The sequence below is a fragment of the Salmo trutta genome, chromosome 4 (genome assembly GCF_901001165.1).
Source record: "Salmo trutta chromosome 4, fSalTru1.1, whole genome shotgun sequence".
NCBI lineage: Eukaryota > Metazoa > Chordata > Actinopteri > Salmoniformes > Salmonidae > Salmo > Salmo trutta.
In genome coordinates this window covers 27,880,988-28,025,166 of record NC_042960.1, presented here as the reverse complement: position 1 = coordinate 28,025,166, position 144,179 = coordinate 27,880,988, and the positions used below count along the sequence as shown (strand labels likewise).

Here is a 144,179-nt window from a genome sequence, read left to right as displayed (position 1 = left end):
TTGTTGGCTGCTTTTCCTTCACTCTGCGGTGAAGGATGAGGAGTTGACTCCTCATCCCAAACCATCTCAATTGGGTCGTGGTTGGGTGATTGTGGAGGCCAGGTCATCTGATATAGCATTCCATCACTCTCCTTCTTGGTCAAATAGCCCTTGCACAGCCTGGATGTGTGTTGGGTCATTGTCCTGTTGACAAAATGATAGTCCCACTAAGTGCAAGCCAGATAGGATGGCGTATCGTTAAAGAATGTTGTGGTAGCCATGCTGGTTAAGTGTGCCTTGAATTCTAAATAGATCATTGACAGTGTCACCAGCAAAGCACCCCCACACCATCACACCCCCTCCTCCATGCTTCACGGTGGGAACCACACATGCAGATATCCTCCGTTCACCTACTCTGCGTCCCACAAAGATATGGCGGTTGGAACCAAAAATTTGGACTCACCCTGACCAAAGGACAGATTTCCACCGGTCTAATGTCCATTGGTCCTGTTCCCTGTCCCAAGCAAGTCTCTTCTTCTTATTGGTGTCTTTTAGTAGTGGTTTCTTTGCATTCATTTGACCACAAGTGCCTTATTCACGCAGTCTCCTGTGAACAGTTGATGTCGAGATGTGTTTGTTACTTGAATTTATTGGGGGTGGATCTTTTACCAAATAGGGCTATCTTTTGTATACCACCCCTACCTTGTCACAACACAACTGACGGTTTAGACCCTTTTTTCTTGAAGGTTGCCGCACCTATCATCACCAAGCCTATCTCTGTCCTTTTTAACCTGTCTCTCTTTTCTGGAGAGGTTCCCATTGCTTGGAAGGCAGCCATGGTTTGTCCTGTATTTAAAGGGAGAGATCATGCTGATCCTAACTGTTATAGGCCTATTTCTATTTTGCCCTGTTTATCAAAAGTGTTGGAAAAACTTGGCTTTCTTGATGTCCATAGTATTCTCTCTGGTATGCAATCTGGCTTCTGCTTAGGTTATGGATGTGTCACTCCAACCTTAAAGGTCCACAATGATGTCACCATTACCCTTGATTCTAAGCAATGTTGTTCTGCTATTTTTAGTAACTTGGCCAATGTTTTTGATACAGAAGACCATTCAATTCTCTGAGGGATCTGCCTGTCACCAAGGGAGCACCCCAACACTCGATCCTAGGACCCACACTCTTCTCAGTTTATATCAACAACATAGCTCAGGCAGTAGGAAGCTCTCTCAACCATTTATATGCAGATGATAGTCTTATACTCAGCTGGCCCCTCCCTGGATTTTGTGTTAAACACTCCTACAACAAAGCTTTCTTAGTGTCCAACAAGCTTTATCTGCCCTTAACCTTGTTCTGAGCACCTCCAAAACAAAGGTAATGTGGTTTGGTAAGAATAATGCCCCTCTCCCTACCAGTGGGATTACTATCTCTGAGGGTTTAGAGCTTGAGGTAGTCACCTCATACAAGTACTTGGGAGTATGGCTAGACGTTACACTGTCATTCTCTCAGCACATATCAAAGCTGCAAAAAAATCGCTCCTCTTTCACCCCACCTGCCAAACTAACCCTGATTCAGGTTCCATCCTACCCATGCTAGATTACGGAGACGTCATTTACAGATTGGCAGGTAAGGGTGCTCTTGAGCGGCTCGATGTTCTTTACCATTTGGCCATCAGATTTGCCACCAATGCTCCTTATAGGACACATCACTGCACTCTACACTCCTCTGTAAACTGGTCATCTCTGTATACTCGTTGCAAGACCCACTGGGTGATGCTTATTTATAAAACCCTCTTAGGCCTCACTCCCCCCTATCTGAGATACCTACTGCAGCCCTCATCCTCCACATACAACCCCTATTCTGCCAGTCACATTCTGTTAAAGGTCCCGAAAGCACACACATCCCTGGGTCGCTCCTCTTTTCAGTTCGCTGCAGCTAGCGACTGGAACGAGCTGCAAAAAACACTCAATCTCTTCATTCAAAGACTCAATCATGAACACTCTTACTAACAGTTTTGGCTGCTTCGAGTGATGTATTGTTGTCTCTACCTTCATGCCTTTGTGCTGTTGTCTGTGCCCAATATTGTTTGTACCATGTTTTGTGCTGCTACTATGTTGTGCTGCTGCCATGCTGTGCTGCTATCATGTTGGTGTCATGCGGTGATGCTTCCATGCTGTGTTGTCATGTGTTGCTGCCATGCTATGTTGTTGTCTTGGTTCTCTCTGTATGATTCTCAGGGGGCCTCTTCTTCCTTCTGGCCCTCAGCCTGGCAGTAATCTGTGATTAAATTCCTAGGAGCAGAGGAGTAGAGGGTTCTCTCTAGATACCAGCATCGTACCGCATATCACCTGTCAGCCACCCATCAACTGACACCAAGCAACTGACACCAAGCGTGTGTGTGTGTGTGTGTGTGTGTGTGTGTGTGTGTGTGTGTGTGTGTGTGTGTGTGTGTGTGTGTGTGTGTTCCCACCTGGGATGCCATGCATCAAAACAACCCACAACGTTCAGCAGCAAAATAAAAATAGAGTTTCTGAGCTCCTGGAGGATTTGTTCTGTTTGGGTTAACACTGGAGTTTTTTTCATAGCAGTGTCCCTCTCCCTCCCCTGACATGCCAAAAATAAAAAGAGTGGTTCTATCTCACTCCATATGAATGAAAAGAGAAAAGTGTTAAACTTGCATCAGCCTGTATCAGCCCAAGGGAAAGATTACAAATGTTTGCAGAGCTACGTTTAAAAAATATCCCCCAAAATAATGTTTTAATAACAATATTATTATGAAAAATTCCCACAAGAAATACAAAACAAGGAACGTCAAGATTGGCTTAGGGCTTTATGCTCATGACAACCAGCCAGTGATTGTGCCTCAGTTGTACCACTTAGGTCACCCATGAAACAAGTCAGTATTTGATGTCCATCCATGTTTGAGGACTTCAGGAGATTGAAACTGGCCATTAGGGGCAACAGTAAACGCTGTTTCCTTCAACTAGGTTTTGGTTTTGCTAGGGCATTGTGGACGGAATGGCGGATGTGTGTAAGCATCTGCCTCTACTGCCAAAAGTTGTATTTTCAAATCCAGTGATAGAAAGTTGTTTTTGAGATTTTAGTTTTAAGCCTATACCAAACCTTAAGCCTATCCCCAAACCTTAAGTATCTACCTCTAGTGCCAAAGGTTGCATGTCCGAATCCAGTGATAGAACGTTTTTGAAATGATTGTTATAAGCCTCGGAGTTAATGCCTGACCTTAAAAATTTGGAGTCAATCCCTAAACGTAACCTTAAAAACTTTGAAATTTGACGTTTTAGGAACATGGATGAACGTCTTACGTGAGACTGTGAGATCTTGTTGGTTGTACAGTATATGTGTGTTCCTTAAAAACCATACACAGAAGTCACCATACACAGAAGTCACACAACCTTCAAAGCACTCATCGTAGAGGTTAGGTGTGATAATTTTTTCCCTGATTTAGAGGTTTAGTTCAAACTATTGAACTGAGAAAACCATGTCATCGTAGTTGTGAAAAAACAATAAGAAAACACTGAGTCATATATTTGTAACATTTCAACGTACCTTTGATGTCCATATAAATAATGTAACAGTATGCTAATGCTGGATGGAAGATGGATGCAACGTGCGTCTTTGCTTGATGCGCCACAAGCGAACACCTAGGACCAGGATGGATGGTCCCTCACCTAATCACTGTTGGCTAATTAGCTTTAGGATTCACACTATTTGAATACTTCCTTTCAATCGCTACATAGGGTCGATTTAAAAGGCATAGTAGACCACTCAGTATTAGGCTTTAAGAGCACTTCTTACTTCTTTCTTTCTGACTCCCTTCTTTTGCTCTCTCCATGCCACAGTCAGAGAAATTTGGGAACTCTACAATTTACAAGTGTTCACAAAAAACACCTGGTTTAAGTGGATGCAGTAGATATCAATTCAGCATCACACCTCACGCTGCTATGTGTAGTCTGCTTAGTATGACTCATTGCCTTTATGATGATTACAATCTCAGATCTGAGAACATTTTTCCTTCCCTCTCCTTCCAGATGTCTGTATTTTGGGAGCTGTATTCATCCGAACGGCTCGTTTGTAGAGTTAGTCAGTGCCCTTCGGTCTGTAGCCACCCAGAGCCGTGTGTCATGGATGAGTCCAATCGAAATCCCTTAACACTCAACAGGGTTACCTCACAGGTCAAGAGATCAAAGGTTATGAGAGATGATTGTAAATTCTGAAAAATAACAAAAGTTGCACCCTTTTCTCTTCATTGGTATGATTACGACCAAGGTTTCTAATGCCCTGATCAATTACTGAGATACACTACATGACCAAAAGTATCTTATACTTATACGCTTGCGTCCCACCTACTCAACAGCCAGTGGAATCCTGTGGCGTGATTTTCAAATACCTTAGAAATGCTATTACTTAAATTTCTCAAACATATGACTATTTTACACCATTTTAAAGACAAGACTCTCGTTAATCTAACCACACTGTCCGATTTCAACAAGGCTTTACAACGAAAGCAAAACATTAGATTATGTCAGCAGAGTACCCAGCCAGAAATAATCAGACACCCATTTTTCAAGCTAGCATATAATGTCACAAAAAACAAAACCACAGCTAAATGCAGCACTAACCTTTGATGATCTTCATCAGATGACACACCTAGGACATTATTTTACACAATACATGCATGTTTTGTTCAATCAAGTTCATATTTATATCAAATACCAGCTTTTTACATTAGCATGTGACTAGCATGTGACTAGCATTACCCACCGAACACTTCCGGTGAATTTACTAAATTACTCACGATAAACGTTCACAAAAAACATAATTATTTTAAGAATTATAGATACAGAACTCCTTTATGCAATCGCTACGTCCAATTTTAAAATAGCTTTTCGGTGAAAGCACATTTTGCAATATTCTGAGTAGATAGCCCGGCATCACAGGCTAGCTATTTTGACAACCACCAAGTGTGTCACTCACCAAACTAAGATTTACTATAAGAAAAATTGGATTACCTTTGCTGTTCTTTGTCAGAATGCACTCCCAGGACTTCTACTTCAATAACAAATGTTGGTTTGGTTCAAAATAATCCATAGTTATATCCAAATAGCGGAGTTTTGTTTGTGCGTTCTAGACACTATCCGAAGGGTAAAGAAGGGTGACGCGCCCGACGCGTTTCGTGACAAAAAAATTCAAAATATTCCATTACCGTACTTCGAAGCATGTCAAACGCTGTTTAAAATCAATTTTTATGCGATTTTTCTCGTAAGAAAGCGATAATATTCTGACCGGGAAACCCTGTTTTAGTTCAAAGACGATAGAATAAAAACATGGTGTCGCCTCGTGCATGCGCCTCAGTCTCATTGTCCTCAGATCGACCACTATCCAAATGCGCTATTGTTTTTCAGCCATGGCCTGCAAAGCCACCATTCATCGTTCTGGCGCCTTCTGAGAGCCTATGGGAGCGTTAGAAAATTTCACGTTATGCCAGAGATCCCCTGTTTTGGTTAGAAATTATCAAGAAAGCCAAAAAATAGTCAGAGAGAGCGCTTCCTGTTTGGAATCTTCTCAGGTTTTGGCCTGCCAAATGAGTTCTGTTATACTCACAGACACCATTCAAACAGTTTTAGAAACTTTAGGGTGTTTTCTATCCAAATCAAACAATTATATTCATATTCTAGTTACTGGGCAGGAGTAGTAACCAGATTAAATCGGGTACATTTTTTATCCGGCCGTGCAAATACTGCCCCCTATCCCCAACAGGTTAATATGGAGTTGGTCCCTCCTTTGCTGCTATAACAGCTTCCATTCTTCTGGGAACACTTTCCACTAGATGTTGGCACATTGCTGCCGGGACCTGCTTCCATTCAGCCACAAGAGCGTTAGTGAGGTCAGACACTGATGTTAGGCATTTAGGCCAGGCTTGCAGTCGGCGTTCCAATTTATCCCAAAGGTGTTCGGTGGAGTTGAGGTCAGGGCTCTATGCAGGTCAGTCAAGTTCTTCCACACTGATCTTGACAAAACATTTCTGTATGGACCTCACTTTGTGCACGGGGGCATTGTCATGCTGAAACAGGAAAGGGCCTTCCCCAAACTCTCGCCACAAAGTTGGAAGCACAGAATCGTCTAGAATGCCATTGTATGCTGTAGCGCTAAGATTTCCCTTCACTGGAACTAAGGAGCCTGAACCATGAAACACAGCCCCAGACCATTTTTCCTCCTCCACCAAACTTTACAGTTGGCACTATGCATTTGGGAAGGTTGCGTTCTCCTAGCATCCACCAAACCCAGATTTGTCCGTCAGACTGCCAGATAGAAAAGGCATTTCCACTGCTCCAGAGTCCAATGGCTACGAGCTTTACACCACTCTAGTCGACGCTTAGCATTGCGCATGGTAATCTTAGGCTTGTGTGCTCGGCCATGGAAACACATTTCATGAAGCTCCTGACAAACCATTCTTGTGCTGACATTGCTTCCAGAGGCAGTTTGGAACTGGGTGGTGAGTATTGCAACCGAGGACAGACAATTTTTTACGCACTACACGCTTCAACACTCAGCGGTCCCGTTCTGTGAGCTTGTGTGGCCTACCACTAGGAGCCATTGTTGCTCCTAGACGTTTCCACTTCACAGTAACAGCACTTACAGTTGACCGGGGAAGCTGTAGCAGGCAGACATTTTATGAACTGACTTGTTGCAAAGGTGGTATCTTATGAAGGTGCCACTTTGAAAGTCACTGAGCTTTTCAGTATGAGCAATTCTACTGTCAATGTTTGTCTATGGAGATTGCATGGCGGTGTGCTCGATTTTATTCAACAATAACAAATCAGACATTGAACTGACCTGTGTTGATTGACACCCACCGCACATGTATTCCTGCGATGAACTTGGATACCTCCTGTGACTTGGCCTGTTGTTTCCAAAGTTGTATTCTGTTCAAAAGTTTTTGTGGCAAAACCTGCTGGTTTGGACTGGATGTTTACCAACTAGCCTGTGTTTTTGTATCGCTACCTCCAGCGTGTGAAGGTCTAAGTTGTAAATGAGCCTTTTTCATCTGAAATAGCTAACAAACGTTTCCAACTCTGTAGAAGCTGTGTTTATTATGCTCTTGTCCGGGACAATATCGACAATCCGGATTTCCAATGTGGCAATTGTTTGCTTGCAGAGGATTACAGGAATGAGGGGGCTAATCCTTAGCAAGCACATTTCAATTCTGCGTGAACGTATGGGGAAAATGCAAATTGGAACTGCTGTGGCTGGATGCCACTCAGGCTTGGATGGATGTATGCCCACATTGTCTTCTGTCCTTATCCGAATGGCCTGTGCTACCTGGAAATTGTCTGCCAAGGAAGTTGTCTCCATCTGCTTCTCCTCCGCCATCTTGTAGAGGAGTAGACGGAGGACAGCAAGAGGATTGTTCCAGCCAGTGCTGGTCCCATGTCACGTCGTGGAAACCGAAGGCAGCGGTATGCTGCTAAATGGACGAGAGTGTCTGCAAGCGGTCCGGAGCAGAACGACATGAATAATGGCTTCACTGCCCTCGTGCCTGATCTACCTGCGCTTTCATCGCTGGGACTTTCTGTGTCTGTGACAGCTGTGCTGACTCCAACTGCGCTGACTCCAGCAGAAGTTTCGTTGTCGAGTTTGGCTCCTTTCCCTTTCTGTGGATCTGACAGGGCTCTGCCTGCTGTGGGAGGTCTGGATCTATCAAATCAAATTGTATCACCGGGAGCTACAGGCGTACACTATTCTGCTTCTCGTGGGCCCATGAAATGTTCCACGATTAGTGTGAGGGGTAAGAATGGGACGAATTTCCCCTTCTCCAGCCATTGTATTTGGCAGTTCAATGGTGAGAGAAATGTCTCAGTCCCTGGAGCAAAAACGTTGTAGTATCCTAGAGGTCGAGTACAGGACATCAATAAGCTGCTCCCAAACATTTTAAACCTGCATCAGGAAATGTTGTCTATCATAGCTCATGTGGAATTCAATGACATTATGAACGGCAGCTCAGAACAGCTATAGATACATTTTAAAGAACTGATTGGGTCTCGGCTTGACACCAACAAACACCCCATAATATCTGGCCCTGTGTGTGACGATATGAGGTGGGACCAAGGAGCAGAGAAGAGACCAGACGAGGAATCAGTGGTTTAGGATAAACTAAAAAACCTTACTGAGAAACGGTAACAGAAGGATCACAGTAAAACTGGGAAAACAACAAATACTAGGGCTAGAAAACTCACTCAGGAGACAAACCCACACGGCGCACAAATCAAGCTACTGCAAAGGAAAACAGAAAACACACCTCTCTTAAAGGGAAATCATAATTAGTGATAGAAACCACCTGAGTGTCATTATTTATTCTCTAGGACAGTCTCTGCAGCCCTCTGGTGACAGGTGGAACCATAACAATACCGTCCCCCCCCCTTCTAGAAGTGTCTTAAGCCGCGGAGCCAGGGTGAGCACCACGTAGTTGGTTGAAGTCCCGGATGAGTCCCGGATCCAGGATGTCCTGGGCAGGCACCCACGCCCGCTCCTCGGGGCCGTAGCCCTCCCAGTCCACCAGGTACTGCAGGGTGCCTCAGACCTGACGAGCCTCCAATAGACACCGGACAGTGTAGGCCGGGCAGCCGTCAACAAGTCGAGGGGGTGGAGGGGCAGGTGTGGGGGGATAGAAGGGACTGGTCCTTACCAGCTTGAGACATGGAAAGATGGACAAACCCTCATAGATCTTGGAAGCTGGAGACAATAGGTGACCAGGTTGATGTGACTCAGGATTTTGAATGGTCCTATGTAGCGCAGAGCGAGCTTCCACAGGTCCACCTTTAAGGGACAATCATGGGTGGACAGCCACATCCGGTCGGAGGAGCCGATGAGGCCTTCAGTGCCAGTTAGCCTGGTGTTGGTGTCGGGCAGAGGAGCGGAGCAAGGAGGATTGCACTCTGATCCAGGTGCGGCGACATCATCGAATGAATGCCTCGGCTGATGACACCCCCACTTTGAACTCTTGTTCAGTAAACGGGGACGAACCCAGACTGACACTCGAAAGGCGACAGTCCAGTGGACAAGTTTGGCAGTGTGTTATGAGCATATACTGCCCAGATGAGGAACTTGCTCCAGTTGACGGCCTGAGTGGCGATAAAACATAGGAGGATCTTCTATTGCTCCTGATTGACCTGCTCAGTTTGCCCATTAGAATGTGGATGGAACCCTGAGGAGAGATTCACCGACGGCCCCAACAGGGAGCAGAAGGCTTTCCGATACCGCACGACGAACTGGGGCCCACGATCCAAGACAATGTCGTGGGGAAGTCCGTGTAGTCGAAAGACATGGGTAATCATGAGATCAGCGGTCTCCTTCACCGAGGGAATCTTGGGTAAGGCGATGAAATGGGCTGCCTTGGAGAACTGATCGACGACCACCAGGATAGTGGAAAGCCCTTGGGATGGGGGTTACTCTGTGATAAAGTCCACGGACAGGTGGGACCAGGGCCGGCTGGGGATGGGCAGAGGTTGGACCAACCCGGTCTGCTGTCGTGAGGACTTGCTTTGGGCACAAGTGGAGCAGGCCGTGAAGAAGGATCTCAAATCCTCAATTGTTGGGCAACCAGCATTGCCACCTCAGGAACTCTAATGTCCGATTAACCCCTGGATGCTCAGTTAATTTAGAGGAGTGTCCCCATTGTAGTACTAGGGAAGAGGCTGACCGCGGAACATAAAGTCTGTTAGTGGGACCCCCGCTGGGGTCAGGTTCTCAGGTCTGGGCTTATTGGACCGTGGTCTCAATACTCCATATCACAGGGGCCACAATGCGGGAGCTGGGGATAATGGGCTCGGAATCCCTCTCCTCGTTAGAGACATCGTGTTGGCGGGACAGGGCATCTGCTGGATCCCAGGCGATAGGCTAGTGTGAAGTTGAACCTGTTAACCTATCTAGGGGGTGTGGGACCGTCCCACCTGGCCAACATCCAGTGAAATTGCAGAGCGCCAAATTCAAAAACAGAAATACTCATTATAAAAATTCATAAAACCTACTTCTTGTTAATCCAACCACGGTGTCAGATTTCAAAAAGGCTTTACGGCCTTTTTGAAAGCATACCATGCAATTATCTGAGAACAGCGCCCAGCAGACAAATTATTACAAACAGTTACCAGCCAAGTAGAGGAGTTACACAAGTCAGAAATAGTGATAAAATTAATCACTTACCTTTGGTGAACTTCATATGGTTGCACTCACAAGACTCCCACTTACTCAATAAATGTTTGTTTTGTTTGATAAAGTCCCTCTATATCCAAAAACCTCCGTTTTATTCACAACAGACAGACGAAAAATCCGAAAAGTATCAGTAGAATTCGTAGAAATATGTCAAACAATGTTTATAATCAATCCTCAGGTTGTTTTTAGTCATAATAATCAATAACATTTCAACCGGACAAAAGCTTTGTCAATATAAAAGGAAAACAAGAAGCGGAAAACAGGCGTGGTGTCGGTCAGGCGCATGAAAAAACCTCTGGGACACTGCAGGGTCCACTCATTCAGACTGGTCTTACTCCCTCATTTTTCAGAATACAAGCCTGAAACAATTTCTAAAGACTGTTGACATCTAGTGGATGCCATAGGAAGTGCAATTTGAGTCCTAAGTCAATGGATACTGTAATGGCATTCAATAGAAAACTACAAAAATAAAAAATCCCACTTCCTGGATGGATCTTTCTCAGGTTTTCACCTGCCATATCAGTTCTGTTATACTCACAGACATCATTTTAACAGTTTTGTAAACTTTAGAGTGGTTTCTATCCAAATCTACCAATTATATGCATATCCTACCTTCTAGGCCTGAGTAGCAGGCAGTTTACTTTGGGCACGCTTTTCGTCCGGAGGTGAAAATTAAGTTAAAGAATAAAGCCCACCTAGCCTGGAGAGCATTCAACCTCTTGGCTTCTTGAATGGAGAACATGTTCTTATGGTCTGTCCAGATCACAAAAGGATGAGGTGCCTCCTCAAACCAGTGTCTCCAGCCCTCCAGGACCCACTTAACTGCCAAGAGCTCCCGGTTGCCTACATCGTCGTCGCGTTCCGCTGGTGAGAACAGCTTGGAGAGATAGATACATGGATGCAGTTTCTTGTCCACCTCGTTCCGCTGTAAAAGGACTGCCCCTGCTCCGGTGTCTGAGGTGTCCACCTCTACCACGAAGGGATGGGTAGGATCAGGATGAACGGGGATGGGTCCAGAGGTGAAACATCCCTTGAGATCCCGAATGCCCAGTCAGCCTCGGGGGTCCAGTAAAAATGGTTCTAGGACTTGCAGGTTAGGGCCGTGAGAGGCGCTGCCACAGCACCAAAGTTGCGTCAACTCTAACCGATTCCTTCGTCTCTGCCGCCCTCTGGTGACAGGTGGAACCATGACACTGTGCCCTCCCTGGACCGTGACATTAAACATTTAAGGAGACTTTTAGCCTTTCATTACTGGCTATGTGACACTTGCAGCTTTGTAAGTGTAACATTTATTGACAATTTGGAACATTCTGGAAACAAAACTTGTTTTATAAGGAGGATGGGATCCACCCAAATTGTTTGGATTACTGGATCCTTTCACAGCATTATAAGGCTGCGTTGAGACAATGACTTATCAATGACTCAAGCCCAGCTCAGTTAATCCCTACCATTGTGTCGCTGAGTTGTAAGAATGCTTCAGCAAATGCACATTATCCCAGGGGCATTGGTAGACACAATGTAAGTAACCTAATTTATGTCCCTCTAACTGCCCTGAATCCCGATGCTGATCCTACAGCTATTGTGTGCTACAGCTATTGTATGCAGTAATCATGTGCCTATGAACCAGTTATACTGTTAGCAATGGGGCGGTGTACACTAGTAAGAAGTCCATTGTGTGCAGCTCACCCTGCACTAACATAAATTACATGAGCATGTCTACTTCTGCTAAGCTTCCCAGTAAAGCAATGAAAACAATCAAGCATCCCAGAAAAGTGCTCAAAATAGCCCACGTTAACATATGTAGCTTAAGAAACAAAGTTCATGAAATCAATATCTTGCTAGTAAGAGATGACATTCATATTCTGACTATCAATAAATGGTTATAACATCTACAGAAATTCCAATGGTGGAGGTGTTGCTGTTTATATTCTGAACCACATTCCTGTAAAGCTTCCAGGGGATCTCATGTTAAATACTGTTGAAGTAATATGGCAACAGGTTCATCTGCCTCACCTAAAGCCCATTCTTGTGGGAAGCTGCAATAGACCGCCAAGTGTTAACAGTCAGTATCTGGATAACATGTGTGAAATGCTTGATAATGTATGTGATATCAACAGAGAGGTGTATTTTCTGGGTGATTTAAATATTGACTGGCTTTCGTCAAGCTGCTCACTCAAGAAAACGCTTCAAACTGTAACCAGTGCCTGCAACCTGGTTCAGGTTATCAGTCAACCTACCAGGGTAGTTACAAACAGCACAGGCATTAAATCATCAACAGGTATTGATCACATCTAATGCTGCAGAAATTTGCTTTAAAGCAGTATCCAAATCCATCAGATGTAGTGATCCCAATATAGTAGCCATATCTAGGAAAACCAAAGTTCCAAAGGCAGGGCCTAATATGGTGTATAAGATGTTATACAATATGTTTTGTAGGCAGACTTGCAAAGAAATAGCCATATCTCAGACTGCCCAATTAAATTAAAAGATTAAGATGGGCAAAAGAACACAGACACTGGACAGAGGAACTCTGCCTAGAAGGCCAGCATCCTGGAGTCGCCTCTTCACTGTTGACGTTGAGACTGGTGTTTTGCTGGTACTATTTAATGAAGCTGCCAGTTGAGGACTTGTGATGCGTCTGTTTCTCAAACTAGACACTCTAATGTACTTGTCCTCTTTCTCAGTTGTGCGCTGGCGCCTCCCACTCCTCTTTCTATTCTGGTTATAGCCAGTTTGCGCTGTTCTGTGAAGGGAGTAGTACACAGCGTTGTACGAGATCTTCAGTTTCTTGGCAATGGAATAGCCTTCATTTCTCAGAACAAGAATAGACCGACGAGTTTCAGAAGAAAAGTTATTCCGAAGCAGATCCTCAAATTGGCACTGTTCGATCCGAAAGTGGGATCTGAATTCCTCTCCATACAGTCGTAACTCTGAAACCAAGTGGTGGAAGTCCACGTGCTGTTTTCGTGACTTGAGCATGTTGTGCACCCAAACAGACCTCCTCCTCCCTATGCCCGTCTCCCGTACAGCATAGCGGCCACAACTAGTTTCATCAACCTTGGTCTCATGTAACAAGTGGTTACATTTTGTAGGTAACATTTGGACCCTACTCTCTCCAAATAATCACATAGGCCTCTATAGCAACTGACATATCACAAAACACAGGACAGATTACATTTGATAGATGTATTGTATGCCAAGGCAGAAATCATATTCACCTGCAAAATGTATCAGTTCATCAGTTTTCAAAGTCTATACAGGCACGATATAATATGCGCTAATTAACTAACTACACAATAGTCACTATCATTTTGGCGTTGTATGGTGCCGCCCCCACCATGGACATTTTATGAACTTTCATTTGTACCAGCGCGTGGTAAAGCAACTCACAAATTTAAAATATTGAACACATGTGGTACACAGAACGCACTGCAGTCTAGTGCAGCATCCCCAACGCATAAATAAAAATCCATCAGCTTAAGCTAGATATGGGCTGCGTCTCAATTGCCATATAAGCCTTTGTCGGCTTTCCACATCTGTGGTGGAATGTAACTACAGCGGTGTTTGTCAGACCATGAGACTTCTCACAAAAACCTCTGTAGCATCCTAATGCAAGTGTCATGGGACACATCTGAAGGTCTGGAGGTACTGGAGTATGGAGGTACTTTTGTGCCAACAAAAATAAAGGGTTAAATATATGTCCAAAAAAACTGAAATATTTCCTGTGTCTTAATATCAAAGTTGTATGCCATCTGTAAATACGAATAAAATTGTTAAATTACGAGCGTAGTTGGTTTAGCAACAGAAAAAGTGAGCAACCTTACCGCTAGCCATGATTGGCTGAGATAATGAGTGGGCTGGACACGTACCGTTTGGGTCTGTGCTTGTAGCTGGGTAGTTCAATTGTCGTTGCCGTCTTGTTTCCACCTTGTTTTGCTGTTGTTTGGTGTTACTTTCCTGCCGTTACCTAGTTAATTGAGCACTGTACTTAACCTTTTCATACATGAGTTCCAAATATCTCTAACGGTCGCCCCAGTGTTTTTTATGCACGTGATGTTAGAATGCACTCACCATTCCAAAATGTGATTGTTATGCAACAGGACATTTGATCCGCGCTGCCCTCAAACCAAGGCACACTGCCTGTTTTTATTTATAGGCTATTTCAACTTGTCAATTTCAAATGAGTTTCCGACAAGTTATATTTTCTAAGAACAGTTTGAATTGAGGTGTGTTTCACCTCCTCATTAATTACTTCAACAGTTACTTATTTTTACTTTTGCGGACAATTTATTTTTAAGGAATTTCTGACCTGGACAAAATTCCCCAAGCACTTCCCAATTGTTTGTGCAGTTCAAGTCTGCAGATATTTGCGCAACTCCTGTCAGAACAGGATCTGCACACACGTGTTCACAATTTCCGTCTGGTGCCCGCATCGCAGTCGTTGTTCTCATTACTAATAATAACTTTGGATATGTGTGCGTTTCTATCAAAGTAAGTACACTCCTTAACAGTTTTACCGGATGAAAACACAGCAAGAAAACACATAGGCCAATATGTAATAGTCGTCTATTTTAGTGCAGTATCGGTAGTGGTTGGTTGAACAAACATAGGATCTGTGCTCCAGTATTCTCTTAGGGAGTTCTTCTTTACTATTCCCATGAGAAGGACTGTCACCAGGAAGGTATACATTTCACTAATAGTGATTGTCACCAATTTAGCAAGTTTCCCCCTCACTCCTGGCTCTCTCTTCTCCTGTAGCTCCAAGGCATAGTGATTGGTCTCCTCTACTATGTCTCCCACCAGATCCTCTGTCAGAAACAACTTGAAGCACTCTGCCCAATATGGAAATGGCAAGGGGCTTTGCACTCCAGACTGGGACTCATCAAAGCAAACAGCAGGGTCAGGAGGGGTGAAATGGCTGGTGGCCTTCCAGCTACCACAGAACTCCTGTACTTTATCCACTGTCGGTCTGCCTCCATCACCACCAGCATCTTCGTCAGTGGACAAGGGGTCGGTTTGCCTCCATCACCACCTGGGACTTAGTCAGTGGACAAGGGGTCCTCAGATTCAGGGTTCCCAATGGCTACAAGGTTGGGGGCAACTCCTCACTGTCAGAATCTTATTCTTGACTTTCATACTCAGACTCATTGTCAGAATTTTTTTTAAATCTCCAGAATTTCCACATTTGTGAGTTGTCTCCCTTTGAAAGATCTCCTTTTGCTAATTCTACAGCCTAGCTCACTAGCTACATACATAAACAACAACACTGAAAGGCTCAGAGTGGGAGTGAGAGGTTATTGGATTGACTGCCGGCACGAGCCACTTGTATCAATAAATCACTATCAGAAAATGTTTTGTGTGGAAATAATTTATATATTTACTGTTTTATTCACGTTTTTCAATTATCGGTGACAAATCATGCATCCCGATTCTTGCATACATTGTAATGGGCATATATTAAGTGTGTAAAATACTTTTTTGAATGTTGTACTGATTATGATGAGCTAAGCTAATTCCAGCTGTGTGTGGAGCCATGTTTGTTGTTAAATAGTAATTTCTATTAGCTAATTCATTTTGTAGTTCATGTCAGCTGAGAGTTATACAAATATGACCGCTTGTGTTACTTCAATCTTTCCTCAGTTAGCACTAGGACAAATGTAGCCTACATTTGTGCGGTATGGATGATTATGTTATGCTGTAGATACTTCAGTGAATGTCTGAACATTGCATCCAAAGGTAAACTGCTCACATTCTGTGCATAACTTTGTAAGGACTGTGTTTGTGCAAAATGTTTCTGAAAAAAGAGTGTGGCCAGCTCAAATGCTGATTGTTGCATCATTCGAAACTGGCCATTCTAAATAAGCATTGTAAATAAGCATTTTAATCACACCGTTTTGATCGTACACTACAGAGACCACTGTAGAATGATCACACCCATGTGATGCTATGTGTGAAAAGGTTAAAGGGTTCTTCAGATTCAATTAGATCTGTTGACCATACTTTTTTAATGGCTAGCTCAGAATATTATGAGCTTTCCAAAAGTTGTTTATATATTACAGAGATAAGTCCTTTCGGGAGCCCAGATCATTTATTTATAAATCACATCATTGGATTGTTCAGTAGTTGGGTTTTCCAAGGTACACCATTGGCCAGCATAGCTGATTTAAGTTGTAAATATAGAAAAAAAATAGTTGTGTATCTTTCAGTGTGTAGCTTTCAAATCTTGGAATATTCACCAATTATTACCCTCCATGCTATCGGCAAGGGTACGGATTCCACATTTGGACCATTGGGGGGATGCAAAAGGCCACCCTCAGATCGCAAGGCATTATTGTTAAATATATGGGCATATATACGAGTATGGGCATGCCATTTTGATTTCCAGTTACATTGTTTTTCAATTCTGCGCCAAATAGAAATTGTGTGAACATTAAAGCGTAGTTAAGATTGTTTAAGGGATATTATTACTTTCATAACAGTTTGACCATATTTTCTGTGTACCTTACTGTTACTTTCTTTATAACTTTACTTTCACGGAAATCAGAATTCATTTCATGAAATTTCACTCCGGACATATGACCATAATCACAAGTAATTAAGCTACTATGTTCATTAATAGAACTTAATTTATTGTTAGTGAAGCCGATCTGGGCCTATACGTGAATGTGCTGGCTACTGCACTCTGGCTTCGGTTCTCTGTTGGGTTGCAGTGCTGTCATGCCCTGATCTGTTTCACCTGTCCTTGTGATTGTCTCCACCCCCTCCAGGTGTCGCTTATTTTCCCCAGTGTATTTATCCCTGTGTTTCCAGTCTTTCTGTGCCAGATTGTCTTGTCAAGTCAACCAGTGTGTATTTCCCATGTGCCTGCTTTCTCTATTCTCTCTTTTGCTAGTCCTCCCGGTTTTGACCCTTGCTTGCCCTGACTCTGAACCTGCCTTCCTGACCATACTACCTGCACTGACCTTGAGCCTGCCTGCCACTCTGTACCTCCTGGACTTGGACTTGGACTTGGACTTGGACTTGGATGCTAATAAATATCAGAGACTCGAACCATCTGCCTCCCGTGTCTGCATCTGTGTCTCGCCCTATGTCCTTAAAGGTGCATGCAGATTGAATGGACACAGGACACACTGCTGCCGGTTCTGGTCTTTTATTGCTGGATGAAATGCAATAACTGCAGTGAATAAATGCAGTGCAAAGCAATTACATAAAATGGTGGAGCCTCACTATGCTGCACACTCTTCTCCTTAGCAAGCATCAAAGTAGAGCCATAATACATTTGTTGGTTAGACAACTCATTAACATAAGCGCTATTATTAAAAAGTAATCAATAGTAATATTTTCCTCTTACATAGTCTGAATAAAATATTTCTGAATTAGAAAAAAATTATTGATAAAAAAATGTATGTCACACATTCTACATTCCAAAAACCACCAGGTAATATAAATTAAACAATAGCAAATAGACAAAAATACCAATAGGGTCTGGCTCCAGCAGATACCTTCTCTGGGCACAGACGCTGTGACATATGAGCTGAGACAGGATGTTGAATGGCGCCAGAGAAGATCACCACCATGTTGTTACCATTACCAGCATGGTTGGTGAAATTACCCAGTTAGCAATGAGCATTCGGCAGGCAGGTGTCCCGCCAGACGGATAGAGCACTGTGTGACTGCTTTTTGCCAATTGGCCTCTTTGTCACGCGGCACAGTCCACCTGCGGTTCACGTGCCATTTTCCACACATAGCCCAGCCGCAGTTCCTCTGCCCTTTTCCCAAGCTGCCAGTCGGAGGCAAGACGCTTTTTCAGTGTCAAGCCATCGGCTACTTCCTGTCGCCTCTTATATTTATATATTTATTGATTTTATTATACATGATACAATGGATGCCATGTCAATTAAAAAAGGTTTGTGGAAAGGTACTGTAAATGATTACGTGTGTGCATAATATAGCAGATAATGAGGATCAGTCCTGGTCACCTGAATCCACTGGTGATGACAAATCAAATCCAGTCAAATCAAATTTTATTATCACGTACTTGCAAGATTCTCACACAGTGCAACGTCAACAAAAGTGACATAGTATTCAAATAAGTAACATAGGAAAGCAATCAATTAAGTGACAATGTAAATATATAACATACTAAAAATAATAACAAGACTAAATAAATTAAATCAAGTACAAGAAGCATGCAGATAAAATAAAATAAGATAAATAAAATACAAAAATTGCCTATAGGGATATAGTATGGACATTGTTTGCCCATGTGTTCCCGAGTGGCGCAGCGGTTTAAGGCACTGCATCTCAGTGGTAGAGGCGTCACTACAGACACCCTGGTTTTAATCCAGGCTGTATCACACCCGGCCGTGATTGGGAGTCCCACAGGGCTGCGCACAATTGCCCCAGCGTTGTCTGGGTTTGGCCGGTGTAGGCTGTCATTGTAACTAAGAATTTGTTCTTAACTGACTTGCCTAGTTAAATAAAGGTTAAATGTGCATGGTGAGTGGAATAAGGTACAGAGCAGTAGCACCATATAATTATAGTAGTGCAGTAAGGCGACAACTATTTCATTGGTCCGGTAGACTAAAGTGATTTCAGTGTGTACAGAATAAAATAAATGGTAAGTGTGTGGTAGGGAGCAGAGCTGTTCCAGCTGTTGGAACAGTCTTGTGGCTTGGGGGTAGAGGCTGGCTTTGAGACAGGTGGTCCGAGACTTCATGTTGACCCTCAGTGCAGTGGATCCCTCTCCCCTGTGCATTGCCTTCTCCAGCCATCACAATTGGTGGCATCCCGGGTTGCAGGGTTCTTCCTTATGTCTCCTATACACAAATAAAGAACATTGAGTTACATTTGAACATCGCACATGGTCTTACACATGTTTAAGAAATAACTTCAAAGAAGTTTAATATTTTAATAATATCAAAACTTATGTGAAGAATGGTCTTCAGAAACAAATCCCTGAAACAGGCCTTATCCCCTGCCCCAGTCCAGGTTGTGGCGATGGCAAGACGGTTTGGCAGAAAGCAAGGTAGAATCCGCATTTACTCTCCACTATTATTGGTCCCAGTTCAAAAGGCTAACATCATCCCAATGAAATGGCTAAGAATTCCAACAGTTTAGCAATGCAGGCTTCATTGAAATAATTTACATTTCATGTGTCACACCAGCCTTCGCTTTGGCTCCCCCTCCTGTCCAGCTCAGGCGTTCGGCGTCGCCAGCCTTTTAGCTGCTGCCGAACATACTGCTGGCAAACGCCCACTCATGAACTCCGGACTTGTCTCGTCATCATTACACACACCTGGTTCCAATCCCCACTCTATCACTATATAAATACTCCCTCTGTCATTTGTCTTTGTCAGTCATTGCAAATGCTACTTGTATTCCTGAGAGGAATCTCTCCTACTATTTCCTGAGCACTTTATGTATTTTGGGTTCTCCCTGTGCCTTTTTGTTTATGAAGATATATTTTGAGAACAACAGCGTTTGGGTTTTGTCCCGCTTTTATCTATGCTTCTTAAATAAACTCAGTAGTTCTAAACCTGCGACTGGATCCTGCCTACTCCTCTCTACACCAGTGACAGGAAGTTGCAACACTGGATGTGGCTTCGATTTGAACATAGTTTGAAGCAATGAAATGTACTAACGAATGTACATGTAATTTATGAATGAATGGCCTAATATGCTAGAATTGGTTTCATGACCATGGACAATTTCACCCTTAAATAAAGTCTTTCTACGAAAGTTCCAAGTACACTCTTAATAAATATAGACAGTACTGCTGAGAAGAGGTGAAATGGCCTTAAATACTTATTAAATAACTTCTGATTATTAGCTTATATTATTGACAGTTCTTCAGTAATGAATAACTGTTTCTACAACAAGCAGGAAAATTGATATAACTTTGTCAGTATTTAGCAGCTACATACTAACTATTAATAGGTTATTACCACGTTCATACCTGGTCTTTGCTGTCTTATTTCCCTGTTGTTTCCTTTTACTTTCCGGACGTTACCCTGTTATTTCAGCAATGTAAACTAAAGTGCTACCAAGGACAGTGGGTATGTTAAGGTAGCCAATGCTTGATTACATTATTGTGCCTACTAAATGTTTGGAAACATTATTTCAAGTTAGTGAATAAACTTTGTTTCTTGATTTACATGGAATCTATATAATTGCTTGTAACCCAATTGAAAAAATGTTGATAGATAATTCAAAATTAAAAACTTGGAAGTATTTACATATTAGTTTGTATTTTCAATTTATTAGGTTTAACCAAAGTGGAAAAGTAATTTGAGTGTTGAAAGAAATAGGTTGCAACTTGGAATATAGGTTTAAGAATAATCAAATAAAATAGTTTCCATTTAATCATATATTTGGTTTCAACAAATCTAGTATTTTTGAATTGAGATAAAAACCTAACTAATTTATTTGTAACCAGTTGAAGTATATTTCTTAGGTTGATCCAACGAGGAAGTCTTTACAGTGTACACTGTTATTTGTGATGCGAGGCTCTCATAATAATGAAGTTAGGGCTGTGGAGTAGCGTGTGTTGTTCAACTGGAAACCAGTCGCCATGACTAAGTGATCTCCCCCAGGTGCCTCCGCATCCACTTTCATTCATCCACCACAATGCGAGGTCTCCTCCATCCATCCCTCTCCTCCCCCTCTCTTTACTTCTCTCATTCCCTCCCCTGCATTTGCATCCTATGCCCTTTCCGCTGTTCATTAACACTTGATGAATGTGGGCGAGTAAAAATGGTTTGTTAAAGTCGTTTAGTGTGTGACTCATTAATGTTTTCTCCATTTGCCCGCTCCTCCCTCTCTGCTCCCTGGCTGGCTGGATGTGACAGGCTCATCTGTCAGACACCCATTCTTTATTATCCCCCACCTCTGTGGAGATGTGAGTGTGACCGGGGTTAGAGTGAGACTCGTGCACTGGGAACATTTTAATACAGAGAGAGGCCTCTCATTTCCCAATGGTCCTTCGTTATGTGTAGTTATGTTAATTTATACAATGGGTGGGTCTAATCCTGGATGCTGATTGGTTAAAACCGCATTCCAGCCAGTGTCTATTTCACTAGTTACCATCGGCTAAAGCTAGGCAGTTGAAATGCCTATTTACTCTGTTCCATCTCACTGCACAATCCACTGTCCCATCAGCCTAGCCAGAGATTTATAAACTTGATCTCCACTATAAAAAACATCAAGACATTATCTTGCATTTCTTTTAGCATTTGGTTTTCAACAGCGGAGATTTGTATAAACCTTGCTGTTTATACAAATAAATATTGAAATTCGATCTCCAGTTGTCCTATAGTAGTGAACGTGTCGGGAGTCAGGATGAGACAGACAGGTAGACAGCTTTTCTCAGCCAGTCGAAATCATGAATCAGCTGGCATAATTTTTATGGATATATACAAAGAAATGTCAATAGAAAACAGGTAAAACTAAACGAATGCCGCTAATTTGCAGTCTTTCCAGCTACAGTTTGAAGTGATTGTGTTGGCTAGCTCCTCTAATCAACAGTGTCCTGACGAGAGAGCACATTTTCCATGCCAGGCGAAATCGTGCATCATTAGCTCATTGTTAGGGATGTATCCAAATAAATGTCACTAGAAAACAGCTTGAACAAACACAAATGCAGCTACTCTGCTGTTATTCTGGCTGCACTGTTTGACGTGACTAACTTAGCCATAGCTAGCAATCAAGGGATAAGAACATTGCCAGCCAGTATGGCAATGGAACGTTTAGAATGAATGATTGGGTCACATCCATAGATACAGAACAAAAAGACTGAATGACTGGGTCGCGTCTCTGGCTACTGAACCAATACAACGACCAGCCGGCTTGGGTAGCAACCTTGGATTTGTGTCTGGACTAAATCTTGTGGAAGGATGAAATAGTATGTATAAATTCAGCACAATGTTTTATGAAAACATGTCAATCGTTATTTGATGGTGTTTGGAGGATATATTGGCACGGGTGTTAGGCCCGAGATGAAGTCGAGGCCCGGCAAACCGTGCCAATACATCCTCTAAACACTGGCTTCTCGGGCATTAGCACCTAAATATTTGAGACAAGTTTATTGCAGTGAATTTTGTTTATGACCTAATACACCTTAGGTGCTGGTGATTTGATCTTTGGTGCTGGTTGGAGCACAGATGCTAGACAGTGGATTCACAGTTGACTTCTATTACTTTAATGATGATGAATTTCATCACAGTAAAGGCCACAGCTTGGATGTGACATGGATTGGACACTTGATAGGTAGGTATGTATTTTATTGACAGGTTGTATTAAGTTGTGTTGACCACAGGGTGTGCAGTGTGTGTGTGTGTTCACTCTCCAAGGTCTTTCTCACTCTGTTTCATAATCCTTTTGGGTTCCAACACATCTTCAGTAATCACCACTTAAATAATTACAGTCCCCTTGGCTGACCCTGATCAAGGCTAAATACTAACCTACATGGCAACAAAACCAAATGCAATGCAACTAATCCTTCCAATTGTTACATGATTGTTAATAATCTGCAGAATAGAAAGAGCCACTGGGCTAAATTAAGAAAGGTGTAATTAAATTATTTACAATATCTCAACATTGCTCCCTCTGTCACACAAGCACACAAAGGTGCATCCACTAACATATTAAAGGAAGTTTACTCAAACAGTCATTGAATGGAACTTGACCTCAACTCTGATATTAGCAGTAGTTTATTGATCCCAACTGTGATTGATTTATCGCCACCAACATCCTCAATACATAATGTATTGAGAGAAGGGACAAGGGTCAATAACAACAATGTCTTATTGACAACAATGAAGACAACCAGGTCTGTCTTGTCAATACAATGAGCAAGATTGCCAAATCAGACTGTACAAAGCATAAAATGAATTAAATGGCGGTATTTAGTATAATTTGCATTGCATACAATTGACACATTGAAAGCATAGTCGGTTTCTCATCCAGTATTAAATCACGGTCATATATGACCAGCAGGCTCAGACAATATCCATGGCTATAGAAGATAAACACTTCAAGACCCTATGGTCAGGTGGCTTTTTCATAAAGACATCATGGTAAGTAAAGAAATCCAAGTTTCTGGTCATTGACTTGAGGGGGAGACAAAAAACCAGTGGAGGCAGCAACAGGCAGGTTGCAGGTAGAAGGGGACAGGTGGAGTCGGGCCAGGCACATCAAGGTGACAGGCCAGGGTATCCTCAGTCACGGTCATAGAGCCTCAGACAGGGGAGGAACAGAGAAAGAGGAAAGAGGGGGGTTTATGAAAGCATGCCTAAAACCACAGTAAATCACAAGCACTGGTCGAGAATAATAAATAGTGTTTCTGTGGACAGTAGATCTGGCTATCCAATGATGCCATCGTGGGCCCATACCCACAAGAACACACCTGGGTGTTTGACCTGGCTGTGATGCTGTATTTATGTTACTTTTCTGAGTCAATTCAGGTAGCATTCAATGTCCTGTGTTTGGGTTAACCATTGTAGCCAGCATTACAAATAAAGAGATGTGTAGAAAGATAATCAGCCTCTGTGTCTGTGGATCCTTTCTCCTTGATGTAATTTTCATGTCTGTCAGGCCAATGTTTTCAAAGAAACAACTTATTTCAAGCACTAGTCGAGTAAAATCAGAAGTGTTGTTCTGGTCACAAGATAATATAAAGTATTCAGGTAAACCAGGCCACACTTAACGCAGATAAAACTGATACTCAGCCAGGCCAATCTTTTCAAAGAAATACAATTTATTTCAAGAACTGGTCACTAGGTAAATAATGCCCCGCTCAGGCAGAAAGTGTTCTATTAAGAAGTGGGACTCGTTGTGTCCCTGGCTGCTACTCAAAGATATCTTATTTATTAGGTCATGTTCACTGCATTAAACATGTCTCAATAATATTTGCATTACTACACAGAACAACCACCGACCATTAGAAATGATGAACTGCTATCCGGGATCCTTGAAGTTGAACTTTAAAATAGGTAGGGTGAGGGTTAGGTTATAGTGAGGGTTAAGGTATATACAGTACTCTAGATCGTATTTATGAATTCATCATTGCCTGCAGGGCAAGTCCTCCCTGGGAGATACATCCAGTACCCTAAACAGCAGGGGACAGGAATCAACAGGAATAAAAACAAGTAAACTCGTAGTAGTAGCTCATATGGGACTGGTCATCTCTCCTTGCCAGTAGCAAAAAATAAATACAAAATTAAACAAAGATTATAGGGGGATAGCTATAACCTTATATTGCCATATTTAGCCCAAATGGGTTCAATGTGCAAGAAAATAATGCCATTATGCATGACCCCTCCATATATTGTCCATTAATTGGCTTGGTGCGATCACTATGTAAATATCCTGGACCATAGGCAGTATAATTACGAGTTCAATGCTCAGCAATAAAAGTAATATTGTTCCTTGTACCCAATCATGAAGGGTGTTTTCATTGTCTTATGCCGAGGGCAGCATCATAGCCATAAGCTAGGCTGTGTGATTGTGTATGGATAGCATACCTGAAAAATAAGCCAGTCATGGGGTTCCATCTGTCGGCTTGTCTCCTTATGTGTTTGTTTGGTCCTTCTCGAAGAAGTCTTGAGCTTCCTTTGCAGTGGAAAATGTGTGCATTGTGTTCTGGAAGGTCCCTGCCGCTGAAAAACATTCCCTCAGCACGATTCTGCCACCACCATGCTTCACCGTAGGGTGCCAGGTTTCATCCAGACGTGACGCTTGGCATTCAGTCAGAGTTCAATCTTGGTTTCATCAGACCAGAGAATCTTGTTTCTCATGGTCTAAGAGTCTTTAGGTGCCTTTTGGCAAACTCCAAGTGGTCTATCATGTGCTTTTTAATTTAACTAGGCAAGTCAATTAAGAACACATTCTTATTTACAATGATGGCCTACCCCGGCCAAACCACGCTGGGCCAATTGTGCACCGCCCTATGGGACTCCCAATCATGGCCGGTTGTGATACAGCCTGGAATCAAATCAGGGTCTGTAGTGACGCCTCTAGCACTGAGATGCAGTGCCCTAGACCGCTACGCCCAGTCTTATGACTAAGTCCCACAAAGACAAGTTTGTATCAGGTTAGAAAAACACAAGCATATAACAAGAGTCTATTCTTTAAGCAGTAAAACACAGGATAGCATGACTAATTATGTAATTTTCCATGACAACTGTCAACTGTGGGACCTTACATATACAGGTGTGTGCCTTTCCAAATCATGTCCAATCAATTTAATTTACCACAGGTGGACCACAATCAAGTTGTAGAAACATCTGAAGGATGATATATGGAAACAGGATGCATCTGAGCTCAATTTCAAGTCTGATAGCAAAGGGTCTGAATACCTATGTAAATAAGGTATTTCTGTTTTAATAAAAAAAAATGTTTTGCAAACATTTTCCAAAAACCTGTTTTTGCTTTGTCACTAAAATAGATTGCAAAATAGTTGGGAAGAGATTTTCGATGTACTAATTCCATGTCACATGGTTTATGAACTGATACACAAAACGACGCCAGATTCAAAACTGAGTTTTTCAATTTAAATGATTATACAAAATCCTTGGAAACAATACAATGTTATATATTGGGTGGATACAACTATCCCAGGTCTGTACATTTTGCTGCGAAGAGACAATCCTTAGATCATTTGTTTTGATACTGTCCATATGTATCTTATTTATGGTCATAGGTACAGGAATGCATTAATTGCCATACTTACCTGGAGTTAACTCTGCAAATAGCACTGCTGGGTGATCTGAAAAGTCAGTCCATTGATCAATAATTTAATAATACTCTCAGCAAAAATAATTATCTGTCATTTACAATATGTAGAAACTATGAGAATAGAATGGTTCAGAACTTTTGTGAAACATCACAGCACAATTGAAAAATATATGCCAAATAGAAAACAAAACTAGATGGTCTTCCGAGATAGATGGAAGGGGTTGAGGGTATTTGAAGGTTGGGACTAAAAACAAACAAAAGATAACTAAAATATACTGTCAGTAAAATGGAAGTAGAAGCCTAAGTGTTGTTGTCCATTAGTTTACTCAAATTGGGGGAGGGGTGGTAAGGTTAGGGTAAAATATTTTTTATTTTAACCTTTATTTAACTAGGCAAGTTAGTTAAGAACAAAGTCTTATTTACAATGACAGCCTAGGAACAGTGGGTTAACTGACTTGTTCCGGGACAGAACAACAGATTTTTACCTTGTCAGCTCAGGGATTTGATCTAGCAACCTTTCAGTTACTAGCCCCACGCTCTAACAACTGGCACAGCTGTCAATGTTTGGGTCCTTAAATTAAACTGGTATACTTTTTTATTTATCACAATTTTCTTTAACCTATTTTGGCCTTTAATGCAGGGCTGACAGGCAAGTTCCTTATTTCTCCCCCTTCCACTTTGCTCTTCCATTTTTTTGCAGTAATGCTGCAATTAGTTGGTTGTAATTTTGGATAGAGCAGACATTTCTATATATATTTTTTAGCTGCATGTGTGACAACTCCACCAGTCCTATTTATGATAACATTTACAAAGATTATACAGTTTTCTTTTTTTCCCACAAAAATATATATATTTTTAATCAATTAGTATATTTGAGTTTAACAATAATATTTGTTGTAATATTTGTTCTGACTTTTCTGGAGAATTAAAATGAAATTGCAAACAACTTTCTATGGCTTGTTTTAAAAGCAATGATATTTTGGAGATTAAGTGAGAGGTTGCAATCTGAATAAAGGTAAAAAGGCCATTCTTGAACACTGGGGGAGCCATTTTTACTAATCTGCTAGAGAACCAGTTTAGATTAAAGTATAGCTTTTGTATGACTGAAGCCTTTAGCGAGAGATCTAATGCTTTAATATTGAATAGATTCTGCCCCCCAAATTCATATTCATTATATAAATAGGCCCGTTTAATTTTGTCTGTTTTGCCATTCCAAATAAAATTCTATATTTTTGGTCATATGATTTAAAAACAAGTCGAAGGTAGGGCCAAAAACAAATAGGTGTCACAAGTGTAGCGAGGAGGAGGCAGTCGCAGGTTTAGAACTACTGAATTTATTAAAGCGCCATATATAAAAACAGGACGAAACCCAAAGTGCTTTATAATAAAGTACTCAGGAAAATGTTGAAGAGATTCCTCTCAGGAAAACAAGCAACATTTGCAAAGACAAATGACAGACGGGGTGTATATATACAGTTGAAGTCGGAAGTTTACATACACCTTAGCCAAATACATTTAAATTCCTTTTTTACAATTCCTGACATTTAATCCGAGTAAAAATTCCCTGTTTTAGGTTAGTTAGGATTAGCACTTTATTTTAACAATGTGAAATGTCAGAATAATAGCAGAGAGAATGATTTAATTCAGCTTGCATTTATTTCATTACATTCCCAGTGGGTCAGAAGTTTACATACACTCAATTAGTATTTGGTAGCATTGCCTTTAAATTACTTAACTTGGGTCAAACATTTTGGGTAGCCTTCCACAAGCTTCCCACAATAAGTTGGGTGAATTTTGGCCCATTCCTCCTGACAGAGCTGGTGTAACTGAGTCAGGTTTGTAGGCCTCCTTGCTCGCACACACCTTTTCAGTTCTGCCCACAAATTTTCTATAGGATTGAGGTCAGGGCTTTGTGATGGCCACTCCAATACCTTGACTTTGTTGTCCTTAGGCCATTTTGCCACAACTTTGGAAGTATGCTTGGGGTCATTGTCCATTTGGAAGACCCATTTGTGACCAAGCTTTAACTTCCTGACTGATGTCTTGAGATGTTGCTTCAATATTTCCGCATAATTTTCCTCCTCACGATGCCATCTATTTTGTGAAGTGCACCAGTCCCTCCTGCAGCAAAGCACCCCCACAACATGATGTGAGGATATTTAAAAAAAAAAAAAAAAACCTTTGTCCCCATGTGCAGTTGCAAACCATAGTCTGTCTTTTTTATGGCGGTTCTGGAGCAGTGGCTTCTTCCTTGCTGAGCGGCCTTTCAGGTTATGTCGATACAGGACTCATTTTACTGTGGATATGGATACTTTTATACCTGTTTCCTCCAGCATCTTCACACAGTCCTTTGCTGTTTTCCTGGGATTGATTTGCACTTTTCGCACAAAATTACGTTCATCTCTAGGAGACAGAACGCGTCGCCTTCCTGAGCGATATGACTGCTGCGGGGTCCCATGGCGTTTATACTTGAGTACTATTGTGTGTACAGATGAACGTGGTACCTTCAGGCGTTTGTAAATTGCTCCCAAGGATGAACCAGACTTGTGGAGGTCTACAGTTGTTTTTCTGAGGTCTTGGATGATTTCTTTTGATTTTCCCATGATGTCAAGCGAAGAGGCACTGAGTTTGAAGGTAGGCCTTGAAATACATCCACAAGTACACCTCCAATTGACTCAAATGATGTCAATTAGTCTATCAGAAGCTTCTAAAGCCATGACATCATTTTCTGGAATTGACCCACTGGAATTGTGATACAGTGAATACAGTGAATTAATTATAAGTGAAATAATTTGTCTGTAAACAATTTTTGGAAAAATTACTTGTCATGCACAAAGTAGATGTCCTAACCAACTTGCCAAAACTATAGTTTGTACAGGCACTGGTTAGTTGGGCTAATTGAGGTAGTATGTACATGTAGGTATGGTTACAGTGACAATGCATATATGATAAACAGAGAGTAGAAGCAGCGTAAAAAAAGGGTTTGGAGGGTGGCGGGACACAATGCAAATAGTACGGGTAGCCATTTAATTACCTGTTCGGGAGTCTTATGGCTTGGGAGTAAAAGCTCCAGTGTTGAGGATCAGCGTGGCAGATGTGTTTCTACCCTCACCACCTGGGGGCGGCCCGTCCGGAAGTCCAGGATCCAGTTGCAGAGGGAGGTGTTTAGTCCCGGGATCCTTAGCTTAGTGATGAGCTTTGAGGGTACTATGGTGTTGAACGCTGAGCTGTAGTCAATGAATAGCATTCTCACATAGGTTTTCCTTTTGTCCAGGTGGGAAAGGGCAGGGTGGAGTGCAATAGAGATTGCATCATCTGTGGATCTGTTGGGGCGGTATGCAATTTGGAGTGGCTCTAGGGTTTCTGGGATAATGGTGTTAACGTGAGCCATTTCCAGCCTTTCAAAGCACTTCATGGCTACCGACGTGAGTGCTACGGGTCTGTAGTCATTTAGTGTTTAGTGTCATTTAGTGTGCCTTAGTGTTGTTGGGCACAGGGACTATGGTGGTCTGCTTGAAACATGTTGGCATTACAGACTCAATCAGGGACATGTTGAAAATGTCAGTGAAGACACCTGCCAGTTGGTCAGCATGCCCGGAGCACACATCCTGGTAAAACCATCTGGCCCCGCGGCCTTGTGAATGTTGACCTGTTTAAAGGTCTTACTCACGTTGGCTACGGAGAGCATGATCACACAGTCATCCGGAACAGCCTATGCTCTCATGCATGCTTCAGTGTTGCTTGCCTCGAAGCGAGCATAGAAGTGATTTAGCTCGTCTGGTAGGCTCGTGTCACTGGGCAGCTTGCAGTTGTGCTTCCCTTTGTAGTCTGTAATAGTTTGCAAGCCCTGCCACATAAGACGACCGTTGGAGCCAGTGTAGTATTATTCAAGCTTTGCTCTGTATTGGCGCTTTGCCTGTTTGATGGTTCGTCAGAGGGCATAGCAGGATTTCTTATAAGAATCTGGGTTAGAGTCTTGCACCTTGAAAGCGGCAGCTCTAGCCATTAGTTCAGTGTGAATGTTGCCTGTAGTCCATGGCTTCTGGTTGGGGTATGTACGTACAGTCACTGTGGGGACGACGTCCTCGATGCACTTATTGATAAAGCCAGTGACTCATGTGGTGTATTCCTCAATGCCATAGGAAGAATCCCGGAACATGTTCCAGTATGTGATAGCAAAAGAGTCCTGTAGTTTAGCATCTGCTTTATCTGACCACTTTTTTATAGACCGAGTCACTGGTGCTTCCTGCTTTAATTTTTGCTTGTAAGCAGGAATCAGGAGGATAGAATTGTGGTCAGATTTACCAAATGGAGGGTGAGGGGATAGCTTTGTACATGTCTCTGTGTGTGGATTACAGGTGCTCTAGAATTATTTTCCCTCTGGTTGTGCATTTTACATGTTGATAGAAATTAGGTAAAACTTATTTAAGTTTCCCTGCATTAAAGTCCCCGGGCACTAGAAGCGCCGCCTCTGGGTGAGCGGTTTCCTGTTTGCTTATTTCCTCATACAGCTGACTGAGTGTGGTCTTAGTGCCAGCATCTAGAGACTTCCTTAGATTTCGTGCACTAGCTGTTGTTTACAAATATGCACAGACCACCCACCCCCCCTAGTCTTACCGGAGTGTGCTGTTCTATCTAGCCGGTGCAGTGTATATCCTGATAGCTGTATATCCATGTCATCATTCAGCCACGATTCCGTGAAACATAAGATATTACAGTTTTTGATGCCCCGTTGGTAGGATATTTGTGATCGTACCTTGTCTAATTTATTGTCCAATGATTGTACGTTGGCAAGTAATATTGACGGTAACGGCAGCTTTCCCACTCGCCGTCTGCGGATCCTTACGAGGCATCCGGCTGTGTCCTCTGTACCTGCCTCTCTTTCTCTTGCCAATGACGGGGATGATGGCCATGTCGGGTGTTCGAAGTACATCCTGTGCGTCCTGCTTGTTGAAGAAAAAATCTTTGTCCAATCCGAGGTGAGTGATCGCTGTCCTGATATCCAGAAGCTCTTTTTTGCTGTAAGATACTGTGGCAGAAACATTATGTACAAAATAAGTTACAAATAACGCTGAAAAAAACACATAATAGCACAATTGGTTAGGCGCCCGTAAAACTGCTGCCATTTCTTCTGTCACCATTTTATTCTACGTTATTTATTAACAAATAATGTATGTAATAATGTAGGCACTTCATATGAAGAATTGTTACTTAAAACCAGGACTGGTATTACAAAACGTACATTTTTTGTCAAGCAATTATTATTTTGGGAAATAATTATTGTGATTCATCCTATACTGTCCCTTACATCATTATCTCTTAGCAAAATATGTGGGATACGTACACACACTCTCCCCACCCTTCCCCCACAAACAACCACAAGCTCAGATGATCAACCGTTTTTCCATACCCGAGCCCAACTCAAAAGAAGACTTGATGTGCAAATGTGTATATATTATTATAGCTGTTTAAGAAGGAATGCAAATTGAGCAAGAATGGGAAGATTTGCTTAAACAATGTCATGTCCTAGATGATGGAGCTCAGATAAACCACTTTCCCCTGGAACACACACACAGGTCCCCCGTTGTGACCATTTTCCCAAGCATCTCTGAGCAGTCAGATTTTGATTATTTTGTGCTGTTAGGGCCGCAATAATTTGCCCCCTCTCTGGTTGTCCGAGTGTGAACCCCTTCCCATGGGTTACTGCAGCTAGTGTTTTTTTGTGCTTGTTTTTTCAGACAACTAACATTACCTCTGTTCTCCCCATAATATACTGTCTTAAATCATACTATTTAAATAGGCTAACCTGCCTAAGTATACTGCAAAGCTGTCAGACTAATTTGTTAATATTTTTTTAACCCATCCACTTCGGAGGACACATTTTTTTTTGTTTTTACAGCCTTTCTGCTACATTTTACATATATGGTACTTTTATATACAGAAATCACATAACAATAATACATTCCCTAACATAATTTATTTAATCCCACCCCTCAGCCTATCCCACCCTCTTTTGATTTTGATGTCATATTTATCAATTGCGCTGTTATGTTTTACATGAATTTTGACCCTTTCTAATCGCATATTAACCACAGATTGTGAGCTAAAGATGAAAACCTTTCCTATGAGTACTATTATATTATTGATTGATTATGGCTTTTCAAATCACCCAACACTGCTATTTTGTAATTTTAAGTGAATGTTGTGATTGTATTTTTGCATTCCTGAACACTGTGACCAGAAACAAGCTACATGGGGGCAATACCAGAATAAATTTAGTCTCTTTGCAGCAAAATTTAGTGCTGAGATTGTTGTATGCCCCATATATATAGCATTCTGTTGGTGGCAAGAATTTTGTAAAATCATTTAAATTGAAAAACTCAGTGATGAATCAAGTGTTGTTTTTTTGCATCAGTTCATATCACAAGTGCCATGGAATCAGTACATAAAAAATGTTGTCATTTATTTTGCAACCTGTATTACGCAGCTGGCATTTTTGTCCTCAAATGAAACTGCTATATTTTTCTATTTATGCCAATCCTTTTCAGCCAATTTGCCAACTTTAATATATGGCAGACAAACAGGTTCCCTACCTTCTCCCTCTTCCACTCCCTTTTTTAGTAACGCTGCGATCAGTTGGACATCTACTTTGTGCATGACACAAGTCATTTTTCCAACAATTGTTTACAGACTTCACTTATAATTCACTGTATCACAATTCTAGTGGGTCAGAAGTTTACATACACTAAGTTGACTGTGCTTTTAAACAGCTTGGAAAATTCCACAAAATTATGTCATGGCTTTAGAAGCTTCTGGTAGGCTTATTGACATCATTTGAGTCAATTGGTGGTGTACCTGTGGATTTATTTCAAGATCCTCCTTCAAACGCAGTGCCTCTTTGCTTGACATCATGGGAAAATCTAAATAAATCAGCCAAGACCTCAGAAAAAAAATTGTAGACCTCCACAAGTCTAGTTCATCCTTGGGAGCAATTTCCAAATGCCTGAAGGTACCACGTTCATCTGTACAAACAATAGTACGCAAGTATAAACACCATTGGACCAAAACACAGCCATCATACCGCTCAGGAAGGAGACGCGTTCTGTCTCCTAGAGATGATTGTACTTTGGTGTGCAAAGTGCAAATCAATCCCAGAACAATAGCAAAGGACCTTATGAAGATGCTGCCGGAAAAAGGTACAAAAGTATCTATATCCACAGTAAACAAGTCCTATATCGACATAACCTGAAAGGAAGAAGCCACTGCTCCAAAACTGCCATAAAAAAGCCAGACTACGGTTTGCAGCTGACAAAAATCGTACTTTTTGGAGAAATGTCCTCTGGTCTGATGAAACAAAAATAGAAATGTTTGGCCATAATGACCATCATTATGTTTGAAGGAAAAATGGGGAGGCCTGCAAGCCGAAGAACATCATCCCAACTGTGAAGCACAGGGGTGGCAGCATCTTGTTGTGGGGGTTCTTTGCTGCATGAGGGACAGGTGCACTTCACAAAATACATGGCATCATGAGGTAGGAAAATTATGTGGATATATTGAAGCAACATCTCAAGACATCAGTCAGGAAGTTAAAGCTTGCTCGCAAATGGGTCTTCCAAATGGACAATGACCCCAAGCATACTTCCAAAGTTGTGGCAAAATTCACCCAACTTATTGTAGGAAGCTTGTGTAAGGCTACCCGAAACGTTTGACAGAAGTTAAACAATTTAAAGGCAATGCTACCAAATACTAATTGAGTGTAGCTAGGTAAACAATGAATCCCAACGCAAGATGTAACGTTAGTGTACTCTTAGCTAGCTAGCTCGCTAACTATCTTGAAATGAAAATACTTTGTCAAAATAAGAGTGGAGTCCTTTGTTAAGACATGTAGGTAGCTAGCTAAACAATGGATCATAATCACAACTCTTGACGTTACTACCCTGCATGAAGCTAACCAACCTGGTTCTATGGCTATAAATAGTCAAGCAAATGTGTCTAAGATACGAAGAATAAGATCATACACATAACATTAGCTAGCGACCCAGACAGCTAACTTTAGCTTGCTAACAGTAGTCTTTAAATCAAAACACTTTCTGTCAAAATTAGAAACGTGCAATATCTGAAAATCTTACCAGTATAAATCATGGTTGGACGCGTCTCCTGTCTCATGCCATGCATTGCTTGCCTTTCTTTGACGATGTAATCAGACTGGTGTTTTCTCCATCTCCTTAGCTATCATACTCGAATTCCACTGATTTCAAAACTCTGTCCTCCAGAAAGTGGAGATCATACACATAATGTTAGCTAGCGAGCCATTTTGGTAAAAAAAAAAATCAAACAGCTCTCCTGTGAAGTGACTTGCGACATACGCCTAGTTTCCTGAATCGGGTCACCTATTTGTTATAATATTTGTTCTATCTTTTCTGGTGGATAGAATCGAAATTGTAACCTGCTTTGTATGGCTTGTTTAAGAAAGGTGTTACATTAAACTAAGTTTAATTTTCAATTACTCAGAAATTAAAAGTTGTAATCTGAATAAAGGCAAAAAGTCTGAACCTTTATTAATAATCTACTGGAGAACCATTTTGGGTTTAAGTATAACTTATGTATGAGCAGCTAGTGTTGCCAACACTGCCACTACCTGGGTGTGGGTCTCCATTGGAATTCAGCTTGGTTGTGCTTGTGTTTGTGTTTAAATGCTTTGGATAGCCTATACTTCAAGAAGAGTGGTGAACCTATAACTGTTTAGTGCTTTCTTTCCACACTTGTAAAAGCTGATAACAATGGCATGACACGACGGAGGATTTGTTATGCTATCGTTGATGTATGTTTCATGGCTTGGGACACAATACAGCCACAGCATTCAGAAAGAGACCCGTTCTGGCAGAGACTTGCTTGTCCAAGCTAGGTTGATCACCAGCAGCAAAATAAGAACATTTAAATATCATAAATGTTCCAACTAAGTATTACAGGACACTACATAAAGTGTAAATAAATAGGTTCTTAACGGTCTGCTGATTTTATGAAGGTTCTCTCATGGACCTGCTAAACGTGTGTGCGTGCGTGCTTGCGTGCGTGCTTGCTTGCGTGCGTGCTTGCGTGCGTGCTTGCTTGCGTGCGTGCTTGCGTGCTTGCTTGCGTGCGTGCTTGCTTGCGTGCGTGCATGCGTCAGAACCAAGATGATTTGGAGTAGTCCAACCTGAGACTACCTCACCAGGTTATCCTCTTCTGTTCTCATGCTGGAGACCAGGGCTTGATTACAACATGTTACAATGGTGCCAACATTTTGTGGCTGGTCTTTCAGCGGGGAAGTGGGCGAATGTGTCAAAGACCTGACTGGGCCCAGCATCACGCGGTATGGTCCGTTTTTGTTGTCTGCATGTTTGTGTACTGAGGAACATGTAACTTGGTTCCAGAAGAAAGACACTTTCAATTTCTTTAGGTTGGAGGCTTTCATAGAGGTAAGTGTTTCTTGGTGTAACGTCGTCCCCAGGCTATTGTACACACAACACATATAACCCTGGGATATCAACCATTCAAAGTTGGCCTTAGTAGGAGTGACCTTACTGAGAATTTGTCATAGTCACTACTTAAAAGTCAAAAAGTCATAATTATTGCTAAACCCTGCCCATTTCCACAATTTACCTACTTAAGATTTGATTTTAAGCATAACCCTAACTAATGAAGGAGGTAAGCCCAGTCATTGAGTGATGATAAGAGAGGTTGCATCTCTGGACATGCTGGTTATACTGGGTGATGTCACCGCATGTGTGGGAGGTGGGACAAAGGAGGTATCTAAGGCATGTACAGTGGGACTTGTGGCTCCGCAGTAAACTAAAACAATGATAATTATCCTAAACAACAGTATAGAAGCATATTGACATTTGAGAGAGACATAAAGCGAGGCATAAAGCAATTACATGTGTTGATTGGGAGAGCTAGCTAAGTCAACAACGGGTAAGACAACAACAGGTAAAATGGAGATGAATGGGGAGAGAGGGTCGGTTAACTACACACAGGGCCTGAGTTCGGGGCTAGGGCCGACAGATAAACAAAGGTAAACAAAGTGGAGTACCGTGATAAATGAACAGTCCAGCAGGCATCAGCTATGTAGCCAAGTGATCATAGGGTCCAGTGTACAGCAATAGATGAAACAGGGAAGCCGCTAGGTAGTCGTTCTAACCCCCCCCCCCCCAAAAGATTTAGATGCACTATTGTAAAGTGGTTGTTCCACTGGATATCATAAGGTGAATGCACCGATTTGTAAGTCGCTCTGGATAAGAGCGTCTGCTAAATGACTTAAATGTAAATGTTACTACGCTTGCACGTGGGAGACACAGTGTTTAAAGTTAGCAGTCCGGGGGTAAGTAGAAGCGTCTGCTCCGTCGTCCGGCAAAGGCCGGTTGAAGGCACAGCTGATGGAATTACGTCTGCAGACCAGTCGTGGTGGTACGGCGGCGCGCCGTGTCGACGAAGATGGCGAAAGAGGTATTGTAGTTGTGGTAATTTCGTTTGCTACCCGGGAGATGCGCCTGGCTCAGGGCTAGCTTCGGGGCTGGGTCACTCAGTGGCAGCTAGCTAGCTGTGATGATCAATGGTCCAGGGTTTACGGCAGGAATCTGGCGTTGTAGTGGAGAAAAACAGTCCGAGGCTGAAGGTATTATCCAGGCAAAAAAAAACGGCTGGTGCCTGAGCAGAGGGTAAAGGCCACTAGCAGTGACTAACAACGACTAAATAGCTAGTAACTTAGCTAATTAGCTGGCTACCTTCTGATGAAAGTTTTGGCTATAGGGTCTAAATAAATAGCAGATCCATGTCACATTGAGTGAGGCGGGTTACCGGAAGGTATATTTAATTTAAAAATGGAAAAAGAGATTGAAAAATAAATTGGAATATATACAAAAATTACAAAAAGTAAATGAGAGGACAACGAACCACGTCTGCACTGCAACGCCACTACATATTCCTAACACATTTTGATATGTCGGCCAAAGGTGTTCGTGTTTACTGGGAAGGGAGATCTTTATAGCAAACAATATGGTTATAATGGAGTTGATAGTGACAACCATCCCCACATTCCATATGACAACCCCCCCCCCCCCCCCCCAATTCTAATAAAGATGCAATTTACCACATGGCTTGACTTAGCAAATCAGAAATATCCCACTGGGCACAGACGTCAGTTCAACGTCTACTGTAGCTTTGATTTACATTTTACATTCAATGTGAAATCAACCAAAAATATCACCCTGTCATTGGATTTAGGTTAAATTAGGTTTAAAAAATATTAAATTCCTTGGTATTCTAATCAGTTTTACACGTTGATTCAACATCGTCACATAACATTTTGGGGTTGAAATGACGTGGAAACAACATTGATTCAACCAGTTTCTGCCCAGTTGTAGGTTTGGAATGTAGCTCTCCCTTTCCTCTTTTCAACAAACATAATGTTTCCTGTATGCTCCCAAAATTCTTATATTGTGATAAAAAAAAGAAAATCGGACAACTGAGCAATTTAAAATTCTAATATTTTCCTAAACATTTCTAGCTTAAATTGCTCAGTTGTCAGATTTTTTTGTTTATCACAAACAGAAAAGTATTTAGTTTGTTTACCTGTATTATTCATACCTATTCACACATTACTACCTTAAGGGGCAAAGACAAAATGGTAGATTTATTTTAATTACAAATCAAATGTCAATGGCTGTTGGCCTATGGCATTCTAGTGTTTACATACACTGGTCCGCTCCAGTTTGCTGCTGAGCTTGCTCCAAGCTTCAACTATTAGTGATGGCGTCAGCGAGATGACTCCATTTTGTGACAAGCCCATATAGTGACTCCCTATAGACTGAGCTCTACCATGGAGTGTGCGGCACCATTTTGTGATGTAATTTAGAGCTTTGTCGTTCTCTTGTTCAATAATTCCTCAGCGTCTTATTCGAGGCATTCAAAGTGTATTATCAGAAGAAGTGTTTGATTCCGCAGAGAATCTCCCAGTTGTGTGAAATCAGAATGAAATGTAGCAGGATTACTGTTGAATTACGCTGACAGAATTATACCTCAGGACTTGCTCTGACACATGGATCACGTCAGGTGTAAATGTAATAATACCTTTTCAGGAGGGTGTGCGGTGGTGAAGGTGTCAGGAGTTGATTAACTGTTTGTAAACACTTACTGTGTTTGCTTAAATACATCACCATAATCCTGTGCAAATTTACATAAACTGTATGCCAAAAAAAGGTTATAGAGAATACATATTACTATTGTGTCATACATTTAGTAAAAACCCTATCACATCCCAGTCATTTAGCATTTAAAACTGTACAATATACAATGTAGTATTGGTGTGATGCCAGAGTGATAAAGTTTTGTGGCTGGGGTAAGTGACAAGTCTTCCTTTCAGCACCATGTGAGGCATCCAATACATGATTCATGGGCAAAGTTATTTAGTACCGCAAGAGAATCAGACACAGAAATCATTTCATTCCCTCTCAGCAGCACAGAGCCCACTCTCAAGTAATGAAGACTTATTACAGGGGTTACTCGACCACATGAAAGGCCTCCCTCTCTCTCTCACCCAGGAATAAACCCTTTAGAACCTATGGCGACCATCAGCGGCCTTCCTTTAAATTACTATGGTGGCCACGAATGGCCTTGCTTTTCTAACAATAATATCTGTGTCAATATCTCAAAATTAAACTTGCTAACAACCTGTTGTCGTATTCACATGGCTGATGTCATCAACCAGAAACACAGTACGCTGTCATTTCGCTTTTAAAAGTAAAAATCACTTAATTACTAAAAATGACAGCTCCGAAGCGGCCACAACTTTTCACTGTGAAAGAGGCTGTATCTATGTTGGTTTATGATAGGGATTCGGACACGTCCTTGCACTCTGAAAGCGATGATATTGAGGTGAGTGAAATAAGGAAACAGCAGATATATGTTTGGTGGTGGTGTTTGATGCTGTGAAACTTGGGGAATAGCAAATCCATTAGCGTTGGAACAGGAGCTTGAATGATTGTTTTCTGTCTCATGGAAATAGTTGCAGTGTTTAGCTGTAAATAGTCAAATTAAAATCAAATACATTTTTATTAGTCACATATACATATTCAGCAGATGTTATTACGGGTGTAGGGAAATGCTAGTCAGCTAACTAGTTGGTTGTTTTATCTTGTTTCTACCAATGTAATTCATATGGAAACGGACCAAGCTTGCTATAGCAGCTAGCTAGATGTAGCTAGCTAGTCTCCCAGGCAAGAAAAGTTGTGTGTGGCAGTAAATTTGGGGTGCACTTGCAAAGCGTCAATCTCAGCTGTCACTTTCACTAGCTAGCCATACAGACAACCAGCTAACTACCTACCAAAATGGAGAGAAGAGTAATTAGTATTTACGTATCTGTTGGGCTTAGGTCATGGTGTGTCATGTTTGCTAAGAAGCTACATATATTCATAGGCTATACATTGCCTATAGTCTGGCGCAATGGACGCATCATAATATCCATAAAAGCTATGGGTAAAACCCGGGAATGGTTCCAATCGTTTTTTCACCATTAATTTTTGTGTCTGGGTTTTTACGACTACTTCATATAAGGTCTGTGTTTTATGTAGGCTTACCCTGGAGTAACGTTTTGATAACCACGAAATTCTTTCTCGGACAAGGTGAGTTTTATCAATACTTCGCATCAATTTACAAAAAATAAATTGAAATGCTAATTAGCAACAGAGAAGACATCAGCAAGACTACAAATTCCTGCAGGAAGTTATCTCTAGCAGATACTGTCAGCTAATGTTCACCGGCGCAATCGGAGACCTTCTGTGTCCAATCCATGAACTTCTTGCATCCCCTTTCTCTGTCTTAGCTAGTTAGAAGAGCAATAGAGCACAAAATCATTTTGTTTTACTTAGAATAGATAATTGTTTGTACAGTATGTCGACTTTGGTGTCTATTTCAGACCTTTGGCATTTTTCAAGGATAAGCATAAGAACATCTGAGCTATCTTTGTTGCAGGTGCAAGGTAACAGTTGAATAAGATGAGAAAAAAACAAGAAACCCACACACTGCTCTTTATTAAGCTTTACGTATTGGCATCAAGGCCTTCATCAGAGTTTTTGTGAGTATTTATTATTTGCACCCACATTGCTCCACCCACATCCGTTCAATGCATCGAATGGGGTTGGAGTCAAGGGAAAATAAGCAAGTGATACCAAATATAACAGTGTGCATTTCATAAGTATTCTAATAAAGTGTCTACATAAAACATATTGTAGCAACCCGCACAGACAGCTATGTGTTATGCTGCTCGTTGGTTTTGTTGTATTTACCAGTACCCAGTGTTCGCGGGGTCCGACATGCCAATCAACCTGCTATCTGCCAACCACGGGAATGCCTGGAATGCATCCTGGTGGTTGGTGGAGCGGCGGGGGCATCGCAAGTTTAAGGCCATGTTTAGCCATTGTTCTCTCTCTTACGTCTGGTCTTCACAAGAGATGGTCACGGTTGTTTTCTACGGGTATCCTTCATTTATTTGGCAAGGGCTACGGCCAAACAGTAGTGTGGAGTTGTTAATAAACCGTGAATTCGTAAACTCAAACCTCTGTCTGGACTATTGTTCCTTTATGATCTAGTCAGGTCAACACGGTATTAAACATGTCTGTAAAATCACAATGAGAACATCGACCTATCAAGTAATTTTTCATAGATCATTGGGTACAATGGAAGAAAAAATGTGAGAGTAATCTGAAGTGGTTGCATTAATTCAAGTTCACATTTACAACATAACATGCATGAGCATTTCATCACTAAGACTTTTTGGGAATAATGTCTGAAGGGTGAAAATCCCAAAACATTCTCTTTTGTGCAGAGTATTATTTATACCACCTCCCCTGTATTATATCTTGACTTTCTCTATGCCACAACATCTAAAAAGTAGAAATGTCATGTTTTTGGTCATTTAAAATGTACTGACTGGATAATCCCTGTCGTTTCTCCTGATTTAACTTTTATGTTCACTAATTCTCTGTTTGAGAGAATGAGAGGTTTTACCTACATAACACAGCCCACATGGACATTTAATCATGTAGGTAACATGGGTGGTGGAGCACGTAATAATGTAATTTATATGGAACTGTTTTCCTGTATGTGGGTGGCAGAAATATTCACACTTCATCATATTGTTGCACTGTGCGCAACCTCTGCATTTATAGCTACCATTCGGAAGAGCGTGTAAAAGAGCCAGGATCATTTGCTTTAGTGGCTGGCAGTTGGCATGGACCAATTTGTCACGTAAATTGCGACCTTTCCTATATACAATAAGTGGTGGGTTCTTAAATTCAGCTGGCAAAGCTGGGTCCAATGATAAAACACGCCAATGGGTTTGCTCATGATAGCTTGAGCTGACAATGACTTGGTGATAAAAACCTAAAAGCTAGCATTCCATAGACAAGATGTGGTGTGTGTGACCCGAGATAGAGTCAGGAAGAGTTTTTAGAACAATGCCTCATTGTCTCATCTTCCTGGCATTGGGAAACTAAGCCGAGTTGGAAGTAAAACAACGTCCCGTGCAGATAACCAGGAGATGGACCAAGGTGGCTTGTGGGAAGGGTATAAATGACTGACTAAGCATTTTTTAGGGCCTATATAGAGTGTGGGGTCGACACTTTCATTGTTGCAATAATGAATCAATGTTAAATAAAAAGTATTGTTTGAATAATAGTCCAAGTCTCTCTCAGTACTGGAACTTCCACAACAGTTTTGGCGACGAGTGTCCGTGTATATGTGATGAGAAAAGGAGTCAATCGCAGGACACCGAACTGAGTAAAAATTAAGTAATTTACTCAACATAAAAATTCAGTATACAAAATCCATGCAGGGAAAACAAGAACTACAAAACCAACGAACAATACCAACAGTAAAACAATAACGCACAAAACATCATGATGACCAGAGGGTTAAAATAGGGCAGTAATCATAACCAAATGGGAACCAGGTGTGAACAATCAAGACATAACCAATCGACAAAGAAACATGGATCGGTGGCAGCTAGAAAGCCGGTGACGATGACCGCCGAACGCTGCCCGAACAAGGAGAGGCACCAACTTCGGCGGAAGTCGTGACAACGAGGAGGATCTCTGCAACTTCACCTGTTGACCGCTCCTGAAGATCTGGGTAAACTGTGCACAGGGGATCCAAAATTGGGAGCTCGGGGAAACCACACTCCAAAGGAGAAGCTGGACCCTCCTAAGATCTGCAGGAAGCGGGCACGGATGGATGCCAGATCTCGAACATAGTGCTGAGAGAGGTGAGCTTGGACAATCTATCAATAAGTGATAGAAAAAAAAATTAAATAACAAAAGCCCCTGTCAAGGGTATGCTCAGAGCGAGGTCTTCCTTAAGAGGGCCACAGCTGAGGTAACTAGCAGGACTGAGTTGAGTTGATAAGAGTGTTCTTAAGTGAGGTTTCCTTGGGCATGATTGAGAATTAGCCTGTTGCGGGCAACCAAAAGTCCAGATCTGTGGTACTGGGTTGATTACAGTAGGACTGGTGATGTTAATGTGTAGAGCGAGAGACTAGAGCACAGGTGACGCCTTACAAGGGCACCTGGCATGGTGAATTTCAAATGATATGTATGTAGTTGATTAAATGTTTTGTTGATGAAGTAAACAAGTATGCCCTGGGTTAGTATTGTTAGTTGTTATTGTTATTCCTGGTTAGATAATAACCCGTTTTGGGACCACTAGTTAGGCAATATTTTGATAATGGTATGGTTTTCCCTGCTCATATAGAGAGGGTTTACAATCTAAAAACAGCGCTAGCAATTTAATAAAAAAATGTTTTTGACTGTCTCATTCCCTATGTTTGTGTTTTCTGTGAGTGTGTGAGTGAAGGAGCCGGAACCATGGGAGCACACGGTAGCGAAGGACACGGAATTCCAGATCCCCCAAAGGGGGCCCGAAGGTTAAGGTAGATAAATGGGGAAATAATATTCTGGACCAGGTGCAATTGTGGCACAGGGAAGGAGGCTTTCTTTTGACAGGGACAGTGAGTGTGAGGATGTTAGATGAAGTCAGGGAAAGACTGACAGAGTACGAAGGGACCAAAAAAGTTATAAGGATAAGATCGATTGGATTAAGTTCAGAAAATGGGAAAGAGGCAGAAAGGCGTACAGAGACAGGACCCATTTCGAGGAAAGCCCCAACAGAATATGGTAGTACAGACTGAGGAAGAAGGGAAAACAGACAAAGATGAGAGTGAGAAAGAAGAGGAAGACGATGAGAGAGATTACCCCCCTCCCTATTTTTCTCCTTCTAATTTCTACCCAGTGCTGCCTGTGGCTGTCGACCTTCTTCCCCCGCCTCTGCCTGATGCCCTAGCTCTGCACTTCACTGCGCCTCTTCCCCCAACTCTGTTCCTACCCTCTCGTATGACTCTCCCCTAGCAGCAGCGGTGGACCAACTGCTCTCTGAACTGGCAATGCTGGGTGGAACATCAACTCCAAAACCAACCAGAAAAGGGTGCTGCTGGAGGAGCCAGAGCAGAATGTAGGAAGAGCAACAACATCTTCTCACAATAACCACCTCTAGCAAGCCCGTTGGAGGATGATGACGACAACAGTGATACATCCTCTCAGAACGGAGCATCAGCTCCCCTACTCTCTTCCCCTCCGCTTCAGAGCCATCTGCAAAGGAAGATAGACCCGCCGACACCCTCACCATATGATCTAGCACCAGATATGTAGCAACAGTACCCTCTGATTGCATGTCCAAACCCTCAGCCATGACCAGCTGCAGGCCACGCTGATTTGGCTGCCTGGCAACCAATCATATACCCAGAGGTCATGAAGACATGAAATTAAAGACATTGTTGAGGTTCTGCCTGACCCCAGCAAAGATGCGGTAAAGTTTGCAGCAGAAATTAGGGTTCTGTCAGGACAGCACCAGCCATCTGCAGCTGAGATAGCCCATATCTGTAAGAAGAAACTAGGGCTTAGGTGGGCTGATGTAGAAGGGGACTTTGATTACAATCAGCTCTGGGATGAGAATGGCCTATATCAGGACCAACTGGTGGCCATGTTGGGAAGAATAGGAGAACTGTATGCCGCCAAGACTGACTGGACATCCATCAGAGAATGCACCATCAAGAAAGATGAGAGCCTGGAAGCGTATCGAAGGAGACTGGAAACCTGTTTCAGGCTGCAAAGCGGCATCAGACCAAATTACCTGGCATATGGAAATCTGTTGTAGGACGCCCTGGTGAGGGGCCTGACACCAGACTTGGAGAAAGCGGTGAGAACCACCTGTATCAGTTGGGAAACTGAACCCCTGGCCACTGTGGTACAACATTGCAAACATGCTGAGCGACAACAATGTGCTCAGAAGGAAGAAAATAAAAAAGAAGAAAGAGTGAAGACTGAAATTGCATTCTACCAAGACCAGGTGCCTGCTGGAGTGGGAGGTGGTGGAGGTGGAAGAAAACCCAAACTTGGAATTTGCTTCACCTATGGCAAGCCAGGCCATTTCGGTGCACAATGCAATCAAGCCCAGCAGCTGATGGGAAGAGGCAGGGGCAGACCAAGAGGCAGAGGAGCCCCAAGGGGGAGGAGGTCCCTCGAGGAGGAGGTCCACCAGGAGGACAAGGATTGTGGTATCCCCCTGCTCAACAGCCATGGCAGCCGCCACCCAACCAATGGCCAGGGCCACCCCCACATGGGGGCCCTCCACCACCGTGGGGACCACAAGGGAGCCCTCAAGGCAGAGGCCAATCTGGGCAATGGCAGATGGGCCCGCCTGCACAGACGACCCTGTACAATCTAGGACAAGAAAAGGAAGAAGAATATTGACATGGAGAGACAGACACAGATGAGGTAGAATCGTCAGGGCAACCAGAGCATTTGTTTTTAAAGAGCCATACCCTTCCTCGATTTGAGCCAACAGTAGAGGCTTGCGTCAATGGTGAGTCAATAATATTTATTGTGGATACTGGGGCGGCAATGTCTGTGATTAACTGTGAGGCTATGATGAAACCTCTCATGTCTAGTGAAACAGTCAAGACTGTTGGGGCCTCCGGCCTCCCTTTCAGGGAACACGTAACCACGCCCCTGCATGTCTCTTTTTGTGAGGAGAAATATCAGCATCAATTACTCTACTCTGACGACTGCCCAGTCAACCTGATGGGAAGGGACCTCCTATGTAAATTGGGTATTAATATAACCTGTGCCCAACTGGCCTCACTGATTCTGGTGTCTGAATTTTGTGACTGGCATTATGCATGGCACATTAATAATGAGGTGCCCAATATTCCTTGTGTTTTCTCAATGGCCAAACCCTATTCGGGCCACGAGGGTAGTTTCATTTCTGAAGCAGGCTTACATTGTACCTCCCATTACTCACAATTGACAAGAGACCTCAGATATGAGAACAAATGGCTGTTAGAAAGTGTAGCGCCAAAAATCAGTACAGTGTGAGGGTCTGTACTGTAGCAGCGACTTCTGTGCCATATGGGTTAATTTAATCCCTGCACCGAAGGTGCTCTACATGTTTGAAGATAGCGCAACACGTGTCCCTAGCAAAATCACACAGAGTTGAGTGGGCGGATACTAGGTTTTGGATGAAGGGGCTGGTAAATGCTATTGATTGGAAAATGCGTCCAGATGGGTCAACTTATTCACCCAGCACTATCGTTTTATTACCTGTTTGTTGCCCGTTGTTACTCGGACACACCAGTTGATAGGGGTGTGCATGGACTGGACCAACCCTCATTTGTCACCAACATCATGCTTTTGAGTGAGGACTCACCCCTCTTAAAACCTGTTAGGGACAGACGTTCCGCTAGCGGAACGCCTCACCAATATCCAATGGTATAGCGTGGCGCGAAATACAAATACCTCAAATGCTATAACTTCAATTTCTCAAACATATGACTATTTTACACCATTTTAAAGACAAGACTCTCCTTTATCTAACCACATTGTCCGATTTCAAAAAGGCTTTACAGCAAAAGCAAAACATTAGATTATGTCAGGAGAGTACCCTCCCAAAAATAATCACACAGCAAGTATATATGTCACAAAAACCAAAACCACAGCTAAATGCAGCACTAACCTTTGATCTTCATCAGATGACACTCCTAGGACATTATGTTATACAATACATGCATGTTTTGTTCAATCAAGTTCATATTTATATCAAAAAACAGCTTTTTACATTAGCATGTGATGTTCAGAACTAGCATACCCACCGCAAACTTCCGGTGAATTTACTAAATTACTCACGATAAACGTTGACAATAAACATAACAATTATTTTAAGAATTATAGATAAAGAACTCCTTTATGCAATCACGGTATCAGATTTTAAAATAGCTTTTCGGCGAAAGCACATTTTGCAATATTCTGAGTACATAGCCCGGCCATCATGGCTAGCTAATTTGACACCCACCAAGTTTGGCCCTCACCAAACTCAGATTTACTATAAGAAGAATTGGATTACCTTTGCTGTTCTTTGTCAGAATGCACTCACAAATTCCAAGATGGCGTAGCAGTTCAGACGTCCTGTCGTGTCTCGTGTATATATATATATTTACATATTTTTTTCTTCACTTATCTTTTTACATTTTTTTTTATTCAAATACTCAACCTCAAAGCACTCTCCTGCAACCCGCCTCACCAATTTAAAAAAAAAAGAAAAGAAAGTATTATTTACCTCATCTGAATTCCACAACAGAAGCTAGCCAGAGGCTAGCCATTTTCACTGGCTAACGTTGAAGTTTAGCTAGCCACGGTTAGCCGTCCTCAGCTGTCCATTAGCTCGAAAAGCTATCGCCAGTTTTTGTACAGCGCGACTCAGACTAGAGCATATCGGACCTATTCTCTATCCTTTCCCCAATTTCTACCGCAGGCTCTGGACATTTACACCTGGATCTTGCAGCTGCTACCTGAGTGACTATTGGCAACGTCGGTCACGGAATTAACACACATTATTACGGAGCTAACCAGCTAGCCAGCTGAAGAGTTCCGTCAGCCACTCGTGGGCTATTCCTGAGCTAGCCAGCTGAAGTGTCTCCTGGGCTACAACTCACCTATCCTGACCCGTTTTACTGCCGATGCGGAGCCCCATCGGGTCTTCACGACTGGACCACCGACGTTATCTGCCCGAGGGAGTTGTCCAACTGGCCCCTCCGTCGCGACGTAACCTGATCGCCCATCTGTGGCCGGCTAATCGTTAGCTGTCTTTTCGGCTGCGATCTGAATAGGTCTATCGGACACTTTTCTTGGGCCACTATAACTAACTATTTTGACAACTTGGACAGGTCCCCCCTTCCACACGGAACCCCACTAACCCACAGACGGAAACGCACGAGGTGGCTAAAAACAGACCTCCCTCCCATCTTCCACCAGCTTGCTACCTATGGCCCGGCTAGCTGTCTGAATCTCACTGGACCCTCTGATCACTCGGCTAAGCATGCCTCTCCTTAATGTCAATATGCCTTGTCCATTGCTGTTCTGGTTAGTGTTTATTGGCTTATTTCACTGTAGAGCCTCTAGCCCTGCTCATTATACCTTATCCAACCTCTCAGTTCCTCCACCCACACATCTTCTGGTTTCAATTATGTTTCTAGAGACAATATCTCTCTCATAATCACTAAATGCCTAGGTTTACCTCCTCTGTACTCACATCCCACCATACCTTTGTCTGTACATTATACCTTGAAGCTATTTTATCGCCCCCAGAAACCTGCTCCTTTTTCTCTCTATTCTGGAAGTCACAGACGACCAATTCTTATAGCTTTTAGCCGTACCCTCATACTTATTCTTCTCTGCTCCTCTGAGGATGTAGAGGTGAATCCAGGCCCTGCAGTGCCTGGCTCCACTCCTACCCCCCAGGCGCTCTCTTTTGATGACTTCTGTAACCGTAATAGCCTTGGTTTCATGCATGTTAACATTAGAAGCCTCCTCCCTAAATTTGTTTTATTCACTGCTTTAGCACACTCTGCCAACCCGGATGTCCTAGCTGTGTCTGAATCTTGGCTTAGGAAGTCCACCAAAAACTGTGAAATCTTCATCCCTAACTACAACGTTTTCAGACAAGATAGATTGACCAAAGGGGGCGTTGTTGCAATCTACTGCAGAGATAGCCTGCAGTGTTCTGTCCTGCTATCCAGGTCTGTACCCAAACAATTTGAACTTCTACTTTTAAAAATCCACCTCTCCAAAAACAAGTCTCTCACCGTTGCCGCCTGCTATAGACCCCCCTCGGCCCCTAGCTGTGCTCTGGACACCATATGTGAACTGATTGCCCCCCATCTATCTTCAGAGCTCGTGCTACTAGGCGACCTAAACTGGGACATGCTTAACACCCCAGCCCTTCTACAATCCAAGCTTGATGCCCTCAATCTCACACAAATTATTAATGAACCCACCAGGTACAACCCCAAAGCCGCAAACACTGGCACCCTCATAGATATCATCCTAACCAATGTGCCCTCTAATTACACCTCTGCTGTTTTCAACCCAGATCTCAGCGATCACTGCCTCATTGCCTGCACCCGTAATGGGTCAGCGGTCAAACGACCTCCACTCATCACTGTCAAACGCTCCCTGAAACATTTCAACGAGCAAGCCTTTCTAATCGACCTGGCCCTGGTATCCTGGAAGGATATTGACCTCATCCCGTCAGTAGAGGATGCCTGGTTATTTTTTTTAAATGCCTTCCTCTCCATCTTAAATAAGCATGCCCCTTTCAAGAAATTTAGAACCAGGAACAGATATAGCCCTTGGTTCTCCCCAGACCTGACTGCCCTTAACCAACACAAAAATATCCTGTGGCGTTCTGCATTAGCATCGAACTGCCCCTGCGATATGCAACTTTTTAGGGAAGTTAGAAACCAATACACACAGGCAGTTAGAAACGCCAAGGCTAGCTTTTTCAAACAGAAATTTGCTTCGTGCAACTCCAACTCTAAAAAGTTCTGGGACATTGTAAAGTCCATGGAGAATAAGAACACCTCCTCCCAACTGCCCACTGCACTGAGGATAGGAAACTCTGTCACCACCGATAAGCCCACTATAATTGAGAATTTCAATAAGCATTTTTCTACGGCTGGCCATGCTTTCCACCTAACTACCCCTACTGCATTCAACAGCACTGCACCCCCCACAGCTATTCGCCCAAGCCTCCCCCATTTCTCCTTCTCCCAAATCCATTCAGCTGATGTTCTGAAAGAGCTGCAAAATCTGGACCCCTACAAATCAGCTGGGCTTGACAATCTGGACCCTTTCTTTCTAAAATGATCTGCCGAAATTATTGCAACCCCTATTACTAGCCTGTTCAACCTCTCTTTCGTGTCGTCTGAGATTCCCATAGATTGGAAAGCAGCTGCTGTCATCCCCCTCTTCAAAGGAGGTGACACTCTTGACCCAAATTGCTACAGACCTATATCCATCCTACCCTGCCTTTCTAAGGTCTTCGAAAGCCAAGTCAACAAACAGATTACCGACTATTTCGAATCCCACCGCACCCTCTCCGCTATGCAATCTGGTTTCAGAGCTGGTCATGGGTGCACCTCAGCCACGCTCAAGGTCCTAAACGACATCGTAACCGCCATCGATAAGAAACAATACTGTGCTGCCGTATTCATTGACCTGGCCAAAGCTTCTGACTCTGTTAATCACCACATCCTCATCGGCAGACTTAGTAGCCTTGGTTTCTCAAACGATTGCGTCGCCTGGTTCACCAACTACTTCTCTGACAGAGTTCAGTGTGTCAAATCGGAGGGCCTACTGTCTGGACCTCTGGCAGTCTCTATGGGGGTACCACAGGGTTCAATTCTTGGGCCAACTCTTTTCTCTGTATACATAAATGATGTCGCTCTTGCTGCTGGTGAATCTCTGATCCACCTCTACGCAGACGACACCATTCTGTATACTTCTGGCCCTTCTTTGGACACTGTGTTAACAACCCTCCAGACGAGCTTCAATGCCATTCAACTCTCCTTCCGTGGTCTCCAACTGCTCCTAAACACAAGTAAAACTAAATGCATGCTCTTCAACCGATCGCTGCCTGCACCTGCCCGCCCATCCAGCATAACTTCTCTGGACGGTTATAACTTAGAATTTGTGGACAACTACAAATACCTAGGTGTCTGGTTAGACTGTAAACTCTCCTTCCAGACTCACATCAATCATCTCCAATCCAAAGTGAAATCTAGAATCGGCTTCCTATTTCGCAACAAAGCATCCTTCACTCATGCTGCCAAACATACCCTCGTAAAACTGACCATCCTACCAATCCTCGACTTCGGCGATGTCATTTACAAAATAGCCTCCAATACCCTACTCAACAAGCTGGATGCAGTCTATCACAGTGCCATCCGTTTTATCACCAAAGCCCCATATACAACCCACCACTGCGACCTGTATGCTCTCGTTGGCTGGCCTTCACTTCATAATCGTCGCCAAACACATTGGCTCCAGGTCATCTACAAGACCCTGCTAGGTAAAGTCCCCCCTTATCTCCGCTCACTGGTCACCATAGCAGCACCCACCTGTAGCACGCGCTCCAGCAGGTATATCTCTCTGGTCACCTCTAAAGCCAACTCCTCCTTTGGTCGTCTCTCCTTCCAGTTCTCTGCTGCTAATGACTGGAACGAACTACAAAAATCTCTGAAACTGGAAACGCTTATCTCCCTCACTAGCTTTAAGCACCAGCTGTCAGAGCAGCTCACAGATCACTGCACCTGTACATAGCCCATCTATAATTTAGCCCAAACTACTACCTCTTCCCCTACTGTATTAATTTATTTTATTTATTTTGCTCCTTTGCACCATATTATTTAGATTTGAACTTTGAACTTTCTTCAAACTACAAATCTACCATTCCAGTGTTTTTCTTGCTATACTTTATTTACTTTGCCACCATGGCATTTTTTTGCCTTTACCTCCCTTATCTCACATCATTTGCTCACATTGTATATAGTCTTATTTTTTTCTACTGTATTATTGGCTGTATGCTGTTTACTCCATGTGTAACTCTGTGTTGTTGTATGTTGTCGAACTGCTTTGCTTTATCTTGGCCAGGTCGCAATTGTAAATGAGAACTTGTTCTCAACTTGCCTACCTGGTTAAATAAAGGTGAAATAAAATACAATAAACTCCCAGGACTTCTACTTCAACAACAAATGTTGTTTTGGTTCCAAACAATCCATAGTTATATCCAGATACCGCCGTTTTGTTGTGCGTTCAGGTCAGTATCCGAAGGGTGGCGCGCGAGTGCATTTCGTGACAAAAAAATTCTAAATATTCCATTACCGTACTTCGAAGCATGTCAAACGCTGTTTAAAATCAATTTTTATGCTATTTTTCTCTTAAAATAGCGATAATATTCCAACCGGGCGACGTTGTATTCATTCAAACACAAAGAAAAACATGGAGTCGTCTCGTGCAGGCGCATCTCCATTGTCATTGTTCCCTGCCTGACCACTCACAAAAACTCCTGCTGTTTTTCGCCCAGAGACTGCAGAGACGTCATTCCACTTTCTGGCACCATTTTTGATAGAGGCCACAGAAGGAGAACAAATTGTCAGACAGGGCACTTCCTGTATGGAATCTTCTCAGGTTTTGGCCTGCCATATGAGTTCTGTTATACTCAGACACCATTCAAACAGTTTTAGAAACTTTATAGTGTTTTCCATCCAAATCTACAAATTATATGCATATTCTAGTTTCTGGGCAGGAGTAGTAACCAGATTAAATCGGGTACGTTTTTTATCCGGCTGTGAAAATACTGCCCCCTATCCCAAACAGGTTAAGAGGGGTCCCTGATTGCATATGGGCAAGGGACAAGTACAGATGTGCTCTAATTTGTTGGTACCCCTCCCCAAAAAACAAAGAATGCACAATTTTCTCTGAAATAACTAGCATCCACCATTTGTTTAATCCACATGTAATAGAAATCAGACTTTGCTTTTGATATTTTTATTCAAAATAATATTGTAAATATTAAAACAAATGAAAATGGCATGGACAAAAATGATGGGACCCTAATATTTTGTTGCACAACCTTTAGAGGCAATCACTGCAATCAAACGTTTTCTGTAGCTCTCAATGAGACTTCTGCACCTGTTAACCTCTCTGGGCCAGTGGAACGCTTGCGTCCCACCCTAATCAACAGCCAGTGGAATCGCGTCGCGCTAAATGCAAAACCTCATAAATGCTATAACTTCAATTTCTCAAACATATGACTATTTTACACCGTTTTATAGATACACCTCTCCTGAATCGAACCACGTTGTCCGATTTCAAAAAGGCTTTACAGCAAAAGCAAAACATTAGATTATGTCAGCAGAGTACCCAGCCAGAAATAATCACACAGCCATTTTCAAAGCAACTAGCATGCATCACAAATACCCAAAACACAGCTAAATGCAGCACTAACCTTTGACAACCTTCATCAGATGACACTCCTAGGACGTCATGTTACACAACACATGCATTTTTTATTCGATAAAGTTCATATTTATATATAAAAACAGCATTTTACATCGGCGCATGACGTTCAGAAAATCTTTTGCCTCAAATGCTTCCGGTTTATTAGCGCTACAATTTACAAAATTACTATTCGAAAACATTGTTAAAATGTAATATTGTCATTCAAAGACTTATAGATTGACATGTCTTGAATGCCATCTCTTTGCCAGATTTAAAAATAACTTTACTGGGAAATCACACTTTGCAATAAACGACGTGGTATGCCCAGAAAAAAAGTCTAGGCTATACATGTTGGAGACAACTTGGAACGATCAACCATCAAAAATACTATTGTAAATAATCCCTTACCTTTGATTATCTTTATCAGAAGGCACTTCTAGGAATCCCAGGTCCATAACAAATGTAGTTTTGTTCAGAAAAGTTAATAATTTATGTCCCAATAGTGTTAGCGCGCTCCGAAGGCTAGTGAAAATATACCGTGTGCGTCTGACTTGTCGTCAGGAATGAGCAAAAAAAATATATTTAAGTTCGTTCAAACATGTCAAACATTGTATAACATAAATCTTTAGGGGCTTTTTCAACCAGGGCTTCAATAATATTCCATTGGCTATACATAAAATGCAAATGAATTACTTAAAAATCATAATGTGATTTTCTGGATTTTTGTTTTAGATTCCGTCTCTCACAGTTGAAGTGTACCTATGATAAAAAATTACAGACCTCTACATGCTTTGTAAGTAGGAAAATCTGCAAAATCGGCAGTGTATCAAATATTTGTTCTCCCCACTGTATCTGATTATGAGGACCCTAACCCTGATCTTAGAGCTAAGGGTATTGAACTAATGGTCCACTCAGTTTGTAGGACATATCCCAAGAAAGGTATGTTCTTGGTGTTAAAAATCAATGAATGGTAAGGATGGACATTTTCATAATTCTGACCCCTATCTTTGTGCGTAGTGCCAGCGTGATGATTATCCTATTGCTGTAATGAAACTTTTGTGTGATTGAATTTTTGTTTCATTTTCTGTTCCCGATTGACTGTTTTTGGATAAGAAAGGTCTGAAACTCAGCAACCCAAAGGAAGGGTGTTTACAATGGATGAAATGTCAGGCACCAGAAATATGTACTTTGTTTAAAATGTATATGTTTACCAATAATCATGTAATGCTTGTACCCTTACATTTTTCTGTAAGAAACTTCGTTTCTTGAGAAGGAAATGTGACAGAAAAATTGTATTTACCTAATTTGTTGGATATTTAACAAGTATTTACTTACCAAACAGTAAAATATTTCTGTCCTGCTAATGCTGTGTAAAAGTGATGGTTTCCACTTTAACTTCCTACAGTTAGTCTGGGTGTCTGGTTTAGGAAATGGGTTTTGCTAGTGATAGCTTGAGCTGACAATGACTTGGTGATAAAAACCTAAAAGCTGGCATTTCATAGACAAGCTGTGGTGTGTGACCCGAGATAGAGAGAGCCTGGAAGAGTTTAGAACAATGCCTCATCTTCCTGGCATCTTGGAAACTTAGCTGGGTTGAAAGTAAAACAAGATCCCGTGCAGATGGACCAAGTTGGCTTATGGGAAGAGTATAAATGAATGACTAAGCATTTTTTAGGGCCTATGTAAGATCTCTGCTTTTTCATTATCAGTTAATGGCGTCAGACCGAGGCTCTGCATCTGTCCTCATGCTCCTAGACCTTAGTGCTGCTTTTGATACCATCGATCACCACATTCTTTTGGAAAGATTGGAATCCCACATTGGTCTAGACGGACAAGTTCTGGTCTGGTTTAGATCTTATCTGTCGGACAGATATCAGTTTGTTTCCGTGAATGGTTTGTCCTCTAACAAATCAACTGTAAATTTCGGTGTTCCTCAAGGTTCCATTTTTGGACCACTATTGTTTTCACTATATATTTTACCTCTTGTGGATGTCATTCGAAAACATAATGTTAACTTTCACTGCTATGCGGATGACACACAGCTGTACATTTCAATGAAACATGGTGAAGCCCCAAAATTGCCCTCGCTGGAAGCTTGTGTTTCCGACATAAGGAAGTGGATGGCTGCAAACGTTCTACTTTTAAACTCGGACAAAACAGATGCTTGTTCTAGGTCCCAAGAAACAAAGAGATCTTCTGTTGAATCTGACAATGAATCTTTATGGTTGTACAGTCGTCTCAAATAAAACTGTGAAGGACCTCTGTGTTACTCTGGACCCTGATCTCTCTTTTGACGAACACATCAAGATTGTTTCAAGGACAGCTTTTTTCCATCTACGCAACATTGCAATCAAAAATGTATGCAGAAATATGAATCCATGCTTTTGTTACTTCTAGGTTAGACTACTGCAATGCTCTACTTTCCGGCTACCCGGATAAAGCACTAAATAAACTTCAGTTAGTGCTAAATACGGCTGCTAGAATCCTGACTAGAACCCAAAAATGTGATCATATTACTCCAGTGCTAGCCTCCCTTTCCCTGGCTTCCTGTTAAGGCAAGGTCTGATTTCAAGGTTTTACTGCTAACATACAGAGCATTACATGGGCTTGCTCCTACCTATCTTTCCGATTTGGTCCTGCCGTACATACCTACACGTACGCTATAGTCACAAGACGCAGGCCTCCTAATTGTCCCTAGAATTTCTAAGCAAACAGCTGGAGGCAGGGCTTTCTCCTATAGAGCTCATTTTTATGGAATGGTCTGCCTACCCATGTGAGAGACGCAGACTCGGTCTCAACCTTTAAGTCTTTATTGAAGACTTATCTTTTCAGTAGGTCCTATGATTGAGTGTAGTATGGCCCTGGAGTGTGAAGGTGAACGGAAAGGCACTGGAGCAACGAACCACCCTTGCTGTCTCTGCCTAGCCAGTTCCCCTCTCTCCACTGGGATTCTCTGCCGCTAACCCTATTACAGGGGCTGAGTCACTGGCTTACTGGTGCTCTTTCGGGGCGATAATCATTTGGGCAGGTTACCTTTGCTTCTTTGGGCACAGGGTCTATTGTGGTCTGCTTGAAACATGTATGGATTACAGACTCAGTCAGGGAGAGGTTGAAAATGTCAGTGAAGACACTTGCCAGTTGGTCCACGCATGCTTTAAGTACACGTCCTGGTAATCCATCTGGCCCCATGGCCAAATGTTTCGTTGAGCGTGCCGAGACAAAAGTACAAAGATATTTTATAGCCAAGATACATCCCTTTCAACCTATATGACGAACAACAAATAAACAGAATGGGTCACAAGATTAAGATCTGTATGAAAGATACCTATAATACATAGCAGACAGTATCTGCTGTGTCAACAGTTTTTCATTTTATAGACCAGTGTCTGGCCCTCCGACTCCAAACTGGATCCATCTCTCCCTGGTACGGCATAGAACAGAAACATTAACCTCTCTTGGGTAGGGGGCAGTATTTTCACCTCCGGAAGAAAAGCGTGCCCAAAGTAAACTGCCTGTTACTCGGGCCAGAAGCTAGGATATGCATATAATTGGTAAATTTGGATAGAAAACACTCTCTAAAATTTCTAAAACTGTTAAAATAATGTCTGTGAGTATAACAGAACTGATATGGCAGGCGAAACCCCGAGGACAAACCATCCAGGGGGGGAAAAAATTGAGGTCATAGGATTTTCCATTTGTTTTCTATGGGATACCCTTATTATTAGGAACCTGGTTTCAGTTCCTATGGCTTCCACTAGATGTCAAAGTCTTTAGAAATTGTTTGATGTTTTTCTTTTGAAAAATTAAGAAGTAGTGCTATTCATTGTAAGTGTCACGCCAGGGGGACTCTACTGTTTTGATGCGAGTGAACTGGAGCGCGCTTCACGTTGTTTTTATCCGGTATTGGAAACAGTTTATTCCGTCTTAAATTGTGTCTTTTATTTACGTTTTAGGGTACCTGAGGTTGGATTAGGAACGTTGTTTGAAATGTTTGGACCAAGTTTACAGGTAACTTATTAGATACTTTGTAGGCATGTTGGGCGAGTTGAAACTGGTGTATTTCTGAATCAAACGCGCAAAATAAATGGACATTTTTGGGACATAAAGAAGGACATTATCGAACAAAAGGACCATTTGTGATGTTTCTGGGACATTTTGGAGTGCCAACAGAAGAAGATCTTCAAAGGTAAGGCATGAATTATATCGCTATTTCTGACTTTTGTGGCGCACCTGCCTGGTTGAAATATGATTTTCATGTGTTTGTATGCGGGGCGCTGTCCTCAGATAATCGCATGGTTTGCTTTCGCCGTAAAGCTTTTTTGTAATCTGACACAGCGGCTGGATTAACAAGAAGTTAAGCTTTATTTTGATGTATTAACACATATTTTCAAGAATGTTAAATATTTGAATTTGGTATTTTTGAATTTCGCGCTCTGCAATTTCACCGGATGTTGGCCAGGTGGGACGCTACCGTCCCACCTGCCCATAAGAGGGTTTAACCCATGCTCTGGAATGCTCTTTAGGTTTTAGCACCCAAAAGACATCATAAATCTCCAGCCAGTGTTATCTCCCAGAGGCCCACCCTCAATAGAACACACACACACACAATAGTTAAGAATAATCTATTCTGTTGAATGAAACAACCATTTGATGCAATAAAAGTATTACAACATAATCTTGCAATTTTGATACCATAATCCCCCATTTTGAGAATACTCTCAATTTAAAAGAAAATTACAAGATTTAAGAACATTCATTGACATGTAGAAAATACATATATTCTACATAAACCAAGAAGCATAAAAACAAAACTCATTGCATGGGGTTTCTGCATGTGACCGGCTGCTATAGCACTGGCTCAGCCTCCTTCCAAGAAACTTAGCACTGTCTCCCATTTCAACACATTTTCTAAGCACTCTAGCAATTTGTCCGGTAAGGTCATGATTCACAGTCACCTGCAAGAACCCATGAAGAAAAACAAAAATGCATACAGTTTATGAGATTGAAAGCTATATCTTCATAGACAGTGAAAAGCACATATTTAATGCATAATGCAGTGCATGCAACTATGGAGTTTAATAAAATAAGCTTTAGTTATCTATCACACTCCAATGGATCAGCATGGTGGAAATAACTATTTCCATCCCAGAAACTAAAATTAGCAGATCTTGTTGGACAAATCCAGGTAGTGACTCCTAGTTAAAGTTAACTCCTAGTTAAAGTAAAATGTATTCCATTGGTGCCTAATGAACATGACCCAAGACAAGCATCATGATTCCACTATTTGTAAGGCAATGCCTATAGATCAAATAGATTAGGATCAGTTTCACTCTCCAGATCAAGAGTTCATCCTCTCCATTCACCATGGCATGCTGATAATAGTGTCAACATCTTTAGTTCATAACAACAATCAAAACAATCAATCCCTAATATATGAATTGCTTCACTCAGTTATTAACATACTAAACTCAAATCAATCCTTCAGTTTTAAAAATCATTAAGTTTCAGTTTAACTTTTTTATCACGATTATAATACAGATCAGTATCAATGCATTCTTAATCTAAATTACTATAATTTTATGTGGTGTGTAGACCTCTACAATCAACCTGATACCCCAAAAGTCTAAAACAATTTTGGGCACAGTTGACCCCCCCCCCCCCCCCGGCACTGATTCTTCTGGAGTCCTTTTCGTCTTCTTCTGATAGCTTTACAGTCGACATGGATGGCCATGATAATGTCCCAATTTCAATCTTTCACCTGAACCGCCATCACCTCTACCCCCCCATTTATGTCTTGTCCATTCGTCAACCAGTATACCAGCAACATAAGATACGTTTATTTCTCCCCATGCTCACTCTACATGGACTTCTCTCACACTCCTGTGAAAAGACATGAGAGAAAAGCACTTGATAGCTTAGATTGTATGCTATACACCAGTTGCTGGCTCAGACTCATTTCTCTCGGTAGAAGTGGTGCAGACAGGGCCGTATTGAACGCCTTTGTTGCTCTTCTTCAGTCAGTTAGAGGGGGGTTTGAGGTACACACACTGTTCGGTCCAATTATCTCTTCCATGCATTAAGATACCGTCTGATGTCACTTTTCATGATAACCTCAAGAGGACAGATCAGAACAACAGTTTAGTTCAGTTCATTAACTATATGATAAATTATGACTTTTACCAATTATTCTTAATACAAATGTCTAAACATATGTCAAAGAGAATAACACCTTCTATTGAAAGTATTCTTTCAAATTGGCTTATACTCCCCATCACACTGTCAACTTCATCGCAGAGCCACAGGATCAGGAAGTTAGACCTATGACCCATCGGGAATAGAACAGAACAAACACAACAATACACTCCTTCACATATCACTCCATACACATCACTCAAGGTGTGTAAACTTCAATCCAAAACCTCAAAGGACTGTACCCTCCCCCATTTGTGACACATAACTCTCTATGTGAGTAATGTGTAAAAAGAAAACACCACTACTACTGGTCAAAAAGGAAAATAGACTTAAGGCAGCCTACCCTTAGTCAAAGGCAATGCCCTCTCCTCCACATTGGTCCAAATCACAAATATGGCTAAGAACTATAAACTTCATCATAATTATCAATATTACAAATTACCTTGAAATCAGTATTACAAATGACCTTAAATTCATCATCCAAATGGCTTTGCAATGAGGGTGATCAAGCCACAATGGAAAGTCATGACAGAGGTCAGAGGTCAGAGGTCATACAAACCCTTCAAAGTAGTGTTTCTTACTATATTAGACAAATTAATGAAAAACAGTCAAACATTTCATGCATGTTGTCTCCCAGGTTTCCAGTACATTCCTTTATCAAAAGAATTCACGTGTTTAATTAAAACTCAGAAAATAAAAACTCCTGAAAATTCCATGTGTGCATGCCCCTTTAAGATACCTTGACACTAAGACAAAATGGAAAACTCACTAAACCCAAAGGAAATAGAACACACAAATCAAACATAGTATTTTAAACACCAACAAATAGTCAAACCAAATGTGTTGTGTGTGGGTATTTGCAAACCTTAATGTAAAAACAAACAAAAAATGGCCAGGCCTTATTTAATTTGATAGTTTACGGCCTCAATCTCACTCGCTCTCCCCAAGATTATAGCCCCAGGAAACATTTCAAAGAGAGACAATGAAACCCCCATTTTCCCAGAAAAAAACACAAAACACTTCATTAGCATTCATTATACTACACCGATTTAGCAACCCAAAAGTTTTACCTACAAACAAAACCTGATAATAATGGTAAGTCCACTGTACTCCTTCAAATCATTAATCATTAGTTTTAATCTACCTCAATGTTTATGTATGCTTAATTTAGCATGCACTACCCTTAGATACAATTATCCTGGTATCGTTACTAGACCAATGTCCAACAAATATGTGATAGGTGTATCGCCCTAGATTGTTCCTGTTAACCCTATACATGTAATAATTTTTCCTGTCGCAAATGTAATACATTTCTCACCGTAAGGAATTAGTGATATTTAACCCCAGGCATTTAATAAAAATGTGTTTTAGACGTGTTCTCCTATGTCTCCTTTAACATACATACTTTAGGTGACTTCCATCAGTCCCGGAAGAAAGAATCCTAATCAAAACACATCAGATAATAGTGTTTCATTAAGTGAAATTGACACCTAAAATAAACAATAACCCCTTTCCAGTAATCCAATCTTTTCAACCTGTAGCATACATTTTGTAAAAACAAACCTGTTGTTTAACAAATCTAAAACCTTTAAAAAGTTGGTGCTGTCTCATCAGCGTAATTGTCAAAACTAACTTTTTCCCACTCTTAGCTACAATGTTGGCATGTCCCAAAGGTCAATACTGTTCAGAGCATACATTAATGATCTTCCTTCTGTCTGTACAGGGTCTGAAGTTCCAATGTATGCAGATGATACAGTGATATATGCTTTCATAGATAAAATGGTTGCTCTAAGCTCGTCCTCTTCTGTTATAGTACAGTCTAGGTCCTCTACCTGGCTATCTAATAATCTAGGTAATTTTATACCAGAAAAAAAGTATATATTTCAATGGGACTCACTGAACAGGAGGATGTATATAAATCTTCATTAAAAACATGAAACACTATCTTTTTGGATGAGGTTGCCCTTTCATTGCCCTTCTTAATTGCTGGGATTACATTAGAAGTGTTCTGCATTTTTAGATGTCTTTCTAGTAGCCTGCCCGTCTTCTCACCGCCCTCATAAAAACAGTTTCTAAGCCTAAACAGTGCATATTCCGCATTTTTGTTTTACATTTCGTGCAACTGAAATCTCAGTTTGCAGGCAGTTAGAAATGTGATATCTGTGAAATGTCTTGCCAAATCCCTTTCCAAGACACATACAGTATCTCAGTTTCTAATCTTTTTACTGCTTCAGACCCTTCTCTCTTCTTGTTGAATGCATATGCTATTATTTTCCCTCTAGTATATGCTTTAGAGGTTTCCCATACTGTGGAAATCCTTTCAGTTAAGCTTATGTTGATCTCAAAAAAGGATCTAAGATCATCATTTAGTGATTAGCTATTTAGCCAATCTTATAATAGCATGGGGTGAGTCTAAATCTACCCTTCCTCACATTTTCGGAGTTTATATCAACATGTAACTCTACTATAGCATGATCTGTGAAGGTGATGGGCCCAATCTTGCAATCAATCACATTATCAACCATGAAATTAGATATCAAAAAGGAATCTATTATGGAGTGTGTCTTATGACAGTGGGAGAAAAAGCATATTCTTTATCATTCTTAATCTCCCTGTCTGTAAGGCCCATATCTTCTGCTAGCATATGTACTGCAGGTCTATCCTTTGGCATGGAGTTACCTGTAAATGTACTTCTATCAATCATATTGTCCATCACTTGGTTAAAGTCTCCAGCAAGGACGATCTGCCGCTCCATATTTCCCAGTAAAATGTTGACTTCATGAGAAAAAAAAATTGGGTACTCCTTGTTAGGAGCATATATGTTGCACCTTAATCCCATTTATGTCACACCCTGATGTTTCACCTGTCTTTGTGCTTGTCTCCACCCCCCCTCCAGGTGTCGCCCATCTTCCCTATTATCCCCAGTGTATTTATACCTGTGTTCTGTTAGTCTGTTGCCAGTTCATTTTGTTCGTCAAGCCTACCAGCGGTTTTCCACATGCTCCTGTCTTGTTCTATTTCCTGTTTTCTAGTTTTCCCGAGTTTACCATTCTGCCTGCCCCGACCCTGAGCCTGCCTGCCTTTCTGTACCTTGTCACACAACCCTGGGTTATTGACCTCTGCCTGCCCTGACACCGAGACGGCCTGCCATTCTGTACCTTATGGACTCTGATCTGGAATACTGACCTCTGCCTGCCCTTGACCTGTCGTTTTGCCTGCCCCCTGTTCCAGTAATACACTTTTGTTACTCCGACACTGTCTGCATCTGGGTCTTCTCCTGAAGCGTGATAATTTATAAGAGCCTCAATGCAGATAAGCCTGCCAAACTCAGTGTTGTTTCAATATTACAAAATGTAATATTTTGCTTATGAGAATAATACATGAGCTATGATGAACTTCTGCAACCTACCCTCTAAATTTCAGTGCTTCTGTGTCTGTTAAATGTGATTCCTGTTTGAACACAATATCCACCTGATTTGATTTTAAATATGTCAAAATCTTTTTCCTCTTCACTTGGTTACCACAACAATTTATGTTCCAAGAGATGATGTTTACATAACCATCAGCTACTTTTGCTCTGAGTAGTTATAGCCTGTGTAATTATAGTTAACCTCTACGGGCCAGGGGGCAGCATTGAGAATTTTGGAAAAAATATGTGCCCATTTTTAACTGCCTCCTACACCAACTCAGAAGCTAGAATATGCATATTATTGTTCAGGTTTGGATAGAAAACACCCTAAAGTTTCTAAAACTGTTTGAATGGTGTCTGTGAGTATAACAGAACTCCTACGGCAGGCAAAAACCTGAGAAGGTATCATGCAGGAAGTACCCTGTCTGACAAGGTGTTGTTGTTCTTGCTTCTGTTTATTGAAGAGTCAGGATCTTAGCTGTAACGTGACAATTCCTAGGGCTCCAATAGGCTCTCAGAACCCGGGAAAAACCTGAACGATGACGAGGCAGCCTCAGGCTGAAACACATTATCTCCTTTTCCAAGTGTCCCATCAGGGGACAATAGAATTAGGCGCGTGCGCGATTCGCCCCTGTGGAGTATTTTCATTCGGCTGTTTAGCTAATTGCAGATTCCCGGTTGGAATATTATCGCTTTTCTACGAGATAAATTGCATAAAAATTGATTTTAAACAGCGGTTGACATGCTTCGAAGTACGGTAATGGAATATTTAGAATTTTTTTGTCACGTTCTGCGCCATGCGCACGACCGTGATTTAGCATTCTGATAGTGTCTAGAACGCACGAACAAAACGCCGCTGTTTGGATATAACGATGGATTATTTGGGACCAAACCTACATTTGTTATTGAAGTAGAAGTCCTGGGAGTGCATTCTGACGAAGAACAGGAAAGGTAAGACCATTTTTCTTATAGGAAATGTGATTTTGGTGAAGGCTAAACTGGGTGGGTGTCTAAATAGCTAGCCCGTGATGGCTGGGCTATGTACTTAGAATATTGCAAAATGTGCTTCATCCGAAAAGCTATTTTAAAATCGGACATATCGAGTGCATAGAGGAGTAATGTATCTATAATTCTTAAAATAATTGTTATGCTTTTTGTGAACGTTTATCGTGAGTAATTTAGCAAATTGTTAGTAAATTCCCCGGAAGTTTGCGGGGGGTATGCTTTTTCTGAACGTCACATGCTAATGTAAAAAGCTGGTTTTTGATATAAATACGAACTTGATTGAACAGACATGCATGTATTGTATAACATAATGTCCTAGGTGTGTCATCTGATGAAGATCATAAAAGGTTAGTGCTGCATTTAGCTGTGGTTTATGTTTTTGTGACATTATATGCTAGCTTGAAAAATGGGTGTCTGATTATTTCTGGCTGGGTACTCTGCTGACATAATCTAATGTTTTGCTTTCGTTGTAAAGCCTTTTTGAAATCGGACAGTGTGGTTAGATTAACGAGAGTCTTGTCTTTAAATAGCTGTAAAATAGTCATATGTTTGAGAAATTGAAGTAATAGCATTTCAAACGTTTTAAAAATCGCGCCACAGGATTGCACTGGCTGTTACGTAGGTGGGACGAATTCGTCCCGCCGGTCCCATAGAGGTTAAGTGTCCCATTTAACACGTGACAACTCTAATGAACATCATTATATAAAATGTCACAATATATGCTGCTGCTGTACAATAAAACAATGCAAATAAATGTAGAAAACCAATCCCAAAATAAAACCAAGCAACTAGGAATCATCACAGAACTATTTTTGATGCTGCAGAAGATAACCTGCAGTCTCAACTCAAAATTCCTTACGGTCCGTAAGGCGCTTAAGGATCGGCCCCTTTATTCAATTTTCGCCTAAAATGACATACCCAAATCAAACTGCCTGTAGCTCAGGCCCTGAAGCAGGGATATGCATATTCTTGGTACCATTTGAAAGGAAACACTTTGAAGTTTGTGAAAATGTGAAAGGAATGTAGAAGAATATAACACATTAGATCTGGTAAAAGACAATACAAAAGAAAATGTATTTTTTTTGTACCATCATCTTTGAAATGCCATAATTTATTATTCCAGCCCAGATGCAATTTAGATGTTGGCCACTAGATGGCAGCAGTGTATGTGCAAAGTGTCAGACTGATCCAATGAACCATTGCATTTCTGTTCAAAATGTTTTATCAAGACTGCCCAAATGTGCCTAATTTGTTGATTAATAACTTTATCTTCAAAACTCTGCACTCTCCTCAAACAATAGCATGGTATTATTTCACTGTAATAGCTACTGTTAATTGGACAGTGCAGTTAGATTAACAAGAATTTAAGCTTTCGGCCAATATCAAATATGTCTGTCCTGGGGAATGTTCTTGTTACTAACAACCTCATGATAATCGCATTAGCCTACGTTAGCTCAACCGTCCCGCAGGGGACCCACCAATCCTGAAGATGTTTTAAAGTGGCAAAAGAAAAGGGTGGCGTTCAGTGGGAAGGCCTCCAGCTGTCTTTTTTCCCGGACCTGTCCAAGGAACTGGAAATGAAGAGAAAAAAAGTTTGCAGCGGCGAAGAAACAACTACACGAGAATAACATCAGGCAATAACTACACTGGCATTCCCAGCGACCCTGCTCTTTACTTGGATGGGAAAGACAATTCTGTTCAAAGACAACGTGGCGGCAGAGAGATTCTTGCTAGACCAAGTTGTTTAGCCTAGATAAAGAAGACTGGACAAGATAAAATACAAATTCAATTAAATGCCGTTTACAATACAAATTAAGTTAGCCTATGTATTTGCGGGACTATGGTGAGTGTTGCTAATATAGCCTAAGCTTTTAAGTACCTTGTTCCGGGCTCTAGATTGTAGGAAGTGGATGAGAACCGTTCTCGGGGGCCCATTCTCATCAGGCATGATTAAGATGCGATGGGCTCGTTCAATTTCGAATTCGTGACAGTCTTCTGTGATAATTTTCTGCACACACAAGATTAGTCCACAGCCAGCCTCACTCGCCTCTTTCAGATTAACCAATCTCACCTGCTTCTGTTCTGATGTTCTTCGACACGATACAATATGTCCACCTTTTTCTCGTGATTCTCATTACCCTTCTCCAGACCGGAGAGGGCATCCTCCAATTTCGAAATCTGTCCCTCTGCCCCATCCATCCTCTCTTGTATCGCATCAACTTTTTCCTTTAGCTCGTTTTATCATACAGAGACATCAGATACAACACTCAGTCTTATTCATCTTTCCCATTTGCTCAAATATATCCTTCAGATTTACCTATTTCTCCGGGATTACGTGTTTATCCATGTCTTGGTGGGGGGATTCAGTAGGACTTGCTGTTTGTTTGCTAGTCAATGTGGCCTTCTGTGAATACAGTGTGAGCTTGAAGAAGTTTTTAGCATGTCGACATTCCAATAACGGCACTTAATATTAAACTGTACTTCAAATCAATATATTAACACAAAAAACGAAAGTGTATGCTGTTGCATTGTTGTCACCTTTATTTAACTAGGCAAGTCAGTTAAGAACAAATTCTTATTTTCAATGACTGTCACGGGTGTCGTTGTGTAGAGATGACCAAAACGCAGCGGGAATGTGGATGCTCATCTTTACATTTATTAAATAAAGAGAACACGAAAAAACAACAAAACAAAGAACGGCAGACGACAGTTTTACCGGCTATAAAGCTCCTAATATATGACTCCCAATCAGGAACAACGACGTACAGCTGTTCCTGATCGGGAGCCACACAGACAACAAAGAAATAGACAAACCAGAAAACCAAAACCAGAACATACATTGAAACCCCGGAATACATAAACCAAACACCCCTTTCCTTCTACACACACAACCCGAACCATATGAAACAAATACCCTTCTGCCACATCCTGACCAAACTACAATACAAATACTCCCTCTACTGGTCAGGACGTGACAATGACAGCCTAGGAACAGTTAACTAACTGCCTGTTCAGGGGCAGAACAACAGATTTGTACCTTGTCAGCTCGGGGATTCGACCTTGCAACCTTTCGGTTACTAGTCCAACGCTCTAACCACTAGGCTACCCTGCCACCCCATTTCAATATTTACATGTGGGTTTTAGGAGCTCTCAAGTCCTACCATCTTTTTCGGTGGTCCCACGTGACTCAAATGACCAGTATTTTAAGTCTTAACCATCATAAATTACACTTGACCCCACAGTGGCGATTTTAGCATGTAAATCTTGGTGCGACCAACTAGTGGCATGCCAGCAAAGCCACTACACTACACAACAAAACACTAAACCATACATTCATTGCACTATAACAGTGACGAACGGTTCCCACAAACTGTTAGGGCCTACTTAACCCTTTCACACGTACCATCACACAGGTGTGATCGTTCTACAGTGGTCCCTGAAACACACCATCACAGCCCGTGTGATTAGAACACTCATTTAGAACGCTCATTTAGAACGGCCAGTTTCGAATGATGCAACAATCAGCATTTGAGCTGGCCACACTTTTTTCAGAAACTATTTACACAAATACAGTCCTTACAAAGTTATGTCCAGAATGTGAACAGTTTATTTTTGGATGCAATGTTCAGATATTCACAGAAGTATCTATAGCATAACACAATCATCCTAACCCGAAAAATGTAGGCTACATTTGTCCTAGCGCTACATTTGTCCTAGCGCTAACTGAGGAAAGATTGACGCAACACAAGCGGTCATATTTTCTAACTCTCGGCTGACATAAACTACACTATGAATTAGCTAATAGCAATTACTATGTATAATTAATCACATCACGGGTGAGCTCACCGTTGATCAAAATAATTGAGTAAAGCGCTTTCTAGAAATCGAAAGTAATCCGACGATTAGTTTCAGTGCGCAGCCATGCTTTTTTACCTCACAGAAACCAAAGATAATAAGAGAAGACAAGATTAGTTTGGTCTGTTTATAGTATGCATGTTGAAGGGGTGTGTCGTCTACCACCGCTCACATCCCACATTCATTTCCTGAAGTTCGCAAAAAATGTGTGAACCCTTACTCACATCATTTTGTTATAGCATCTTTGGTCCAACAGACGATCAAGTGAAACCCAGAATTCATTGTATGTCAACAAACATGGCTCCACACATAGCTGGAATTAGCTTAAGTCATCATAATCAGTACAACCTTCAAAACATTATTTTACACACATACTATGTACCCATTACAATCTATGCAAAAATCGGAATGCATGATTTATCACCGGTAATTGAAAAACGTGAATAAAATAGTAAATATATCAATAATACCACACAAAACATTTTCTGATAGTGATTTATTGATACAAATGGCGCGTGCAGGCAGTCAATCACGGTAACCTCTCACTCCCACTCTGAGCCATTCAGTGTTGTTGTTTATGTATGTAGCTAATGAGCTAAGCTGTAGCATTAGCAATGTCTTTCAAAAGGAGACAACTCAGAAATGTAGAAATTCTGGAGATTTAAAAAAAATTCTGACAATGAGTCTGAAAGTCAGGAATCAGATTCTGACAGTGACTGAGGACCCCTTGTCCACTGACAAAGTCCCAGTTCCCTTTCAAGATGCTGGTGGTGATGGAGGCAGACCGACAGGAGTTCTGTAAGGCTGCCAGCCATTTCACCCCTCCTGGCCCTGCTGTTTGTGTTGATGAGTCCCATTTCCATCTGAGGCAGAGTGCTTCAAGTTGTTTCTGACAGAGGAGTTGGTGGGAGACATAGCAGAGACCAATCGCTATGCCTTGGAGCTATAGGAGAAGAGAGAGCCAGGAGTGGGGGGGACAACCACAATTAGTGAAATGTATACATTCCTGGTGACAGTCCTTCTCATGGGGATAGTAAAGAAGAACTCCCTAAGAGAATACTGGAGCACAGATCCTATGTTTGCAACTCCCTTCTTTGACACCCTTTTTTCCCAAGACTGCTTTCTAGTTCTGCTGCTATGACTGCATTTCATCAACAACGCTACTGCCATCCTAAATGACCCATTATACAAAATAAGAAATGTTAACAATTGGCAGTAAAGTGCCATGACAAACGAGACGTCCATGTCCTCTCCACTGTCCATACAGCAACCATGTTGGCCACAGGGAAGGTAGACCACCTGACGGGAGAGAGAAACAAACCAGACAGAGAAACATCAAACCAGACTGCGTGCTTGACTATACCCTCAAAATGGAGGCAGTGGATAAGGCTGACATAATAAACAGCTTTGTGGAATGCACTGAGAAAACGACCAAGTGGTATAAGATATTTTTCAATTTTTCCAGGGTAGCTTCAAAATACAACCTGCCAATACTTCTGACGCATTTAGCATTGTTTTACAGAGCTAATAGAAGAATGTAACTAGCTACATAAGCACGATTGAATATAACACCATAAAAGGTGAGTAACATGAGTAACGTTACCTCGCGTGTCCACGGTTATAAGGAATATACACAAATATATTGTGCTCCATACACACAGTGAGCTACAGTAAAAACGGTATAACACGACACACAAACTATTATACGTAATAAGACACTTACTTTGATAGAAATGCAGTCTGGATTTGAAGACGGGTGTCTGTAGTGACGCCTCTAGCACTGAGACGTAGTGCCACTTGGGAGTCATAAGGCCAGGGTAGCTTCAAAATACAACACATGCTAATACTTCCCTGCCGCAATTAGCATTGTTTTCCAGAGCTAATAGATGAATGTAGCTAGCTACCTAAGCATTGAGTATAACACCATAAATGTTATGAAATGAGTAACGTTACATCGCGTGTCTGCGGTTATAAGGAATATACACAAAAACATTATGCTACAGTAGAAACAGTTTTAGAAACTTTAGAGTGTTTTCTATCCAAATCTACTAATACTATGCATATTCTCGTTTCTGGGCAAGAGTTGTAACCAGTTTAAATCGGGTACGTTTTTTATCCGGCCGTGAAAATACTGCCCCCTTGCCCTGACAGGTTAAACAAATGTGGTTTCTACTGACAATTGAGATGTACAAACTATGGCATATGGGAACAATGAGTGGATTATAGGCAATCCGAGTCAGGACGGATGCAGTCAATATAACTATTGTTCAGCACTTTTGAAATGTACAGCGACAGAATTCAGAACAAGGGCGTTCTTAAAGTATTACACCAAGTCAGAACAGTAGGATAATTAAAGAGGGCATATAAGCAGATAATATTTAATGATTACATTTCTCTAAAACAGGCTATAGGCTACATGTACACCACCAAGTTAGAACAGTAGGCTAAGTTATGAGGGGGAAAGAGACCAACTTATTAGGGTGAGGCACATGGGCTACTAACAGCTTACTACACAACATACACTTAGTATTACTTTCTTGGCTACAGTATACATATCTCCCTGGCACATTACATCATACATGCAGCAGCATACAATAAATTTTCGAACTCACCTTGTTGTGCTGTGCTCACTTGGAATTCTGAGTTGGATGACCGTTCAAAATGATTTCCAAGTTGAAGCTAGTTTTTTTCCGAGTTCCCAGTTGTCTTTAACTCACTGAAGTCGGAGATTTCCCAGTTCTGAGTTTCCAGTAGTTTTGAATGCGGCAGAAATCATGCTGGATTGACATCATTGCCAATGTACTCAAATTTTACCAATTGGATATCACAAAATTGGGGAGAAAAACAGGGTAAATAAATAGAAAAGGATAAACATTCACATGCAACACCATGTACCAGAAGTTACGATCTTGTCTCATCGCTGCACCTCCCCTAAGGACTCGACGAAGGTCGAGAGCCAAGCCACACTGCTTCTTGACATACTGCTCGCTTAACCCGGAAGCCAGCCACACCAATGTGTCAGAGGAAACACTGTCAAATGACGACGGAAGTCAGCTTGCAGGCGCCTGGCCCTGAGTTGCTAGAGCATGATGAGACAAGGAAATCACGGCCGGCCAAACCCTCCCCTAACCCGGACGACGCTGGGCCAATTGTGCACCATCCCATGGGTCAGGCGTTCGGTGTCGCCGAACCTACTGCTGGCAAAAGCCTGTCACTCATCAACCCCTCACTTGTCTCGTCATCATTACACACACACACACACACACACACACACACACACACCTGGTTCTAATCCCCACTCTATCACTGTATATATATATATATATATATATATATATATATATATATATATATATATATATATATATATATATATATATGGTGTTGCATGTGAATGTTTGGTGTTGCATGTGAACATGGTGTTGCATGTGAATGTTTATCCTTTTCTATTTATTTACCCTGTTTTTCTCCCCAATTTCGTGATATCCAATTGGTAAAATTTGAGTACATTGGCAATGATGTCAATCCAGCATGATTTCTGCCGCATTCAAAACTACTGGAAACTCAGAACTGGGAAATCTCCGACTTCAGTGAGTTAAATGTTACTTGTTTTTGAGTGAGCAAATGTTACTTGTTTTTCTGAGAGGAATCTCTCCTACTATTTCCTGAGCACTTTATATTTTGCACTTTGGGTTCGCCCTGTGCCTTTTTGTTTATGAAGATATATTTTGAGCACAACAGCGTTTGGGTTTCATCCCGCTTTGATCTATGGTGCTTAAATAAACTCAGTAGTTCTAAACCTGCGACTGCCTCCTGCCTACTCCTCTATACACCAGTGACAGCGGCTTTATTAACTCTGCCCCCACCTGCTCTGAATGACTCGTCGCCACTGGACCCCGTAGCCCTTTACACTTGTACCCATAAACGGCAAATTTGGACACTAATAAATGCCTAAATTGGAACGCAGTAGCTGTACAGTTGCATGCTATAAATAACGTCAGAGCTCAGGCTCTGCGCTTCACAGCGATGTATGGGTTTTGACTGACAGCCATTCTGAACTTGGGCACTGCATGCAACAAGCATCCATTCCGCTAATTGGGCAACTTTTACACATTTGTTGTCTGAGTGAGGGAAATGCTGTAAATTAAGAGGACCTGAGGTGTTGTTAAAGATGAGACCCTGAGCATTGTAATAAATACCGCTTTGATGCCATACAAGCAAGCAAAACACCCGTTCACGTTTCCATTTCATAAAACGTATGTTATATACAGTGTCAATATTTTCCATCGCTAAGTTTGATGTACAGTTACAAGATGACATGGCGTCATACTCCAGGTTGTTCTGAACAGAATGAGCCTGTTTGTCTATTGTGAAGAAAATCTTACGTAGAACACGCACCTGAAGGCACTCATGAATCCTTTCTATGCGCATCAAAATTACGATCCATTTCTCTGAATTGACTTGTGAAAGCCTAACACTAAGATCGTATTTTATTTTAGACCGTATTGAGCTAGTCATGTTGGCATTAGATAAGCTTTCAAATAAAGCCCATCTGACCCGGATTGCGTAAACAACAATAGTAATTGTGTGATAGCGGGGATGCAGGGTTGTGTTCCAAACAAAACTAGGTGTGCTTGCTCTAGTTCATCAAACGCAAAGCTACGAGAGCTCAAAAATGAACTTATTTTGGTCATAAAAGTGCGTTGAACTGTATATGAACTTATGAATATGTATATGTATACACTTTGGAGAAGTGTGTGGCCAATTGGAAACACCAGTTAGTCATCTCACTCAAACCCTGGTCATTTTTTATCTTATGTTACATGACAAAAATTATTCCTGGATAATGTGCGGTAGGTGCACCTACCCCACATTTTCCAGGAATATTCTTATCATGTTACTGAATGTATCCAGAGTATTTTCAGATTTTGTTATCAACAAATGTGGCAAAAAGTAAATGTAAAATGCACATAAAATCAAGTGTTTGGATTCAGTCTTGTTTCAGGTGAACTGCTGTGTCCTCGACTGTTGTCTAATAATTTTCCCGTAATCTCCAAACTGTTTTCTTGCTTCACGAGTCACATCTTTTTCATGTTATTACCAAAGTTTTGTTTTAGTTGTATGAAAAGCTCTTCCAAAATAAAGTAAATATACTGATCATGATGTTGTTGTTGTAGTAGTAGTGCCATACTAGAGCCCTGTTCTGGTCCTGCAGCAAGATGACCAGGAGAAAGCAGGCCTTAGTGAAGATGCTGCCTCCCTTGTCAGCCACCTTGTCTCCTGCCTTCTTCCTGTAGATCTGCAGCAGATCTAGCAGCGTGTCCACAGAGTTCTCTACCTCATACACCGCCTTGATTGTCTTGTTATACTGGTGGAGGGGGTGGGGGACACTCTTAGGGAAGGAAGGTAGCCACGAAGGCAGAGAATGTTCATGTTCAGTAAGAATTGCTATGAAAAAAACATTTGACATTCTGAACAGGGCAATACATATCACATAAAGTAAAAGTAATAAGAATTACATTTTTTTACCAGGATGTGATTGATATGGGCCTGGGCACAACACAGTGGCTGTATGAAAGCACTGCAGGAGTGTGGGGAGGAGGACCCACCTTGGAGAGGTTGAGGAGGACCTGGATGGCGTAGGTAATGACTCCCCATACAGGGGATGCTCCGGTTGCAGCTGCGGATGAGCGCCGAAGATGACCAGCATGGCTCCGCTCGTCACCAGACGCTCACAACACTCTGGGGACAGCCAGTATGCGCACACGCACACAATCCTTCTACTGCCAATCAGTCTCCCTAACACAGAGTTCATCATATCAGTAGTCCAATAGCACCATCCAGTGTACTACTCTGGGTCACATAACTTGCTGCAACCATTCATATAGTAAAGAGAAACATTTTATGTACACCAAGTGTACAAAAAATTAGGAACACCATCCTATATTGAGTTGCACCCCTTTTGCCTTCGTCGGGGCATGGACTCTACAAGGTGACAAAAGCATTCCACAGGGATGTTGGTCCATGGGGTGGTGTGGTCTGCCCAACGCATCACGGGAGCAAACTACCTGCCATCCAGGATACCTATAGCACCCAATGTCACAGGAAGGCCAAAAAGATCATCGACAACAACCACCCGAGCCACTGCCTGTTCACCCCGTTATCATCCAGAAGGCGAGGTCAGTACAGATGCATCAAAGCTGGGACCGAGAGACTGAAAAACAACTTCTATCTCAAGGCCATCAGACTGTTAAATAGACATCACCGGTTACGTACAGTGGGGGAAAAAAGTATTTGATCCCCTGCTGATTTTGTACGTTTGCCCACTGATAAAGAAAGGATCGGTCTATAATTTTAATGGTAGGTTTATTTGAACAGTGAGAGACAGAATAACAACAAAAATATCCAGAAAAACGCATGTCAAAAATGTTATAAATTGATTTGCATTTTAATGAGGGAAATAAGTATTTGACCCCCTCTCAATCAGAAAGATTTCTGGCTCACAGGTGTCTTTTATACAGGTAACGAGCTGAGATTAGGAGCACACTCTTAAAGGAGTGCTCCTAACCGCAGCTTGTTACCTGTAAAAAAGACACCTGTCCACAGAAACAATCAATCAATCAGATTGCAAACTCTCCACCATGGCCAAGACCAAAGAGCTCTCCAAGGATGTCAGGGACAAGATTGTAGACCTACACAAGGCTGGAATGGGCTACAAGACCATCGCCAAGCAGCTTGGTGAGAAAGTGACAACATTTGGTGCGATTATTCACAAATGGAAGAAACACAAAAGAACTGTCAATATCCCTCGGCCTGGGGCTCCATGCAAGATCTCACCTCGTGGAGCTGCAATGATCATGAGAACGGTGAGGAATCAGCCCAGAACTACACGGGAGTATCTTGTCAATGATCTCAAGGCAGCTGGGACCATAGTCACCAAGAAAACAATTGGTAACACACTACGCCTTGAAGGTCTGAAATCCTGCTGCGCCCGCAAGGTCCCCCTGCTCAAGAATACATATACATGCCCGTCTGAAGTTTGCCAATGAACATCTGAAGGATTCAGAGGACAACTGGTGAAAGTGTTGTGGTCAGATGAGACCAAAATGGAGCTCTTTGGCATCAACCCAACTCGCCGTGTTTGGAGAAGGAGGAATGCTGCCTATGACCCCAACAACACCATCTCCACCGTCAAACATGGAGGTGGAAACATTATGCTTTGGGGGTGTTTTTCTGCTAAGGGGACAGGACAACTTCACCGCATCATTTGACGGGGCCATGTACTGTCAAATCTTGGGTGAGAACCTCCTTCCCTCAGCCAGGGCATTGAAAATGGGTTGTGGATGGGTATTCCAGCATGACAATGACCCAAAACACATGGCCAAGGCAACAAAGGAGTGGCTCAAGAAGAAGCACATTAAGGTCCTAGAGTAGCCTAGCCAGTCTCCAGACCTTAATCCCATAGAAAATCTGTGGAGGGAGCTGAAGGTTCGAGTTGCCAAACGTCAGCCTCGAAACCTTAATGACTTGGAGAAGATCTGCAAAGAGGTGTAGGACAGAATCCTTCCTTAGATGTGTGCAAACTTGGTGGCCAACTACAAGAAACGTCTGACCTCTGTGATTGCCAACAAGGGTTTTGCCACCAAGTACTAAGTCATGTTTTGCAGAGGGGTCAAATACTTATTTCCCTCATTAAAATGCAAATCCTTTTATAACATTTTTGACATGTGTTTTTCTGGATTTTTGTTGTTGTTATTCTGTCTCTCACTGTTCAAATAAACCTACCATTAAAATTATAGACTGATCATTTCTTTGTAAGTGGGCAAACGTACAAAATCAGCAGGGGATCAAATACTTTTTTCCCCCACCGTAACCTGCACATTAGAGGCTGCTGCCCTTGAAACATATTCTTAAAATCACTGGCCACTTTAATAATGGAACACTAGTCACTTTAATAATGTTTACATATTTTTGCTTTACTCATCTCATATGTATATACTGTATTCTATTCTACTGTATTTTAGTCTATGCCACTCTGACATTGCTCATCCTAATATTTATATATTCAATAATTCCATTATTTTACTTTTAGGTTTGTGTGTATTGTTGTGATTTGTTAGATATTACTGCACTGTTGGAGCTAGAAACACAAGCATTTTGCTACACCCTGTAACGCTTTCGTTTGGAGAAGTAGCGGAGTCAGGCGCAGGACACAGGGAATAAGTGCAAAGAAACGTGTTTACTCAAAAACCACAATCAAAGATTCTCCCACAGCAAAATAGCAGGGTTGGGAGAAACACCACCAACAACCACTAAACATGAACAATCACGGACAAGACAGAAAGGGAAGCCAGAGGGTTAAATAAGGGTAAAATAAGGAACATAATCAGGGAATTGAAAACAGGTGTGTATAATTAAGACAAAACAAAACGAACAGGGAAACATAGATCGGTGGTGACGTCGACTGCCGAACGCCGCCCGAACAAGGAGAGGGGCCGACTTCGGCGGAAGTCGTGACACACCCGCAATACCATCTGCTAACCATGGGTATGTGACCAATAAAATTTGATTTGAGGACAAAACAAAAGACAGTGTTTCAATCTCGTTGTTTCTGAGACCACATTATAGAAGAGAAGTGAGAGTTGGCCTCAGACAACAAAACACACTGACCCAAGGTCAGTTGACTTCATCCATCCTAATAGGAACAGTACTTTATCTATCATCTTAACTGATCCTAGATCAGCAGTTAAAGGTACAGTTGAAGTCAGAAAGGTTAAAAACACCTTAGCCAAATACATTTGAACTCCGTTTTTCACAATTCATGACATCTCCTTCCAGACTCACATTAAGAATCTCCAATCCAAAATTAAATCTAGAATCGGCTTCCTATTTCGCAACAAAGCCTCCTTCACGATGTCATTTACAAAATAGCCTCCAACACTCTACTCAGAAAATTGGATGTAGTCTATCACAGTGCCATCCGTTTTGTCACCAAAGCCCCATATACTACCCATATACTACCCACCACTGCGACCTGTATGCTCTTGTTGGCTGGTCCTCACTACATATTCATCGCCAAACCCACTGGCTCCAGGTCATCTTTAAGTCTTTGCAAGGTAAAGCCCTGCCTTATCTCAGCTCACTGGTCACCATAGCAACACCCACCCGTAGCACACGCTCCAGCAGGTATATTTCACTGGTCATCCCCAAAGCCTACACCCCCTTTGGCCGCCTTTTTCTTCCAGTTCTCTGCTGCCAATGACTGGAACGAATTTCAAAAATCACTGAAGCTGGAGACTTATACCGTCCTCTCTAACTTTAAGCATCAACTGTCAGAGCAGCTTACCGATCACTGTACCTGTACACAGCCCATTTGTAAATAGCGCACCCAACTAACTCATCCTATATTATTTTTTTTTGCTATTTTGCATCCCAAGATCTCTACTTGCACATCATCTGCACATCTATCACTCCAATGTTAATGCTAAATTGTAATTATTTCACCACTTTGGTCTATTTATTGCCCTAATCTTACTATATTTGCACACACTGTACATGGATTCTTCTATTGTGTTATTGACTGTGCGTTTGCTTATCCCATGTGTAACTCTGTGTTGTTTTTTGTCGCACTGATTTGCTTTATATTGGCCAGGTCACAGTTGTAAATGAGAACTTGTTCTCAACTGGCCTACCTGGTTAAATAAAGGTGAAATAAAAAATGTAATTAAAAAAACAGTCGCGTCAAACAGCGTAGCCAGAATAACAGCAAAGTAGGTTTGCGTTTGTTTGCATTTGTTTTGCGTTTGTTTAAGCTGTTTTCTTGTGACATTTATTTGGATACATCCATAACAGTGAACTAATGATGCACAATTTCACCTGGCATAGAAAATGTGGTCTCTCGTCAGGACACTGTTATTCAGAGCAGAGGAGCTAGCCAACAACACAGCTAACACAATCACTTCAAACTGAAGCTGGAAAGACAGCCAACTAACTGCATTTCTATTGACATTTCTTTATATATATCCATAAAAATGATGCCAGCTGATTCATGATTTCGACGGCTGAGAAAAGCTGCTTGCCTGTCTCGTCCCGACTGCTGACACGTTCATTACTATGGGACAACTGGAGATCGAATTTAGATATTGAAACAATGTTGCAAATATCGGCGAGACAGACAGCAAGGTTTATAGAAATCGCCGCTGTTGAAAACTAAATGTTAGTTTAAAAGAAACGTGAGATAATGTCTAGATGATTTTTATAGTGAAGTTTATAAAATGCCTGGTTGGGCTGATGAGACAGTGGATTGCACAGTCAGATGGAACAGAGTAAATAGGCATTTTAGCTGTTGGTAACTTGTGGAATAGATACCAGCTGGAATACGGTTTTAACCAATCAGCATTTAGTTTCCCAAAGATCTGAAGCTTCACCTTTCTCGCCAGCTCCAATTTCGCTCAATTCATGAGCTCAGGGCATGCCCGGCCCAGCATGCATTTGTAGGCCATTTGCTGCTATAGCCCCTTGCTTTAGCTACTGTCATTGAGTTAGCTAAATATTTTCATAAAGAAATGTAACCTTTATTTAACTAGTCAAGTCAGGTGCAAAATCAAGGTGACTTACAAAAATGAGGAACAAGAGCAAGAGAGGGAGTGCTGTGATGTGGTGTCCACAACTAAAGAATAGTACACCTATCCCGAAAGCATGATGGTGTACTTACGACACTGATTAAAAATATAAACGCAACATATAAAAGTGTTGGTCCCATGTTTCACGAGCTGAAATAAAATATCCCAGAAATGTTCCATACACACAAAAAGCTTATTTCTTAAAAATTTTACACACACATTTGTTTACATCCTTTTAGTGAGCTTTTCTACTTTTCCAAGATAATCCATCCACCTGACAGGTGTGGCATATCAATAAGATTAAACAGCATGATCATTACACAGGTGCACTCTGTGCTGGGGACAGTAAAAGGCTACTCTAAAATGTGCAGTTTTGTCAAACAATGCCACAGATGTCTTATGTTTTGAAGGAGCATGCAATTGGCATGCTGACTGCAGGAATGTCCCTCAGAGCTGTTGCCAGAGAATTGAATGTTAATTTCTCTAGCATAAACTGCCTCCAATGTTGTTTTAGAGAATTTGGCAGTACGTCCAACCACAGACCAAGTGTATGGCGTCGCGTGGGTGAGCGGTTTGCTGATGTCAAAGTGCCCCATTGTGTCGTGGGGTTAGGGTATTGGCAGGCATAAGCTACGAACAACGAACACAAAGGAATTTTATAAAATGGCAATTTGAATGCACAGAGATAAAGTGACGAGATCCGGAGGGCCATTGTTGTGTCAGTCATCTGCCGCCATCACCTCATGTTTCAGCAGGATAATGCACGGCCCCATGTTGCAAGGATCTGTACACAATTCCTAGAAGTTGAAAATGTCCCACTTCTTCCATGGCCTGCATTCTCACCAGACATGTCACCCATTGAGCATGTTTGGGATGCTCTGGATCTCAGTGTACGACAGCGTATTCCAGTTCCCGCCAATATCCAGTAACTTCGCAAAGCAATTGAACAGGAGTGGGACAACATTCCACAGGCCACAATCGACAGCCTGATCAACTCTATGTGAAGGAGATCTGTGTTTCTGCATGAGGCAAATGGTGGTCACACCAGATACTGACTGGTTTTCTGATCCACGCCCCTACCTTTTTGTAAGGTATATGGGACCAACAGATGTATATCTGTATTCCCAGTCATGTGAAATCCATAGATTAGGGCCTAATGAATGTATTTAAATTGGCTGATTTCCTTATGAACTGTAACTAATAAAATATTTGAAACCGTTGCATGTTGCGTTTACATTTTTGTTCAGTATATCTGCACATGCTAACAAAAAAGAATGAGGTGGGTAGCTAGCTAAGTGTGTCATTGTTACACAGTATTTCTAAATAAAAAATCTGATATCTTAAAAGTTTAGTTCATTTTCGTTCTATTATCTATATACAGTAATAGGCTATCATTGTTTTTTGCCCAATAGGCCTGACATACTTCCTCATTCAATGAGCTTTCTGTTTTGATAGGGTTATTTTGCCTAAAAACCTTTAGACCTAACTATAGAAACATTTAAAAACAATTCTGCATCCCTGCCCAGACTGGTAAAGGTGGCCCAAATGGTGTTTAGCATCCCCAGTGGCTCTGCAAGCATGTAGAGGGTATTCAGGCACCATCGCATGAAGCCACAGACTCCGACCAAACTCGTTTTCCTCAAAAAGTATTAAAAAGGCACTGAGCCTAATAAGGCATTTTTTGTTTAATTTAATTCTAAATAAGGCACAGCCTACTGTATATGCACAATTTATAGACTATAATGATTTAATACAAAATGTTTAAATGCTGAGCACTATTATGTCCCTGCCAGCCTAGTGTGTCGCACTCGCTAATGCTTCACAATTTATTTATATGGACTTCAAATAATAGGTTAATAATATAGCCTAAATAATTCAGACTACCCCTTATGGCTCTTCACCCATTTTGAGTGTTTATATGCTGTTTAATACAACATGTAGCCTATTTGAAATGATGAGTTGGAACGTATACGGCGAGGGTCAGAAAGCAGGTGCAGAAGTTGAGTTTAACTAACACTGCTCCTCTGGGCTTCCCTCGGTGTCCAGGGGTGGCGGCGGGGTGTCATGGGGGACAACATCAGCCAGGGGACCAGGAACCACCGGCGTGAGGTGGGAAACATGAAAAGAGGGTGAGATCCGGTAGTCAGTGGGTAGCTGTAAACAGTATGTTACCTCATTGACCCTCCGGAGGACATTGAACAGCCCCACAAACCGGGGGCTCAGCTTCCGGCGGAGCGGGAGGTTCCTGCTGTCTGGAAGAGAGTTGAATCTTGTGAGGTGTTATTCTGTAACATACACGCCAGGAGTCAGAAAGCAGATGCAGAAGGTGAGTTTAAAACGGTACAGATACAATTATGTTAGCACAGCTGAAAACTGTACTGCTGATTAAAAAAGCAATACAACTGGCCTTCTTTAGACAAGTTGAGTATCTGGAGCATCAGCATTTGTGTGCTCGATTACAGGCTCAAAATGGCCAGAAACAAATAACTTTCTTCTGAAACTCGTCAGTCTATTCTTGTTCTGAGAAATGAAGGCTCTTCCATGCGAGAAATTGTCAAGAAACTGAAGATCTGGTACACCGCTGTGTACTACTCCCTTCACAGAAAAGAGCAAACTGTCTCTAACCAGAATTGAAAGAGGACAAGTACATTAGTACCTAGTTTGAGAAACAGACACCTCACAAGTCCTCAACTGGCAGCTTAATTAAATAGTACCCGCAAAACATCAGTCTCAGCGTCAACAGTGAAGAGGCAACTCTGGGATGCTGGCCTTCTATGCAGAGTTCCTCTGTCCAGTGTCTGTGTTCGGATACAGCTTCAGGACAAAGTTCGACAGTATTAGTAAAAATGTGATCGATACATGTGGATGATCTTGTTCCTGTAGTGTTTGTAAACACCCTGGTAGGTTGATTAATAACCTGAACCAGATTACAGGCACTGGTTACAGTAAGAAGCTTCCTTTTGAGCGGACAGCTTGATGAAAACCGGTCAATATTCAGGTCCCCAGGGAAGTAGACCTCTCTGTTTACATCACATACACTATCAAGCATTTCACACATATTATTTAGATACTGACAGTTGGGAATGGGAACCAGGTGTGCGTAATGAGACAAGGCAGTCCGGGGTTGGTGGTAATGATCCAGTTCAGTGACGCCTAGAAGGCCGGTGATGTAGACCTCTGGAGCTGGTGAACGGAATGAGCAGCAGTACCAGGAGAATGCGTGACAGTACGTGACAGTACACCCCCCGACACAGGACGACACCGGCTTTGGGGACCGTGACGCTTGGCCACAGGGACGCTGGCAGGTCGAGCAGGGCCTCCCAACGGTGAAAATCCCTGGTCAGCGAAGCATCCAGGATATCCACCAAAGGAACCCAGCAGTGTTCCTCTGGGCCGTACCCCTCCCAGTAGATGAGGTACTGGAGACGCCCCGCCCGACGCCTCAAACTCAGGACTTCACGGACCGAGTACCCCGGAGCTCCCTCGATGTCCAGAGGAGGAGGCGTGGTGTCACTGTGTCCAGCCTCAGCAAGGGAACCAGGCACCACTGGCTTGAGGAGAGACATGTCGGGTTAATGCGGTAATCAGCAGGGAGTTGCAAATGGTACGTTACCTCATTAAGCCTCCTCAGGACTTTAAACAGTTCCACAAACCGTGGGCTCAGCTTCCAGCAGGGCAGGCGGAGAGGCAGGTTCCAGAGCCAGACCAGGTCGCCTGGAGAGAAAACAGGCGCCTCACTGCGGTGGCGGTGGGCTTGTTCCTTGTGCCAACATACTGCCTGCTGGAGACGAGTGTGCGCAGAGTTCCGGATCTCCTCAGCACGCCGAAACCGCTCGTCCACCGCAGGGGCTTCGGCTTGGATGCCAAGTTGCCAGGGCCGGCTGATACCCCAACACGCACTGGAAAGGAGAGAGGTTAGTGGAGGAGTGGCGAAGGGAATTCTGCGCCCACTTCCCCGGCCATTCCTGACTAACACCTCAGAAACCTGCCCACTTCCTGATTGACCCTCTCCACCTGCCCATTTGCTTGAGGATGGTACCCGGAGGGGAGACTGACTGTGACCCGTTCCATGAACGCCTTCCATACGCGTAAGGTGAGGGCCACGGTCTGACACAATATCCTCCGGGATCCTGTAGAGCCAGAAGACATGCATAAAATCAGCCTCCGCAGTTTGCATGGCCGACGGGAGCAGAGGCAGAGGAAGGAGGCGACAAGCTTTCGAAAACCGGTCCACAACGACAAGAACGGTTGTGTTCCCCTGGGAGGGGGGAGGTCAGTGACAAAGTCCACCGAGAGATGAGACCAGGGTCGTTGTGGAACCGGCAGGGGAAAGGAGCTTTCCATAAGGGAGGTTTCTGGGTGTCTTAGACTGGGTACAGTTGGAGCTGGAAGAAACCCGGACGTCGCTAGCCAAGGTGGGTCACCAGTTCTTCTCAGTCAGGCAGATGATGGTACGGCCTATCTCAGGATGACCCGACACAGGCGCCGTGTTGCGCCCAGGTAAGGAGGCGGTCCCGCACATCCGTGGGCACGTAGGCACGGTTCTCCAGGCACTGTGCAGGTGTGGGTTCCGTACGCATGGCCTGCCGTATGTCAGCATCCACATCCCACACCACATTCTGGGGGTGATCAGCAAAATAGACCAACATGTTGTCCCAAAACACTTTGTTAATAAATGGCTTGGAAGACTGAAGGAGCATTAGACAGGCCGAAGGGCATTACGAGATAATCGTAATGCCACGTGGTCATGGAAAAGGCTGTGTTCCTTTCGTCGCCTGCACGAATGCTCATTAGAATGCAGGTGCTCCTCAAGTCCAGTTTCGTGAAGTACTGCGCCCCATGCATTTGTTTGATGATGGTTAGGATGAGGGGTAAAGGATAGCTGAACTTAACGGTGGCTTTATTCAGCGTTCAATAATCAATGCACGGGCGCAGTCCCCCATCTTTCTTCTTAACAAAAAAGAAGCTCAAGCAGGCTGGTGACATAGAGGGGTGGATAAAAACCTGCTGGAGACTCTCCTGTACATAGGTCTCCATGGCCTCAGTCTCCGCATAGGAGAGGGGGTAGACGTGTCCTCTATGGAGGGCCGTTTCAGACAGCAGGTCAATGGTACAGTCCCAGGGGTGATGAGGCAGGCGTGTAGCCTGGGACTTAGAGAAAACCCAGTGCAGATCCTGGTATTCCTCCGGTAAATCCACTTGAGGGGCGTGGTCTGAACTTTCCACCGTAGTGGTGTTGACAGACATCGCGAGACACCTCCCCTGACACTCCTGCGACCAACCCAGCAGTCTCCTCTCACACCAGGAAGTAACAGGGTTATGCCAACTCAACCAGGGGAGACCTAAAACAACGGGTTGCGTGGGGGTGTCTATACACAAAAAGGTGATCTGTTCTAATTGAGTGTCATGGGTCAGCAGAAAAAGGGGAAACAGTGATGTGATGTACGAGCCTTATCCAGGGCTCGAACCGGAATGGGTGACTGTAGGGGAACCAAAGGAATGCGTAAGCAGTGGCCAGTCCCGGCAGCTCCAGAAATCAATCAGAGCTAACGGGAGTGAGCAGCTAGGATATTCATGGCATTTAATGGGAAAACACACTGGTTGAGTTGACAGAAAAGGAGAGTAGATATTGCATCCTCCCTGGGTTGGAGCAGGGGAATTCCCAGGCTTGTCACCTCCTCGTCCTATTAGTGGATAGAGGGCAGGTCGGGGAGAAATGACCCTTTACTCCACAATAGGAGCAGAGGCCCAGATTCCTCCATCTCCTGCCCACTGCCTCTGGCAAACGTGCAGAGCCCACCGACATCGGTTCTGACCACGGAGCAGGTGTAGCCATGGGCTCCGGATTCCGCGCAGGTCTTTGTCGGGACCGCAGCAGGTTGTCCACCCAGATTGCCATGCTGATGAGCTGGTCAAGTGACAGGTTGTCATCATGGCAGGCTAACTCCATCTGTACATCCTCCCGCAGTCCGCTGCGGAAAACAGTGACCAAAGCCGACTCGTTCCATCCGGTTGAGGCCGCGATGGTCCAGAACTCCAGGGCAAACTCCGAGACGGGCCTAGATCCCTGGCGTAGTCGGAGTAGGCGCTCACCCCCCTCGGCCCTCCACAGGATGACCAAACACCGAGCGGAAGAGGAGGGTGAAGAGCTCGTAGGACTTGACCTCGGGTCCGCCCATTTCCCAGACCGCGCACCCCAATCCAGGGCCCGTCCAGTCAGTGCCGAGATGACAGTGGCTACCCTGTCTCTCCCGGAGACAGCCTCGGCTTAGCGTTTGAGGTACAGGTCGCACTGCAGAAAGAATCCCTTGCATCTCACTGGCACACCGTCAAAGCGCTCCGGGAGGGACAGGGGTATTCCGCGGACGGGCTCAGATGAGGCAGGTAGTGGTGGTGTGGGGGCTGGTGCCGGAATCTGGAGACTGGAGGGACTGCACATTCCCCTCCAAACGCAGGATGGTTGCCAGTACGCTGTCCATGGCGCTGCCGAGTCTATAGAGACAGTCCTCTTGATGCTGGACTCTCCCTACAATCGTCGCCAACTTGTCCTTTCTCGCTGATTATTCTGTCACGTTGTATAATGATAGGAGACAGGTGCAGGAATAAGAAATAGTTTTTAGAAATATGTCCCCGTCATGAACATGACGGGGACATACATACATACACACACTACTGTTCAAAAGTTTGGGGTCATTTAGAAATGTCCTTGTTTATGAATGAAAAGCACATTTTTTTCTACATTAAAATATAACATCAAATTGATCCGAATTCAACTTGCTCATTTGTGCACCGGGGCCTCCCTCTCCTCTTTCTATTCTGGTTAGAGACAGTTTGCGCTGTTCTGTGAAGGGAGTAGTACACAGCGTTGTACCAGATCTTCAGTTTCTTGGCAATTTCTCACATGGAAGAGCCTTCATTTCTCAGAACAAAAATAGACTGACGAGTTTCAGAAGAAAGGTCTTTGTTTCTGGCCATTTTGAGCGTGTAATCGAACCCACAAATGCTGATGCTCTAAACAAGGCCATTTTTTTTGCTTCTTTAATCAGGACAACAGTTTTCAGCTGTGCTAACATGATTGCAAAATGGTTTTCTAATGATCAATAAAGACTTTAAAATGATAGACTTGGATTAGCTAACACAACGTGCCATTGGAACACAGGAGTGATGGTTGGTGATAATGGGCCTCTGTACACCTATGTGGATATTCCATAAAAAATATGCCATTTCCAGCTACATTAGTCATTTACAACATTAACAATGTCTACACTGTATTTATGATAATTTTGATGTTATTTTAATGGACAAAACATTTGCTTTTCTTTCAAAAACAAGGACATTTCTAAGTGACCCCAAACTTTTGAACGGTAGTGTACGATTTTAGAAAATACTACATCCTAGGCTACAACACAGTGCATTGAGGAATGTATTATTGTTAGTACACAAATATTGTCCAACTGCAGTGATGTAGGCTAATTTGAATAACCGCTCAAACGTCCTTTCACTTTTCATGCTGAAATAAAGCCCTGATTTTACAACCATTTGGATCAGTTATGGGTTTATTTGACAGTTTGCAATGTCCAGAAAATTACATTAGGCCACTCATATGGTGTATTTTGTCGGGATGTATCAGTGTTTACAGATAGAAAAATAGGCTATAGCCTATGGTAGGCCTATGACACTGAGATGTGCTGTCTGTCGTGGATCATGTGTCCCAAGTCGTCCTATAATTAACGTTGCCACCAGCATATGCCTAAAAAAACTCTAAATCCCAAAACCTTCAAACAAGTGTCATGCAGTGCACACCCACAACATGACAGTCTATTCATCGTTTAGTGTCATATCCATCTTTGAGAATGGCCCACTGGAATGTACTAAAATTAAAACAGGTGTGCACTTCACACCCTGTGTGTTAAATGCTGTGGGTCCCTTCATATGCATTCAACTCATTACATGGCATGCCACTGCTGGTGATCTGGTCCAATTGATTCTGCTGGGGGTGTTATGGTAAGTTTGGGTTGACATGTTTGGGGAGATGCCTCTCTGTGATATCAACTCCCGTTGGTGCGTGTCCTATGGCATGGTATCAACTGAGGGTATCTGAGGTATTGGGAGCATTAGGGTGAGGGTTACTTTGGTAACTTGAGGGTTAGTTTGGAGGCACCTTTGGCAGCGATTACAGTCTCGAGTCTTCTTAGCTGTGACGCTACAAGCTTGGCACTCCTGCATTGTCTTGGCTGTGTGCTAGGGTCGTAATCCTGTTGGAAGGTGAACCTTAGCCCCAGTCTGAGGTCCTGAGCCCTTTGGAGCAGGTTTTCGTCAAGGATCTCTCTGTTCTTTACTCTGTTCATCTTTCCCTCAATCCTGACAAGTCTCCCAGTTCCTGCTGCTGAAAAGCATCCCCACAGCATGATGCCACCACCACCATGCTTCACCATAGGGAAGGTTTCCTCCAGACATGACGCTTGGAGTTCAATCTTGGTTTCATCAGAACAGAGAATCTTGTTTCTCATGGTCTGAGAGTCTTTAGTTGACTTTTGGCAAACTCCAAGTGGGCTGTCGTGCCTTTTACCCGAGGAGGGGCTTCCGTCTCGCTACTCTACCATAAAGGCATGATTGGTGGAGTACTGCAAAGATGGTTGTGCTACTGGAAGGTTCTCCATCTCTACAGTGGAACTCTAGAGCTCTATCAGAGTGACCATCGGGTTCTTTGTCACCTCCCTGACCAAGGCCCTTCTCCCCTGATTGTGCAGTTTGGCTGAGCGGCCAGCTCTTGGAAGAGTCTTGGTGATTTAAAACTTCTTCCATTTAAGAATGATGGAGGACACTGTGTTTTTGGGGACTTTCAATGCTGCAGAAATGTTTTGGTACCCTTTCCCACATCTGTGCCTTGACACAATCCTGTCTCGGAGCGCTACAGATAATTCCTTCGACCTCATGGCTTGGTTTTTGCCCTGACATTTACTGTCAACTTTGGGACTTTCCAAATCATGTCCAATCAGTTGAATTTACCACAGGTGGACTCCAATCATGTTGTAGAAACATCTCAAGGATGATCAATGGAAACAGGATGGACCTGAGCTCAATTTCAAGTCTCATGTTTAATACATTTTCTAAAAAAATGTAATCCTGTTTTCACCTTGCCATTGTGGGGTATTTTGTGTAGATTGCTGAGGAAAACATTTAATTCAATCCATTTTAGAATAAGGCTGTAACGTAACAAAATGTGGAAAATGTCAAGGGGTCTGAATACTTTCTGAATGCACTGTATTTGTAAGCAGGGATTATTTTTATGAGCTCGAGAGAACAATATACTGTAAATTTAGCTTTACCTGCATTCAGATAGAGCCCGGTCAGATCGAGCCTTATCCACCAAGTGCTAACAGTCAGTATCTATACTGAACAAAACTATAAAAGCAACATTCAACAATTTTACTGAGTTACAGTTCATATAAGCAAATTGAAATAATGTCTTTAGGCCCTAATCTATGGATTTCACATGACTGGGCAGTTGTGCAGCCATGGGTGGGCCAACTGGTGAGCCAGGCCCAGCCAATCAGAATTGACTGAGGTTTTTTCCCCACAAAAGGGCTTCATTACAGACTGAAATACTCTTCAGTTTCATCAGCTGTCTGTTTGGCTGGTTTCGGATGATTTTGCAGGTGAAGAAGCTCCCCAGGGGACGTCCTGAGCTGGCATGGTTACATGTGGTCTGTGGTTGTGAGGCCTGTTGGACGTAATGCCAAATTCTCTGAAACAACGTTGGAGGCGCCTTATGGTGGACAAATGAACATTAAATTCTCTGGCAACAGCTCTGGTGGACATTCCTGCAGTCAGTATGCCAATTGCACTCTCCCTCAACTTGAGACATTGTGTGGCATTGTTTTGTGACTGGCCTTTAATTGTCCCCAGCACAAGGTGCACCTGTGTAATGATCATGCTATTTAATCAACTTCTTGATATGCCACACCTATCAGGTGGATGGATTCTTTTGGCAAGGGAGAAGTGTTCACGATCAGGGATGTAATTACATTTGTGCCCCAAATTTGAGAGAAATAAGCTTTTAGTGAGTATGGAAAATTTCTGGGATCTTTATTTTTTTCAGCTCATGAAACATGGAACCAACACTTTACATGTTACTTTTATATTTTTGTTCAGTATAAATGTGGTCAAGAACTGCAAAAAAAGACCTAGTTAAGCTACAGCTGGCCCAGAACAGAGCAGCACATCTTGCTCTCCATTGTAATCAGAGGGATAATATAAATACTATGCATGCCAGTCTCTCTTGGATACGAGTTGAGGAGAGATTGAATGCATTACTTATTTTTATAAGAAACATTCATGTGTTGAAAATTACAAATTGTTGCATAGTCAACTTACACACAGTTCTGACACACGGACTTACCCCACCAGACATGCCACCAGGGGTATTTTCACAGTCCCCAAATCCATAACGAATTCAAGAAAGCGTTTAGTATTATATAGTCATTATTTATTGGAACTCCCTTCCAGTTCATATTGCTCAAATGAGTAGCAAACCTAGTTAAAAACAAACAAACAGATAAAGCAACACCTCACAGCACAACACCTCTCCCCTATTTGACCAATATATTTTGTGGATATGTATTAATAAGAAGGCTATGTGTGCGTTTTTTAAATTCATGTAGTTCTGTCCTTGAGCTATTATTGTCTATTAATGTTCTGTATTATGTAATGTTTTGTGTGGACCCTGGGAAGAGTAGCTGCTGCTTTCGCCAACAGCTAATGGGGATCCTAATAAAATGCAAAACAAAAAATGTGGGGGTATCATTCATGTAGTTCTGTCCTTGAGCTGTTCTTGTCTATTAATGTTCTGTATTATGTAATGTTTTGTGTGGACCCTGGGAGGTTACATTTTTTTACAGACAAGTCAATATTGTTAATGTAAATAGTACAGGACCCAGAATCGACCCCTGTGGGACACCTTTTCTTATGTCCAGAAAACCTGATCTAACACCATCAGTAGTTACACATTGAGTTCTATCTGTCAAGTATTTGTTTTACCAGTTACATGCAGCCTGGTCTAGGGCATTTGAGGAAAGCGTCTGAATTAGCAGTGAGTGATTAACAGTATCGAAGGCTTTTGACAGGTCAATGAAGAGGGCAGCACAATGTTGCCTTTTATCCATACAGTTAACAACATAATTTATACTGTAGCTAGGGATGCAACAGAGATAGTGTTATGATCTGGTCTAAAACCAGACTGATGTATGTTTAGAATACATTTCAAAGTTAAGAAAGATCTTAGCTGAGAATTAATCAAGGATTCTACAATTTTAGCTAGGTAAGAAAGTTTAGAAATAGGTCACAAGGGTCACAACCTTTGTGAAGGGGGAGTATATGGACCACCTTTCAAACCCACATTTTTTTATTTAGGTTTTTTAGCCCATATATATTGTAACTTTTTAGTCACTCAAATATCGCATGAATGCACATTAGACATGGCAAAATACATACAACTGCAAGACAATTTTCTTTAAAAACTGCAAAATGTTCTTTCACCCCATGACAAAATGTGTAGAATTGCAGGTAATAAGCTTTAAACCTGCAAAATTCTCTCCACCAACATGAGGTGTGAACAGTTTGTCATGAACAGTGCTTGTGCCCATAGAAATAGACATGGTGCGTGTGTACGCGCGGGATGTTCCCCAATGCTAGAAGGAGGGCCCCCGAGTGAAAAAGTTTGGAAACCCCTGAGCTAGAGGTTGGTAGAAAGCAATCGATTGACTGACCAGGGTCAGATAAACCACCATTTCTCTCAAATAAAAAGTCTGCCAAGATAAAATGATTAAAAGCAACACATCCCATTTTTCTCAGTTATGCCAGAGTCAGACAGAACTTGCTTAGGCAGAGAAGAAGATTAATTTGTATGTGCATTTACTAATGTTTTCCTAAATGTAAAAGAATCTGTAGCAGAGTCAGAGCTTAAAAAGTAGCTTAATTTAGCTTACTTAATCGAGATAGTACATCTGCAATGTGCCCGGGATGGGTGGTGCATGCATGTTTACTAACCTTCCGCTCCCATAGAAAGCTTTTGTTTGTTTAGTAAATGACATGGGTGCTATAGCATCTACAGCAGGGGTAGCCAATCCTCATCCTCCTGGAGACCTACTGGGTGTAGAGGCTTTTGTTCCAGCCCTACTCAAAACACACCTGAGGTAACATTATTTCTCCAGGAGAAGGGTTGGCCATCCCCGATCTACAGTATGCATGGTGCCAGCTCATCTGAGTGCAAGTTCTATATTCCTGTAAGCTGGGCATTAGGAGGAGCCATGCTGTTCATTCCTCCCTCCCTCTAAGATGTGTTTTGAAAAAACAAATGAATGGATTAATCCACTAATTAGTATTGGAGGCAACATGTTTACAGCCAAACAAATGAAAAGAGGAAAAACATAACTGTGACTTGACTGGCAGGCCAGGTGGTGTGTCATTAAGCTCTGCTGTGCTGTGTGATTAAGTAGACCCACAGTAGCTATGAGGCTGTGCTTCGAATGAATGGAGTGATAAATGCCTCAAATGAGTGACTTCTGTTTGCCTGCGGTCGCTATGGCAATAGAGGCAATGCAGAAATGGAACTGTGGAATTGGTTGCCATGGAGGCATGCTGTGATGCTTTGTGAGGCTCTTAAGTTTGCAAACGTCCTTGTACTGGAATGGATAATGGTAGGATACTTTTTTTCACAGGTGGAAAGAGAGCCTTTTGTGTCATAGGCTATTATAGGACACAATGGTTGTGTGGGACAATGCAAAGCATGACTCATTGTAACACACTGTTAAGAGAATAAAATATGGATGTCTTTTAGTTCACCCTCACTAAACACTTACCCTTTTCAATATCAATACAATTTTCTGGTGGTACTGAGTACTGACATATTGGTACGAGAATGTAAAAAAGAGAAAGAGAATGTATGAAAGACCTATTAAAATAATATATACCAGAAAAGTCTGCTGTGACATTTCAATTTCCCCCTGGGGATCAATCAATATTAGTTGAATCAGAAATGTTAGTGCACGGACAGAACAAAAGCCAGAAAACCCTCGGCCCTCCAGATCTGGAGCGTCCCACTCCTATGCTAACAGAAACACATCAGTCAGACAATCAATCAAAACTATATTTCCTGTCCCCAGGTGCGTCTCGCCTGAAGGTGAGGTCAGAGGTACCGGTAACGGACCAGTGTTCCCCAACCCCTGCTACAGCCAGGCCATCTGTCATAGCCGTGGTGATGGCTACTCGTGTTTCTGCGTGCCTGGGTTCCAGGGTATGCGCTGCCAGACAGAGGTGAACGAGTGTGTGTCACAGCCCTGCAGGAACGGAGCCACCTGTATAGACAGGGTGGGCAGGTACGACTGTCTCTGCAGCCCAGGGTTTACAGGTAAGATGAGAAGAGACAGCTCCTTCAGGGCTTTGTTCAGTAGTTACCAAATGGGAGAAAATGTTTTGAAACAGGCATGTGATATGTGAATTTAGGTGGCAAACCCCCTTAAATGGTTTAGATCAAGGGGTGGCCAATCTTACCTGCAGAGGTCCTGTATGTGAGTGCAGGCTTTTGCTCCAGCCAAGCAGTAACACATCTCTTAATAAACTTGTTTTTAATTATTACTTTGATAAGTTGTATCATGTGTGTTCCCGGTCACAGGATGAAGATTGCTCACCACTGACCCAATGAGTAAAACAGATGCCATCTAGTGGCAATTTGAGTTATGTACACTAGTCCTCAAATCTCACCCTCTGTTCTATAGCCTCTTCTATGCTATAGCCCATACATATAGAAATACAAAAACATGAAATCAGGATATCTATAGCCTTTCCATGCACGATAACATCCAGTTATAGAAATAGAGATTTTCTCATTAAAGATAATCTACGGGTAATCCTAGCTCTTTAGAGAATCTTAGGAAAGATTAAATACACACTTAGAAATATTTTTCTATGTAGTCCATCAGCCTGTGTTCTGGTTTACAGTATGATTGATCTTGGATTCAGAATTACATAGTAGAACACAGATGAAAGCCACGCAGGGGGGCTTATGTCAAAGCTGACACAGAAACAAACAGTAACAACAACACGAGTAAAGGAAACAGAGCCTCTAATATCAGTATATAATGATCAGTAAGCCAGTCAACATGAAAGCATTTCACACTGAGTATTATCTCCACAGGTGCATGTTGATATTCCCCTTCATGTTTCCCTAAACTGACCTGTCCAGATGGTTTGGCCAGTGTGTATTATACGACCAGAGCCCTGTGACTGACTCTGTCGGCCATATTGGATGTTTGATGTTCCAGATGCCACCTGTGAGGTCCAGATTAACGAGTGTCAATCACAGCCCTGCCTCAATGGTGGGAGTTGTCATGACTACGTTAACAGCTTCTAGTGCACCTGCATGTCCAGTTTCCAGGGAGACCACTGTGAAATCGAAATTGAAGAGTGCTAAGACCAGCCATGCCAAAATGGGGCTCTGTGTCCTGTAGGAGTTAATGAATAAGAAGTCTGTGTGTGTGAGAGAGAGAGAGATTTGTATTTTTTTGTGGAGTAAAACAAGAAACGCCTGCATAATGCTTGCTTGCATAGCTTCACTTTTTATTGGAAAAGTAATTAGCACTGAAACTGAAAGATCTGTAACTAAAAATTGTTATCGTTCAGGTACAGCTGGGACTGCTCTCAGACCACCTTCACTGGGCGACACTGTGAAACTCCTCTCCCTCCATGCAATCCCCAGCTCTGTGTCAACAGCGCCACCTGTCTGGAGGACGAGGGGAACTATACATGTGACTGCTGGCCAGGTACAGTACAGTCACACAGTTACAGAACAGAAAGCACTGTGGGCATGTAATTTGTTCTTGAAATGGCACCTGCAGCCCCTCTCTAGACGTCCCCTAAGAAGGTATGAGAGTAAGGTGGAGTGAGGGAAAGACAGGGATCTCATTCTAAGAACTTGGTGAGAGCGTGGTTGTCCTATGGTTATTTTGCATTCAAGCTTCCCACAACTTCCTGGAAATAGTGCAGGATAGTTGCTTGGTTTTGCATTGCTTGCTGTTTGGGGTTTTAGGCTGGGTTTCTGTACAGCACTTTGTGACATCAGCTGATATAAGAAGGGCTTTATAAATACATTTGATTGATTGATTGATTGATTGAATGTATGGTTCTCTTTTATGTCAGCTCTTGGCAATATTCTGGGAATGTCAATAAGCTCTAAATTCTGTTCTCAGAACATGAAGACAACTTTCCATGAAAACCACAAAAACATTAGCAACTTTCATAGAATATTCTTAGAGTGTTATTTAAAAACATATCCATTTATGTTCTCAATATATTGAGAAAGCTATCCATAAAAAATAAAATGTAACCTTTAGAACATGTTCTAAGAATTTTACTTAAAACATACATTCGTTCGCAGAACAACGTTCTATATAAACCACAAGAAAACATGCTGCGTTCGTGACCAAGTGGGGAGTGGGAATTTACCACCATAGAGTTAGATAGATGACTCTAGATTAATAAAACCTATTTTAGCATTGGCATTGCCATTGAGGTCTTCCACCATTTTAAAGTAGTCAACTGGGTAGGCCTTCCTATGGGTGAAGGAAGGATTACATGATTTCCTCCGGGTCATCAGGAGAAATCAGCCAATGGATTATACTCGTGAGCAAACATTCCATAACTGTAGGTGGCAGTAAATATCCAACCTTGGCTTTATACCTGTTCCAACAACACACTCTAGCTGGCAGTATACACCCTTTTAGTATGTTTCCCAACTCATAGAAGTAGTAGGAGAAAAAATGGACTACTTAAAAATGGAGATGGCCTCAATGGTGCTGTCCATGCGCTCACAAACAACATCATGGGAAAGGGTGGTACCAAGTCAGTACAACCTAATGTCAGTACAACCTAATGCATTCAACTGAAATGTGTCTTCTGAATTTAACCAAACCCCTCTGAATCAATGGGACATACATAAAGATGATATCTCTATCATTCTCTATGTTTTCCACATAAGACTGGGTTACATATATTTGAATGGCCCTTCAACTGGTAATTACTAGTGGGAAACTCGTAAATGCCCACTTTGTTACAAATGTAGCACTAGTAACATTCAGAAAACATTCTAAGAATGTTATTTAAAGGACCACTGCAGTCAAAAACATGATTTCCTGTGTTTTATATATGCAATGAACAAAAACATAAATGCAACATGTAAAGTGTTGGTCAAATGTTTCATGAGCTGAAATAAAAGATCCCAGAAATGTTACATACGCACAAAAAGCTTATTTCTCTAAATAGTTAGTGAACATTTCTCCTTTCCAAGATAATCCATACTGTGGCATATCAAGAAGCTGATTAAACAGCATGATCATTACACATTTGCACCTTGTGCTGGGGACAATAAAAGGCCAGTCAGTTTTGTCACAACACAATGCCACAGATGTCTGAAGTTTTTAAGGCTGGGTACAATTGGCATGCTGACTGGAGGAATGTTCACCAGAGCTATTGCCGTCTCCAACATCGTTTTAGAGAATTTGGCAGTGTGTCCAAGCAGCCTCACAACCACAGACCACGTGTATGGTCTGGTGTGGGCGAGCGGTTTGGGCTAGCCAACATCTGGTGAAATTGGAGGGAGCGCAATTCAAATACATATTTGTATTATTAAACATTCATGAACATACAAGTGTCATATCATTTAAAAGCTTAACTTCTTGTTAATCTAACTGCGTTGTCAGATTTCAAAAATGCTTTACGGCAAAAGCATACCATGCGATTGTCTGAGGACGGTGCCCCACATCAACAAATTTTTCAACCAGTACAGGCTTCACAAAATCACAAATAGCGATAAAATAAATCACTTACCTTTGAAGATCTTCCTCTGTTTGCGATCCCAAATACTTCTTTATATCCCAAAAAGTTTAGTTGGTGCCATTGATTTCAGTAATCCACTCGTTTAACATGCAGACAAATGAGTCCAAAAAGCTGCCGCTAAACTTCATCCAAACAAGTCAAATGATGTTTCTATTTAATCCTCGGGTACTCTAAAATGATAAATAAACTATAATATTTCACACGGAAATTAGTATGTTCAATAGGGAAGGCAAATTCGTAAGCGCGCGCCGAAAGACTGATTTGCCTCAGGTGGTAACCTTACAAAAACTCCAAATACTGGTTCGTTTTTCAAAATAGGAGCCTGAAATCTTGAATAAAGACTGTTGACATCTAGTGGAAGCCATAGGAATTGCAATCTGGGTGACGGACATGCATAGAAACAATAGGTTTACATAATAAGAGCCTGGGATCTCCCAAAAGAATTCTGGTTGGATTTTCGCCTGCCATATGAATTCTGTTATAGTCTCAGACATTGTTTTAACAGTTGTAGAAACTTAAAAGTGTTTTCTATCCAATGCTACCAATTATATGCATATCCTGGGCCTGAGAAACAGGTAGTTAATTTTGGGCATGTCAATCAGGCAGAAATTCTGAAAAAGGGACCCTAGCCCTAACAAGTTATGTCAAGATTGTGAACGGAGTGCTCCATTGTGGCGTTGGGGTTATGGTATGGGCAGGCATAAGGTATGGACAATGAACACAATTGCATTTTATCTATGGCAATTTGAATACACAGAGATACCGTGATGAGATCCCGAGGCCCATTGTCATGCCATTCATCCACCGACATCACCTCATGTTTCAGCTTTTATAATGCACAGCCCCAGGTCGCAAGGATCTGTACACAATTCCCGGAAGCTGAAAATGTGCCACTTCTTCCATGGCCTGCATACTCACCAAACATGTCACCCATTGACCATGTTTGGGATGCTATGGATTGATGTGTATGACAGCGTGTTCCAGTTCCCGCCAATATCCAGGAACTTTGCACAGGCATTGAAGAGGAGTGAGGCAACATTCCACACGCCACAATTAACAGCCTTTATGCGAAGGAGATTTCTTGCGCTTCATGACGCAAATGGTGGTCACACCAGATACTGACTGGTTTTCTGATCCACTCCCTACCTTTTTTTAAGGTATCAGTGACCAACAGATGCATATCTGTATTCCCAGTCATGTGAAATCCATAGATTAGAAATTTAGTTTAATTGACTGATTTCCTTATATGAACTGTAACTCGGTAAAATCTTTGAAATTGTTGCATGTTGCATTTACATTTTTGTTCAGTATATTTCCACACTATGAGGTTGGAATAATATCTTGAAAATGATGATAATGCCCTTTTAGTGTTTGAGCTGTTTGAAAAAACAGGCTGAAATTACAGCCTGTTTTGCCGATCAGGAATCTGCGCTCCCGGAACCAATCTGAAACCAAAAACACAGGTTTCCACAACTTCCAATGAACCAAATGTGCTATCTGGGATGGAGAGAGAAGAGGGAAGAAGAGGATGAGCAAGAAGGGGTAGGAGAGAGAGAGAGGGGGAGGGTATTGAGAGAGAGAGAGAGAGAGAGAGAGAGAGAGAGAGAGAGCAAGAGGTCTCACAATGTTGGAAATGTATTTTATATCTTTATAAATACAGAGGTGTGTGTGTGTGCATCCCTCCTTGCGGGCCTGCATGTGTACATGTGTGTGTGTTGTCTATCCCCTCTATATGCTTTATACTCTGTCTGTGTCCTGTTCAGGGTTCAAGGGTCGTCAGTGTGAGGTGGATGTGAGTGAGTGCAGTAGCAGCCCTTGTCTCTATGGAGGCTGGTGTATAGAGCTGTCCTGGCATAGCCTCTATGGTTCAGAGCCTCTGCTTCCAGACCACTACGACCCACAGCACGCTGCAGGATTCATATGCAGCTACCAACCAGGAACCACAGGTAATGTCCCATAGAAACATTATGAATGATTATTGAGAACTGTCAAAACTTGTCCAAGGTTCAAATTGCTGGGGTGCTTGATGATTCTATGCACTCCCATAACAAATTAGGGCATGCTCATTTAAAATGTGAAAACCATAAGTATGGATATGGATATTGGTCCAGCCTATTATTTAGGGCACGCCCAAGAGTCAATGATCAGCTCTCAGTTTGATAACTTTGTGACAGGTACCAAGCATGTGTATGGTTGTAGCTTGGGTTTATTTACAGTTTTCACCCATTCACACTCTTCTTTTACAAAAGAGGAATATTCTAGTCACCCTGCTGCTTACACAAGCCTGTGATCTGCCCGTAAGGCTCAGCAGGTAAGAGTAGTGGCTGCGTCTCCCAACACTGTTCTATAATTGACTCCCTAGCAGTCACCAGTGCTCACTCTGTAAAATAGCACTAATGCATTAGTCTTAATCCTGAGGATCTGGCTTTCCCAGACTCCTGCCTGCAGTAGGACTCAGCACTGTGTTTAGTTGTGCGTGGCTAAAGACGAGGACAGGGACTGCCGGATACCCTGATGACCTATGGTCACAATGAGATTGAACACACAGTGGTAGTTGACATCTAGGCGTGCATTCAATTATTGGTGGGAAACTCGTAAACCAACGCAATGCTGAAAATGGAAGTATGGATTTCGAGCATTCTATTGCTAAATGCAGGTATGGTTATATGTTGTTCTTTGTGCTTTATGTATGTGACTATTTGTTTCAATGACAATGCATGCTTGTAATGGCATTGCTATACAATCTCATTGAAGTAAATGGAATTAAGTGATTATTGTTGATCATCATCGTGTTTTAAGCTTCCCATCTTTTCTGTGTGTTGTCGTAAACTGGATTGAGAAAATATCTTAGTCTAGTAACTTTTGTTGCTATGTGGTTGCTACTGTATATACGATTGAATGGGTCTATTGGCCTGAATAGAAGCTATGGTACTGTATTTTACCACTAACATATTCTTATACTAAGAATAGATGCTTATGGTTTCAGAACCTATACTATTCTTTATCTGAAATCAAATGGAATTGAAAACTAGACATGGACATTTTACTTTACTTTTACTTAATCCTTTTACTTAATCAACGTTGACACTGCCAGTTGTTCCATCACAAACTGTCATGAACATAAAGCTCCCGGCTACAATCCAATCAAAGCCACACTGACATTATCCCACCCCTGGTAAACCACTATTGGCTTAAAAAGTCAAACGTAACACAATATCTGCCAATTAATTACCAGCATAATTTCCCCTCTGTCTTGTCATGACTGTCCTGTGAGAATCCGAATGGGTCAGAACAGCTTGGCAATGGATGGCAGTAACCAGACCCTCTCTACAGAGGGGGGGAGCTGCTGGGGGGTTGACAGTTCACACCCTGTTGTAAATTAAAGGAGAGGAGATCTAGATCTCCCTCTCCAAAATCCACAAAGGAATGTGCTTTGTCTCCAGAGACTTTCCCCGCTGAAACTTTAACACGTTCAAAAGCGAAAACTGGAACAATATTTCAAACATTAGAACATGGGAAATGGTCAGAGGTGATCTAAAGAATAATAATGTCATATGGGATGCTATTTTAAAAGTGTTATATAGGAAATACTTTAACTCTTACATCTAGACGTTCCGCTAGCGGAACACCTGCTCCAATATCCAATGATAGGCGTGGCGCGAATTACAAATTTCTCAAAAATACAAAAACTTCAATTTTTCAAACATATGACTATTTTACAGCATTTTAAAGACAAGACTCTCCTTTATCTAACCACACTGTCCGATTTCAAAAAGGCTTTACAGCGAAAGCAAAACATTAGATTATGTCAGCAGAGTACCCAGCCAGAAATAATCAGACACCCATTTTTCAAGCTAGCATATAATGTCACAAAAAACAAAACCACAGCTAAAATGCAGCACTAACCTTTGATGATCTTCATCAGATGACACACCTAGGACATTATGTTATACAATACATGCATGTTTTGTTCAATCAAGTTCATATTTATATCAAAAAACAGCTTTTTACATTAGCATGTGACGTTCAGAACTAGCATACCCACCGAACACTTCCGGTGAATTTACTAAATTACTCACGATAAACGTTCACAAAAACATAACAATTATTTTAAGAATTATAGATACAGAACTCCTTTGTGCATCGAGGTGTCCGATTTTAAAATAGCTTTTCGGTGAAAGCACATTTCGCAATATTCTGAGTAGATAGCCCAGCCATCACAGCTAGCTATTTTGACACCCACCAAGTTTGATTCTCACCAAACTCCGATTTACTATTAGAAAAGTTTGATTACATTTGGTGTTCTTCGTCAGAATGCACTCCCAGGACTGCTACTTCAATAACAAATGTTGGTTTGGTTCAAAATAATCCATAGTTATATCCAAATAGCGGCGTTTTGTTCGTGCGTTCAAGACACTATCCAAGGGTGACGAAGGGTTACGCGCCCGACGCGTTTCGTGACAAAACAATTCTAAATATTCCATTACCGTACTTCGAAGCATGTCAACCGCTGTTTAAAATAAATTTGTATGCAATTTTTCTCGTAAAAAAGCGATAATATTCCGACCGGGAGTGGTTGTTTTCGTTCAAAGAGAGAGAAAATAAAAACATGGTGTCCCCTCGTGCACGAGCCTCAGTCTCATAGTACTCTGACTGGCCACTATCCAAACGCGCTAATGTTTTTCAGCCAGGGCCTGCAAAGCCACGATTCAGCTTTTTGCCACCTTCTGAGAGCCCATGGGAGCCGTAGGAAGTGTCACGTAACAGCAGAGATCCCCTGTTTTGGATAGAGATATTCAAGAAGGCCAAGAAATGGTCAGACAGGGTACTTCCTGTTTGGAATCTTCTCAGGTTTTGGCCTGCCAAATGAGTTCTGTTATACTCACAGACACCATTCAAACAGTTTTAGAAACTTTGGAGTGTTTTCTATCCAAAGCAAATAATTATATGCATATTCTAGTTTCTGGGCAGGAGTAATAATCAGATTAAATCGGGTACGTTTTTTATCCGGCCGTGAAAATACTGCCCCCTATCCATAACAGGTTAACTTAAAGTATATACACTACATTTACGAAGTCTCAATCCTTACCGTTGTATATAAAATCTGAAAATTTAAGATAGGAATCTGATTTTAGGAGCCATGAGAGAGAATTTGTCTCCAATAAACTTTGCAGAGTAAGTAGCCACGCCCCAAGTGAGGTCAGAGTGCATGTCAGCCTGACGAAACTGTCCCTTTCGAACAGAGTGCATAAAAGGATGGGTAAAGAAATTAACATTTAGACCAGAACATCGCCAGGCTGCAGCTGCTTGTGTAAAGTGGTTTGAACTCTGAATAACAACACAACATGGAGAAAACTCCCCTCTCAGACAGTCACTGGTACAGCTGATTAGCTGTCATAAAAAAGTATCTAGAAAAGTGAATTTAATTGGGACCATTCTACTACCCTTCACACCATCCTATTCTACTACTCTTCTCAAATCACTGTAGTACGCTACTCTCATCACCCAATGGGAACCATCGATAGGGCTGGCTAGCCTATCTTCAAAGGAGCATCGTCCAGAGTGAACAACAGTAGATGAGACAGGTCTGGACCCCTTTCAGACAGTCAGAGCCTTACAAGTGTGCCGCTGAAAGGTCCATCACCCTTCCTAAGGAGGGTTGGTTCTCACAGAGACCCACAGCGAATTAAGGCATTTCAACGTCAATACATTCATGATTTCTTACTCCAAACGGGCGGCAAAGTATATGATTACTGTGAGAATAGTTTCTAAAATGTATCAACGATAAGTGTATTTTTCTCTCTCTATCTCTCCATGTCGTTGTGTAACAAGCCGCCATATGGTGTGTCAGTCTGCTAGGAACCTTTTCCTAATGTATTAAGTGTGTATGTTATCCTGTGTTATCATTTAGTTAGCTGGTAAATAAATAAAATTAACGGATTTGTGTAGTACTGAATCATAATTAAGGCTGGGGGTTTTGCAGATGCAAGGAGGTTATGACTGTTCAGAATGATGAAATGATAAGAGGTTATGATTAATACGTTGACTGTTTAATGGATGTGATAGGTAAGAACCTTTAGAGTTTAATTCGGGAGATGGTAACTCTTTAAACAACCGCTCTCTTGGTGCCCCGAATCCTAATGAGTTCATTGTTACATGATTCATTTAATTGGGTAACTATTAAACATAGTTAAGTTCATTAGATAAATAACAGTCATCAGATTAATGAAAGTAAAGTCACCTCAATCCGTATGTAGCCAGTTAGCGATGCTAATGATAACTAGCATCTTGTAGGTAGACAAAAAGACTTTCCACAAAAACCTTCTCAATTAAATGTAAACTGCAATGTCCCACTGAGCATAAACAGGTTGAATCAATGCACGTCATAAAATGTTTTTTATGTGATGACGTTAAAACGACGTGGAAAACTGATTGGATTTGAAAAAGTAATCAACGCAAGGGAATTTCATATTTTTTTCACCGAACTTTTACGTTGATTTCACGTTCGTTGACAACTCAACCAAATGTAAATAAAAACCAGATATTGAACTGACATCTGTGCCCAGTGGGTAGGCTTACTTGACAAGACTAGAGGGGCCACGCCTGCTCCTGCTTTTTCTCTCTGGCGCTCAAGGGCGCCAGACTGCCTATCATTGCACATACCTGTCCCCTTCGTTACGGGCACCTGTGCCTCATTGGATCCACCTAAACTCCATCATGATTTGATTGTCTGCCCTTTATCGGTCTGTTTCCTCTGTTCCATCCCTGTGTCAGCATTGATGTCGTTATTTTGTCCCCTGCCCAGACGCTGTTCCTGTCCTGTTTCATGTCCGGTATTTATTAAATGTCTCCAGCGTCGATCCTCACAGTATGCTGACACCAAAATTGGACGCATCACGGAGACCTTGTTTTTTGTTGGTGATGTTGGGTCCGGGTTCCGGATCAATGGTACCGGGGGTGCCTCAGTTAACTCGTCGGGCTTCCATGCCCTAGCTGGCTCGAGAGGTTTTTCTTGCCCAGGTGGGCTCGCAAAACACCAGACTCAACGTCAACAGTGAAGAGGCGACTCTGGGATGCTGGCCTTCTAGGCAGAGTTGCAATGAAAAAGCCCTATCTCAGACTGGCCAATAAAAAGAAAAGATTAAGATGGGCAAAAGAACACAGACACTGGACAGAGGAACTCTGCCTAGAAGGCCAGCATCCCGAAGTCGCCTCTTCACTGTTGACGTTGAGACTGGTGTTTTACGGGTACTATTTAATGAAGCTGCCGGTTGAGGACTTCTGTTTCTCAAACTAGACACTAATGTATTTGTCCTCTTGCTCAGTTGTGCGCCGGGGCCTCCCACTCCTCTTTCTATTCTGGTTAGAGACAGTTTGCGCTGTTCTGTGAAAGGAGTAGTACACAGCGTTGTACCAGATCTTCAGTTTCTTGGCAATTTCTCGCATGGAATAGCTTTAATTTCTCAGAACAAGAATAGACTGACGAGTTTCAGAAGAAAGGTCTTTGTTTCTGGCCATTTTGAGCCTGTAATCAAACCCACAAATGCTGATGCTGCAGATACTAAACTAGTCTAAACAAGTCCATTTTTTTGCTTCTTTAATCAGCACAACAGTTCAGCTGTGATAACATAATTGCAAAATGGTTTTCTAATGCTCAATAAAGATTTTAAAATGATAAACTTGGATTAGCTAACACAACGTGCCATTGGAACACAGGAGTGATGGTTGCTGATAATGGGCCTCTGTACGCCGATGTAGATATTCAATAAAGAATCTGCCGTTTCCAGCTTCAAAAGTCATTTACAACATTAACAATTTCTACACTGAATTTCTGATCAATTTTATGTTATTTTAATGGACAAAAAATGTGCTTCTTTAAAAAGCAAGGACATTTCTAAGTGACCCCAAACTTTTGAACGGTAGTGTACATCATGGTTGGACTGTCTGTCGGTCTGATGCCAATTTTGGTTGCCCTTAGTTTGACGATGTAATCCAGACTAGTGTTTTCTCCATCTCCTTAGCTATCATACTCAAATTCCACTGATTTCAAAACTCGGTCCTCCAGAAAGTGGAGAGCATACACATAACGTTAGCTAGCGAGCCAGCCAGCTAACGTTAGCTAGCTAACAGTATACTTTAACTTGACATTATGTTTATGCAGTTTTACTATAAAATACTTTATTTTTTTAAAGCAGTGTTCGCCACAATTATCTAGACATACTGACCAGCTCCAATAGACAGAAGCGTGCTATATGGCAGACCAATCCAAACTCATCTCTTGGCATGTCCGGCCCACATTATCTCAGCCAATCATGGCTAGAGGTAAGGTTGCTCGCTTTTTCTGTGGCTAAACCAACTAAGCCCTTAATTTAACAATTTTATTCGTATTTACAAATGGCAGACAAGTTTAATATTAAGGCACATGAAAGTTCACATGTTCGAGAAGGCATTTCTGCCAAAAAAAACGCATTTTGATTAAAAAATATATTTTTTACTTTCAAACGGCTCTCCTGTGATGTCGTGACTTGCAACATACACCAAGTTTCCTGGATCAGGTCACAAATACTGTACCTCTTTTCATTACGGTGCTAGCAGCCACGTGACCAACAACACAAACAAACGGACTATACAGATACAAGTAGTGATTGGAGTTACTAAACGGACTATCCACTTCATTTTTGAACGCTTTCAAAACTCGGAAGCCAAACGTGTAAACTATGGATACAACTTCCTCTGCGCTCTTGCGTTAATTAATATGCGCACCACTAGAAATCTCTGCATTAGCATGTTTCTGTTAGCCGATACATCCTGAAAAATAGTGTAGGCTACCTATGATTTCATTAGGCACGTGATACTTTTTTTTAAGCATTGAGCTTATGAATAATGGGCTAATATGCATACGCTTCTAGTTTAGGCTATAGGCTACAACCCAAGCCTGTCAGTCTTTGTTTTGTTGCGCAATTACGCACCTAATAACGCAATTAATTTGTTTGTTTTTTGGGGGAGGTGCAGCAGCACCTACTTCCCGTGGCTATGGCACTCCTCGAACAGTGTTGCCTACCCCTGGGCTATAGGCTATGCAAGCCTCTCCTCATAGGCCATTCCTCTTTCGTAAAGTCCAAGGAAAAGCTATAGGAAATGTATTTGTATAATTTTTTTATACTAGGCCTATTCAGCACTGAGCCCGTTCTTCAGGGTCTCTGCTTTTTGCTGCCACTAGATGTAGAAGTGAGTGTTTCAACACTAATCTTAGGAATGGAACACCCTGGATAAAAACTTGTTTTTAAGTCTTATTTGATAGTGAGGGACACATTCAACCCGACAATTGGTCAATTGTGTTCCTAGAGATTATGGAAATGCCTCTGTTGACGTTAAACATTTTTTGGGTGAATCCGAATAGTTTACAGTTGGTTAATGAAGGACTCCAGGCTATGGATCTTTTCACAACTAATCATCTTTAACATTAAAAGTAAAAGTTAATATTAATGGTAAATTAAATGGCTAGTTGCAGGACGAAGCTGCAAGTTTACCTGTCATGTCCACAACAATGGACCAGCAGACCAAGCAATATGCGAGAGGAGGACAATTATTCTGGTCAGTGTCAAATTAATTAATTAATTTTATTTAACCTTTATTTAACTAGGCAAGTCAGTTAAGAACAAATTCTTATTTACGATGACGGCCTGGCAAAAGGCTTCCTGCGGGGATGGGGAATGGGATTTAAAATTGAAATAAGTTAAATAAAATATAGGGCAAAACACATCACAACAATTAATTTATCAGGTACTGAGGCGATCAATTCTGTTACTTGTTATTCGTGTGAGATATTTCCATTTTGGGATAGTCATTCACTGAATTGCTAGTACTAGTTGCTCATTCTGCTACAGTGGTTACAAATGTCTCGCTCTCGGTGGAATGTGTATGCATTATCACATGATACAGCCTTCTAATCCCTTCCAAATCCCTACTAATCCCTACTGGAAAAGTGCTACCTATTAAGGTAGGTGCCTTTGGATGCAGATAGGAAGCAGCTTTTGTATTTTGGATAATAACAGTATGCTACACCATTAGTTTCCATTCATACAAAGTGTCAAAACAAGTGACCAGCACTGGGCGTGAACTCGTGATGCTCGAAGCCAAAGCATGATGCTCAGACCACTGCACTACAGCAGTTGACAATGCAAGGTATTAGAATACGTGATGGTATGAGCCCTAGGTACGGTATTGCATTGTATAGTCCACAAACACTGCTTCAAATCTGCCTGCGACAAAATGGATCATATTAAGATCTGAATGTACACATATAGGTTTTTGGAGTGGTGCAGGGGCTGCCACACTGGGCAACGGTTGTTGTGGGGGATTAAGTGCCTTGCACAAGAGCATCAAGGACTTGAGAGCAGTAGCCCAATTGCAACTGTAGCTCACTTCCCACCATATATTTCCCGTCAGACCCCGGGTTTGAAATATCAACCTTCCAGTTGCTGTTTCACCTCTCTAACCACTAGGCTAACCGCCCATGATGAAGCAGAGGCATAAATGCCATAAATGCCAGTGTCAAAGGTGTCGAAGTTGACCTGACAAGATGTCGAGGATGAAGAGGTTCAGCTCAGAGATGGCATCATGGGGTATATGACACTGCAGACAGCTTCCTCTAGTCTAAAACTTAACGTCACGCCAATATAGACTACACATAAACAATTATTCTAATAACATAAACAATACATATATGTCTCCAGTAAGAAGTAACAGTGTAGTCATTTACTATAATAAGTTACATACATTCTTCATGATTCATAATAGACGATAGTGCTTTCAAAGATGAGGAGAATAAGTATGTTTTCTGTACTAGAATAGCAGGAAAGGTGAAGAGTGAATAATTCCCACCTGGGAGCAGCGCTTAATTTCCACACCTTCACAGACTAAGCTGTACCCATCATAGTATCATTGACCCACATCATCATAGAGTCTCCCTTCCCTTCCAGGTACCCTTTGTGATGAGGTAGTGGACATGTGCAAACCCAGCCCTTGTGAGAACGGGTCTCAGTGTCAGAGCCTTGTGGGGGGCTATGTGTGCCACTGCTCACAGCAAAGCCTTGATGAGTTCCTGTATGGGGGCCAGAACTGCAGCAAAGCGTTGGTGGGCTGCGAGGGCCATGAGTGTCAGAACCAGGGCTCATGTTCTCCGTTCCTAAGCAACGGGCATCATGGTTACTCCTGCCACTGCCCCCCGGGCCACACCGGGCTTCTCTGCCAGACCCCCACAGCCGTCTCCTTTGAGCAGAGTGGCTACCTGTTATTGCGGAGCCCCATGATGTCCACAGAGGCCTCCTGCAACATCACCCTGAGTTTCCGGACAGTGCTGCCCAGGGCCGTCCTCTTCCAGCGGGGCAGTGGAAGGCTGATCCTGGGTCTGGAGCTGCTGGGGTGCCATCTGAGACTCAGCCTGAGGAGGGAGGCCTCGGTTGGGGGTAGGGCAGAGGGAGAGGCCCTGCAACTTAGCCAGACACTGGAGCTCCCCCTTAACGTGACTGATGGGGGGTGGCACTCTGTGGAGGCCGTGCTGGGGGACGGCCTACTCAGCCTCAGGCTCCTGGATGGTGGGGTCTGTCAGGAACAGGACTGTAAGAGGGAAGCCCAGGTCGCAGGCACTCTGGCTGGGACAGACTCTCCAGAGTCTCCCTTCCAGAACACCTTCATCGGTGGGGTGGTGGAGGAAGGTGTGGTTCTGGTCCCGGTCCCGGCCTTCATCGGCTGTCTGCAGGACATGTTTGTGGACTCCCAGCTGGTGGTTCCGGATGAGTGGCTGAGCGACTCGGCAGTGAATATGACTATAGGCTGCAGCCACAGAGACAGATGCCAAGACAGCACCTGTCAGAACAGAGGACAGTGCACCAACCTGTGGCAGAGCTACCAGTGCCGATGCCCCCGGCCATATGAAGGCCAGGACTGCGCTGAGGGTAAGAATGGAGGAATGAGTGGACAGAGTGATGGGGGTGCTGAGTATAAGATATAGTCGAGATCTCCTTTAATTTCAGGGGTTCATTTTTGTCCATTACATGCATAGCTACGTAACGGCTGCATAATTAACAATCCCCATATATATTTTTTGTGAATGCACTGCATTCGGAAAGTATTCAGACCCCTTGACTTTTGCCACATTTTATTACGTTACAGCCTTGTTCTAAAATTGATTAAATAGTGTTTTTCCCTCATCAATCTACACACAATACCCCATAATGACAAAGCAAAAACTGGTTTTTAGAAATGTTTGCAAATGTATTTAACATAAAAACAGAAATTCTACATTAAAATAAGTATTCAGACCCTTTACTCAGTTCGTTGTTACATTTACATTTTACATTTTAGTCATTTAGCAGACGCTCTTATCCAGAGCGACTTACAGTAGTGAATGCATACATTTCATACATTTTTCATACATTTCATCCCTTTTTTTCCCCCATACTGGTCCCCCGTAGGAAGCACCTTTGGCAGCGGTTACAGCCTCGAGTCTTCTTGGGTATCACGCTACGCTAGGCACACCTGTATTTGGGGAGTTTCTCCGATTCTTCTCAGCTCTGTCAGGTTGGATGGGGTGCGTCGCTGCACAGCTATTTTCAGGTCTCTCCAGATATGTTTGATCGGGTTCAAGTCCGGGCTCTGGCTGAGCCACTCAAGGATATTCAGAGACTTGTCCCGAAGCCACTCCTGCATTGTTTTGGCTGTGTGCTTAGGGTCGTTGTCCTGTTGGAAGATGAACCTTCACCCCAGTCTGAGGTCCTGAGTGCTCTGGAGTAGGTTTTCATCAAGGATCTCTCTGTACTTTCCTCCGTTCATCTTTCCCTCGATCCTGTCTACTCTCCCTGCCACTGAAAAACATCCCCACAGCATGATGCTGCCACCACCATGCAGGATGGTGCAAGGTTTCATCCAGACGTGACACTTGGGATTCAGGCCAAAGTGCTCAATCTTGGTTTCATCAGACCAGAGAATCTTGTGTCTCATGGTCTGAGAGTCCTTTAGATGCCTTTTGGCAAACTCCAAGCAGGCTGTCATGTAACTTTTACTGAGGAGTGGCTCCCGTCTGGCCTCTCTACCATAAAGGCCTGCTTGGTGGAGTGCTGCAGAGATTGTTGTACTTCTGGAAGGTTCTCCCTTCTCCACAGAGGAAGCCTGTAGCTCTTTCAGAGTGACCATCAGGTTCTTGATCTCCTCCCTGACCAAGGCCCTTCTCCCCGAGTGCTCAGTTTGGCCGGGGGGCCAGTTCTAGGAAGAGTCTTGGTGGTTCAAAACTTCTTCCATTAATGAATGATGGAGGCCACTGTGTTCTTGGGGACCTTCAATGGTGCAGACATTTTTTGGTACCCTTCCCTAGATCTGTGGCTCAACACAATCCTGTCTCGGAGCTCTATAGACAATTCCTTTGACCTCATGGCTTGGTTTTTGCTCTGACATTCACTGTCAAATATGGACCTTATATAGACAGGTGTGTGCCTTTTTTAAATCCTGTCCAATCTATTGAATTGACCACAGGTGGACTCCAATCAAGTCTTAGAAACATCTCAAAGATGATCAATGGAAACAGGATGCACCTGAGCTCAATTTCGAGTCAGCAAGATGGCACCAACAGAGATGGTCGCCTTGCTTCGAGTCCTTAGGAAACTATGCAGTTAATTTTTTTAAATGTATTATTTATTACATTGTAAGCCCAGAAAATCTTAAGTGTTATTACATACAGCCGGAAAGAACTATTGGATATAAGAACGACGTCAACTTAACAACATTACGACCAGGAATACAACTTCCCGAAGCGGATTCTTCATTCGGACCACCACCCAGGACATTGCATCTAATCCCAGAGGCCGACACAAAACAACATCGCCGCAGAAGAGGTAGACGGAGCGGCCTCCTGGTCACACCACCCACCTCTTCCCGAGTATACTACTCGCTAATGTCCAGTCTCTAGACAACAAGGTGGATGAAATTAGGGCAAGGGTTGCCTTCCAGAGAGACATCACAGATTTTAACATTCTCTGTTTCACGGAAACATGGCTCTCTCGGGATATGTTGTCGGAGTCTGCTATCTGCTATTGGAACGGGAAGTGGGTGACAATGAGAGATTACATTTGTTCTGTGTCTATGCACCTGTGTCATGTGGAAAAAGGCAGACAGTGCAGTCTGTGAGTGCTATCTTAGACAGATCAGAGTGTGTCCTAGATGAGTGTCGTCTGGGCTGCGTCTGTAACATGGGAACATATGGGCTACTGGCTGCTTACCACACACAATATAACATAGACTTCTTGGACAGTGAGCGAGAAAGTCATACCACTAGAAGTTGTATTTGGTATTTTTGACCCACAAAACAAATGCATCATTTTTACTATTTGAGAACCAGTAGTTGAAACCCTGAATATGTTATAATAAAACAATTACCCTCATCTTCTGTCCTCTCCCTCCCTGTCCTTCTCTGTAGAGTATGAGACGGCCCGCTTCGGCAATGAGGACTCTCAGAGCTACGGCGTTTTCACCATCACAGATGATGCAGGAAGTGACATCACTGTCTCCCTCTTTCTGCGCACACACCGCCACGCTGGCCTCTTGTTGGTGCTCGCCAATAGCACCAGCCAATACCTGCGCCTGTGGCTGGATGAGGGGCGGGTCAGAGTTCAGCTCCATAACTTTGAGACCTTGACCAGTGAGAGTGTGGTTAACAACGGGGACATCCACTTTGTGAGCGTGGTGGTAGACCGTGAACATATGGTCCTGTACGTGGCCAACCAGAAGCAGGGCTCGGTGGAGGTCAGGATAGTGGACAGTCAGATGGGGGATGTGGTGTATGTGGGGGGTCTGGCAGAGCAGAAGGCGTCATCAGCATTCGGGGGCTACTTTAAAGGCTGTATCCAGGACCTGAGGATCAACAGTGAGAGACTGCAGTTCTTCAGGCTGGACACCACAGTAACGTCATATCCTCTGGTGCTCATGGCTAATGTCACAGCGGGCTGCGCTGGGGTCGACTCCTGTAGTGTGAGTGGACTGAGCATTCCTTACTACTCTCTACACCTGCCTGTTCTACTCCTACTGTGTCCCCTTCTTTCACCTGCCCTACCCTGTCCTTTGCCCATGCCATACCCAGTCCTGCCTTTCCCTGCTCTGCACACAGCCATGCCTTGCCCCTGCCCTACCAATTCTGCCCCAAAACCAGACTACCCTGCCCCTTCTGATCCATTCTCAGCCTTCATTATCTTACTCGCCATCACTGCGTTTGACAGCCACATATGTCACCAATCCCACACAATCAAATTAAATTGAGTTTAAGGGTGAGGTTAAAGGTGTTAATTGGAAATGCTGTTACGTACTTAACGTGAAGTAGAGAAGACGAAAGAGACAAGAAGACAGGGAGACAATAAGGAACTGCCAACTGTTAGGGTGTGTTTACACAGGCAGCCCAATTCTGATCTTTTGCCAAATTATTGATTTGATTGGTCAAATGACCAATTAGAGGAAAAAGATCAGAATTGGGCTGCCTGTGTGAACGCAGCCATATGGCTCAGTTAGGATCAGTGCTAGGGCTAGATTACCTGACTAAAGCACTTGACTCCATTTAATAACATAGGCTGTAATGGCTTAATGTCCTCCATCTCACGAGGTTCACACAAAGTAATTGAGGTGCTTAAAGTACTTGAATTTAGAACTCGGAAATTGGTACTCTGAAGTTGGTACTTGAAAAGTACTTGAATTCAAAAGAGAGGAGAAGAGAAAATGATCAAATATGTTAATATGAAAAATATTAGAAAAATGTAATGGTCTTGTCAATTAATTTCCAGGCAGACTACCAAGTTTTATTTCCTCACGTGTTTCGGCTCTGGTTGCCAGGCGAGCTCGCTCATTCCACTCACACTGCCACTCAGCCAGGCAGGTACAAAACTGACTGATTAGGCACCGCCAAACATCACATCGATAGCAGTATAAATGGGGTTTTGCCTTGTTCTAAAATTGGTTAAATAAATGTTTTCCTCATCAATCTACACACAATATCCTATAATGACAAAGCAAAAACAGTTTTTTTGAAATTTGTGCAAATGTATTAAAAATAAAAGCATAAATTCCTTATTTACATAAGTATTCAGACCTTTTGCTATGAGACTCGAAATTGAGCTCAGGTGCATCCGGTTTCCGTTGATCATCCTTAAGATGTTTCTACAACTTGATTGGAGTCCACCTATGGTAAATCCAATTGATTGGACATGATTTGGAAAGGCACACACCTGTCTATATAAGGTCCCACAGTTGACAGTGCATGTCAGAGATGCGCTCTGAGACGTGATTGTGTCGAGGCACAGATCTGGGGAAGGGTAACAAAAAATGTAAGCAGCATTGAAGGTCTCCAAGAACACAGTGGCCTCCATCATTCTTAAATGGAAGACATTTGGAACCACCAACTCTTCATAGAACTGGCAGCCCGGCCAAACTGAGCAATCAGGGGTCTGGCATTCTCTGGATTTATGGTGCCTTGATGACAATTGGGAATTCGGAAAAAAACAAGATTGAATCATGATGTCAGTGCTGTTCAGGTCGGAACTCTAGAAAGATGCCTGAGTTGGAATTCCGAGTTGGATGACCGTTCAAAATGTATTTTCCTAGTCGGAGCTCAGTTCATGTTGTTTGAAGTTACTGAAGTCTGAGATTTCCCAGTAGCAAGTTTCCAGTTGTTTTGAACACGGCAGAAGTCAAGCTGGATTGACAGCACGGCCAATGTATTCAACCTTTTCTGGCCCATCGTGTTGAATTATTATCCTTTTAAGCTTGGAAAAGAGACCCTTAAACCCAGACTTAGGCCACACACCCATTTCACTGAATAGCAGGCTAATGATTGCTTTGGAACCCTTACAGTTAGTCACTGATTCCTTCCAAACCACTCATTGTTGAATTTGCTATTTTGTCACACAACACAACTCCACAGAAGTTTTGAGGGAGCGTGTAATTGGCATGCTGACTGCAGAATTGTCAACCAGAGCTGTTGCCAGATAATTGAATGTTAATTGCTCTACCATTAACTGCCTCCAATGTCATTTTAGAGAATTTGGCATTACGTCTAACCGGCCTCACAACTGCAGACCACTTGTATCCACACCAGCCCAGGACCGCCATATTGGGCTTCTTCACCTGCGGGATCGTCTGAGACCAGCCACCCAGACAGCTGATGAAACTGAGGAGTATTTCAGTCTGTAATAAGGGCCTTTTGTGTGGAAAAACTCATTCTGATTGGCTGGGCCTGACTCCCAAGTGCCTGGGCCTGGCTCCCAAGTGGGTGGGCCTAAGCCTTCCGAGGCTCACCAATGGCTGCGCCCCTGCCCAGTCATGTGAAATCCATAGATTAGAGCCTAATGAATTTATGAATTATAAAAGATAACCTGAATGTCCCTATATCCTTTAGTAGTAGTAATAATAATAATATTAATAAACTGTATTTTTTTTCTCTCCCTCTCCAGAGGAACCCTTGTCAGAACGGGGGGATGTGCTACCCCATGTGGGACGACTTCACCTGCACCTGCCCCCACAACACTGCAGGACAGCGCTGTGAGAAAGTCAAGTGGTGTGAGCTAGCCCCCTGCCCCGCAAAGGCGGAGTGCCGCACCCTCAACCAGGGATACGAGTGTGAGTCATTCTTCCCTAAATCTGCCCGTCGGTCTGTGAGGTAGGACTGGGATTAGGACAGATTAGCCTGTGGTTGTATTAGTGATGATTTACGTGGCCGTCTGTCTGCCCTGTGATTAGATGTCCTGGAATGAAGACAGAAACAACACTGTCACTCAGAAAAAGCAGAGGATACAGTGTTGTTGTGTCTGCCCAGCACACATTCGTTCATCATTCAGCCTCCTTGTGGTTGATTTTCTATTTATTTGTTAATGTATATTTTTGTATTGCTTTATTACTACTTTTATTCCATGGTCCATATTCCATCACATTTTGGACTGATCCTGAGGGTTACAGCCTTTATTAGATTACCACATGTTTACATACCTATCCCTTCTTTTCCAACCCAGGCTTCTCCAGCGCTACCTTCCTTGACGACAGCAGTGTACTGTCTTACCGCGGTAATGGCCATATCCAACGTAGCCTGGCCAGCATCACCGTCAGCCTGCGCACTCGTAAACGCCACGTTGCCATCCTGCATGCCGAGCGTGGGCCGGAGTTTGTGACGGTGTCTGTGCAGCATGGCCTTCTCTTCTTAGAGCTACAGAGCGGGGAGGGCTCGTCCACGGTGTCCCTGAGCAGCCGCATGGGGGTCAGCGACGGGGATTGGCACAGCGTCCACCTCTTCATGCTCACCCCATGGGCAGAGGCATCCCGCTGGACCCTAGTGCTGGATGAGGAAGTGGATGAAGCTGGGAGCTCCAGCAGTGAAGGGGGCAACCTGGACTTCCTCAGGGAGGGGGTGGACATCCAGCTGGGGGGGCTTGGACCCAAGGCTGGCTGGAGCCTAGAGGGGTGCCTGGGTACTGTGGAGGTGGGGGGCATCGCCCTGCCTTACTACAGCCCCTTAGAGGTCAACCTGCCCCGGATTCAGGAGGAGCAGTTCCTTCAGACATCCCCCAACCCACCCCATAGCGGATGCAGTGGAGGCCCGGTGTGCCAGCCCAGCCCTTGCATGAATGGAGGTAGCTGTCAGGACCTCTGGAACCTGTTCAACTGTAGCTGTGAGGAGGGCTGGACCGGACGCCGCTGTGAGCGCAACACAGACACCTGCGCCTCCAATCCCTGTATCCATGGCAACTGCAGCATTCAGGGGCTGGCATATGAGTGTGCCTGTGAGTTTGGCTACACCGGGGTGGACTGTGAGGAGGTGGACGTGTGTGAGAACCATCTATGCGCTCATGGAGGCACATGTCTACATGGAGTGGACAAGTATGCCTGTCTGTGTGCTGAGAACTACACCGGACCTTACTGTAAGTGAGTTACATGGGTGGGGTTAGGAATGGAATGGAAATAATATTTATTTTTATACAAAGGAATGAACACGCAACTAAACAGTCACCTTCCTTTTATCTGTAAAGTTTGTATTCCAAAGTTGCAGTCCCTTTGAGATTAAACACAATTTGCTAAATATTAAGTATTAAGTCCACAAATAGGCTTTAATAACCAACAGTTGAAAGAATAACATCGTAAAACAATATTTTATGTTTTGAAAACATGGATTCTGCATTTTGAATATTTCAATGAGATAAAAGTATAATCCATGGATCTCAAAGCAATAGTACACCAGTGGGACTCCCTTTTAGCTTTATAACACAGTAAGGAAAAAGGAAACCATGTAAATGTTCAGATCTCTGTAAAGCACTTAAACCATGCATGAACTGTGTGTTTTAGTTGTAGCATTTCTGTTCTACTTAACGTCATATATGGCTCTAGTGTGTCGCTGTAGTAGTCTGTGTAGTAACATTGCTGTAGTGTGTCACTGTAGTGTACTGTGTATGGTGTATTTATCTCCCTGGTGGTTCAGTGCTACTGCCTCTCATCTCCCGTTTGCCTCGGAGCATCATCGAGGGAATGCCTTCATCCATTTATCTTGTAAACACACACTCTCTCTCACATGCACTACCAACACTCTCGCTTTCTCTCTCGCTCACACACATTCTCTCACATCGCTCCTTCACAAGGACGTTTTTGAAACAACTTCCCTCAGTAAGCTAGAGTTTCATACAAGATGTCTATCTTTACTGGAAAGTTTTCATCCTAAATCAATTGTTTTATTCTAAACTCAGCAAAAAAAGAAACGTCCTCTCACTGTCAACTGCGTTTATTTTTAGCAAACTTAACATGTGTAAATATTTGTATGAACATAACAAGATTCAACAACTGAGACATAAACTGAACAAGTTCCACAGAAATGGAATAATGTGTCCCTGAACAAAGGGGGGGTCAAAAGTAACAGTCAGTATCTGGTGTGGCCACCAGCTGCATTAAGTACTGCATTGCATCTCCTCCTCATGGACTGCACCAGATTTGCCAGTTCTTGCTGTGAGATGTTACCCCACTCTTCCACCAGGGCACCTGCAAGTTCCCGGATATTTCTGGGGGGAATGGCCCTAGCCCTCACCCTCCGATCCAACAGGTCCCAGACGTGCTCAATGGGATTGAGATCCGGGCTGTTCGCTGGCCATGGCAGAACACTGACATTCCTGTCTTGCAGGAAATCACGCACAGAACGAGCAGTATAGCTAGTGGCATTGTCATGCTGGAGGGTCATGTCAGGATGAGCCTGCAGGAAGGGTACCACATGAGGGAGGAGGATGTCTTCCCTGTAATGCACAGCGTTGAGATTGCAGGCAATGACAACAAGCTCAGTCCGATGATGCTGTGACACACCGCCCCAGACCATGACGGACCCTCCACTTCCAAATCGATCCCCCTCCAGAGTACAGGCCTCAGTATAACGCTCATTCCTTCAACAATAAACGCAAATCCGACCATCACCCCTGGTCAGACAAAACCGTGACTCGTCAGTGAAGAGTACTTTTTGCCAGTCCTGTCTGGTCCAGCGACGGTGGGTTTGTGCCCATAGGCGACATTGTTACCAGTGATGTCTGGTGAGGACCTGTCTTACAATAGGCCTACAAGCCCTCAGTGCAGCCTCTCTCAGCCTATTGCGGACAGTCTGAGCACTGATGGAGGGATTGTGCATTCCTGGTATAACTCGGGCAGTTGTTGCCATCCTGTACCTGTCCCGCAGGTGTGATGTTCAATGTACCGATCCTGTGCAGGTTTTGTTACACGTGGTCTGCCACTGTGAGGACGATCAGCTGTCCGTCTTGTCTCCCTGTAGCGCTGTCTTAGGCGTCTCACAGTACGGACATTGCAATTTATTGTCCTGGCCACATCTGCAGTCCTCATGCCTCCTTGCAGCATGCCTAAGGCACGCTCACGCAGATGAGCAGGGACCCTGGGCATCTTTCTTTTGGTGCTTTCAGAATCAGTAGAAAGGCCTCTTTAGTGTCCTAAGTTTTCATAACTGTGACCTTAATTGCCTGCAGTCTGTATGCTGTTAGTGTCTTAACGACCGTTCCACAGGTGCATGCTCAGTAATTGTTTATGGTTCATTGAACAACCACGGGAAACAGTGTTTAAACCCTTTGTAATGTGAAGTTATTTGGATTTTTACGAATTATCTATGAAAGACAGGGTTCTTTTTTTGCTGAGTTTATGTATTGTTTCTCTCTCTCTCTCTCTCTCTCTCTCTCTCTCTCTCTCTCTCTCTCCACAGTGATCTCATTGAAGAAGTTCCATGGTACATAGACAGCAGAAAATGGTAAGTTTTATTATTTGATACTCCTCCCACCTATTTCAAGAAATGACATAACAACCAGCACCAGTGTTTTCCCCTTACATATCCGGACATAGTAAGTCCATCAGAGCAGGACAGAGTCTGCAAGACAATGTCCTGCCCCCTCCCATCTAAATATCTCTTATGCACACACACCCTCTAGAGGAGTGTGCCTGTCTGATTGTGTGGTCTGTATGTGGTTCTCTCCTCAGTAGGCCCAAGCTGCCAGTGTCTGTCTGTGGAGATGAGAGCAGAAACTACATCTGCTTCAACGCAGGGAACTGCACTGAGAGGGACCTGTCTTGTGACTGTCTACCCGGCTTCACTGGACACCGGTAAGAGAAAGAGAAAAATAGAGAAAAGAGAAGGATACGGAGGGAAAAAGAAGGAAGGGGGTAGATTGGAGGGGAGAGATAATCTAAAAGTATACCCAGTAAATAGGTTAACTTTGTAAAACATTCATTAGACACAGACCATCTTGATGTTGTGTTGTCTCTTTTTTTGCCTCTGTTTCTATATCTGACCCTCATCCTGTGTGTAGCTGTGAGCAGGAGGTGGATGAGTGCAAGTCCAACCCCTGCCTGAACGGGGGCTACTGTCGAAACCTCATTAACAAGTACCACTGTGTGTGTGTGACATGAGTTTCGCCGGGGACAATTGCCAGGTCGACGTAAACGACATTTACATGGCCGTTCTGTTCTGGCAGAACCTCTTCCAGCTGATCTCTTACCTCATCCTGAACACGATCCTGTGATCGACTGGGGAGTGCAAGGAGAGAGAGAGAGAGAGAGAGAGAGAGAGAGAGAGAGAGAGAGAGAGAGAGAGAGAGAGAGAGAGAGAGAGAGAGAGAGAGAGAGAGAGAGAGAGAGAGAGAGAGAGAGAGAGAGAGAGAGAGAGAGAGAGAGAGAGAGAGAGAGAGAGAGAGAGAGAGAGAGAGAGAGAGAGAGAGAGAGAGAGAGAGAGAGAGAGAGAGAGAGAGAGAGAGAGAGAGAGAGAGAGAGAGAGAGAGAGAGAGAGAGAGAGAGAGAGAGAGAGAGAGAGAGATTCATCGGAATGTACTTCCAGGTATCCCAGTTCCACAATAAATGTTTGTTTTGTTCGATAAAGTCCATATTTATGTCCAAATACCTCGTTTTTGTTTGTGCTTTTAGTTCTCTAATCCAAATGCACGAAGCGCGAGCACAAAGTCCAGACGAAAAGTCAAAAAAGTTCCATTACAGTTCGTAGAAACATGTCAAACGATGTATATAATTAATCTTTAGGATGTTTTATCATAAATCTTCAATAATATTCCAACCGGACAATTCCGTTGTCATTAGAAAGGAAAGGGAACGGAGCTCGCGCTCACGGCCGCACGCGATAAACAACTAAAGACTTTCAGCTGAGCCATCTGCTCTGAGTGGTATTATTTGCTCCCCTTTCACAATAGAATCCTGAAACAACTTTCTAAAGACTGTTGACATCTAGTGGAAGCCTTAGGAAGTGCAATCTTACCCAATTTACACTGGATATTGGATAGGCAATCACTTGAAAAACTACAAACCTCAGATTTCCCACTTCCTGGTAGGATTCTTCTCTGGGTTTTGCCTGCCATATGAGTTATGTTATACTCACAGACATCATTCAAACAGTTTTAGAAACGTCAGAGTGTTTTCTATCCAAATCTACTAATAATATGCATATCCTAGCTTCTGGGCCTGAGTAGCAGGCAGTTTACTCTGGGCATGCTTTTCATCCGGACGTGAAAATACTGCCCCCTAGCCCAAAGAGGTTAATAAACGCCTGTTCAATGAAAAACAGCTATGTTCTAAATAGTGTGAGTGCCGTTATATCTGTGTCTGTGTATTACATTACCACTGGGGTTAGCAGAGAGGATTCTTTAAACCCGGTGTTTAGGGATTAAATCCAGCTGTGACAGCTGACCACTAAGTACTTGAATTAAGAAACAATAGGGATTGTTCCTGAACTGGGCCAATGAGAAATTGGAGCCCTGGACAAGGCTTAATGTCTCTGAGTGTAAAAGTACAACTTAGCTATAGGTTTAATTGTTTTTCTATTGTTCAGGTGAGCCAAGTTTAAATGTAATATCTTCCTTTTCTGACAAGAGCACAGAGCTGTTTTTGTGCCTTAAAACAATACGTTTTTTATGGGCAGCAGATTTTTATAAAAAGTTGTGTGATTTTGGAATATCCTCTCTGTTGGATATGACAATATGAATATCCTTTGGGCGATGTTGCTAAACTAACACAGATCAGGTAGCATTATATTGTACATTAGACTAAGCTATACAGAAACTATAATAATGGGTATTTTCCATGGACCAAACGGAAAACAGACACGGGTTTTGCAAATACACAGAATCGTCAGAGTAGAACCACCATTCCGAAAGGAATGTTTTGTTATTCAAAAACTTTTTCACTTTTGGAAAACAATTGTTTTTATTTTCTTGGATGAATCTTGTCTCTGAAAGCAAAATGTCTCACAATATATGGTCAGGCTCATGCCCATTTGATGTTGTGTATTCCTTGAGGATAATGGTACTGTACATACTGATACTGTAAGTGGTGTAGCTAGATGGATTCCCCTAGGCCGAATCACACTTACCGTTTATCAATTTTAAACTAATCAAAATTCTGTCACACGTTCTCTGTTGTTGTCTATACCTACAAATCTGTCTGTCTCTATGTCCATCTCTCTATCTATATCCACCTCTCCGTCCGTCTATCCATCCGTATACTATATATACAAAAGTACGTGGACACCACTTCATATTAGTAGATTCGGCTATTTCAGCCACATGTTGCTGACAGGTGTATCAAATCGAGCACACAGCCACGCAATCTCCATAGACAAACATTGACCATAGAATGGCCTTCCTGAAGAGCTCAGTGACTTTCAATGTGGCACCATCATAGGATGCTACCTTTCCACCAGGTCAGTTCGTCAAATTTCTGCCTTGCTAGAGCTACCCCGGTCAACTGTAAGTGATGTTATCATGAAGTGGAAGGTCCAAACTACCTCTGGAAGCAACATCAGCACAAGAACTGTTCATCGGGAACTTCATGAAATTGATTTGCATGGCCGAGGAGCCGAACACAAGCTTAAGATCACCATGCGCAATGCAAAGCGTCGGCTGGAGTGGTGTAAAGCTCACCACCATTGGACTCTGGAGCAGTGGAAATGCGTTCTCTGGAGTGATGAATCACGCTTCACCAACTGGTAGTCTTAGACTAATCTGGGTTTGGCAGATGCCAGGAGAACGCTACCTGCCCCAATGCATAGTGCCAACTGTAAAGTTTAGTGGAGAGTAAAAATGTTTCATTGGTTCAGGCTAGGCCCCTTAGTTGCAGTGAAGGGAAATCTAACACCACAGCATACAATGGCATTCTAGACGAATCTGTGCTTCCAACTTTGTGGCAACAGTTTGGGGAAGGCTCTTTCCTGCTTCAGCATGACAATGCCCCCGTGCACAAAGTGAGGTCCATACAGAAATGATTTGTCGAGATCGGTGTCGAAGAACCTGACTGGCCTGCGCAGAGCCCTGGCCTCAACCCCATTGAACACCAACTTCGAGCCAGGCCTAATCGCCCAACATCAGTGCCCGACCTCACTAATGCGCTTGTGGCTGAATGGAAGCAAGTACCCACAGCAATGTTCCAACAACTAGTGGAAAGAGTGGAGGCTGTTATAGCAGCAAAGGGGGGACTAAATCCATATTAATGCCCATGGAATGAGATGTTCAATGAGCAGGTGTCCACATACTTTTGGCCATGTAGTGTATCTTGCTCTCGATGGGTCTGTGTCCGTTCTGAGGTGTTCTGTCATGTCTTACTTCTTTAAACCACTTTCTGTCTTCAAATAAACATTTCCTGTTTTTTCATCATCTGTTGTTTATCCTCCTTTCACTACCTGTCTTAATTTATCCAACATAACCACTCTTGGCTATTTTCTTCCAGTCCTAATTGTTTCTCCGTCTCAATGATCTGAGAAAATAAAACAGTATGTTTTGGAGAAAGTTGGATGGCTAAAGCTTGCAATCAGAAACGGCTCCAAAACATCCCACTTGGCAAAAACTGGTTGAATCAATGTAGTTTCCACATCATTTCAACAAAAAAATTCTATGTGATGACATTAAATCAATGTGGAAAATTGATTGGATTGCAAAAAGTCATCAACATAAGTGATTTTTTTTTCCACACCGCTTTAAATCTAAATCCAATGGCATGGTGACATTTGTTGTCGATTTCACATTGAATTCACGTTAGTTGACAATTAAACAAATGTAAATAAAAACATTTTTGTTGAACTGATGCCTGTGCCCAGCAGGAAGTGTCCTGTAGCTGACAGCGGAAAGTCAACCCCTGAAGCTGCCACTACTCACAAAACTGGCCTCAGAAATGTCACTTCAACACTGCCATGACTTTACCTCTCTTGTCACAGTTTCAGAGTGCGCTAACCTACACTTGCCAACAGTTATTCCACTGGTCATAAACTTGTCAATGTAAGTCCCGGGCAGAGGTGTGTGTGTGTCTGTCTGCGTGTGTGTGTGTCTGTTTGTTTATGTACGTATGTACGGGCGGGCATAGACCCATGGGTGTAAGTACTCCATGGGTTTTCCGGTGAGCTGTGTGGCACGGCTGTTAGATAGAGATGGTGCTTGGCCAGCTAAAAGCTGCCTTTGTTTCCATCTGAAGTGCAACTCAGCATTGATCTGGTGGCGTACCTGCAGGTTGGGACCATTTCACAGAAATGCATGAGGGCAGCTTAACTGGCAGACATGCTCGTTCATCTAGAGACAGTCACACACACACACACGTATACTGTATATATAGGCACACAGTACAGGACACATCTACCTGTCAGACACCCAGGTGCTGAGATGCGCACTGTGTAGCTGCAGTAGGGAGAGACTGTGTGTGTGGGCTTGCTATGCCATAGAAACTGCTTAGAATGCAGACTGGTTAGAGAGTAGAGTACTGAACCTGTCTGCCTCTGACTGATGAAGACCCTTGGCTGTGGAGTTCTCTGGGTCTGGGTACTCTGTGTTACATTCACTCAGAGTAAACCCTTCTCATCGGACAGGTAAACAAACAACATATTATTGTTTAAACAAGACAGAGTAGTATTGTTCCAGAATTTTGTTGTGGTGTTATTTATTTTAAGGAATGTTTTACAGTAGCACCACAAGGGCATGTTGCTAACGCTTTATCTGTGTGAAGTGAAGTAACTGTTGACTTGGTTTAACTGGTCATATCTCCCAGCAGCTCCTCTGCATGGCTCCAATATGATACCAGGCAATATGACATTTGTAAGGGCATTTTGACGGTGGCTCAGTATGATGGCACATTTTGTCAAAATCATCAGATATATAACACACAAATTAGTGTGAATCAGTATCAAAAACAGTGATTATTTCACTTACATATTCGGTCATTAGGAAAATACTATGATTTTGTGTTGTTTGATGGTTGTCTGTGGTTTGGATTTAGATTGTGTTTACACAGTGTGTGTGTTTCTGGGTGTGTTGATGCGACCCTGTATGTGTGTGATTTTCCTCTGACGGAGCGTACCCCAGGTGTCTTGCACATGACGGCGATGCTTGTGCTGTGTGTGGTTGGCATGATGATAGTCCTGTTGCTGGTGCTGGCGTTAGTCGCAGCCAAAATCTGTGAGCAGCAGCAGATGGAGGCAGGGTTCACCCCTCCAGTCTCCTACCCAGCCTGGGTCAGTCCCTGGTACCAGCTCTACTGCCTACGGGCTCGGGGACAGATCCCTCATGACGCTGGTACAGCACTTGGAACCGGAGCGCCTTGTGTAACGTAGCCATGAGTGAGTGTGCGTGTGTCTGTGGTCCTGGTCTGACCAGTATTTTTATCATGCTGTTAATGCACTTTTGCACCTTTTAATTGATGTTCATATTTTTCCTTGCTTCCCCATTTTTTGTGTACTTGTACTTTACCTGTCTCCCCTCCTCCTCTCCCCTCCTCAATCCGTCTCCCTCTCCAGTTGACCTATGTGGGTCTAACCTCTGACCTGTTGCTGTCAATCAGTCTAGTGACTGTTGTGCTACTGCTGCTGGCCCTGGTCAGTACCGCCGTGGGCCTGGTGGTGGCGCTAAACCAGAGGGCCACCTACAGCCCCAGCCGACAGGAGAAAGAGGGATCTCGCGTAGAGATGTGGACATAGCCCATCCGACACTCATGGAGAGACTCATATAGAAGACTGGGGCCAGTTCCAAACCCACCACTCAACTGTCCTGACATTGTTCTATTGGGAGACTCATATAGGAAACACACTCACTGGCCTGGACCCAGTTCCAAACCCATCACCCAACATGGCAGAGAAACTCATATAGGAGACAAATGTCATGGCTGAGATCCCTCCTGTCCTGTTCTTATCAAAGAATACCACACTAGACTTGGGATGTCTACTGTTTCTTCTGAACGGCTTGCAACCTATCATTTTGCCTTAGCCTCCATTGCAAATACCTTTCATTTGGATAGGTCTTAAAAATACTGTGCTTGAATGTTGTAGTAAAACGGGAGATCCAAAAGACAGCTCTGCAGTAGATGAGGATATAAATAGATGGCTAGAGATGTTCTGCATTACTTTTTGGTAACATATAAGAACACACAACAATGTCAAATGATGTTGTTTTTATATATTGTTACGTTACTTTTGTATCTACACAGTGCTTTCCATAATTATTCATTGATCAGAAGTATAAGTTGTTGTACAGTACCAGTCAAAAGTTTGGGCACCTACTCATTCAAGGGTTTTTCTTTATTTTTACTATTTTCTACATTCATTAAAACTATGAAATAACATATATGGAATCATGTAGTAACCAAAAAAGGTTTAAACAAATCAAAATATATTTTAAATGTTAGATTCTTCAAAGTAGCCACCTTTTGCCTTGATAACAGCTTTGCAAACATTTGGCATTCTCTCAACCAGCTTCACCTGGGATGCTTTTCCAACAGTCTTGAAGGTGTTCCCACATATACTGAGCATTAGCTGTTTTTCCTTCTTTCTGCAGTCTAACTCATCCCAAACCATCTCAATTGGGTTGAGGTCGGGTGATTGTGGAGGCCAGGTCATCTGATGCAGCACTCCATTACTCTCCTTCTTGGTCAAATAGCCCTTACACAGCCTGGAGGTGTGTTGGGTCATTGTCCTGTTGAAAAACAAATATTAGTCCCACTAAGCGCAAACCAGATGGGATGGCGTATCACTGCAGAATGCTGCGGTAACCATGCTGGTTAAGTGTGCCTTAAACTCTAAATAAATCACTGTCAGTGTCACCAGCAGAGCACCATCACACCTCCTCCTCCATGCTTCACGGTGGGAACCAAACATGCGTAGATTATCCGTTCACCTACTCTGTGTCTCACAAAGATACGGCGGTGGGAACCAAAAATCTCAAATTTGTAATCTTCAGACCATCAAACGGTGGCTACTTTGAAGAATCTCAAATATAAATATATTTTTATTTGTTTAACCTGTTTGGTATAGGGGGCAGTATTGAGAATTTTGGAAAAAATATGTTCCCATTTTTAACTGCCTCCTACACCAACTCAGAAGCTAGAATATGCATATTATTGTTCAGGTTTGGATAGAAAACACTCTGAATTTTCTAAAACTGTTTGAATGGTGTCTGTGAGTATAACAGAACTCCTATGGCAGGCAAAAACCTGACAAGGCTTCAAGCAGGAAGTACCCTGTCTGACAAGGAGTCGTGCGTCTTACCTCTTTTTATTGAAAAGTAAGGATCTTAGCTGTAACGTGACAATTCCCAGGGCTCCAATAGGCTCTCAGAGCCCGCGAAATAACTGAAGGTTTACGAGGGAACCTCAGGTTGAAACATATTATCGCCTTTTGTAAGTGGATGCTCGGAGGACCTTTCAATGATGCGCGTGCATGAGTCGCTTCTGAGGAGAAATTTTATTCGGCTGTTTAGGCTCAATGCATACTCCCGGTCGGAATATTATCACTTCTCTACGACATAAATGGCATAAAAATTTGTTTTAAACAGCGGTTGACATGCTTCGAAGTACGGTAATGGAATATTTAGACATTTTTGACAAGCCAACGCGCCATGCGCGGGACCGTGAAAAAGCATTCTAGAACTCACGAACAAAACGTCGCTGTTTGGATATAACGATGGATTATTTGGGACCAAACCAACATTTGTTATTGAAGTAGAAGTCCTGGCAGTGTATTCTGATGAAGAACAAGCAAGGTAAGAACATTTTTCTTATAGGAAATGTGATTTTGGTGGAGGCTGAACTGGGTGGGTATCTAAATAGCTAGCCCTGTAATGCCGGGCTATGTACTTAGATTATTGCAAAATGTGCTTCATCCGAAAAGCTATTTTAAAATCGGACATATCGAGTGCATAGAGGGGTAATGTATCTATAATTCTTAAAATAATTGTTATGCTTTTTGTGAACGTTTATCGTGAGTAATTTAGCAAACTGTTAGTAAATTCACCGGAAGTTTGCGGTGGTTATGCTTTTTCTGAACTTCACATGCTAATGTAAAAAGCTGGTTTTTGATATAAATATGAACTTGATTGAACAGACATGCATGTATTGTATAACACAATGTCCTAGGTGTGTCATCTGATGAAGATTATAAAAGGTTAGTGCTGCATTTAGCTGTGGTTTGGGTTTATGTGACATGATATGCTAGCTTGAAAAATGGGTGTCAGATTTTTTCTGGCTGGGTACTCTGCTAACATAATCTAATGTTTTGCTTTTGTTGTAAAGCCTTTTTGAAATCGGACAGTGGGGTTAGATTAACGAGATTCTTGTCTTTAAATAGCTGTGAAATAGTCATATGTTTGAGAAATTGAAGTTATAGCATTTCTAACGATTCAAAAATCGCGCCACTGGATTGAAGTGGCTGTTACGTAGGTGGGACGAAATCGTCCCACATACCCCAGAGAGGTTAACACTTTTTTGGTTACTATATGATTCCATATGTGTTATTTCATAGTTTGGATGTCTTCACTATTATTCTACAATGTAAAAATAAAGAAAAACCCTTGATTGAGTAGGTGTGTCTGTATATACTGTGCCTTCAGAAAGTATTCAGACCCCTTATTCTAAAATTGATTTATGTTCGATCGGGTTCAAGTCCGTGCTCTGGCTGTGCCACTCAAGGATATTCAGAGACTTGTCCCGAAGCCACTCATGTGTTGTCTTGACTGTGTGCTTAGGGTCGTTGTCCTGTTGGAAGGTGAACCTTCACCTCAGTCTAAGGTTCTGAGCACTCTGGAGCAGGTTTTTTATCAAGGATCTCTTTCATTTGCTCCATTCATCTTTGCCTCCATCCTGACAAGTCTCCCAGTCCCTGCCATTGAAAAACATCCCCACAGCATGATGCTGCCACCACCATGCTTCACTGTAGGGATGGTGCAAGGTTTCCTCCAGACGTGGTGTTTGGCATTCAGGCCAAATAGTTCAATCTTGGTTTCATCAGACCAGACAATCTTATTTCTCATGGTCTGAGAGTCTTTAGGTTCCTTTTGGCAAACTCCCAAGTGGGTTGTCATGTGCCTTTTACTGAGGAGTGGCTTCCGTCTGGTCACTACCATAAAGGCCTGATTTGTGGATTTCTGCAGATGGTTGTCCTTCTGGAATGTTCTCCCATCTCCACAGAGGAACTCTACAGCTCTGTCAGTGACCATCGGGTTCTTGGTCACCTCCCTGACCAAGGTCCTTCTCCCCGATCTTCAATGATGCAGAAATGTTTTGGTAACCTTCCCCAGATTTGTGCCTCGACACTATCCTGTCTCGGAGCTCTACTGACAATTCCTTCGACCTCATGGCTTGGTTTTTGCTCTGACATGCACTGTCAACTGTGGGACCTTATATAGACAGGTGTGCACCTTTCCAAATCATGTCCAATCAATTGGATTCACCACCAGTGGACTCCAATAAAGTTGTAGAAACATCTCAAGGATGATCAAAGGAAACTGGATTCACCTAAGCTTAATTTCGTAAATGTAAATAAGGTATATATATTTGTTTTGTTTTTTAATTTGCTAAAATTGATAACCTGTTTTTGCTTTGTCATTATGGGGTATTGTGTGTAGATTGCTGAGGATTCTTTTTTACTTAATCCATTTTAGAATAAGGCTGTAACGTAACAAAATGTGGAAAAAGTCAAAAGGTCTGAATACTTTCCGACGGCACTGTATGTAGAAAGATCTTGTTGTAGAAAGTCAACTGTGTTTTAGCCAACTTATGAACATATGCTTGTATGTCCAAAGGCCTGTGTTACAGCAAATCCCATTCAAATGATGCCAGTCTTTTTTATTAATTTGGGACTGTAATGAGTGTATGGCGTAGGCTGGACTATTGTTGGTTTTGAATGTGACAGCATGCCAACCGGTTTGGTATCTCCTACATGGCTATCAGATCTTTATGGATCTCACTCTCTTATAATCAGTTATAATAATAACACTAATTTCACTGGTAGGCTCAATTGAATAAATCTTTGTCCCCCCTGAAATGCGTTTCGTTGCACTAATATAAAGCATTACTGAGGATGCAGTAGCATGTCTAGCCACCAGATGGCAGTGTGTCTCCATGTTGAACTCCCCATTAACATTCTCTGAGATGGGAAACAGAGAAGAGTGAGGCCGATGTCTATTCGCTGCTGCTGCTAGTGGCTTACCACCATATCACCTGCAAACATCAGATTTGGTCAGATAAAGGCATACCTATAGTCAGTGGTGTGCTGCCTCATAGTCACCAATGGTCAAATAAGTACTGTCTTCATCTTATAGTGTGTGTATGTGTGTGTATGTGTTTGCCTTGCGTGTTAGCTGCAGTGGTTTGGGCTATCTCTGGCAGTGTGTTTGTTTGACTGACTGACAGACTCCTTAGGAGGACAGCCTAGAGCTCTGCCTCTCGCCCTGCATCTACACACTCCCTGTGTGTCGTCGTCTCTCGACACAGAGAATGCTAGTCATGGCTTTTGTTTGCAGGGATAAATACAAACTCATACAATGCCACAAAATAGAGTAGTACCACACCACACAATACCACACAGCACCTACACCTAGAAACAGGCATACCGCAACCTAGGATACAGAGATAGGAATGACACATACACACACAGTGGGGTTATTAAAGACGGGAATTACGCCGAGACGACATAGCTGGAGAGCTGAAGATCGGAACCAGGAGCAGTGTGTCCTCTCCCTCCATCTCTCTTCATCTCTCTCCTCTATAGGAGCTGAACGAAAGGTAAGACAATTAACATAGCACGCCGACGGATACCCTGAAGAAAGACATACTTCCATGACACTCTCTCTCCCCACAGTGACAGATCTGGTACATTCACCGGAATAAAGAAGCTTCTTCTCCCTCCCAGCACCATTAAATGTTGATGTACGGTATCAAAAATATATAACAAGTATGGATGAAAACATATTTCAGCTGAAACAGTAAACCGCTATCATATTCACTGACATAGGCTACATATGCTGCTGTGTGTGTGGGTGCGTGCGTGATTTTGAGGGATCCCATAAGGGATGCCAAACATATTCCTGATACAGTGTGAGAAATGCATACATTTTTTTGTGTGTGCATACAGAGACGCGCAGCCATGCGTTTCTCTTCCATCATTCTATTCCTCTCCTTTTCTAGTAGAGGCCTCCCTGGAGATAATGCCTTCCACTGGCAGGCCTGATCCAACAGACACAAACATGGACGCGCACAAACACGGACGCACATACACATCGCAGTATTCTCGCTCGCTCTCTCTTTCTCCCTTCCTCCCTCCATCCATTCCTTTCTCCCTTCCAGTGGACACAGGGAGCTGCCAGTCATTCCAGCAGCAGCTCTTCTCTTCTTGTCAGACAATAGCTCTGCAGGATCCTCCACAATGAATGCCTCTTAAATACTGTATACTCATGCTCTGTATTTCTCATTTACATCCATTAATATTTCACTACAACTGCCCACACAATAACAATACACTGCTACACTACTGACCATACTGAGGATGGAACAAAGTATCTGAACAGTTACAGCGCCTTCAAAAATTATTCACACCCCTTGACATCTTACAGCCTGAATAGGAAATTGATTACATTTACCTAGCCTACACATAATAACCCATAGTGTCAAAGTGGAAAATATGTTTTTAGAAATGTTTACAAATTGAATCAAAAAATGAAAAGTACAGTAGTAAAAATATTCTTAACAAGTCACATAAGTTCTGGTCCCTCAGGTCCCTCAGTAGAGCAGTGAATTTCAAACATAGATTCAACCGAAAAGACCAGGGAGCTTTTCCAATGCCTCGCAAAGAATGGCACCTATTGGTGGATGGGTAAAAATAAAAAAATAAAACATTGAATATCCCTTTGAGCATGGTCAAGTTATTAATTACACTTTGCGTTGGGTATCAATACACCCAGTCACTACAAAGATACAGGCATCCTTCCTAACTCAGGGGGCCCGGAGAGGAAGGAAACTGCTCAGGGATTTCACCATGAGGCAAATGGTGACTTTAAAACAGTTACATTGTTTAATGGCTGTGATAGGAGAAAACTGAGAATTGATCAACAACATTGTAGTTACTCCACAATGCTAACCTAATTGACAGAGTGAAAAGAAGGAACCCTGTACAGAATACAAATATTCCAAAACTTGCATCCTGTTTATAACATGGCGCAAAAGTAATACTGCAAAAAATGTGGCAAAGCAATTAACTTTTTATCCTGAATACAAAGTGTTATGTTTGAGGCAAATCCAATACAACACATTACTGAGTACCACTCTCCATATTTACAAGCATAGCTGTGGCTGGATCATGTTATGGGTATGCTTGGGGAGTTTTCAGGATAAAAAAGAAATGGAATGGAGCTAAGCATAGGCAAAATCCTAGAGGAGTGACATCACTTCCTGAAACAGGAGGTAAAAAATGTATAACATAGTTTCATTCTGCTTTCCACCAGACACTGGGAAATTAAATCCCCTTTCAGCATAGCAATAACCTCAAACACAAGGCCAGATATACACTGGAGTTGCTTATCAGTTGACTTAAATCGTCTTGAAAATCTATGACAAGTATACAAAAATAATGTGCAAATATTGTATAATCCAGGTGTGCAAAGCTCTTAGAGACTTAGCCAGAAAGACTCACAGATGGAATCACTGCCGACAGTGATTCTAACATTTTTTAAAAAATTTCTTAAAACATGTTTTCACTTATGGGGTATTGTGTGTAGATGGGTGAGAAAAACAATCTATTTAATACATTTAGAATTTTGAACACAACAAAATGTGGAATAAGTCAAGGAGTATGAATGCTTTCTGAAGGCACTGTATATGAGTCTATATTATATCCTCTCTAGGGCAGGCGGGACGAATTCGTCCCACCTACGTAACAGCCAGTTGAATCCTGTGGCGCGATTTTCAAATACCTTTGAAATGCTATTACTTCAATTTCTCAAACATATGACTATTTTACAGCTATTTAAAGACAAGACTCTCGTTAATCTAACCACACTGTCCGATTTCAAAAAGGCTTTACAGCGAAAGCAAAACATTAGATTATGTCAGCAGAGTACCCAGCCAGAAATAATCAGACACCCATTTTTCAAGCTAGCATATAATGTCACAAAAACCCAGAAGACAGCTAAATGCAGCACTAACCTTTGATGATCTTCATCAGATGACACACCTAGGACATTATGTTATACAATACATGCATGTTTTGTTCAATCAAGTTCATATTTATATCAAAAAACAGCTTTTACATTAGCATGTGACGTTCAGAACTAGCATACCCCCGCAAACTTCCGGCGAATTTACTAACAATTAACTAAATTACTCACGATAAACGTTCACAAAAAGCAATTATTTTAAGAATTATAGATACATTACTCCTCTATGCACTCGATATGTCCGATTATAAAATAGCTTTTCGGTGAAAGCACATTTTGCAATATTCTAAGTAGATAGCCCGGCATCACAGGGCTAGCTATTTAGACACCCACCAAGTTTAGCCTTCACCAAAGTCAGATTTACTATTAGAAAAGTTTGATTACCTTTCCTGTTCTTCGTCAGAATGCACTCCCAGGACTTCTACTTCAATAACAAATGTAGGTTTGGTCCAAAATAATCCATAGTTATGTTCCAACAGCGACGTTTTGTTCGTGCGTTCTAGACACTATCCCAATGGTAAATAACGGTCATGCGCACGGCGCATTTCGTGACAAAAGATTTCTAAATATTTCATTACCGTACTTCGAAGCATGTCAACCGCTGTTTAAAATCAATTTTTATGCCATTTTTCTCGTAAAAAAGCGATAATATTCCGACCGGGAATCTGCAATTAGGTAAACAGCCGAAAGAAAATATATCACTGGGTCGACTCGGGCACGAGCCTAAGCCCTTTGTCCTCTGATCGGCCACTTGGCAAAGGCGATTATGTGTTTCAGCCTGGGGCTGCCTCGACATCGTTCAGGTTTTTCCCGGGCTCTGAGAGCCTATTGGAGCCGTAGGAAGTGTCACGTTACAGCTAAGATCCTGACTCTTCAATAAACAGAAGCAAGAACAACAACACCTTGTCAGACAGGCCACTTCCTGCATGAAATCTTCTCAGGTTTTTGCCTGCCATCTGAGTTCTGTTATACTCACAGACACCATTCAAACAGTTTTAGAAACTTTAGGGTGTTTTCTATCCAAAGCCAATAATTATATGCATATTCTAGTTACTGGGCAGGAGTAGTAACCAGATTAAATCGGGTACATTTTTTATCCGGCCGTGTAAATACTGCCCCCTACCCCCAACAGGATATTAGTTAGGACTCTATTGCGGAAGTGCGATTATAGTGCAATTTAAATGTAAAGGAAATGTTCCTGCATTCACGAAGACTGCATTCAAGGTAAACGCTCATTTCTATTGCGGTATAATGCTGATCTTTCTCGTTACTGATTTAATCTAGCCCCTAGTTATCAATTATAATGAATAAAATTAAGGTTTATGGTTGTGTACACACATTTTTGTTATTTTATTTAACTAGGCAAGTCAGTTAAGAACAAATTGTTATTTACAATGACGGCCTACCAGGGAACAGTGGATTAACTGCCTTGTTCAGGGGCAGAACTCGGGGATTCGATCTAGCAACCTTTCGTTTACTGGCCCAACGCTCTAACCACTAGGCTACCTGCCGCCCCAAACGTTTGCAGATGTTACTGCTGTTGCAGCGAAATGCTTGTGTTTATAGCTACAACAGTGCAGTAATAGAAAACAATACACACATAATCCAAAAAGTAAAAATATTAGCAAATATCAGAACGAGCAATGTTATACATATATAATGGTGTGTTTAGACAGTATGGATAGTATATGAATAGAAAAGGTGTGTACAGCAGTAGTTAAATATAGGTTCCTGGATATTACGATGTAATGAGAGATAGACCAATATTATCTATATAGATAATATTGGTCTATCTTTTAAAACTTGTAATATTCATTTTTATGCAGACAATAATGTTATGTATGCCATAGCCCCAGCTGTAGACAATGCGTTGTTAGAGCTGCAATCTGACTTTGTTGCCTTACAAAATGCCCTGGCTGGTTTAAAACTTCTACTTAATGTGTGCATGACTAAATACACATTGTTCTCTAATTCTCGCAAAAATGTTTTAGAAGGACTACATAAAGTATTTATTAATTTAATGGTCCTCCCATCGATCAGGTTCCCACCTATAAATATCTGGGCTTTTGGATTGACAAGGAGATAACAACATTTAAAAAGCATACTGATGAGTTAGCTAAAAAGCTAAGATTTAAAGTGGGCTTTGTTTTAGAAAAAGATCTTGCCTCTCCATAACACAGGAGCTTGGTGGCATCTCAATTGGGGAGGACGGGCTCGTGGTAATGGCTGGAGTGGAATGAGTGGTTTCCATGTGTTTGATACCATTCCATTTGCTCTGTTCCAGACATTATTGTGAGCGGTCTTCCCCTCAGCAGCCTCCACTGCTCTCTAAACAGCAGGAAGCAGATTGTACCGTCAACTTCCCTGCCAGTTCTAAACTATGGTGACACAATTTAACAGAATGCAGCAGCCACTACTCTTAAACCTTTGAAAGCCGTCTACCTTAGCGCCCTTTGTTTTATCACAGGTGACAGTTTTAATACTCATCACTGCATCCTCTATCAAAAGGTTGTCTGGTCCTCATTAACCAGTAGATCACTTCACTATTCCCTTTTTGTTTACAAAGCTATACCAAACAAGCTTTCGACCTACCTAACTTCGTTGTTGAAGTATAAAAACATGAGTTACCAAACCCGCCAAGCAGTCATGGGTGAACATGGAGTACAGGAGGGGGCTGAGCATGAACCCCTGTGGGGCCCACATGTTGAGGATCAGCATTTCAGGGGTGTTGGTCCGACAGCCTCGCGAGGGTTAACACGCTTAAATGATTTACTCACGTTGGCCACGGAAAACGAGAGCACACACTTTATAACTGATTGTAAATAACAAACTGATAAATATGGACATTTTACAGTCTTTTTACCCTGAAATCAAACTGAAAGAAAGGTTATATATTTCCTGCAGTAAACAGCATGCCTGAGTGAGAAGATGCAGACAAACCCAGTGGTCTGATAGTAACACACACACACAGCTCTGGTCTGAATGGCCATTTAGAAATTTGGACAGCAGTTCACTGACCTATTACTAACAAGAGACACACACACACACACAGACACACACTAATGAGGCGCAAAGTCACTGCCATTCATCTAACCACTTATCTCCTGACCGAACACACTTGACCACTTGAGCCTGATTACACCACAATTCACTAACGTTCAGGCTTACTAACTACAGTCCACTGTACTTAGAGTAAATATAACTACATACCATACTGTAGCTTCAACATGGAGGACTTTGTACACTTGCTCTGTCCTCTGTTCAAACTGGGGGGGGAGTAAAAAATGTCAGCTCACAACCAAATGACCACTTTAAACAGAATGGACAGACTCTTTATCCTTTTTTGATTAAACGATTAAGCAAAATATACTTCAAAACACACAGTGCTTCCAATAGGTCAACTCCATGGAATTTTCAACGGCCCAGTGAAAATCAAATCCACAAAATACCCAGTACACATAAGCAGGCCAACCCACAGACTCCTGCCTGAGCTATTCAACCTTAATGTCTATTGCATGAGGGCGCGAGCCTCCACGTAGCCATGATTGGTCTGTGTCAGCACGTGGGCCTGTGTGACAACAAATGTAGTAGTCAGAATGGATCACAATTTGTAGTGAATTTTAAAATAATTTACCGTGGGGATCGAACTCTATCATAATATAGTTATTTTAGAGTCCAAAACGGGGTCCATAAAAAAATGTTGGCCATTCTGGTGATCATAATTTACATAGGCTTCCTAAGGCAGACCAGGGCTTTTGGCACCGCTAGGTTATTAGGCAGTAGCCGACCAGCAGAGCTCCTGACTTCATGCTCCAGCCGGGCACTGGGGGCCTGGTTAAGACAAAACATTGGATCAGTATTTAGGAACAAAGTCACCCTACTATGGACTACAGCTGACCACTCCTAGTCAAGGGTTTCTATGGTGACTAGTCCAGCTTTGCATGAGAGAGCGAGAGAGCGAAAGAGAGAGATAGTGAATTGGAAAGACTTCTCTACCACATTGCCTCTCAAGACAAGTGGTAGACCGTTCAAAATATAGTTGAATTACACAATATACGATGTTCCACGATATATGCTTGCTGTTATTCCAGAAAGCTCACCAGGCAATATGTGGCTGAGCCATGAGGAGAAACTGAAATGTTTTTTTGTCTATTGTGAATTTCCGTTTGCAGAATATTTAGATAAATCCTGGAATAAAAGAAAAGGAGCTACCTATAATTCTCAAATGACTGCCTCGCCTGGTTCACCAACTACTTCTCAGATAGAGTTCAGTGTGTCAAATCGGAGGGCCTGTTGTCCGAACCTCTGGCAGTCTCTATGGGGGTGCCACAGGGTTCAATTCTCGGCACAACTCTTTTCTCTGTATACATCAATGATGTCACTCTTGCTGCTGGGGATTCTCTGATCCACCTCTACGCAGACGACACCATTCTGTATACTTCTGGCCCTTCTTTGGACACTGTGTTAACAAACCTCCATACAAGCTTCAATGCCATACAACACTCCTTCCGTGGCCTCCAACTGCTCATAAATGCAAGTAAAACTAAATGCATGCTCTTCAACTGACCGCCCGCCCCCGTCTAGCGTCACCACTCTGGACTGTTCTGACTTAGAATATGTGGACAACTACAAAATACCTAGGTGTCTGGTTAGACTGTAAACTCTCCTTCCAGACTCACAGTAAGCATCTCCAATCCAAAATTAAATCTAGAATTGGCTTCCTATTTCGCAAACAAAGCATCCTTGCCGCCAAACATACCCTCGTAAAACTGACTATCCTACTTCGGCGATGTCATTTACAAAATAGCCTCCAACGCTCTACTCAGCAAATTGGATGTAGTCACCAAAGCCCCTGTATGCTCTTGTTGGCTGGCCCTTGCTTCATATATGTCACCAAACCCACTGGCTCCAGGTCATCTATTTATTTGACCTTTATTTAACTAGGCAAGTCAGCTAAGAACAAATTCTTATCTTCAATGACGGCCTAGGAACAGTGGGTTAACTGCCTGTTCAGGGGCAGAACGACAGATTTGTACCTTTCGGTTACTAGTCTAACACTCTAACCATTAGGCTACCCTGCCACCCCAAACACACATCTATAAGTCTTTGCTAGGTAAAGCCCCACCTTATCTCAGCTCACTGATCACCGTAGCAGCACCCAACCGTAGCACGCGCTCCAGCAGGTATATTTCACTGGTCATCCCCAAAGCCAACTCCTCTTTGGCCGCCTTTCCTTCCAGTTCCCTGCTGCCAATGACTGGAACAAATCGCAAAAATCACTGAAGCTGGAGTCTTACATCTCCCTCACTAACTTTAAGCATCAGCTGTCAAAGCAGCTTACCGATCATTGCACCTATACACAGCCCATCTGTAAATAGCCCACCCAACTACCTCATCCCCATATTGTTATTTTTGGGGGGCTCCTTTGCACCCCAGTATCTCTACTTGCAGATTCATCTTCTGCACATCTATCATTCCAGTGTTTAACTGCTAAATTGTCATTATTTCGCCACTATGACCTATTTATTGGCTTACCTCCCTAATCTTACTACATTTGCACACACTGTATATAGATTTTTATATTGTGTTATTGACCGTACGTTTGTTTATCCCATGTGTAACTCTGTGTTGTTTGTGTCGCACTGCTTTGCTTCATCTTGGCCAGGTCGCAGTTGTAAATGAGAACTTGCTCTCAACTGGCCTACCTGGTTAAATAAAGTTGAAATAAAAAAAAATGTAAAAACGTTTTTCTTCTATGTGGTAAATGGCACGTGTGTATATAGTTTGTATAGGCTTGTCTCCCACATGAATCTTCTCTTTGTGCCAGACTGGATTCAAATGCCTTCTGTTAAATCTTTGTGCATTTATCTTTATCTTTATCTTTATCTTTATCTTTATCTTTATCTTTGTTGTGTTGTGTTGTGTTGTGTTGTGTTGTGTTGTGTTGTGTTGTGTTGTGTTGTGTATTTTTTTACTGCTCTAGGGATATAATTATTGTTTTATTTACTATTATGTAGTAAATATTTACTATTATGTATTGATTTGAATCTTAAATTGTTTCACTCTTAATGCAATGCGCACTGCAGAGAACACCGGAAGAAGAATTATCACTGTGAATTATTGTAATGTTTGTTTATGTGTCAATTAATCCCATAAGAGATGGGTTGCCAGCTGGCGATTTGACACAAAAATAAAATGATATTCATTAATTAATTAAGGAATTCATTCATTCATTCATACACTGCTGTATATTAGAGCGTTAACATTTAATTTGACATGTTTGAATATTATATGACATTCTGATTTAAGAGGAAATATACTTTACTTGTGCTGAAAAATATCTTAATAACGTTGACTGCTTTGTTCACCAATTACTTGTTATTTCTTACAATGCTTTAAAAACACTTTTGGTCGCTCTGATAAAATACTGTATTATATGTTTTACATATGATTTCTGAAACTATTCCAGGTTGGATTACCATGGGAGGGAACATTCTTCCTCTCCTTTTGGTCTTAGGTACGCCAGGCTAGAACTGACTTTGTTTATTGAAAATATATTTATGTTACTGCACTGTCAATATTTGGTTGTAGGAACTGCCACCAGTAAACCAAAAACGGGCGTTTAGTGATACCTCTGTTCACAGGGTCCCTCGCCCACTATTCTAGTCTCCCCCGTGAGCACCGCTTTGTGAACGAGCTGAAGACCTTGATCTAGGCCCAGTTACTGCAGCGAGAGGTACACTGACCTGGCCACTGTAGACAACATGGAGGAGATGGACAGGCTGCTGGACATTATAGTAGACAGTGGTTACAATATGATGTATGAAGATGTTATGAACAGCTGCAAGGGGTCTATGGTAGACAATCACTACTATGGGCCCGGACAGGCAGACTTTAGGCTGTGGAGTGATGGAGAACCAAGTAACACTAATAGTAGTGAGTCCTGTGTGGTCATGACGAAGTGGTCTGAATGGTCTGACAGCAAATATTCCAGTGAACATTTATTCATCAGCTACGAGGATGAGAATCAATTAATATTTTCTGCTCTCAAAAGCTACAATCACACACAGAGACACTTTTACAATTGAGCGCTTATTGATACTGATTTATAAAAACACAATTAACAGTATTTAAACTACTTATCCAGCCTTTACAAACCATTTATGAAGCATTTATTAAGGGAGACTAAATGTAAAGTAAAGTCTATGTTAGATTGTACTGTACATACTTTCTCACATACAGCTCGGCTATAGCAGAATAATGTTTACATAGGAGAGGTTATGGGCTGCAGAGAGGTTTAAAGCTACTGCAGTGCAGGGACAACCACACAGACCTGGCCAGCGTGAGTAACCAGGATGAGAACGACGACATAGCTGGTGTAGCTGGTGACCCGGTGGTGTGGATCAGCCTGTAAAGGGAGCCCTGGACGTGGTCAAACCAGATTGACTCCTCGTTCACAAACTGGATCGAGGGACAACCCAGTAACCGTCTTTCTGTCCACTGGGCAGAGAACTGTGTCGCATTTGGCATCAAGACCAGATGGGCGGGTTGGTCCTGTGACACCGAAAAGGGCTTCTTTTGCTGCGGGGGTGAGTGATGATCTCCTCTACAGTGAGAAACTGGGCTTTCCTGCAAAACGCAAAATAAATATACTCCTTTACAGAATGTTAAGCATAGATAATCTCTCCCTGTAACACTAAATGGCTTAACGCCATAGATTCAAATCAAACATGACCTTTATCTGACTCATATGATGTGCTAAAAGATCAATCATATTCCACAAATCATGGTTGTGGTTAATTCATTCCATTTGATGCCATTTCAATTAATTCAATTTAAAACATTCCTGTTTATTCCTTAGCCTCCAAAACCAAGAGGCATTTCATGAGTGGAGCTGACCCCAGACTTTGATCTGGAACTGAATGATCCTGCTGTGAAGGAGGCCATCTTACAGCAGGCAAGTCTCAACCTCTTTATCAACGGCCAGCTAACTAAGAACGCATGCAGTCACTTTAAATAAAAGTGTCCAATATATAGACAGAGTAGACCTACAGTATAAAACGATTGGATGTCACTGAATCATCCCACTGAATCCTCATACAGGGCTCAGACATCAATTCAACGTCTATTCCACGTTGGTTCAACATCATTTTATTGAAATGGTGTGGAAACAATGTTGATTCAACCAGTAAGATGTAATTAGACTCTTTCTGTTGTTCAGATAAAGAAGACGCTGGAAGATGAAGAGAAGACTACCAGTTGTTTCCCACATGATAATTGTATAAAGAATCATTGTTAATGTGGTAGTCTCTATTATTACAACTATAAACTGAAAGGTAATATTCTTTGATGAGGTAAATAGATACTCACTGGGCAAAAATGGTTTGAATGAACATTGAAATGACGTGGAAACAAGAACAAAAAATATACACCACCGTTCAAAAGATTGGGGTCGCTTAGAAATGTCCTTGTTTTTAAAAGAAAATTTAAAAAATTGTCCATTAAAACCTCTTGCATCTAGACGTTCCGCTAGCGGAACGCCTCACCAATATCCAATGGTAGAGCGCGGCACGAAATACAAAAACCTTAAAAATGCTATAACTTCAATTTCTCAAACATATGACTATTTTACACCATTTGAAAGATAAGACTCTCGCTAATCCAACCACATTGTCCGATTTCAAAAAGGCTTTACAGCGAAAGCAAAACATTAGATTATGTTAGGAGAGTACACAGACAAAAATAATCACACAGCCATTTTCAAAGCAAGCATATATGTCACAAAAACCCAAACCACAGCTAAATGCAGCACTAACCTTTGATGATCTTCATCAGATGACACTCCTATGACATTATGTTATACAATACATGCATGTTTTGTTCAATCAAGTTCATATTTATATCAAAAACCAGCTTTTTACATTAGCATGTGATGTTCAGAACTAGCATACCCACCGAAAACTTCCGGTGAATTTACTAAATTACTCATCATAAACGTTGACAAAATACATAAAAATCATTTTAAGAATTATAGATACAGAACTCCTTTATGCAATCACTATGTCAGATTTTAAAATAGCTTTTCGGCGAAAGCACATGTTGCAATATTCTGAGTACATAGCTCAGCCATCACAGGCTAGCTATTCAGACACCCGCCAACTTCGGGGCTCACTAAACTCAGAATTACTATTAGAAAAATTGTATTACCTTTGCTGTTCTTCATCAGAATGCACTCCCAGGACTTCTACTTCAACAACAAATGTTGTTTTGGTTCCAAATAATCCATAGTTATATCCAAATACCTCCGTTTTGTTCGTGCGTTCAGGTCACTATCCAAAGGGTAACGCGCAAGTGCATTTCGTGACAAAAAAATTCAAAATGTTCCATTACCGTACTTAGAAGCATGTCAAACGCAGTTTAAAATAAATATTTATGCTATTTTTCTCGTAAAATAGCGATAATATTCCAACCGGACAATGTTGTATTCATTCAAAGAGGGAAAGAAAAAAATGGCGAGGTCTCGTGAATCTCCAGTCTCTCTGTCACCAGGCAGACCACTGAGAAACTGTGCTGCTGTTATCTGCCCAGAGACTGGAGACGTGTCAATCCGGTTTCTGAAGGCTTTAGAGAGCCAATGGAAGCCTTATAAAGTGTCACGTAACAGCACAGATACTGTAATTTCGATAAAGATGCAACAGAAGGACTACAAATTGTCAGACAGGCCACTTCCTGCTTGGAATCTTCTCAGGTTTTTGCCTGCCATATTAGCTCTGTTATACTCACAGACACCATTCAAACAGTTTTAGAAACTTTAGAGTGTTTTCTATCAAAATCTGCTAATAATATGCATATGCTCGTTTCTGGGCAAGAGTAGTAACCAGTTTAAATCAGGTACGTTTTTTATCCAGCCGTGAAAATACTGCCCCCTATCCCAGACAGGTTAAAATAACATCAAATTGATCAGAAATACAGTGTAGATATTGTTAATGTTGTAAATGACTATTGTAGCTGGAAACGGCAGATTTGATATGGAATATCTACATAGGCGTACAGAGGCAATTATCAGAAACCATCACTCCTGTGTTCCAATGGCACGTTGTGTTAGCTAATCCAAATTTATCATTTTAAAAGGCTAATTGCTCATTAGAAAACCCTTTTGCAATTATGTTAGCACAGCTAAAAACTTTTCCACTGTCCAGTGTCTGCGTTCTTTTGCCTAGAAGGCCAGCATCCTGGAGTCGCCTCTTCACTGTTGATGTTGAGACTGGTGTTTTGCGGGTACTATTTAATGAAGCTGCTGGTTGAGGACTTGTGAGGTGTCTGTTTCTCAAACTAGACACTCTAATGTACTCATCCTCTTGCTCAGTTGTGCACCGGGGCCTCCCACTCCTCTTTCTATTCTGGTTAGAGCCAGTTTGCGCTGTTCTGTGAAGGGAGTAGTACACAGCGTTGTATGAGATCTTCAGTTTCTTGGCAATTTCTCGCATGGAATAGCCTTCATTTCTCAGAACAAGAATAGACTGACGAGTTTCAGAAGAAAGTTCTTTGTTTCTGGCCATTTTGAGCCTGTAATCGAACCCACAAATGCTGATGCTCCAGATAATCAACTACTCTAAAGAAGGCCAGTTTTAATGCTTCTTTAATCAGCACAACAGTTTTCAGCTGTGCTAACATAATTGCAAAATGGTTTTCTAATGATCAATTAGCTTTTTAAAATTATAAACTTGGATTAGCTAACACAACGTGCCATTGGAACACAGGAGTGATTGTTGCTGATAACGGGTCTCTGTACGCCTATGTAGATTTTCCAAATCAAATCTGCCGTTTCCAGCTACAATAGTCATTTACAACATTAACAATATCTACACTGTGTTTCTGATCAATTTTATGTTATTTTAATGGACAAAAAAAAAGTGCTTTTCTTTCAAAAACAAGGACATTTGTAAGTGACCCCAAGCTTTTGAACGGTAGTGTATATGTGATCATGTTGAATCAACGTGGAAAACTGATTGGATTTTTAAAAAGTAATCAATATAAGGGAATTTTGTATTTTTTTCAACCATCTTTTAACCTAAATCCAATGACACGGTGATATTTTTTGTTGATTTTACATTTTCTTCAACGTTTACTTAACTAGGCAAGTCAGTTAAGAACTAATTCTTATTTTCAATGACGCCTAGGAACAGTGGGTTAACTGCCTTGTTCAGGGGCAGAACGACAGATTTTTGCCTTGTCAGCTCAGGGATTTGATCTTGCAACCTTTCGGTTATTAGTCCAACGCTCTAACCACTAGGCTACCTGCCGTTAGTTGACAACTTAACCAAATGTAAATCAAAAATAGACGTTGAACTGATGTCTGTGCCCAATGGGTATATACAATGATTATGCAATGTAGTCTTTTTATTTTTTTGGTCATTTCGCAGATGCTCTTATCCAGAGCGACTTGCAGTAGTGAGTGCATACATTTTCATACTGGTCCCCCGTGTGAATCGAACCCACAAACCTGCCTTTGCAAGCACCATGCTCTACCAACTGAGCGACAAGGGACAAGTTACAATTAACTTGAGAATCGCGTTCTCAGCTCAAACGATGAGAACAGTTGATTTATAGACATAAAGGAGTGAAGAGTAACAGTTCATTTATTTGCATTAATAAAGGAAAACCCTAAATGGCATAGTAGTATTCCCCTGAGTGAGCTCTATTCACATTGCTACAATTAATAGTCAGCGGTTTTAAGGTAGTCACACACATACACAGCACGCTGCCTTTGTTAAGTTGAGAGCGTTTGTCTGAATGTGGTTCCAGCTGAGAGGGGTTAAAATCCGATTGAGTCGATATCACTGGAGAATAGGGCATGCAACACAAATCCTATAGGGACCGTCTCTCCCTCCCTGTCTGTCTGCAGCCATGAGTTGAAATAGAATTGAATAATCTGAATCCTCACTGGTGAATGTTCACAGTCAATACTCACTGTATCATTAAATCCCCACGCATTGCATTCAGATACACCGGGGTTAGGCAGGGTATTATCATCTCTAAGTTAATATGCCAAAATACCCCTAGAAAGGATCAAACAAGCTATACAGTATACCACATTGGGTGGGGAGGTGTTAGGTAGAACTGGGTCCAAATAGCATTTGTTTTCTTTCAAATACTTTGGGTGCGATCGTTTCGAAAGATAACAAATACTATCTGGACCCAGGTCAGGGTGCAAGGCTAGAGTGTGGGGAGTGAGGTGGCCTGGGGTGGTGTTAGGGAAAGCCGTGTCGTCATTGTGATACAGTATATGTGTCAGTGTGTGTCGTCCAGCCGAGCCCAGTGTGCGTCCAGCCCCCATGTCAGCGGTCCCAGCCCCACTCATACATCATGCAGGTCGTTAGCAGAGGATCAGCCTGGACCTTTGGCCGCGGCACCACGGAGCACCGCCGACAGAGCACAGTGAAAGCCCCAGGCTCTGTCACTCAGTGTCACTTATACGACTATTTATCTGCTCTATCTGCCTTTGGCCCCACTGTCTCTCTGCCTCGGGGTCACTCTCTCTCACACACACACACATGCATCCTCTCTGTCGTACTGGGATCCTAATGAATAATGGATGAGGCTGTACTCAGCGTTCAGATATTAATGGGGCTGAAAATAACAGGGAGGACCATCCTTTGTGCTGGCAGCCATACTGCTCTGACTTACAAGATCTCTCCTCTTCTTCCTCTTCCTCCTCTTCTTCCTCCTCTTTCTCTGCCGTGCTGATCAGACTGCCTCACAGGATCTCTCCTCTTTCTGCTTTTCCTGTGCCTGTCGGGCTGGACACTAATTCACACTGGCACGCTCAGCCCCCTTCTCTCACCTCTGTGCCTCTCACTCCTCTAACCCTCTCTCCTCCCATATCCATGTCTCACCCCCTCCCTGTTTCACTCCTCTCCCCTCTCAATTTCTTCTCTCTCTCCCTCGCTCATCTCCCTCTCCTCTTACTCCTTCCCTCTCCCCAAATCATATCTCACCCTCATGCACTTTTTTCCACTCAGATAAGGTAGACTTACTCCTCTCCACATCCTCAGGGTTGTCACAGTGAGGTCAGGGTTCATTGAATTTAGTTTTACAGGAGATATGAAAAGAGAAATGAAAAGCTGGCCAGGGCTATAGATAAGTTGGCCGTTGTCTGGTCTCTCTCGGTTTCTCGTTCTCTCATTCAAGGATGTTGCAATGGGTCATTGTCCTGTCTTTCTTCCAACTCCTCCATGATCTGTCCATCTTGGCCAGAGACAGCATCGTTGCCAGAATGCTTTAGTGGTGAAGCCTAAAAAGTAGAGTTTGTCATTGTTCTCACTGTCACTTTGAACCAGGATAGGCTGGGGGTTGCATGTTCCAGGATGGGTCTGCCAGCTAACTCCCGCATGGCAGAGAGTGAGGCCTGGCCCTCTGTCTCTCTCCCTAACTCTTTGTCTTACAACCAGGCCAAAAAGCACAGACGAGTGGGCACAGCCTGGCTAACCCTAGCCTGGGTGCCAGTCTGGTTTCTGCTCTCAATAATGGCACACCGTTGTCTCATTTGGCAAGGTACCGACAGGTTGGCTAAAGCAGGAATAGATTTGCACCAAAAGATACAGTATCTGCACACTACAGGTGAAAATCATGAACTTTTAAAATCTCTTGAAGGAGAAATTCAGTTCACAAATTCTTGACTTTGAGAAAACATTATTGAGACAGAGAATTCAATACATTTGAGACAATTTGCACAGAAAGCTCATTAGGCTTCTTTCCCCAATTCTGCATGTTGCCTGATTGTTCTTTGTCAAGATGACACAAAATGGATGTCCAGTCATCCACCTGTCTTTGCATTAGGCGTTAAAAAGTCAGAAATATGCCTACAATAATTTTCCGTTTGTTTTTCATTGGGTGAATAGGTTTTGATCTTTGAAGGAAAAAACTAGTAGTGTCTTTAAAAATATATTTTAAATAAGAAGCCGAGTATATTTTCCAAAGTTAAAATGGCACAATTTTTGTCTCGGATGGGCATAAATTTCAGTTAATTACGTGCAAAAGCCCTCACGCACACATCTCTCATCCACCGCCGTCTCCGTGAGGACAAAGAAAAAAAAACAAAGGAGAGAGAAAAACAAACATTAAAAAATGTAAAATAAAGATACGGCAGCCAGCTCAGCTGAAGCGGTGGCATCGTAGCATCTAATCAGCCGGTTTGCCTGTGCCTTCAGCGTGAGCGAGCCGCATCGTGGCGCTTCCCTCTGATCAGCGCGCTCCCCCATCGTGCTCGCTCCCGCCCATGAGCTGCGGGTCAGTATTTGGTGAGTAGGCTGTCGCCTTTATACCCACAACCCTCACCCTCATTACCATGCAGTGGAAGTGTGTGTGTGTGTGTGGCAGGGAAAATGCACCCCAGGACTAGCCTAGAGGGGCACGTAGATTCATGGACTCTGCTGGGATGCAACTATAGGGTTTCTAACGGTGGGGGGCTGCTGTTACTCTGTGTGTGTGTGTGTGTGTGTGTGTGTGTGTGTGTGTGTGTGTGTGTGTGTGTGTGTGTGTGTGTGTGTGTGTGTGTGTGTGTGTGTGGCAGGGAAAATGCACCCCAGGACTAGCCTAGAGGGGCACGCAGATGCATGGCCTCCGCTGGGATGCGGAGTGCAACTATAGGGTTTCTAACGGTGGGGGACTGCTGTTGCTCTGTGTGTGTGTGTGTGTGAGTGCGTGTGTGTGTGTGCTTGTGTCAAAGAGACAAGAGAAGCATCAAGTGACTCCTGTGTGCCTCAAGGTCACAGAGAGAGAGGTAGCGGGTGTGTCTCTGCTGAGCCACGTTGCGTTGCGGGGTAAACAACAAACTGAGCCT

At 42.4% G+C, this 144,179-nt stretch overlaps 1 pseudogene; it reads left to right on the top strand.

Annotated features, from left to right (window-relative positions):
- Positions 1-83,816: 83,816 nt before the first annotated feature.
- On the top strand, positions 83,817-121,868 carry LOC115193011 (protein crumbs homolog 1-like; annotated as a pseudogene).
- The last annotated feature ends 22,311 nt before the right edge of the window (positions 121,869-144,179 follow it).